The 134,051-nt window shown below is 60.3% G+C and overlaps 8 protein-coding genes and 1 long non-coding RNA gene across 21 annotated transcripts in view; 4 read left to right on the top strand and 5 right to left on the bottom strand.

Moving 5' to 3' along the window:
* ASIC4 (acid sensing ion channel subunit family member 4) overlaps positions 1-36,493 on the bottom strand; it is a 62,303-nt gene extending 25,810 nt beyond the window's left edge. The window contains exon 1 of one of the 2 annotated variants that reach the window (XM_030241884.2): positions 35,771-36,493. In XM_030241884.2, the coding sequence (XP_030097744.1) occupies positions 35,771-36,424 (654 nt within the window). In that variant the 5' untranslated portion in view covers positions 36,425-36,493. Of the gene's footprint in view, positions 1-1,624; positions 2,808-35,770 lie in introns of those variants that run through there. The other variant, XM_009087916.4, reaches the window with a different exon arrangement.
* A 7,600-nt stretch (positions 36,494-44,093) lies between these two features.
* Positions 44,094-49,104, top strand: LOC103814675 (rac GTPase-activating protein 1-like). Of its 2 annotated transcripts, XM_030240229.2 has the most exons (17): positions 44,094-44,352; positions 44,476-44,678; positions 44,762-44,898; positions 45,100-45,178; positions 45,366-45,419; positions 45,555-45,602; positions 46,047-46,124; positions 46,479-46,599; positions 46,825-47,015; positions 47,226-47,387; positions 47,531-47,626; positions 47,697-47,898; positions 47,975-48,080; positions 48,217-48,349; positions 48,425-48,527; positions 48,635-48,752; positions 48,826-49,104. In XM_030240229.2, exons 1-17 carry the CDS (start codon positions 44,211-44,213, stop codon positions 48,875-48,877), a joined length of 2,025 nt encoding a protein of 674 aa, XP_030096089.2. In that variant the 5' UTR covers positions 44,094-44,210; the 3' UTR covers positions 48,878-49,104. The 2 variants fall into 2 exon arrangements, with proteins under 2 accessions (XP_030096089.2, XP_030096094.2); XM_030240234.2 differs by lacking the exon at positions 45,555-45,602.
* Positions 49,105-49,780: 676 nt separating this feature from the next.
* GMPPA (GDP-mannose pyrophosphorylase A) lies at positions 49,781-54,606 on the bottom strand. Its single transcript, XM_030241876.2, has 12 exons — positions 54,462-54,606; positions 54,296-54,393; positions 54,104-54,207; positions 53,521-53,713; positions 53,294-53,353; positions 53,022-53,152; positions 52,154-52,288; positions 51,863-51,960; positions 51,682-51,728; positions 51,492-51,584; positions 51,233-51,401; positions 49,781-51,144 (listed from the first exon to the last, which is right to left on the bottom strand). Exons 1-12 carry the CDS (start codon positions 54,502-54,504, stop codon positions 51,044-51,046), a joined length of 1,272 nt encoding a protein of 423 aa, XP_030097736.1. The 5' UTR covers positions 54,505-54,606; the 3' UTR covers positions 49,781-51,043.
* Positions 54,607-54,708: 102 nt separating this feature from the next.
* Positions 54,709-55,719, top strand: LOC108961704 (uncharacterized). Its single transcript, XR_001990063.3, has 2 exons — positions 54,709-55,033; positions 55,417-55,719. It is a non-coding gene; the product is annotated as an uncharacterized LOC108961704 (long non-coding RNA).
* SPEG (striated muscle enriched protein kinase) lies at positions 55,561-93,407 on the bottom strand. Its single transcript, XM_018911448.3, has 41 exons — positions 92,999-93,407; positions 81,344-81,433; positions 80,702-81,083; positions 78,134-79,659; positions 77,090-77,233; positions 76,083-76,265; positions 74,190-74,401; positions 73,831-73,919; positions 73,454-73,635; positions 71,118-71,378; positions 69,696-69,854; positions 69,373-69,562; positions 68,991-69,220; positions 68,692-68,811; positions 68,193-68,297; positions 67,875-68,081; positions 67,626-67,749; positions 67,058-67,230; positions 66,221-66,333; positions 65,868-66,036; positions 65,691-65,784; positions 65,152-65,352; positions 64,943-65,003; positions 64,672-64,749; positions 64,340-64,512; positions 64,208-64,234; positions 63,741-63,893; positions 63,479-63,521; positions 63,316-63,384; positions 60,984-63,177; positions 60,727-60,879; positions 60,537-60,653; positions 60,290-60,457; positions 59,914-60,036; positions 59,561-59,725; positions 58,706-59,378; positions 58,379-58,618; positions 58,083-58,306; positions 57,526-57,601; positions 57,128-57,277; positions 55,561-56,897 (listed from the first exon to the last, which is right to left on the bottom strand). The coding sequence occupies exons 1-41, from the start codon at positions 93,405-93,407 to the stop codon at positions 56,690-56,692; spliced, it is 10,458 nt and encodes a 3,485-aa protein (XP_018766993.2). The 3' UTR covers positions 55,561-56,689.
* On the top strand, positions 58,231-112,643 carry DNPEP (aspartyl aminopeptidase). 3 transcript variants are annotated; one of them, XM_050976719.1, is made up of 15 exons: positions 58,231-58,242; positions 107,675-107,750; positions 107,827-107,915; positions 107,990-108,103; positions 108,426-108,551; positions 108,690-108,820; positions 109,180-109,264; positions 109,687-109,794; positions 110,022-110,099; positions 110,428-110,511; positions 110,798-110,958; positions 111,111-111,150; positions 111,503-111,604; positions 111,961-112,128; positions 112,528-112,643. In XM_050976719.1, the coding sequence occupies exons 1-15, from the start codon at positions 58,237-58,239 to the stop codon at positions 112,576-112,578; spliced, it is 1,419 nt and encodes a 472-aa protein (XP_050832676.1). In that variant the 5' UTR covers positions 58,231-58,236; the 3' UTR covers positions 112,579-112,643. The 3 variants fall into 3 exon arrangements, with proteins under 3 accessions (XP_050832676.1, XP_050832677.1, XP_009086531.1); XM_009088283.4 differs by lacking the exon at positions 58,231-58,242 and adding an exon at positions 107,492-107,543; XM_050976720.1 differs by lacking the exon at positions 110,428-110,511.
* On the bottom strand, positions 95,810-101,205 carry DES (desmin). 2 transcript variants are annotated; one of them, XM_050976721.1, is made up of 9 exons: positions 100,545-101,205; positions 99,055-99,115; positions 98,784-98,879; positions 98,533-98,694; positions 98,321-98,446; positions 97,419-97,639; positions 97,236-97,285; positions 96,892-96,960; positions 95,810-96,056 (listed from the first exon to the last, which is right to left on the bottom strand). In XM_050976721.1, exons 1-9 carry the CDS (start codon positions 101,093-101,095, stop codon positions 95,986-95,988), a joined length of 1,407 nt encoding a protein of 468 aa, XP_050832678.1. In that variant the 5' UTR covers positions 101,096-101,205; the 3' UTR covers positions 95,810-95,985. The 2 variants fall into 2 exon arrangements, with proteins under 2 accessions (XP_050832678.1, XP_009086163.1); XM_009087915.4 differs by having other exon boundaries at positions 95,810-96,757; positions 96,878-96,960; positions 100,545-101,204.
* Positions 112,644-113,456: 813 nt separating the features above from the next.
* PTPRN (protein tyrosine phosphatase receptor type N) lies at positions 113,457-125,016 on the top strand. Of its 2 annotated transcripts, none has more exons than XM_030241730.2 (23): positions 113,457-113,558; positions 115,207-115,257; positions 115,450-115,563; positions 115,799-115,904; positions 116,024-116,222; positions 116,381-116,705; positions 116,915-117,031; positions 117,158-117,192; positions 117,313-117,599; positions 118,065-118,151; positions 118,259-118,338; positions 118,554-118,618; positions 120,919-121,131; positions 121,261-121,470; positions 121,563-121,710; positions 121,876-121,949; positions 122,250-122,327; positions 122,461-122,580; positions 122,693-122,859; positions 123,927-123,980; positions 124,086-124,150; positions 124,239-124,312; positions 124,413-125,016. In XM_030241730.2, the coding sequence occupies exons 1-23, from the start codon at positions 113,462-113,464 to the stop codon at positions 124,482-124,484; spliced, it is 2,838 nt and encodes a 945-aa protein (XP_030097590.2). In that variant the 5' UTR covers positions 113,457-113,461; the 3' UTR covers positions 124,485-125,016. The 2 variants fall into 2 exon arrangements, with proteins under 2 accessions (XP_030097590.2, XP_030097588.2); XM_030241728.2 differs by having other exon boundaries at positions 117,158-117,237.
* A 167-nt stretch (positions 125,017-125,183) lies between these two features.
* On the bottom strand, positions 125,184-130,828 carry DNAJB2 (DnaJ heat shock protein family (Hsp40) member B2). Of its 7 annotated transcripts, none has more exons than XM_050976933.1 (10): positions 130,528-130,677; positions 129,585-129,673; positions 128,358-128,467; positions 127,883-127,936; positions 127,620-127,739; positions 127,361-127,450; positions 127,132-127,237; positions 126,931-127,001; positions 126,483-126,704; positions 125,184-125,573 (listed from the first exon to the last, which is right to left on the bottom strand). In XM_050976933.1, the coding sequence occupies exons 2-10, from the start codon at positions 129,647-129,649 to the stop codon at positions 125,563-125,565; spliced, it is 849 nt and encodes a 282-aa protein (XP_050832890.1). In that variant the 5' UTR covers positions 129,650-129,673; positions 130,528-130,677; the 3' UTR covers positions 125,184-125,562. The 7 variants fall into 7 exon arrangements, with proteins under 7 accessions (XP_050832890.1, XP_050832891.1, XP_050832892.1 ...); XM_050976934.1 differs by having other exon boundaries at positions 127,620-127,736; XM_030241733.2 differs by lacking the exons at positions 125,184-125,573; positions 130,528-130,677 and adding an exon at positions 130,684-130,828 and having other exon boundaries at positions 125,580-126,704.
* Positions 130,829-134,051: the final 3,223 nt, after the last annotated feature.

Here is a 134,051-nt window from a genome sequence, read left to right as displayed (position 1 = left end):
GGCCAGCTGGTCCTGCATGGCCACATGCTGAGAAACTGGGTCCCAGTGACTGTCCTGGTGGTCACCCTTCACTACCACACAGCACAGCACATGCCACACACTCTGACAGTGCTGAGGGAAGCCTGTACCACTCCATCCACCTGAGCTCTGCCCCGCCAACATCACAGTGCAGCTCAGCACACACCAAATCCCATTGCTACGCTGCGCCACTGCCCAGCACAAGGCTGGGCTCGCTGCCTCCCCCGCAAACCAAAGCTGTGCAGGATCCTCCAGGAGGATCCCAGGGCTGGAGTCAGCATGGCCAAGCCACGTGCAGGACTGTCCAGCACCAGAGCTTCCTGCTCCAAACCCTGCTGAACCACACTGCTCCCCGGCAAACTCAAGCAGCTGGCATAGAGCAGGCACAGAGCCCAGCAAATCCCCAGGAGGAGCGGGGCTGCCCTCCAGCCGTGTCCCGCTCCTTCTTCCCACTCCACTGCAGTGCCCCCTGCCACCACCCTGCAACCCCCTGCACAGGGCAGCCCCCTGCACAGGGCAGCCTCCCCCCTCCCCCCGCAAAGTCTGTTTCTCAGGGACAGGATCACTGTGCACATTGAGCAGGCGTTGTACCGATGGGCACGAAGTGAAACGGAACATGCTGCATCAGCCATTTCCAGCCCCACGGAGCCTCCTCTCTTCCCCAGTATCCTGCACAGCCCATGGCATCACACCCCACTGCCCGGCACGAACGGGGTCCGGCTGGCAGCACAGCTCCTGAGCACGCGGGAGCCAGCTGAGCAGTAGCCCCTGGCAGCCGCAGGAGAGAGGCGGCTCGTTTCCAGAGTCATTAAGGTCTGAAAAGGGTCCCATCAGGTATTCCGCCCGTTCAGCACATTTATTTTCCCAAACCACAGCGGGGATTTATGATTCCAGGCTCAATATTGGTGAGAGCTGCACAGTGGCGGCGGTCGGCCAGGGGCTTTCTGCCTGGGCAGACTGGGCGCTGCTTGCAAGAGGCCGTGCTGCCAGTCCCGGGCAGTGAGTGGGCAGCCCCGGGGAGCCCCCGCTCGCCCGGCTGCAGCCGTGCCTCCAGAGCGGAGCGGCTCGGCATTTGTCCTCGGCATGTGCACATGTGCGTGTGCAATGCCTGCAGTCCCCACATTTACACACATCCCAGTGCTAATCCCGCAAATGCAGGAAGGTTCCCCTGTGTGCAAAGGGTCTCCACCTGCCCCCCTGTTCCAGCCCCTTTCGCTGAGTGAAGCACCCTGTGTCAGGGCACTTCCATCGGGGGGGAAGAGCAGGCTGGAGGAGGACTCTGTGCCACAGCTTTTCCCCTGGCCAACACACACCCACCCTGGGGACCGCTGAACCCTGCTGCTCACCCACCGCAGCTCCTGCCCCTGAGCCCCTCACAGACCTGCGATAGCCCAGTCCTGTGGCGCAGAGCCCTGCTGAGAGCTCCCACGGAGGATCCTCTCCCTCTCTCTCCGTGTGAAACTTGGAGGGAAACTCAAACAGAGAGAGATGCAAACTTCAGCAGCCGGAGTGAGCCAGGGAGCCCTGCTCCGGTGCAACGCGGACGGGTGGGTGCCCCCCGTGCCGGTAGGGGCCCCTAGGGAAGCTGGGCCAGGTGTGCACTCACCACAGTGAAATCGCGGGATGAGCAGTTCTCGCCGCTGAAGTTGCAGCTCTTGAGCATGTCGTCGAGTTGGTGGCCGGTGCGGTTGACAATGTCAGCCATGTCGGGGTCAGGGTAGAGCAAGTCCGTGGCCTTGTGACCATCCCGGTCCTTGGGGGGCAGCCCGGTCATGTTGGCCAAGTGAAAGATGTCGGCGTCGGTGAGAGCCGAGTGGCGGTAGCGGTTGATGTTGCAGATGGTGATGGCCGGGAACACCATCTCACGGATGGCCTCCTCATCCAGGGCCATGACGTGGGGGTGCTCCAGGTAGAGCAGCGCTGACTTGGCCGCCTGGTAGAGGAAGAAGGCGAGGGAGGCCAGGAAGGCAAATGCCCAGAGGGTCTGGCGCACACCCAGCCGTCCCGACCGGCAGATGTGTCCCAAGCCGTGCAGCGTGCTGGTGCTGGCAAAGGTGGCCAGATCCCGAGAGCGGGGCCGGGCAGGCTCCTCGATCAGGCTTTCCTTGTCCCCTTCTTCTTTCTCCTTCTGCTTCTCATCCTCTTCAGCAAATTTGATTTTACACACGATTTCAATCGGCATCTGCCCCGTGCAGCTGGTGTGCCCAGCCAGCGAGCTGCCCCCTGGCACAGGCACCGGCCGAGAGCCCGGCCAGGCGCTGGGAGGGGGTTCGGGTCCCCCCCAAGCCCCAGCACGGCACCGGGAGGGCCGAGCCGTCTCGGGAGGGAAGCGCAGCCCCTCTCAGCAGCTCCGAGCCGCCGCTTCCCTCTTGTCTCACTAGTCGATCGTCTCCTTGTGCCTTCGCTTATCAGCACAAATACAGCTGTCAAAAACCCCTCTCTCTCCTCTCCCTCGCTCTGTCTCTCTGCCTCTCTCCTTCGCTCCTCTCTGGTTAAGACCCCAGCAGATACAGGCAGCATTTAGGCATCATGTGCTAATAAAATCCAGGGAATACTTAATAATTCAAGACATGTCAACATTATTTCATCGTCAAATAAAGAGCAAGCGTCAGAGAAAAGAGGCAGTGTGAAGGGCCCGGCGCCTCCGGGGCAGGGAGCCACGCTGCGCCCGCTCCCCAGCTCCGGCCCCGAAGTGCTGCCGGAGCCACTTGTTTGAATGGCTCGGGAGCCGCCGGAGCCGAGCCGTGCCGAGCGGAACCGACCCGTGCCGTGCCGTGCGATGCCGAGTCGTTCGTGCCGCGCCGCGCCGCGCCGTGCGATGCCGAGCCGTGCCGAGCCGTGCCGTGGCGGGCGGGGCACGGAGCCTGTCCCCCGCCGTCGCCGCTGTCGCCGCGCTCTCCGCCTGGCCCCGCCGTGCCCCGCCGGCCCGTGCGCCCCGGGGCAGAGCGCGGCGCGGCTCGGCGGGGGCGGGCAGCCTGCGGGCAGCTCGCCCCGCGGCCCCCTCCTGCTCGCCCGCCTGCGGACTCCTCCTGCCTCGGCGGCTCCCTGGCCGTTAACCGCCTCCCTGCCGCGGCCCGCCGCGACCCACGGCGGCCAGCGCCGAGTCACGGCCGTCCCGGCCCCGGCCCCGGCTGTCCCGGCGGGATCCGGCCGGCGAGACGCCACCGGAGCGGGGCTGAACACGGGGCGCCAGGGGTGCACTTTCCAGTGCCTCCCCTCGACCCCGCCGGGCGCCTCGGCGCCCCGGAGCCAGGAGGGCGGCAGTATCGCCTCCCGCGCCCCGTGTCCGTCGCTCCGCTCTGTACTGCGCTCGCTGTGCACCCGGGATGGGCTCCTTCGGCTTCATCTCTGCCCCCCTTCCCTCCTTCCCTCGCTGCTCCTTATTGTTCCACGGCAGCGCACAAGTGGGGGGCACCACAGGCAGGGACCAACTCTGCTAGAAAGGCTGAGCCGGGGTTGCCCTCTCCCTTTCCTGCCCTGCCGAGCTCTTACTCTTTCCGGGGTCTGCTCCCTCCAGGGCACGCTACCGTCGACCCTCGCACAGCCCCATCAGTACCCAGCCCCCGAAGCAGCATTTCTCTGCAGGCAGTGTGACAAGCAGGGTGTCCTCCTGCCCCGTCCTGCCCGAGGCAGTGGGGGGCTCTGCTAGTCATGGCTCAGTCATGGGTGATGGGTTCAGCCTTGAGGCGCCAACCACATTGCACCTGGATCTGTCTCTTCCCAATGCACAACACCTCTGCCAGCAAGTTTTGATCTCTCCCAGCTTCCTGCCTTGGTTTCACCAGCCGGTGATGGAGGGTTTGCTGAACCAACCCACTCACCCACAAGTCAAGCAACCCTCTGTGACCCTGCCTTGTGGCACAATAGCGGGGGAAGCACCATCTCCCTGTCCCCAGAGCAAGCCAAGCGCTGGGTACCCCCCCCAGCAGCAGACAGGGCTCTGCTGAGAAGGTGCGTGCCTGGCAGGGAATCCAGGGTCTCCGGAGGACAAGTGATGAGACAGCCGCCCATGAGCACGACGAGAGGCCTCGCCTCTCCTCGGGGACTGCGCCGCAGGTCAGCGTGACCTTCACTTCGCTGCCAATGCCAACCGCAAAGCTTTCCCCAGCCGTCCGGCAAGTGCACATGCATCTTCAATCTTCCCATCGATCTGTGCATGGCACACATGTTTCTGCCTCTCTGTGGGTCAATACAGCATGATAGGCTGCCTCCGGCAAGGAGCACGCACAGCCCCAGCCGCCTGTTTCTCCCTGCCCAGGGGATGCAGCACACACGTGCCAGCCCTGCACCTCCAGCTCCGAAGGATGTGGTAGGAGTAGGCTGGGCAGGTGACCGAAGCACTGCTGCCACCACAGGTGCCCCAGCAACAGAGCCACCAGACCCCAGTTGCTTCCACAGGGACCTTTGGCCCCCTGGGGGATGCTTGGCCCATCAGAGACCGTGGGTGGAAAATGCCTGATCCTGTGGCAAGGAGTTTCCATAGAGCCAGCAATGGCCAGCCCTTGGTCTTTGGTCTACAGAGCTGGATGTGTAGTCCCTGCCTGCACCTCTCAGGTGCTGTGGTGGCGAGGGACATGAAGGCATGGAGGGTCTGCCAGGCAGGTCACCCCATAAGCACAAACCCTGAGGTACAGGGCAAACTGAGCTGTGTGAGTGTGGGACCAGCTGGAGGCCAGTGTCCTGTGTGCTGGACAGTCATGGCATGGGAGCAGGACTGTCCCTTGGCTCCCCACAGGACCCTGTTCCCCATACCAGGGGGATCACATCCCCCTGCTTTCTCTGTCCCCCATACCAAGTGGATCACATCCCCCTGCTTTCTCTGGGCATCTTCAACTCCAGTATTAACTGCCATCTGGACTGGGTACATGTTTCAGCACCATCCCCACAGCATGATCCCCTCCTGTGTGGCCAAAGAGGTAAGTCCTCTCCCATCTCCTTTCCTGGCTCTCCTCTCCTGTTGTATTCCACACCTGCCTGTCCACCCAGCAAGGGCAAAGGGGTGTTGGGGACTCATCCCCTTGCAGGATTACCCAAGGCTAGAGTGCAGCAAGGGTGGGTTGGGATCAAGCTGTGCCCAAGTGAGTGCACCCATAGCACAAGCCCCATGCCCAGCTGCAGCTGCAGGCCTTTTACAAGCCATGGAGAGGGGAGGACTATGGCTTCACAGCCAGTGAGCTCTGGAAGAGAAAGCATGCTGGGAAAGAAAGTGGGATGGAGGTGCAGGGAGTGGGGAAGTAGCATGGCTTGGGAAGCTGGGCAGTAGGGCTTAGAGACTGCTTTCTACCCAGACAAGGTAAAGAACAAAGCATGAGCTAGGAATGGCTGGTGCTGTCTGCAGTTGTCAGTGCTTGCTGACACATCTGCAGGTCCCCAAGGTTCCACACTGGAGCCTCTCACCTGTGGTTGAGTGCCTGCACATGGAGGCATGAAGCCACATGGGGGGACTCTGTGGTGTGTAGCAGGACTCATCTGCCCCTTCACCTGGCCACATGCAGCTACAGAGTCTATTCACCCCCAATGGTCCCTCATCCAGTCCTTGGATATGATGCTAACAGTCAGGAGAAGCACAATGCCCTGGGCTCCTGTGCTGACTTCACTAGCCACCATGCAAGCAAGCCAACAGGATGGGAAAGCCAGCCAAGGGCTTGCCAGCAGTCTGGGAAAGTGGAGTCTCTCTTGGTTACCCCTATGCCCCCCAGACAGGGGAATGCTGATTGTCAGGGACTTGGCACAGGGCCCATGTACTACACTCAGATGATGGGGGGAGGCTGCGGGTGCCAGGGAAGACAGGACTGGAATTCGAAATGATGTTGACAAATCGGAGAAATGGCCTGAAAACAATCAGATACAATTTAAAAGGACAAGAGCTGGGCTGGGGCGGGAAGCAAATCTGCCCGGAAAGCAGAGGGTGAGCGGCTGTAGGGCAGGGCTGCCAAGTGGGCAGGAGGGCAGGACAGAGCCTGGCTGAGCAATGGGCAGCAACATCAGCTCGTCTGAGTTTAACACCAGACCCCAGGACAATCCCAGGTGGATAAACAAGGCATGCAGAGGGGTGAAACCCTCAGGCAGGACATGTTCTGCAGGTGCAGTTATCTGTGTGAGCAGGAGCTGTTTCCAAACAGCCAGGCAGATGCTTGGAAAAGCAGCTGGGAGTCTGGAGAAAATAGGAGAAACCTCCTTCATTTGGGATATGGGATCTATCAGTTTAATGTGGGATCTCTGGCAGCCCTGCAACTGCACTGAACTCAGTGAAAAGGACAACGTTGCTCATGCTGCATGAGAAGGAGAATCATCGTGAGGCATCTGAAGCGTTTCCTGGCTGCAAGTCCTTACTGGGAGCCCTGTGTCAGGTCTGGGACACATATCAAGAAAAATCCAAACTAATTTGTAAAGAGTTTAGAGGATGGCAGTAACAGAGAGCAGCGATGGAGACTGGCTCTAGACTCTGGAGGTTTGGGTGGGTGCAGAGGAGGTTAAGAGGCTGTATCCATGGACAAAATAACAGCACAGAAGGAGGGGGCTTTCTATAACATCAGGGCTCTGACACACACACAGAACACAGCAGGTGACAGGTGGAGTCTACACATGGGAGAAGCTGGCCCTACAGTCTGGAGGGATGCTTGGTGAACCTAACCCTGCTGTGGTGCACTCCAGCACCCTCATGGTGATTCATACCCTCCAAGACACAGGCACTGGCTGTTTCTATTCTTAGCCCAGTCCACATGAGGGTTGGGATGTGATTTCCCTTTCTTGTCACCCAGCCGAGGGATTGACTCTTCCATACCAAGACCCAAACTCCCACTGCACTCCAGCACTGGTGCTGAGCCACGGTGAGCTCACCCTCCCAGCCAGCCTGCGGGACTGCAGCTGCTCAGGAGGGATGCAGGGGATCAGCTCAGGGGACCAGGAGTGAGTGGCAGGGGCAGCCCTGGAGGGTGGCAGACATGGGTGACCAGACAGTTACAGACCTGGGTGGTCAGCAGGCAGGTGTCCAATGGGAGACCCCCATCAGGGAGCTCCCACCTGATACTCTGCTGGCCAAACTGGCCAGGATATGGATGCAGCTTGCTGAGTCCTTCTGCTGCCAGCCCAAGCCCATGACCTGGCTGCTACATCTTCCTCGCCAGCTCCTCACACTCCAGAGTTGGCGCTGGCCACGGCCCCATGCCCAGAGGGAAGTGGATCTGGGGCAATCATTACTTTTGATCTAATTGAAGGGAACGTGACTGCAGAGCCCAGCTGGCCGCAGCACTCAGCTCTGCCTCATGCAAGTTGCATCCTCTGAGACCGTTGCAAACACGTTGGCTTAACAAGAACAGCCTCCTTCCATGGCCTCCCCGGCACGCTGCCGGCGCCTGCCCAGCAGGTCAGGTTCTGCAGCAAGGACGGCAAGTGCCTCGGCTGTGGGGAGATGTGGGATGACAAGATGTCCACTCCAATTACAGGAGAGCAGGGCTGGCGACAGTGTGATGAGCGTGCCAGGCATCAGTGCCTGCTGTGGATCTGCTGGAGCGGGGGGGAAGGGGGTGCACAGGAGCAGTAATGCTGCCTGCACCCCACTTGCTGAAACCTCAGCAGCATCCTCCTGCACCCACTGGGAGTGGCGGGGCTGGGAATAGTGGGAGGGAGCTGTATGCACCAAGGTAGGAACAGAGCCATTGATTTGAGCACTGTTACCAGCTGTATTGTGCTGGGATGGAGAAGATGGCAGCTCCAGTGCTGCACACCAGCCTCACTGGTGGCCCTGGTCCCCAGTTTGGCCCACTGTGACAGATGACAGGTCCACCAGGGTCAGCAGACACATGGGAGATGCAGCACCCCATTAATGCACTGACCCTATTTACGTAAACTACCCCCATTAAACACAATACCTTATTAAATGCTTTACCCCAATTAAGTGCAATACCTTAATTAATGCAACACCCCAATTAAAGACAACACTCCCATTCAATTTATTCCTTCATTAAGCACAAAACCTCAATTACAAAGTCTCTTTTGTAAGCTGTGTGCATGAGCTCACACAAGGTGCCCTGGACACCTTTTGCTGCTGCCAGGAAAGCAACACTGAGTTCATGTGGCTTTTGAGGTCCTGCTTCCAGAAATTTAAGGAGTGGGTTTCAGTAGGATCTGGGTGTAGGAACTTCTGTTTGATGGCTGAGAGGACAATGCCTGCATCAGAGCTAGGTTAAATCCCATGGACACTCAATGGGATGATGGGTCCAATCCCTGCCTGATCATGGGAGAAAAGGGTTTATCCCAGGCTGATTCCATTTAAACCTGATGAGCAGTGAGATCTCACTTGTCACCCTCCTGAATTCCTCTTCCCAGAAATGCTCACTCAGCCAGCTCTTGCCCCGGTGCCCAGGAAGAGACACCAGGCAGTGGACACTGTGGAGTTCCCACCCATGTGCAGCAGCCCCTGCTTCTGGTCTCCCCATGAGACACCCCACATGCCACGGACCTGCACTGCCCTGGCTCTGCCAAGCTGAAATCCAGCACCCCTGTCCATGTTTTTCTTTGACCCTGTCAGTACAACCACCCCCAAACTGAGCCAGCCACTTGATCGCACTGCACAAACATTCTCACAGAAGGAAAACAAATCTAAAAGACTCCCAAATCTATGCAGAGAAGCAAAACAGAGTATACTCCCCAGGAGGATGCCCAGATGTCAGCACAGAGGGTGTTCAACTTCCCCAGGAGGATGCTCAACCCAGCACCCATCTCCTGACTCCGGATCTGGCAATGCTCGCTGGCCCGTGACCAGCAGGAGGTCAGGCTGGGCTGACGCTGCCCTCCAATCCTGCGTGGGAGGAGTGGAGGAAATGGCCTCATCACCCTCAGAGCATCCCCCACGGCGGGAAGGGCTGTGGCAGATGTGACCAGGGAGCGGCTGCATGGCAGCAGGAGCCCTGGCTCTGTGCATGAGCAAGGGGATGTGCACAGTCCCTCCTGCCCTCAGTACTGTTAGGAAGGGGAAGACACCCTGGGAGCCATCGCTGCAGTGTGCAGAGACAGTAATTTGGTTTTACAGTCATTTATTGCTGCAGCTGGTTGGTCCTCCCTTCTCCCTGCCATCTTGAGGAGGGCGGCGGGGCAGGCTGGCACATGGTAACACTGTGCTGAGCAGCTCGGCAGTGGTGCACCCTTCTGGGGTGCCACTGGGTTTCCACTGCTATCAGAAACACCAGCACAGCAGGGAACACGCTCAGCACCTTGCTGGGACAGTCCCCAGCACCATTTCCCTCACAGCCCCTCTGTCCACAGCCTGAGACCCCCCACCTCCACCACTTGTCACCTGCCTGGCGGTTTATAAAATTTTAAAGTTAATGGTGTCATAAAACTCCAATAATTATATTGCAGCTGCAGCGGGGCATCCTGGGATGAATACATTATGGGAGCTGCAGCAGTTGGGCAGAGAGGGCAGCACTGGGAGATGCTCCAGTCAGGCAGCTGGAGATGGACAAACTTCACCCAGGTCCTGCTGTGAGCGGGGCAACCCCTTGCTTAGCTTCCTCCTAAGTGACAGCTGAGCAAAGGTGACTGGAGGGTGGGCAGAGTGGAAGGGTGATGAACACAGCAGTGTCAGGAAGCCCATCACCATGTTCTTCGCTGGGGAAGTGCAGCCTGCAAGTAGCCCCAGTGCAGGACACAGGAAATGCTGGCACTCCAGGAGCACTCACACTGGGCATCAGGGCTGCACCCCACTCTTCCATCCCGTCTCTGGCCCTGAGGGTTGAGAGAAGCTGGATGGGAGCGTGCCAGCCAGCAGAGCATGCGGATCTGCCCTGAGAGGCATCATTCAGCTGCTCCCTCACGCTCAGCTGTGCCTGCAGGCCCCGTCCTGCCCCAACCTCTGCAGTCATTGGTACGCAGTGCTGGGTCAAGCACCCTGTGGCTCCTCCTGGCCCTGGACTGCTTCTCCTGTACCATCTGCTGTACTTTACCAAGGCAGCTCCTGCTTCCCATTTGGTTTTCCTAAAAACAACAAAGTCATAAACTGCCAGCAGAGCTGCCTCAGCACAGCAATAGGGCTGAGGTTTTAAATGCACCCAAGTCAGGAGGCTGGGAGTTATGGTTCCCCAGACAGCCATAGCTCAGCTGCATGGTGCCCATGACGGTCCTGCGCGTGCACAGCCGTGCGCCACGGGCAAGGGGCAGAGTTAGTGTTACCATGGGAACCATCGCTCCCCATTTTCCAACATTTGTGTGATTAAAACCTCAACCTTAATGCCATAGCTCCACTGATGGCATATATGGTGGGGGCACCCTGCCTGCCCTCTCCAGGCTGCTGGGCAAAGGGGCTGTGAGCCCAGGAGTGCCCCTGCCCCCTGATGGCTGATGCAGATGTGGTAGACAGGCTGGGTCTGCAAGGTGAGTGGGAAGCTGGAGACAGTCCCTGGGAAGGGGACCCTGGACTGAGTAGAGCATAGGCACAGCCCACATGTAGCCACTGAGCACACTGCATGGGCCCTACACTGGTCATGAGCGCTGAGGGCAAGGCAAGTGCCCACCTGGCTGTAGAGCACATGGCACACACAGCACACACGCTGTGCCAGGGACTGAGGAACTGGTGCCTTCATCACCCTGTGTGCTCCAAACCCCAGGCACACTGCTGGCACCAAGTGCATGTTGCAAACTCCAAACATCTCACTGGTCTTCATCTGCAGCATTCTGCAAATAGGGAAAATATCTGACTGTGGAGCATCCTGGAAACACTGACCTCAAAGGTGAGCTGGACCATTGCAAACATGTCACCATCAGGCACCAAGTGCCATTTCTCTGCAGACTGGCAGCTGCCTCTGACCACAGAGGGCACTGCTGGTGCCACATGTGCCACAGACACTGAAAACTGCGCTGTGAGCATGGGATGCATGATGGGCTGTGAGCTCTGAGTGCACTGGAGTGAGCCTCAATAGGGACAGCACAGGCTGGTGGCACTGCTGATGCAAGAGCTGGTGCTAGCAGTGCACACAGACTGTGTAGCTGCTCCAAAGCGGGCCAGTGTCCAGCACCAAGCACAGGCTGGACAGCAGGAACGCTGCAAACACTGTGCAGCAAGCTCTGTAAATGGCAAAAACATCAGGAACCTTGCTGTCCTGATGCAAAAGCATCAGGAAACAGTGCAGCCCATGATGTGCTGACCACATCATGGGCTGCACTGACAGAGCACACTGTGAGTGAGCAGTACACTGGGCACTGGGGAGGGATGCAGGGCATGCGCTCACACCTGCGGGAGCGAGCGGGGCAGCAGGAGCATGCTGCAGGCACCCCACAGTGGAATTGAAGGCTGAGCCCACCATGGGCACCAAGGCTGAGCCCTCTGGGGGCACGAAAGCTGAGCCCCCTGCAGGCACTGCACATGCACTGGGGCTGGGCACCAAGCACAGTGCCAGCAGTGTGCTGTGAACACCGATCACACCAGAGGAACCAAAGCAGTGAGCACAGCGTGGAGAGCCGGCTGGTGCGAGCACGGGCTATGCCACAAATGCCAAATCGAACAGACGCAGGGCACACCTTGAATGGAGAGATTGCTGAGCGCTTGGCAAACACAAAATCACAGCTGACACCAGATACTGAAGGTGCTGCAAACATCATCAGCCGCGGGGTGCACATCCTGAGCACACTGTATGCCGAGTGCTGCTGACACTGAGTGCAAGGGCTGTGTAAATAACAATGATGCCACAGGTATTAAGTGCTGAGCACTCTGCAATTATCAAGCAAACTGTGGGCATCAAGCGCTGCACACGCCATGACTGTAAACACACTGCAGGCACCAATTTGACAAATACACTCCTGATAACAAGCATGTGGCTGGTGCTGAGGGCACCGAAGAGCGTGTGAGTGTGGGTACAGAGTGCCACGGGCTATTGCAAACTCCAAATCTGGCACAGGCACTGGGTATGCTGCACACATCAGCTCAGGCATTGTGTGCGTTGCAAATACCCAATATAGCACGGGCACTGAATGCCAACCAAATCCTTCACTGGTTCCCAGCTATGTGCTGTGCTATAAGAAATGTGCCAAGTCACCACCCTCTAAATGCTAGTGCAAACACCAAGTGGATGAAGACGCCACGCAGTCTCACGCTGACCATCGAGAACTGGTCATGCTGCAGCCAGACCTCTTCCTGTGCCAGCCTCAATGCCCACTGAAAGGAGAAACTTCCCCAGGTACTGTGAACACCAGAGTTGGTAGCACCTAGTGCTGACCACATGTCACAAACCCACCCCAGGTTAGCACCAGCAACTATGGTGAAGGCAGCTCAGCCTGGAGCCTGCCAGCCCTGTGGTTCTCCCACACCAGGGTGCGTGGGGTCCTGCCTGTCTCTTGGGGAGCGACAGCCATGCAGTAGTGCCAACAGTGCGGCGTGTGCCGGTGTGCTCAGGGCCTGTTATTTCATTTTCACTTGTCCCATCCCATTAGCACAGCTGTCTGCCACCAGAGAAGGGAAAATTGATGCTAAACGGGATATCAATTTATCATGGAGTGTGTCACCCGCCGCACGGCTCTGCCAGCCGAGCAGCAGAGACGCGCTGCACCAGCCAAGCAGCACCTGTAATTAACAGCTCATCAGCCTCCCCCACACGCTGCAGCCTGGGCACCAGCTGGCGGGTGTGGTACGGGGAATCCCAGCTGTGGTGCCACCCTCCACCCCTGGCCTGGACCCGGCATCAATCCTCGGGGCCGTGTGTGCCCACCTCCCAGCCAGGGACAGAGGCAGTCAGCAGGTTGCATGTGGATGTACTGGGGATGCCAGCCTGAGGAATGGCTTGGAGAGCTGGCTTCGAGAGAGAGGTTTGCCCCCTGCCCCAGTCCTGCCTCAGCTGTTTTCACCCCTGCCCTGATCCCTCCCAACTGAGGTGTCCCAGCACGAGGCAGAGCTGCAACTCAAATGGTGACAGTGCCCAATGAGTAACGAGCCAGGAGCCCAGCTCCCGGGCATGAGTTACAGCCGCTGCCTGTGCTCAGTGAGACATCAATCCCATCGGGTGGTGGGGACAGAAATGTAGAGTTCAGCGTGCCGGGAAGGGGCAGCAGGATGGGCCATCAATCCTGGGCAGGAGGGTGAGATGCCAGCACAGGGAAGGCTGGAGGGCACTCACTGAAACAACCCCTGCCCACATCTCCATGTTTACCCTTGGTGCCCCCAGCCCCAGGAGAATACAGGCTGTTGTGTCCAGTCCACACTGCCCAGCTGAGGGGCCACAGCAGGAGGGATGGGCCAGATGCGACTTCCCCCAGCCCTGGGATGCCAGTGGCCATGCTGTGGGAACAGAAAGGAGGGGAGGACCCACTGGGACAGCCTAGTGCAGAGCCAGGAATGGGGTCCCAACCTGGTGCCATAAAAATCTGCAGGTGTTTTTGTATGAGCAAAAACATCTCCATCCCTGCTACTCCAGGCTGCTCAGCTGGGCTCCCACCTCCCCTCAAAGCCCCTGCCATAGAGGGGTTCTGCAATCACACAGCCCCTTCCCCACTGGAGATGGCAGGAGTAGGACCGAACCCTACCCAGTCTCAGCTGGGCACTACCACCCCTGCCCTGGACCCTGTGTGCCTGACTGGTGCAGCAGTGGCCGTGGCAGTGGCAGTGGCAGTGGCAGTGGCAGTGGCAGTGGCAGTGGCTGTGGCTGTGGCTGTGGCATGGCAGGAGGCAGCAGGCAAGCACGGAGGCCAGCTGAGCTGAGGCTGTTTGCAGCTTTGATGTTAAACACCCAGAGATGAAATGCATGGCCCGGGGCTGGGTCCCTTGCAGCCAGCCGCTGGCCAGCCTCTGGCTGCGAAGCCGCGCCAGCAGCGCTGGGGCCGATAATTGGATGCATGTTTCTTCCAATGAGTTTGTATCATTTTTATGTAAATTTGACATTTTCCTGATGTTCTGTAATGTGCACAAAGCAAGTGCCGCTCCTGCCGTCGGCAAAGCCTATTTCCTTCCTGTCTGAAGTGCTGTGTTGATTTAAGGGCCTGCTAATACGCACAGCCAGGGCCCCCCCCTCCGTGCACACACACGTGCTCACACGTGGCTCGCTGGCTCCGAGCTGTCTCCACCAGTCTCACATGCTGCTCCCAAGCACCTTACCTCGTGTCCAGCCCAGGGCTGTCCTGCACTGGGACACCATGGAGCTGGGCTCCCCAGGAAAGCAAAGCGCCTTTATCCTTCTCATGTGCCACCAAATGATGTTACTTGGCTGCTCGGCTCATCCTCATGAAGGTGAAGAGGTTTCCCCATGCCCTGCATGGAAGGAATGCCACCAGCAGTCCCTCAGGATTCTTTGACCTCCTGTTAGAAAGTAGTATGAGTTCAGAGCCCAGGAGCCAGAGCAGGAGGAAAGGAAACAGTGACCAAGAATCACCTTTCTTCCAGCACAGGGAGGTGCTGCCAATTAACCACTTTCAGGGGAGCGTGTGGTAGGAGCTTTGGACATTGCTGCTTGGGAGCTGCCAGAGGGGCTGGGTGCAGATGCCCAGGCATCCCGTGGCACTTCTGGGCAGGGCTCCCATGTCCTGGCCACAGACCACCCGCCTATGGGCAGCAGCTGTGGCACTGGGGGCGTCTTCCTTGGGGAGGGGGCATCCCAGCTCCCACATTCCCGGTTTCTTGTGCCGCGCGCTTTTCCTGGGCTCTGTCTGTGGCGCAGGCGAGTGGGTTTCAAAGGCAGTGCTGCTATTTAAAGCCCTTATTGTTCGCGTCCTTGACACCGACAGCTACATCCTGCTGTCGTTCGATGTGAGCGCATCCTGGCCCGGCCAGCCAGAGGAAGGCAGCTAATGAAGAGCAAGTGCAAAGACGCCTCTTCTTTGTCCTGTTCACAAAGCAGCTTCCCAAACAGTCCCCCTCCGCCCTTCACTGAGCAGCTATTTATAGTTCCCCTTCCCCAGGGCATGCTGGGAGTTTCCTCCAGACAGTGATGTCCTGGGATCCCTTCAACGGGCTGCAGGGATGAAGGCTTTGTGACCCCTCATCCCTGAGAGCTGATAGCAAATCCCATCTCATCCTTGCATGCTCCCCTTCCAGAGGCAGCCATGAGGACAGCTGGGTCAGCCAGGGCCAAGGAGAGAGTGGGCTTCCCACAGGGTCATCTCCCTACCCAGCCCTGGCAGACAGTGGTCCTGGGGGAGCTTCTCCATCTGGGCAGCATAGCTGCCTCTCTCCTCTTCATTCTGTAGGCAAGCACACATCTGCCGCTGCTGCTTCCCTGCCCACCTCAGGCACAGGGCTGCGCAGCTGTGGGACACAGCGGAGGGCTGAGTGCCCCACCTGAACCCTCCGTGCCCGGGGCAGCCTCTCTCCTGGCCCCCCATCACAGCGGGCAGCTGCTGTACCCCCGTGCCAGGTGCTGCTCTCTCTAGCGAGAGGCTTTGACAGGAAATTAAAGATTAATGTTCCCCACGGCACCTGTGCCAGCGGCACCCACGGTGCTGAGGACGTGCCCAGCATGGCAACCTGGGGGCTGGGGGGGGCGGTGGGCAGGCGGTGGGCAGGCAGGGGTGCCTGGGGCATTTGACCAGAGAGCAAGGGGGCTATGCAGGGGGCAGAGGTGGGATGAGGAGGGAAAGGATGTGCCCTGTGCCCTGTCACTTCATTGGGCATCCAGAGCCAGGCAGGGAAATGCCCCTCTGCACGCAGGGCAGCGTAGGGGTTGAAGGGGCTAGAGAGGCAGCTGCAGAGGATCACAGGTCTGGAAGTTCTGTGCAGAGCCCTCAGCCCCTTCCCTACCTCCTTCAGGGTGGGGAGCCACCAGTCCCTTGAGGGGACACCTCAGGGCAGGCCAGGGGATCCAGCATGTGGCTAACTGGCCACCTGGCACAGTGAGCAGGCCATGCAGCTGAGCAGGCAGCACGATGCCAGGAGCATTTCCTCCCTCCCACTGGGAGGGGATTAAACTCAGCCAAGCTCTGGCTGGCAGTGGCCATGCCCACATAGCTGCATGTGTGGCTGCAGCTGCCTCCTCCACTCCAGGTGCAGCCGGGCATCGCATCCTGCTGCACCCACTGCCTGCTCCTGGGGCAAGCCCTCCCTCTGCTCCCAAGACACCAGTCTGTGCCAGATCCCATTGCATCCTGTACTGTGCTCCCACGGGCACATACTGAGGCCCACGAGGGTGGTGGCACCTGGTCCCCCACTGCCTGGCCTGGGCACATACCCACCATAGCCATGGGTCTCTCCCCGCAAACACCGGGCACCTTGGTGTGCAGGGCCATGGTTTTGTGAAATATGGCCCCTATAAATCCCGTCGTGTGCGTGCCATAATTCTCAATATATTTTCAAATATAGTTCAATTATTTTTCCCATATATCATGGGGAAATTGCATTGGCGAGTGGCGGCACTAAGCAGGGAGCGCGTGGCGGGGCGGCATTAATAGGATTGTGCATGGTATTATGCATGAGGTCGTTCAGGACACAGTGGGGAACCTCCCGTGCTCCAGAGAGACGGGAAGGAATAAATCAGGCTATTAGCCCAGCACCTTGCTCAGGTCTGCAGGGGATTAATCTCCACAGCGTGTAAAGATCCCAGCTGGGCTGTCTCCCTGGGAAGTCTCCCTGGGCTGTTCTCAGGTGCTCTGTCCCACTCTCTGCCCGTGTCTGCCCAAAGCACCAGGGAGCAGAGGCAGTGCTGAACGTGCCAGACTCACCAAAGCGGATGTGACATCTCTCTGGGGAGCCGTTTACCATGACCACATGCAGGGCAGTCCCTGGGCTGTGTGTGGAGACTGGTGTGACACTCTGGGAAAACCCTGGGTATCTTGGGACTTCTCTGGAAAAGCCTCATCCTTGGCTCGAGCTTGCAGCCCTCATTCCAGGCCTGTGTGAGGCCCTAGCAGCCTTGTGCCCCACGCTGCAGGTGGGCACCATGGGCACCCTTGCTGTATCTCACCATAAGGCAGCAGCTGGGCCAGCAGTACCTGAGAGAAGCCGCAGCCTTCAGGACAGGCGCATATAATCAGCCAGGACAGTCACATTTCCTTCAGCTCGCCATGAATATTTATGCAATTTGTGCAGAGCTGCCAGAGCTGATCTACTGAGCCAGAGGGGAGATGGCAGCCTGGGCCCCCAGCTTCCCCTGGGTCCCATGGGAGCTCCCTGGGGCTGGTCCCTCTTGTCTGGGCTGCTGCACACATGTCCAGGACACCACTGCCAGCAGTGAGATGGGAAGTGAGGGTCCTGGGAGCAGTGTCCTTGGGAATGGATGTCAGGAACCTCAGTGTCCAAAGTGGGGCTGGACATTGCTGTGCTGCGTTTGCAGAGGGAACGTTTGAACTAGCCACTAACGCCAAGAACAGCACCAAAAGCAGGTCCTGAAAACTGGGCTTGGGGACTACTCAACTCCTGCCTGTTCATCTGGGAGAGGCTGGAAGCATTAGCACCACATGAGCTGCTGCCAGCTGAGGGGGAGCCCAGCAGGCAAGCAGCAGGAGAACTTGTTTCTATCTCTCCAGGGTGTCTCTGTGTGAGGGCTACTGGAATTACTACAGGGGCCAGACATCCAGGGCTGCCTGTAGCTACTCTGGTAGCACACAGGATATCCATTCCTGTGCATAGGGCTTGGTCCATTAAGAGCAATGAAGAGGTTCCTGGTGCTTGGCAGATGCCACCCTGGCTGGATCCTTGGGCGTGCCTGGCCTTGCAGTGGGGGCCCCAGAGCAGGCAGGGAGGTGAAGGACCTGCAGGGCCAGGGCATGGGTGCTTCCCAGCAGCGACAGAGCTGGCAGTGCCAGAGCAAGCAGCGAGTGCAGGTGAGGTTTACAGTAAAGGGAAAAACAAATTATTAATCATGAGAGCAGCCCCAGCCGGGCTGTCAGGGCCGCATGGGCTCATGAATATTCAGCATCGGGCTGAGCACTAAATCTCATTTAAATGTCAGGGACCATTAGGCAGACAGTGAGGGGGCTGGGATGGCAGCTCCCCACTCTGTGCCAAGCCCTGCATCAGACAGAGGGGCTGGGACTGGGGTGCTGGCACCCTGCTGGCATGGCTCACACCAGTGCTCTGTGTGTCCTTAGTCCAGCACCTGGGTGCTCCTTGGGGGTGTCTGAGACCCCCTGACACCTCTGTTGACCCCAAATATCTTCTGATTTCTGGCAGGGGCTGAAAATGCACACCAAACACCCTACAGATGCAGACACTGTGAACTGCATGCTCTGCTCCCTTCTGGCAGAGGAACAAACCCTAAAGGATCAGCAACCAGGTCAGCAAACAGGTTCAGCCTGGCAGGACAGTTTCCTGGCCACTGGCATCCCAGCCAACCCTCCTTACTCCTCAAAGCACACACAGGAGCAGCTCCGTGTTCTTTCCTGGACACAGAGCTGGTGGGTGTTGGAGGGATGCCAGAGGAGCATCCAGAGGGATGTCTGGGAGGACTGAGGCCATGCCAGGGAGGTGCAGGCAACACACTCAGCGCTCTGCACTCTAGAAGTTCTCCTTTGGAGCCCATTCTTTGTCAGTGCCTGGGCACCATCTCTCTCGAGCTGCCTGCCATCCATACTTAGGGTGGCAGGTAGCTCTCGGTGGTGCCCGCAGTGGTGGCAATGGCAGGAGGCAGCAGCAGACAGCAGGAAGGAGCAAGCACGCCTGGGCACTGCCTCCCTGTGCTGGCACTCACACTCTCTCCAGCTCAGCAGGGGCCTGGCAATTACACGGATACGTTTAAGCTCTTAATCCCACTGAAGATTATTCCAAGGTCGGGGCACTAGACAGGTCCCCATGCACTGCCAAGCTGTGACGCATCCTTGCTGCCATCTGCCGGGACAGCCCAGCTCAGGGCATGCTGGCACCCTGGCACACAGCAGCTCTTCCCACGCCTGGGCCAACAGCATGCCTCCATCCATGGAACTGGCCAAAGCCTTGAGCCTGCTGGCATCTCCTGAAGGCTGGTGTGGGTGACCCTGCCACTGGTACCTCCCCCAGCTCTCTAGCCTCCCAGCTCTGTCAGCTACCTGATTTTGTCTCATGGTGCTCCATGGGAAGCATGGGTGGCCTGAAGAAGAGATCTCTCCAGCAGGGCACAGGAAACATCTTGGACTTGTCATGGGTGTGGCTGGGGATCCAGAGCTGCTGTGTAATACTGAAGCTCAGAGCTGCAGAACAGTACCTTAGCCTGGGTCTGAAGAACCTTGGCAGCCTAAGAGATGGCTCACAAATTCTAAAACTTTTGTAATTGCTGGCATTGGCAGGTGATGTTCTGAGAGCAACAAGTGGCTCAAAGATGATGCAAACCAACCTGGGAGCAGATCTGAAAGCCCATTGCAGAGCAGGACCATTAACTGCAGCAGCTCATGGCCCTTGCTGGGGTCTCCCCCAGACCCCTCCAGATGAGCAGGTATGCTTTATGGGGCCATGGCCCCAGACCCAGGCAGGTAGTGTGATTGACTATAACTGAAAGGAGGGAACGTGCCCAAGACAGGGAATAGGTACTCAGCCTGGGCACTGGCACACGGGATTCCCCCTCCTGCCCTCTGCATGGCTCATTGCAAACCAGCACCCACTCCTCAGCATGGTCCTCGATTCCGTCCTGCCCACGGCTGACAGCTGATGGAGCCCTGCAGGACCTGGCATTTCCTCCCTTGGAAGATGTGTAAATGCTGCAATCCATCACGGTCCCATCTCCTGTGGGAGGCCAGCTGGCCAAGGACAAGGCTCTGGGATGGGTGTGGTGTCTGGCATTACCAGCTGGAGACAGTGGGACCCCAGGAGACAGTGAGAGAATGATACACGCTGTGTGTTTGGGTACTGTGTGGGACCAAACTGTAACATTTGGATCCACAACTGACACCAAGCTCACCCTGCTGGGCAGGGGCAGAGCCCAGAGAAGCATTTTCTCTGACTGTAACCTCCAGAATCACAAAACCCCCTCAGCAAGATGCTTCTCCAGCTTGGCACTTGGTCCCTCCCACTGCAGGGTGTGCTGGTGGCCAGTGCTGGGTTGCCCTGATTTCTTCTCCCAGCAGTGCAGCCATCCCACACACCACACACAGACACAGCATGGCACACACACTGCACCCCCTCCTCTCACACCCCCAGCCCCTGCAGCTGCAGCGCCCCAAACCCCTGCATCTCCTCCTACCACTGCTTGGGAAGGTAAAAGAAAATATTAATGATTATTAGGAAGAGCTAAAGCAGAATTGCAAATGTTATTTCTCTGGTAGATGGATGATAGCAGGATGGATGATAGATAGCTGGATGGATGGATCTCTTTCCCTCCAAGCTGTAACCCCCTTCCAATCGCTCCCTCCGGAGCGCTGCTGTCACCTTGTCTCTGCTCAGAAGGGCTTTTACTGGCTCACTGGGGGATGCACGAGAACAGGTTATTAATACATGGAGAGGGGGATGGAATCCATTTGACTTGAAAATAGCTGAGAAACTGAACGGCACTTCTAAAATCTGCTTTTAATCAGAAGGAAAAGAAGAGAAGTTTGAACAATTAGGGAGTAATGAAGAGCTTTGGAAAAAAAAAAAAGCTCTCTGAAGATTAGCTAAGATTTTTACAGCACTTCAAGCATTTAAAGAGCTATGCTGGTATTGAGCAAAACGATGCAAATATTCCCTGTGAAAATCAGAAGTGGTGGGATTGACAGCAAGTGCCAGAGCCTGGATGTCCACAGGCAGGCACAGCACTCTGGAAGCAGAGATGCTGTGCTGTCTGCAGGGCACCCAGGGCAGACCAGCAGGTGACAGCAGCAGGGCTCACCTGTGCCACTACCCGTGAGAGGAAATGGGAGTGTGGCCAAGAGGCAGCCCCAGCTTGGCTGTGGATGGAGAGCCATGGTGGAGTCTCAAGTAGAAGTGCAGCCACCATGGCAAGGCTGGACCCATCCCAAGCCCTTGGCAAGAGTAGGAGGGGTGATCCCCTATGGGTTTGGTTTCTGTGGGTACAAGGATGCCATGGGCAGGGACTGCTGACAGCACATCCCTGAAGGAGAGCACGTGGAAAAGCTTCCTCAGGTGCTCCCTGAAGCTCAGAGAGAGGATGGGCAGCCGTGACACCGGCATTCCCTGCCCTGAGCCAAGCCCTGGCCTCCGGCACGTGGGGAAGCCGCCAGGCATCCCGTCCGTCCCAGCCGAGCTGGCGGCTGCTCCTTGCCAGTACCTGCCAAGGGCCCGTCACCAGGAGGTGAGCGCGGGGGCTGCACAGCCGTGCAAAGCAGCAGCTGGGTAATTTTCATGCTAAGTGAAAAGTAAAGTGCACAGACTCTTTATTAGAGCGAGCACGGTGCGGGGAACAATGAAGGCAGTGATGATCGTTAACTTTCTAATCGGAGGAGAAAAGTCCTCAATGCAATTTTTATGGTAATAACATCGACACTAAAGATAATTGCTCCCCGCGTCGCGCTTAGCGCCAGGAAACTGTTTGGGAAAAAAACATTAATTTGCAGGAACTGAGCCAAAGTTTCCTTAAGGCAGCTGTTCCCTGTGCCACCCTGTCCCCAGCCTATGCCGACGCTGGCCGCTGACCGACCCCTTGCCCTTCCAGCTCTGCCCTCGGTGACACTCCTCATCGCCTGTACCAGCCAGGCTGGTGCTGCTTTTTCCTGCATCGGTTCCTGGGGCTCAGCTCAGCAGGAAACGCTGGAGACGGTGCAGCCCACCTCTGCGGTGGTGGAAGAGGGCCAGAAACATTTTGGGTGATGTGATCGAGCAGCGCTCATGCTGCAGTGAAGGGGACGGGCAGGGCTGCCCCGTGTGCCGGGACCACCGCGAGCAGGGAGGAATGGGAGCTCATGCTCCCTGGGGAATAATAAACACAGGAGAAATTACAGCCAGGTGACATTTTAACGAGCTGGCGTCCTGTGTGGTATTAATATTCCAGGGGCTGCAATTCCCTCGTGGGTGTTTGAGAGATGAAAAAAAAATCCCAGCCCAGTAAAATCAAATAAATAAATCTCTGCCTAAGCGTGGCGTCTCCCCCGCCCCCGGCACGGAGCGGGTGGCACGCGGTGTGATTTCCCCTGTGATCCCCTGCCGCCGAGCAAGCAATCGTCTCATCTTTGAGCGTGGCGGCAGGATGATTTATCCCGGCTCCCGGCGCCCCGGCTGGGGCGAGAGCGCGGGGCCGGGGATGATGCATTGGGCAGGAGCAGAGGTGGCAGCGGGGGGAAGGCAGGAGAGCAGGGTGCGCACACAGGCCACCACTCAATTCCAAATTAATTTTAATATTTGACAAATCAAATCTACTTAGGTGAGCCATGGGCCATGCAAAGGAGATTTATGAGGGTTTGGGGCTGTCGGTTGCACGTGCAGCTCTCATTGGCCGCTCTGCCTGATGGGGCTCCAGCGGTCACAGCATCACTAGCTCCCCCCTCCCCAGGAGCAGGGATGCACACAGTGAAACAGCATAGCAGTGGCGAGAAAAATGTCCCAGAATCTGAGTCCTGGCTTACTAGGCTGGCAAGAGAGACAGACCCTTTGTCTGCCTCAGCTCTAAGCCCACTGGCAGAGCTGGTAGCCAGGGCAAAGTCCTGGCTATAGCTGGATGTGGTACCTGGTGCCCAGGATGTCCCTGGGAACTCCAGCTAACCTAGAGAAGAGCAGCCAGTTCCAGCCTGCCAGGGAGGATGCTGGAGCAGTTTCCCATGGGTTGGGGGGACTATAGGTCTGTGGAGGGAAGAGCCATGCAGGGAGCAGGTGGTGGTGTGCAGAGTGTGCAGAGCTATTCACCTGCAGGACCATTTCAGTCCCAGATACATCAGGCCCACAGATTCATGGGCCCTGGGAGGTGACAGGAAACCTGATAGGTTTTAAGACAGCAACATGCCCTGAATCTGCAAGGTGCCTGAGCAGGCAAAGCAGGGAATCCAAAATGTTTACAGCCTCAAGGGACTGCGGAGCAGTGAAGGCAGCCTGGGCTGCTTGGGATGAGATTTTCATGCTGGGGACAGACTGCTGCCATTCCTAATGTGCTGTTGGAAATCTCTCCCTCCAAATGGGCAACCCTTCAGCAGCTCTGCAGAACTGATACCTGATGTGAGACCAGGGGAGACTCAGGGAAGCCCATTGCCCCTGAGCTGAACGCACTCCTGTTGCAAAACCCCGGCATGGGGGCTTACCTGGATTGCAGGTCTCTCACAGTGGTGCTAGAGAGTGGTCTTTAGTGCTTTCTGCCCCAGAGCCCCTCACACCTACCTGTGGGTGAGGACCAGCCTGTATTTGTTTCTTCCTGCTGGTTACTTGGCACAGACGGGCAGTCATGCCCCAGTGCTCAGGCAGGGAGATCAGGGCTGCCCTCCACCAGCCCTCTCATGCAGGATGCAATTATAGAGATGCAGCACTGGGCTCAGTGCTGCAGACCAGCCCCATGTCTGGCTGCAGCCTCAAGCTGGAATATCTCAAGGGACCTCCAGCATATCCTTGTATTGAGGGACACACAGTGGTCCATAACCTGTGGCAGGGCAAGCAGCCTTTCCAGCTCCTCCAGCAGCAAAGAGGCAAGTGGTGCACAAAGCTCAGGCCAGCCCAGAACCCCAGGTGGCTCCATTTCCTGTTCTGCCTGAGCCTCCCCCAACTCCCACTCTAACAATGGCAGAGCCCTCCAACTGCCCCAGGTCTGCCAGAAAACAACCAAGGGCCAGGGCAGAGATGTGAGGTAGAGCAGAGACAGCCTGTATGCAGGGATGACATGTACACCTACACCTTGCAAGTCTTACAGTATAAAACAGAGACCACAAAAGTCTCAGAGGACTTTAAGGAATCTCTGCAAGTTGCCTGGGCCAGTAGGGACCAGCTTTAAGAGGTGATGGATGTAAGGAGAAGCCCCTGCTGGCCACGTGCTTGGTCAGCCTCCCAACTGGGCATGGGTGGCAGCTGCTGCATCCCAGCATATCCCTGCACAGTGGGATGAAGAAGGATGAATGGAGAACCATGCCTCTGGGGCTGTGAGCTTGCAGTGAGCTTCCTCCCCACAATGGCACACAGTTCCTGATGGCCCTCTCCAGCCCACCTCCAGCCCTACAGCTGCCCCATCCACAGCAAACAGTGCCAGCCCTGGTGATGCACAGCCCATGGGAAAATGGGCACTGTGTTACAGCTCCAGCTCTTAGCAGAAGCGTATGTTCCCATAAAATATCTACATTTGGATGCAGAGATTTTCAGGGATCCGAGAACGCTGTGCTGATAATTAAACATCTGCTCTGCATTTGTCTGTCTTCCTGCCACAATGTTGCTCCAGCACTCATTCTCCCCTCCCTGTCCTCTGGCAATCAGTCTGGACAGCATTCCCTGCTCAGTGCTCTGTCCTGGCCCTGAGCCACAGCATCCTGGGCCATGGGTGCTGGAAGAGAGATGGCAGCTCTGGGCACCCTCGGAGCAAACAGCAGCTTCACTGCCAGCACCCAGAGTCTTTGAGAGGCTGCAGAGCCAACAGCCTTCTCTGTGGCTTGCACCAGCCCAAACAGTTTCTCTGAGCCCCACCAAGCATTGCCAGCCAGTGCTTGTCCATGAACAGTTCCCCTGGGCTGAGCAGGCAGCTGCCACTGCCATGCTGCAACAGGAGAGCATCAAAACAAGCTCCAAATTGATCCAGAGACTCTCCTGCAAGCCCCAGTCATGTCCTGCTAGGAGCAAGCGTCTGCTCTAGTTACTGTCTCCTAGGAGAGCACGGAGGCCTTCAGGCTGTCACAGGAGGAGCAGACCCAAACATGACATCTCCATGGAGCCCGGGCTATGGCAGGCAGGGCCACAGCACCACTGAGCAGATGGCACCAGGACCTGGATCGATGGGAGCTGGCTGGGTCCCATGGGGACTCTATCAGCTCCTACAGGGCTGGGCTGGTGGTGGAATGAGCTCGGGAAGGGGCTGGGTCCCTTTCCTAGCTGTGGTACCCAGACCCCAGCTCTGCCCCTGCCTCTGGCCAAATACCCAGCAGGGCTGAGCTGAGGCAGCCGTCCCTGCCCACACTGAGAGCTGAGAGCTGCATCCTGCCTGCCCTGATGCACTCCCTGCCTGACCACTGGTGGCAAGCTGGGGCACTTGTAGTGCCATGCCACATGGGCACTGCCAGCAGCCACGCCACCACCTCTGCCCTGGGACCCAGAGCCCTGCGGGGTGACAGCATCTGTGGAGACAGCACCCTGCTCAGAGTGGGGTTCCAGAGCCAAGGTGGGCACAAGCATGGGGGAGGCTGTGGGGGGTGCACTGCAGAGCACTTGGTGCAGCACTCCGGCCTGTGCCAGCAACATGCCCCCCTTCACCAGGGCTGTCCTTACTGCCATCCCTTGTCCCCTGCCTGCTCCCTGCCCTGCCTCCGGGCCCACACACTGTTTGTCACACTTGTCACCATGGCAAGGGAGAGATTAGCCGTGGACCCTCTGTTCCTGCCCCAAGCCACTGATTCATATTCATGAGACTTCAAAGCATCTCTCTGGCTCTCCTGCACCAAACCTAATCCTCTACTGCAGCACTGTGCCAGCAGCCCCAGCCCTCGCTCTCAGCTCCAGGCTGGGAGCTGGCAGCCCCGCAGCCTTCTTGCCCTAGCTGGCCATGACCATGCAGCCACACACCCACCAGCCCACAGTCATGGGGGAATGCTCTGCACCACGGGGTTGCTGCCATGAGAGCCACAAAAAACAGGGGTTAGGAGCACAGAGGCGACAGCTTTTGTGTCCTCACCTGCTCCTGCCCATCCCTCCACCCCTAAGGGCTGTCCCTGCAGTACCCTGGCTGGACTGCCAGCCCAGCAGCATCCCTGCATGGACTGCAATCATACCAACAGTCCTCTGCAGGGGATGGTTGATACAGGTGCCCCACAGCCCCCTACAAACCTGCCACAATCAGCAAGCAGCAGCCCTCGGAGGGGCAGTGCTGAGGGGCAGCTGGGTATTCAGAGCACAGCCTTGCTGGGCAGTCTTCCAGTGCCCACCTGTGACACCTGCCACCCTTCCTGCAGCCCTGTAATAGCAGAGAAGTGGCAGGGAGTGTGCTGGAAGCATTTGGAGGTGCAGGCAGGACCACAGTGAGTACCTGCTCCCAGCCTGCCCCTGCAGAGTCGTGGGGCAGAGGATGGGAGGAAAAGGCACCCAGGAGTGCTCTCCCCCACTCATCCCGCTGTGGTGCGGGGCCAGCAGGGCTGCAGGGCCACCCTAGGGCTAACTGGGCCACCTGCAGGTACAGCTCACGGGCTCCACAGCAGGATCACATCGGGGTCAAACACGGGCAGCCCCACACACAGAGCCAGTGGTACCATGGCACCTGCAGGTGCTGGCAGGCCCATGCCAGTCCTGGTGCCGATGCTGGGAAGGTTCTGGTTCTGCGTGCAGGTCCTGGCTGTGGGCGGGCAGCGGGCGGCAGGTCCCCCACGGAGCCATCTCCTCCAGATGGTGAAGGCCATTAGAGCCGCTCTCATGCGCATGGAGCCATAAAGTTTATGGGGCTCATCATTTAGCTGTAATGGAAATAGTTAAATCTGTCTCTGTTTAAGCAAACTCTGCCCTCGTGGGAGCGCTCGGCGCAGGCAGGCAGAAGCCTCCAGTGGCCAGCGGGTGCCTCCGCTCCCATCCGTCACCCACACACCTGGGACATCCAAGCCTGGCACTCCCACCTGGCACCTGGGACATCCCTGCCATGTCAGGAAGGGGACAGGCAGTGATCCCTGCACTACCAGCCCCGGTGCCTCAGTTTCTCCTCAGTGCAAACAATGCTAGAACCAAATTTGGGGTGACCAGACAAGATTTGGGACTTAAATAATAAATTCCCTGAGAGCAGAGGCTGAGAGGTAATGTGCAGACAGGCAGGCAGAGAGGGTAGAGAGCTGCAAGAAGATGACACCTGTCTGCTTCAGGCAGGGCACCTGCAGCTGTGTCGGGGTGAGCTGGATTTGGGAAATGCAGAGCTGCCCCACAGGGCTTTGGCCCAGCAGCCCCCAGCAGGACTCAGAGCCTGCCAGAGCACACTGCATGGGGCAGAAGAAGTGACACACCAAAAGCCACTTTCCATTCCTCACAGGCACCCGCAGAGTGGGCAAGGAGATATGATCCCAGCACAGCCCAGGTTGTGCTTGAAGCAAGATCTGGTCAGTGAGAAGGGTGAGAGCAACTCCTCAGTGTGCTTCACAGCACCCCTCAGCCCTGGCCTGGGGATGTGGGGCTGAGTGCCCAAATAAAAGCTGCCAGTGTGTTTATGGAGGGCCAGATTTCCCCATGGGGTGGATGGGGTTGCTGACCTGGCATGGGGTGAGACCCTGGGGTTGCTGCCACTGCTGGAGCCATCCATACTTAGCCAAGGTGATGCTAGGAGCTGCCCCCCCAGCATGCAAAGCATGATTAATTACAGAGTAAGTCATTAATATTCACAGCTAATTAAAGATCCTTATCATGAATAATGGAAATCACTCTCCAAATTATGGGACAAAGATGGAGGAGGGGGAAAAAAACCCTTTGAGGGGGTCTACAGCGGGGCAAAGCTCTTAGGCAGCGGCATATAAGGTAGGGGTCATACCCTCCTAGTGAGATGCGTGGGTCTGGCAGTGCCCTGGTTGGGATGCAGTGGTGGGCAGAAGCCAAGGCAGTGGGCATTGGAACTGGCAGAGGATTCAGCCACACTAGAACAGGGCCCAGGAGGCCCCAGGGGCACCAGGCAACCCTGCCTGTGGATCTCTAACCTGCCACCCCATCGTGTGCAGGACTCAGTCTTGCACGCTTTGTGCTGGCCCAGTGTTGCACATCTCCTCCTGGAGCAAGGATTGTCCTAATCCTGTGTCATACCATCTCCAAGCCAGCTGGCACCAGCAGCTGCCCAGAGTGAAGCTGGGATGGCGCTGCCCAGTCCTTGAGGGGCAGGTGGGAAGGGAGGGCACCAGCACTTTGCCTGAGCTCCTGTTATACAAATGAAAGGTTTTTAGTGGGAAAGTCTCTGGGAGAGTAATACATCTCCCATATTGATCGCAGGCCAGGGACCAAGGCACGGCTTAAACAGTAATTGATTTCTAGCCGCCGAGATGTGTTGGGGAGCATTGATTTAACAGCACTGCAGACACACTGCTACTAATCTGATTAAAGTATTTAGCAGAAATGTTATTCTTTTAAAAAAAACAGAGGGAGGTGATGGTGCTGCCTGGGGCTGAGGCAGGCCTGTAGAGCAGGGACAGCCTAGCACCCTGCCAGCGGGGAGCTGGGGACAGCTTTGTGCCTGCACCCTGGTGGGGGTGGCACTGCCTAGGCACACATCCCCAGCCAGTTGTGCTTGCAGCCATTCCTGACGGAGCTGCCAAGGATTCCTGTGAGCCTGGCAGGATGCAGGCAAGGCAGAGCCAAGGACGTATGCTGGGAGTGTGGACAGCACGTGGACAAGCGCCAAGCCAGTGACCCTGCCAGTGCAGCCACCAGCTGTGCTGGGGACAGGGCAGGAGTGGGAGGAAGTAGAGGCAGCCTGCAGAGGTAGCCCTGGGTGCAGGCATGCTTGGCTGGTGGAGCAAACACATGGGCCACACCAGAGCTGCGGTAGCCAGGGAGGTGCAGGAGCCAAGGCCTAGCAGAGCCTGGGCTTGGAGGAAATGCTGAGCAAGGGGGACCATGAGGGGATCATGTGCACTGCTGGCCTACTGGCCATGCAGCATCCCCATGTTCAGTCTTTCCCCACGTTGTGCCCTGCCACAGATGGTCAGGCCATCACCAAGAGCTCGTGCACGCTGTCCCCTCCTGCCCCTGTCCTGCCCCACTTCTGAGGGTGGGGATGGATGCTGGGCTATTAAGAATGGAACTCCCTCATGCCATTCCCAGCCCTTGTGGAAAGGTACCAAATGAGCAGGTGGAAGGGTTCCTGCCACTCCCCATCACACTCATCAGCCCAGTTAATTAACAGGCGATGTCAAACAAATAAATTATTCCTGCTTCCTATTGATTCTAATTTACTGGCCCCTGGAGAACCCAGGATCGTTTATCCCACCTGTCACCCCTGCACAGCAGCTGCACTAACATCTGCCCTGCTCCCTTCACCTCTCCTGCCCATCTACCTTCAGGGCAGAGCTGGGCACAGCCATGGGGCCCATAGTGCCCCACATCACTGCCTTTGTACCCCAAAATGAAGCTGAAGCCAGGTCTGCTTGTTCTGCTGGGAATGGCAGATACACCACTGCCAGGAGCACGGCAGAGAAACTGTCTGCCCATTGTTGTGGCACCCTTGCTTGCCTGGGGTTTAGCATCATCCAGGGGTTCCCTGGCTCCTGGCAGCCATTTCCCCTCCCCAGCAGCACCAGAAAAGGTGTGGGTGTGAGTTGTGGCTACCTGAGCATCCAGGCCCCCAGCCCAGGCCATGCCCACCAAGACAACAGCCGGATTTCCCAGTATCCCAGAGCAGGGTCCCTGCTGCCCACACTGCAGCCTTTGATGCCTGTCTCCTCTGCAGGAGGCTGATCAAAGCCTGAGCCCCTCCCTGCTACCACCCCTATGGATGCTGGATCAATAAATCAATGCCAGCTCAGCTGCTGACTGCACAGTAAGCTTGGTTGGGAGATCCTAGTGAGGAACCTCCTGGCATCCACCCCTGCCTGCTTCAGGGCCTCAGCTCGTGGCTGATGTCACACTGGGCTAGTGATGCACCACACCAATCCAGGCTCTCCAGCAGGATGGGGATGGCTGCCAGCCCTCGGCAGCCAATCCTGTCTCCTGCTGGGGTCTGGGCAGCACCCAGTGACACGTCCTGGTCCTGCCCTGGCCAGGGCACCACTGCCCAGTGCTGCCTGCAGCAGGAGGCTGCAGGAGCCTCTGGGCTCACAGGCACCGGTGCACAGCCCTTCTCTGGCCATAGGGTCATCAGCTGGCTCAGCCAAGGGATGCTCTGAGCTGTAGCCTGCCAGCACAGAGCAGCCCTGGCCTCACCACACTTCCCATAAATGACAGGCCACACCATACTGGGGCAGCTGGACCTGGCCAGGGTCTTGGAATGGCGTTGTGGGTGCAGCCTGCCTACCTGCCCACCTGCCTGCCTGCTGCTCCAGGCACTGGTGCTTTCCAGATCTGGATGAGCTGGATTTCCTTGGATTGGAGAGATTAAATTGATCCCGGCCAGACGCCAGTAGCAGGCTGCTTGCCACATGCCTTTAGTCCAAGCCTGCCTGGAGCATTTGCTGCTTGGATGGGGGTCACCTGGCATCTGGCTTGGGAAGGGACACACAGGGCACTGGAATCACTATTGGCAACAATGCCATGTGTCTTGGGCTGCCTGTTCTTCCACAAGCCCTTGGACATCTCCTCGCAGCTCTTCTCTTGCAGCAAGAGCCCTGCCGCTGTGCCAAGGGGAAGGTGAGGAAGTGTAGTGGATGCTGCTGCCAGGCTCTGCTGCCAGTGTGGCCAAGGCCAGGGGGCCGGCAGGTGACTCACTCGCCCTGGGTGATTCATCTCAGGTGGCTGGCAGGAGCAGCCGGAGAGCCAGGGTGGCTTCAGCTGTTTCAGGATGTCTGCCCAGAGCTAGTCCATCATCCTGGCCTCCAGCATTTGTCTGAATCCGCATGCCTGCTCCCGCAAAAGAGCTCCTCATGGATGCAACCGGGCTATACCAACCCGGGAAGGTACCAGCCTCTCCATCCCTCACCCAGCCCTCACCTGCGAGGGCCGTGGGGTGGCTGGCGGGGCGGGGGCGCAGCTCCCACCCGGCCGGCTGCTCCCCCGGGTGAGCGCCTGTCGGAGGAGCGGCTGGCAGCCCCGCCGCCAGGAGATGAGCTCCCTGCTCATCCTCATCGCATGTGACGGGAGGGAGATTTATGGCTCCGAGCCGCGATTTGTGCGCGGCTCCAGCACACCGTATTGATCACTCCTGGTCGCTCCTGCTGCTCCCTCACCTCCCAGCCCCTGCCTGTTAACTCTTGCAGACCTGCGGGCCCCCGCGGCCAGGCACCCTTCTGTGCAGCAGCGGCTGGTGCAGCAAGGAATACCCCAGGTCAGGCTGGCTGGGATGCCAGGGCCCATCTCCTGGGAGAAAAGCAGAGTTTTTCCTGGCTGGGGCACAAAGCAGAGCAGGTAGGGGGCGTCTGGCTGGGTCGGCAGTTAGGACCACCCCCTGGAAAGGAGAAGGGCCAAGGGGGCAGAGAGGTGCTGGAGGAGCCAAGGGCACAAGGATGGCAGTCAATGATAAGGGAACAGTGCAGAGGGGATGAGGCATCGTGCCAAGGATTAGTGCTGAGCGTACGGGGACGGCAGGTGGTGACAAAGGAACTGGTCCCAGAGCACAGCGTGCGATGGCCATGGGCAGTGCCAAGGGCACATGGACAGCAGTGTGCAGCAAGCGGTCCCAGAGCCAGCTGGGGGCTGATGCCAAGGGGATGAGGATGGGGGCAGCCGGGGTGGGGGGGGGACGGGGACGGGGATGGGGCTGCAGGTGGCTCTGCAGCAGCAGCAGGAAATGATGTGTGAAATGAAGAGTTCCTGCCCAGTGCCCAGAGGGAGCGTGCAGCATACTGAGCAGGGCTGGGGCTGGGGAGGGGGCTGCAGGGGGGCGCACAGCTGAGGGGGTCCCCAGCCTCGTGTGGGGACAGAGAGGGCTGACAGAGGGGGCTGCTCTGCAGCACGGGGCTGCGTCCTTCCTACAGGAGAAGTGGGAAGGGGGCTCTCGGCACGGGACTGCTGAGTCGCTGCTGTGGGGCTGGAGGCTGCGTGGGGCACAGCCTTGCTAGATCAAGCCCTCACCGCTCCCCTGCTGCGACGCCCCAGCACCGTGTACCCGCCACCCCCTCCCTGCTCGCTGGTTTCCCGCTGCTCCGCGGAGATAATTAAATCCGCTATTTCGGCAGGTTCCGCATCCCCTGCCAGGCGGATCTGCAATCAGCCTCGAGAGGGCCGGGGGCCACCCACCTGCGCCCCTCCACCTCACCGCCCCCACACTGGGGGGCACCTTGGCTGGGCGTGACACCTCTGCCTGCCTCAGATGCCTGTCTGCACCCTTGGGGACAATCCTGGGTGTTGTGGGAGGGGTAACACGCTCCTCTCCTGTGTTAGTCATATCTCCTCTCCGGCTCCAGGGCCGCAGTCCCATGCCAGCTGCTCCTGAGGGGTGACTCCTGTCCCCAAGGCCAGCCTGGCTGCAGAGGGACAGTTCCAGGGGTGCCACAGACCCTAAGCATGGGCAGGAGCTGCTCCCCACCAGCTGTCCAATGTCTCCAGCTTCCCATTCTTCCCCAGTTACGATGTTATCATCTTCCTGCAGCACCCGGAGAAGCTGTAAATAATTCACGGAGTTGAGCTGGGGCACAGGTGCTCCCGCAGGCAGCTGGTGCGAGGGGCAGGCACGGCTGGGTGGCAGAGATAGCGGTGCTGTCCCCGCCGGCTGCCCAGGGCCTGCTGCCACCTGCCAGCTGGGAAGGAAGGGCTTGAGCTGTTCACGGAGGAGAAGCACTGAGCGTGTCATTGTGAGAGAGTTTAGCAGAGTCAGGAGGTGAGCAGGGCTCCCAGGCAGCCCCACACTGTGCTGCCCCCACGCCCAGCCCCACGCCATGCCCCCTGCCTGGCTAGGTGTCCCTTCTGCCCCCATTCCACTATGCAGGATGCTGGATTGATTCCTGAAGTTGGCAGCTCTGGCTGTAAATTTTGATCAATATTTAACGGGGTAAAACTATTAATAGAATATTAAACTATCTGTTCTTGTGTGATGCATGGAGGTGGGAGTGAAGCTGAGTCTACCTGGATGACCTGCACAGCTATCTCCTGGTCCAGCCAAAAACCCCACCACTACCTTTTGTAGTGCAGTGAGGAGAGTGGCAAGCATTGCTGTAACTAGTTGTGGGCCGTGCCAGGAGAGGGGAGGGCAGCATCCATCAGAGAGTGCAGTTATTGATGGACTCCCGGGCTGCTATTACCTGCCAGCCCTGCTATTACACACACCATCACTCAGAGCGTGGTTGCGGCCACCACGCCCGCCCCTTGGTGGTGCCTTGCACCGTGCTGGCCGGGAAAACCCCTGGAAGCAGGTGTAATTACACAGACAGTGCCCACCAGGAGTGTTCCAGCGGGAGCTCCACTACCTGTGCGTGAGCCACGGAATGGAGGCAGCCCCTGCCATTCTGGAGCGAGGAGCTGGCCGTCACCACCAGCAGGTGATGCCCTTGGGAGCCACCGTGCTGTGATGCCGAGAGCCCACCGCAGCCTGACTCATTCCGGGAGGATTAGTCCCTGATCCCCCGCTGCCCAGACCCAGGGAGGGCAGCTCCGGGAAGCGAGGAAGTGAAATCAGGGAGATTAACCTTGTTCCCCAGTGGGATGGAAAATGGAGGCACATCTGCTCATCTGGATGGAAGGAACAACCGCCCTATGGGGGAGCAGATAAAAATAGGCTGACATTTACCTGCCAGCCCCAAGCAGGACAGGCAGAGGGCACCACGACCAGCCTGTGTCCACAGAGGGATGCAGGCATCCACTCGAGTGCCAGGCACTCTCACCCTCTGTCCTGCTCAGGCTGCAGAAACAGCATTGGGCATTCAGCAGTGTGGCTGTGTGACAGCAGGACGGTGTCCTAGGGCAGCACCAGTGATGGGGAGTCCTGCCAAGGCAGGAGTGCCACACACAAGCACAGATGCTGGGCAATGGCACAGCAGGTTGTGTGAAGAGGACTTGGCATGTTCAGGGCTGCCTGTGCGTGGAGTGGCAGCAGGGCAGCTGGCAGTGAGGTGGGAAGCTGTGGCATGGGAAGGGCAGTGAGCACAGACCTGGCTGGTGCCTGAGTCTGGAGCCATTTGGGTACTATTGCTCCTAGAGAGGTGGTGGTGAGAAGAGCAGGCAGAGCTGAGATCCACAGTAGAGCTGCTCAGGCAGATGCTCAAGGATGTTGAAGGAAACCTTTTACCTGAGCATCCTTCCCTACAACCAGCAGGAAGAAACCTTTTAACCTGTCCAAAGCCCTACAGTCTGGGCTGCCAAGAAGGGCTGATGGCACTCTCTGCTCTCCTAAGCAGCCAGGGGATGCTACAGCAGCTGTTAGCACCTCTGCACTTGCCTGTAGCAGCTCTGTTTTCCCATGCACAGATCAGAGCTGGGCATCCTTCTACAGTGGCTTTAACATTTCCCAGCAGTGCTGGAAGCATTTCCTTGGGATGACATTTGCCTTTTCACAGCCATCTCCAAGCAGCAGGGTCCAGCCACACTACAGTCATAGAGGTCAGGATGCCTCCTCCAGTATTGCCAGCTTGACATCACCTCTGACAGGGTTTTACCTCGCTGTGTGCCCAGAGGCTGAGTGCTTGCCCAAGCCAAGGCACAGCCCCATCCAGCCCAGCCACAGTGAGTCCAAGTCGAGGCACCAAGAAGCCAGCGCATGGGTGGGAAGGGTTAACTGCTGTGAGAGCAGAGCCTCCCCTTCCTCCCCCTGCACTGTGTTTTACAGGCCGGAGCTATTACCAGGAAATGTTCCCATCAGCACCATTGATCCCCTTGTTTACAGCCCAGTAATCCTCCGATGTTGACTCAGGAGCAAAAAGGGAAGAAAGGAAGGGATGGCTCCCACTTGGGCATTGCCTCTGCCCTGCCTGCATCCCTCCCAGCCCGCCTGATGCACTGGGCTGACCCAGCCACACCCGGCTGGGCACCGGAGTCTCTGCAGCCAGTGGGAAGGCTGTGGAGGGTGGCACAGTGGCAGGAGTCCTGTGAGAGCAGGCATGGCCCCCATGGCTCACAGTGGCGGCTGCAGGTCCCCCCTCACAGCATTGCCCTCCTGGCACACGGCCGTGTCCCCCGCTAGCTGCCTGACACCTGGTGGAAGGGCCCAGTGTGACAGCCCCGCTTAGTTCTCATTAGTGTGACGAGGAGAGGCGTCATGCTAGATTAGAGACCCTTCCAGATCACAGCTCTGCATATGCCAAGCTGGAGTAGCTGCCAGCTGGGAGAGCCAGTGGCAGTGGGCACTCATGCACTGCCGGGAGAGGCTGCAGCCCTCAAGGTGCCCACCAGGCAGTGGGGTGGCAGGGCTGGCAGGACTCTTGGTGTGGGCACTAGCCTTGCACAGTCCTGCCCACTATTCCCCTGTGTGCCAGCTCTCCCCAGCCCAGGAGGGCTCAGAGCCCTAGGCCAGGGCTGTAGTTCTCCCTCACATTTGGCCCCACCAAGATCCCACAAACCTGTGCCAAGCGTCTGTGCCAAAAGCACTTGTGTGGTGTCCATCAGTGGGACTTCCATGAGCTTTTTACTTCTTCTGGCTCTGATAACACCAAGGGCTCAGCCACCTCCCTGTGCCCACATCCCAGGCACATCCCCATTATGGCTGGAAAGGCAGGATTGTGCCTTCCTCTGCTCACTTTCACTACTGCCTGGATTCAGCCCATCTCCTGGTACCTGCTCTGCCAGGAGGGGATATGCTTTGTTCCCCTCTAAAACCCTCTGGGCCCGGATTTACCTCCCCTCCCTGTGCAAGCCTTCAGGAGCCTGGCTCTCCCCCAGAGCCCATGGCAGAGGTAAGGAGCCAGGCTTGCCAGGCAGGCTGGTGAAGGCTGCGGGTCACAGCCTGCCTCTGCTGGGGCTGATCCAGTTTGTGCTAATCCCAGGGCTGGGCCCCCAGCCCACCCTTTCTCTGTGCCTCTCAGCCTGCCTTCACAGCACAAGCACTGCCAGAGACCTTCCCAGCCCAGCCTAGTGCACCCCAGCTCTGCACGGGGCTCTGCTGCAGCCCCAGCAAACCCAAGGCCTTACAGCCCACCAAAACTGGTGCCTGACATCTTTCCCTTCCCTGATCCCTGGTCACTGGGGGCTAGGATCTCCTTATCAGCACACAGCAGTGCAGTAAGCTGTGGGTGCCAGCCCAGGGGCCATGCCTAGCCCTCCCTGCCCCTGAATGTCCCACCCCTGGCCACTCACCGTCTGGAATTCGCTGCTGTTGCAGTCCTCTTTGGCGAACGTGCAGCGGACAAGCATCTCACCCAGCTCCAGCTGATGGCCCACACGCTCATAAAGCTCCTCCAGGTGGAAGGGACGGCTCTTCTCCTCCTCACTCATGGCCAGCGCCCCCAGCAGAGCCTCCAGCCTGCTCCTCTCTGGGCTTTCTGGCACTCCGGGCCTGCCAGCGCTATCCAGGAGCCCCAGCATCTCCCCTGCCCAGTACAGGTCGTGGCTGGAGAGCTTCGAGAAGCGGGCAGGGTTGATGTTGCAGATTGTAACGGCGGGGAAGATCTTGTTGTGCTCTGTCTCCTCCTCCAGCTGGGTGCTGTGGGGGTACTGGAAGTACAAGTCCACACACTTGGCATAGGCGTGAATCAGGAGGGCCAGCGAGCCCAGGAAGGCCAGCAGCCACAGCAAATTGCGGACGGTGTAGCGCCGGTGCCGGAAGATGTGATGGATGCCGTGGAGGGTGGAACGGCTGGCAAACTCCTCCAGGCTGCACGGGGGCTGCCGTGGGGCCGGGGCATTGCGTGCTGGCTGCCTCTCAGGGCAGTCCCCCGCAGGAAGGGATGCAGAGGGCCAGGGATGACCCCAGGTGCGTGCGGGAGGCCTCTGAGCTTCCTCCAGCCACATGCTGCCGGCCGGCTCTGCCTCTCCCCGCTGAGTCCAAGGTGCCAGACGAGGTTCGAGGCGCGGGTGACCGTCCCAGCCCCGGGCGGCCGGGCTGTGCGGCTGTGATGCGCAGCAGAGCCGGGGCGGGACTGGTGCGGGGTGGTGCCGCCCGCACCCTGCCCCGAGCGGGAAGCTCGCTGAGTGCCGAGATCACAGATGTACTTAGCGATCACCACATCCTGCAGGAACTGGAGCCAGAGGCTGAAACATCTTGGAAAGCTCAGGGCACTCACTGCCTGTCCCCCGGGGTTGTGGGCAATTACTTGGAGTCCTGCTCACTTCCACCCTCTCCGTGCACTTAGTGTGGGTTCCCCAGGGAAGGGGGAGACAGGCAAATTCCTCATTTTCCCCTGCCAGGACATGTAGATGCCACCTGGGCAGGGAGGCGTGGCCCTGAGCTCAGGAGAGATGCCTGGCCAGGCATGTGTTGGGGGTCAGCCTGTCTTTGGCATGGAGATGTGGGAGAGCCCCAAGCTCTGCACCAGCGTTGCAGAAGCACAGCTCTGAAACACAGCTCGCCAGCCTGGCCAAGGAGTCAAGATGCAGGCTGTCACTCTTGCCACAGCTCCTGTGCCCTTGGACTCAAATGCCTCCTCTGGGATCCCCAAAAGCTGAAAGGGCCCAGGCTGCCACGAGCACAGGCAAGAGCGAGGGCTGGCAGAGCACATGGGAGCAGTGACGTAGACCTCAGGGGTGTGACAGGTGCTGGCACCACCTGCATGCCACCACAGGGATGATGCCAGGCTGTCTAGTATGGTGTTACCTCGAGGCCAGGACATCTGACATGGTGGAGGGGCCAGCACCACTCAGCATCCCTCACCTTCACAGTGTACAGGAAGATGCAAAACTTTTAAGCGGCCAGCATTGAAGCTGAAGGAAACAGTTGCTTGTGAGCGCTGAGAAGCACTTGCGCACCCAAAAGCTTGGGTCCCTTTCTGAACAATCTCAGTTGGTCTAGTAAAGAATGGAGCTTTCTCTTACTGGGCTCGCCACTCATGGACCTGTCTGAGCAGATCCCCCAGCCCCAGTTTGCTGACAGGAGGCAGAGCAGAGACACAGAGCAGAGCTATGTCTGTGAGGCCAGGGAGGGCACACAAGCTGGGACAGCAGGCTGTGCTCTCCAGCCCCCCAGCAGAGATGGTGGGGAAATCAGAGGTAAGGATGCTCAGGTGCAGGGAAGAGGTGTTTCCCAGGCCCAGTGGGGCTGGAGGGGAGCAAGAGGACTGGGCTCTCTCCTGCAGATGTTTGGCCCTGGCTGGGCACCCACAGAGCTTCAGAGTGCAGCAAAAGGCACTGCAAGACTCTGGCGGTGTCTGCAGCCACGGGCGGGTGACACTGGCCCTGCCCAGCTGTGCTCCCCTGGCCTGTGCTCCCCAGCACAGCTTTAAATCCATTAGCTTTGCATAATTAGATTTTTCTCAATTACCAGATTATGATAATTAACAGCTCATTTGTAGGAGGCAGTGCCTAATCCCGGCATCATGCCTGGCTGGATGCCAGCCTGGCTCTTGGCTGCTGGTGCTGGGACAGTGGGCAGCAAAGCAAAAACCAGGACAGAGGAGCCTCAGGAATGCTCCCAGGACCCCCCAAAACCTCTCAACCACTGCTGACCTAGACCTCCCCTTCACTGTCTGGCCAGCACAGGCTGCATGCAGGGATTGGTCTCCAAAAACAAGGGAAATGAGAGCCCAAGCAGGAGCAGCATCCTCTGGCAAAGGCAGTCAGCAGGGTTTTAGAAATGGCTCAGTCACCCCCATGGCTCCAAAGATGCAGAAAACATCTAGAAAACATCCTGCAATGCCTCCTCCTACAAGCAGCCACCAAGGCAAAACATGGGAGAGGTTAGCATTGTGGGCTGGGCTGGCACGGCTGCAGTCATTAGGAGTCTCATTAATGAACTTTCCTAGTCAATAATGTTGTGATGAAGGACGGGAGAGCAGGGAGGCAGCTGCTGGTAAGGTACCAATCTTCATCACAGGAAGGCAGGGCAGTTCAGGCAATTACTGCCCATCAACAGAGCCTCATCCCTGGTAACATAATAGAGCAAATATTAAGAGAAAAATGCTGCTGAGGACCTCGAGGGCAAGGGAACAGGGAGCAATAAAGATATGCTTGGAGCTCCCACAGAATAAATCTACCCAGTCCATCTTCATAGCATTTTTTTTGGTAAAATTGCTAAATAAATGGATAGTGAAGAGACAAGAGGTATGAAATATCAGGCTTTTATTAAAGCATTTGATATAGCATCTCAGGGAACTAATTCCAGTTGGTGGGGACAGCCATCCCCCACTTGGGCTGGGTGCAGCTGAGGAGGCAAGGGAGATGGAGTGGCCCTGGGCACAAGGGGAGCATGGTGGCATCCTGTGCAACCAGTGATTGCACTGCCAGCAGGGCAGCCCCTCTTCTCCTACCCAGGAGAATGTGCTGCAGCTTCTGCTTCATGCTCTGCCTCCAGGGGTGGCTGTGACAGGAGCACCAGTGTTACATATGGATAATCTTGGTGCATCCCTATGGGACAGTGCCCACAGCCAGACCAGTGCCCCCATTACACTTGTTTAGGGCCACCATCTCCGCACGCCTGAGGCTGCTTCAGGGCTCGTCCGCCCCTGCCATGGGCTCTGCTTGCAGAGCTCTGGCTGGGAGGAGGCACTGAGCGTGGGTAGCAGTCATGCCCAGCCAGGCATGACTGGATGGGATGTCTCAAGCTGTTCCCATGTGTCTACTATGCGTGGCATTTCTGCTGTTCTGCAATGAGCCTCTCTAGGCAGGGGATCTGGTCCTGCCTCTCCCCCCCAGCATGGACTGCAATTTTGGCTCATGCAGGGAATAAATCAGCCTGCTTGCCCTGAGGTGGCTGTGTGGCCCCTGCTGCTTCAGCTCGCATTTCCCAGCCTCAAATTACCCCAGGCTGCCAGAGAGCTGGATGATTTTGTGCCGCTCCTTCAAACACCCCCTGCTCTGTTTTTGTTGCCAGATTTTGCCAAAGCCCCTCGAGTATCTGCATGTCCAGGCACAGCATATTCCAGCACATGATCCCAACTGGCAGTGCTTCTGGGGAGCAGAGCTGCACCAGCCCCGACTGCTCAACACCATGGGGAGTAAGATGAGCCTCGGCAAGGCAGCTTCATTCAACCACAACGGCATTTGCTTCTCGACTAGATCAGGGTCAGAGGTCTCCTGCCAAATTTTGACATGTTTTTCTCAGAGGGGGAGCAGCCCAGAGTGCAATTTTTGCTGGAAACCACCTGGAGCTTTTCTTCTTTAAAACAGTTTTTCTCAATGGGGTTCCTTTGATGCTCACACTGGGAGCACCACATGCAGCAGTTACACTCCCAGCTGGAGTCTCCTTTCCCCTCACTGACGATGGGAGGCGATGGCAAGCTCTCTGATGGAAAAAGCCCTGCCACGGGGCGCGGAGTGAGAGAATCCTTCTGCTGGCATCACTCACAAAGTGTTGGCCATCATGAGATGCTGGGGTAAGCTCGTGGAGAAGGGGCTCATGACAGCACAGCTCACCCTGGTGGCAGGCCAGCCAAGCTGCCCCATAAGAAAAGCACTAAATCCATGGGACTAGCCAGACATCTCAAGTGGGTGTGATGAACAAAACACAGTGATTCAGGGGCCAAGCAGAGAGGAGATCTGTGTTTGTGCAGCATCAGCAGATTTCCTCACAGCCCCCATTTTTGGGGCAACAGAGGAAGCTATTAAATGAGGCGAATCCATAGTGGTCCCAGCAGGATCTGCTCCCCTGCCTGCTATCTCTTCTCTTTCTACAGCCTGGCTTCTTCCCACACCAGCATTTTTCCAGCTCCTTGCACTGGTGCTAATCCCCTAATCTGTGCAAAGCAATAATTTTCTGCATGGCACAGTGGCTGCTTTTAGATCTGCATCCCTCCTCCTCCAACAGCCAGTTCTCTTATCAGGAGCAGGTATCAGGTGAGCCAGGCACCATCTACTTCTGATAAACCCATGTTGTATTTTGCCCTATTTCCATTTATCTCCAAGCTCATAATTATCCCTCATCTCGCAGCGCATTGCGCTGCCTTGCGTGCCGAAGCGCGGAGGTGATGCGTGCTTTGCCGGGCAGCCCTGAACCAGAGCCTCCTGCCAGCGGGGTGCAAGCACCCCGTGGGATGATACAGGGGGATGGGTCCTGCCCACCATGCTGGCTGCAGAGCTGTGCTTCCCTTTCTCCACAGCCGAGCTGCCTTGCCTTTCATCTCGCACAGCGGTGGAGATGGATTTTCTCCCCGTGAGCCAGATGTGTTGCACGGAGCATAAACACCCGCGACAGTTGTTGTGCTCCTCGGTGCGAAGGCATCAGATGTCTGCATTAAAACAAAGCTCTCCACTTAATTACTCAGGCTGATAATTCAGCGCGTGGAGGCGGCTCTGGCTGAGAGCAGAGGGCTGGATCACAGCTGGGACTGGAGAGCCTTGGAGTGCACATTAATCCTGGCTCTTGCAGCCCTGATTAACGGTGCTGGAAACCTGCCCGCCCCATACATTCCCAGGGGAAGGGTCTGTTACTGCCCCACCAGAGGGGGCCCAGAGTCGTGCCCAGGAGGCCCTGCTGACCCTTCACTGGGCCAAGACACCGCCTGCCCAGTGCCTTCAGGGTGAGGTGGCTTAGGATGTGAGGCACCATTCCTCTGAGGGTACTGTGCTGCCTGGGGAGCACCCACCCACTACCTCTGAAGGCTACGGAGCTGGGTCCAGGACAGTGAAGTTCAGGCAGGATCCGAGGGTCACCTTGTGCAGGAACCTGCTGCCAGAGCACAGCTGGAGAGAGCTGGAGACAGACCACGGCTGGGCTTAGAGCAAGACCAGGCAGACCACGCAAGGCTTTCTCTTTGTTGCCAAGGCTGCTTGCTCCTGCTAACCTGAATTTCTCCTTCCAGGACCAGCAAACACCTTCTGCAAATTATCTTTGCTCCCCTAAATGATCACCAGGCCTAGGGGGACTCCTGGGGGAGTTCTTCACACAGCCATGTGCCCCTGGCCCATGAGCACCCACCTGGATCTGCCAGTCTGTCTGGATGCAATGCTCCCTTGGACCTCTCTCCCTCCTGCCTGTTCTCCAACCCAGCCCCTCCCTCCTTCCATCTCTCCATCCCTCTCAGTGCCTGGGCATCCCTCTCCCAGCAGAGCCCCAATCCCAGAGCACCCCATGGATCTGCCTGTGGGGTCCTGCCTGTCCACGGAGACTGATTACTTCCAGCCCAGCTAGAGCCCTCTTATCTCTCCTCCCTGGTCTGCACACTTTGCTCTGTGGCTGGGCTGAGTGGGAGCGACAGACCGCATCCTGCCTGGGCTGAGCACCCACGCTGGTGCTGGGCACGCAGGGCAGAAGGGCCCAAAGCAGGCAGTGGGCAACTGCAGGCAGCACATCCCAGCGGGGCCCCAAGAGTTAAATTGTCATGTATTCAGGGCCACGCGCTGGCCAGGAATTACACTTTTATCGGCATGCGGTGCTGCCGCCACTTGAATTGGGACTGGGAACTCTATTTCCGAGCTCACCCAAATTATTCTCCAAGAGATAAAGCGCGGTGCAGAGCAGCGCCGGCGCTTCATTAACATTCCCCAACCCATTCAGCTTTAAACGAAGATTGCCTGCCTCGGAAAATGATAAAATTGAACATGTGAAGCAGGGCATTATGTTCCATCAGCCGATATTATTTCCCACGCAGGGGCCGAGTGGAGACACAAACAGCTATTTATGCAGTACCTGGCCAAGCCAGGGTGGCTTAGGAGGGGGTAGCAGGCGGTGACGGGGACACAGGATGGGTGGCATGTGCCCCCCACCCATCCCTGGGCATAAGAGGGGATACTTGCATGTTGCCAAGGCCACTCTGCCCTCCTGGGGGTTCATGTGCCCAGGGTCAAGGTGGGTCCAGGACCACAGACCTGCTCTATGCATTCAGTGTGGAAGAGGGTTCAAGGGTGTGTGTGTTCCCATGGGCAGCACTTGCAAGGCTGGGGCATCTCCATCTGCTGCCCTACTCCCCCTACTAGGGGAGCAGGGCAGCAGATGCATGTCCCCTTCTAGGGCTGAGCAGGTCGGGCGCTGGCTCCATATGCAGGATGGGGTCTTACCCCCCATGGCTGGGTGCTGGGCCACTGGGATTGAGGAGCATCCACAGAGAGGGAGCATGTGCCTCCCTAGAGGCAGGCAGGGAGGGCTGAGTGGGCAGGAAGGGCTGAGCAGGCGGGCCCCCAGGGCTGCAATTGGATTTTTCTCGGCCATGCTGAGCCTATCGATCCAGTAGTAATTAAAGTCGCTCCAAAACCTGACTCATATTCAACCTTGGGAGGAAGGAGCTTTGCTGAGAAGCACCCTCTGTTCCCCATAGTCTGGCAAAGGATGGAGCAAAGCCTTGTCAGGGTGCTCCCAGTCTGTCACAGCCCATAGGGGTCTCTGTCCCAAAAGGGGACCGTGCCTCAGCACTGTCTGGGGCCCAGGCAGCAGCACCCATCCGGCAGTATCCTGGCCAGTGTCCCCAGTGCCACACAACCTCGGTCACAAATGCTGATTAGCTTCAGTCCTTGGAGTGACACGAGCCCTAAAGTTTTTTTACAGATCCCGGCTTTTTTGTCACCGAGTGCCTGAGACGCATCCCTGGCATGTAATAGTACTCTCCCATACCCCTTTCTTGTCACTATCTAGGCGCTCATTGAGGGACTGGTGCACAGAGAGGAGCGTGTTGAGCCCACAGCCACTCCTAAGAGTCACCGAGGTGCTAGGATGGACCTGGTGCTGGGGGTCCACAGGTGCAAAACGTCTTCTCCAGGTCAGTGTCAGCCGGAGAGGTGTGAAGGCCCGAGAGGATTCTGCGAGCTTTTCATGTGGATCTGTATGTGTGTGTGTGCGTCTGTGTGCGCAGGGACTTGCACGCCCAGCCCTGCCGCCAGCCCCGCTGCTATGCCCGGTATTCGTAGCAGGTCGGGACAGGCACCGGGGAGGGGGAGCTGCCTTTCAGCGGCGCCCTCCGCACTCTGCCCCGACCCTCCTGCGAGAAAAGGGCCCGGGGACTGCGGTAGGGAGGGGGCACGGGCCGAGGCAGCCCTGGGCACTCCGGGGCAAGGGACCCGGGGGCAGAGTATGGGCAACGCGCACAGCGACGGGGCTTTGCTGCGGGGAGATGGCTCCATCTGCAGGACGCGGACCAGGCCGGGAGACCCGGCGCGAGGGATCCCCGCCGCCCCCGCCTACCGTCGGTAAGCGGGACACAGCGCCTGGGGACAGCGGACAAGGACATCGGCTGCTCCGGCCCTACCCGCGTCGTTCCCGGGATGCGGGCGTGGGAAAGCGGTGCCCCCTCCAGCGTCCCTGTACGCCCAGCGCCTCCCTCGCCCGCTAGTCCCCTCGATGCCCCAAGTACCCCGTACCTACTGCCCCTGCACCCCTTAAGTGCTCTCATCAGGTACACCCAGAGCCTGGGCATCCCCCGCACCCAAAGGCAACCCTCACCCTGCTCCGCAACACTGCAGCCAGTGCTGCCACCCGCACCCCGGGGCATCCCACGCCCTAAGATCCCGGGAATGCTCACCGAGCCGGCAGCCGCCGGGCCGGCGGGTGGGACCCCGGTGGCGGCGGGAGGCGGAGGCGGGGCCGGGGCGGGCTCCTCCCCGGCCCCCGGCCCACATAGGCCGGCCGGGAGAGCCACTCGCCCCCTCGCCTGCGCCGTCCCGAGGCCCCACGGAATATCCCGGCGGAAAGCGTGGAGCAGGAGCTGCGGGTGGATACATGCAAAGGGGCTTCCTGGCTGCGGGGTCCCGGCCCCGTCCCGTCCCGGGCGGCGGGATGCTGCGGCAGCGTTGCGGGCGGCTCCTGGCCCGGCTGGAGCAGGGGCTGCAGCTCCTGGAGCTCGGCGGCAGCGTGGAGGAAGGTGAGTGTGTGTAACCCTTCAGCCCAGGGCACACCGGCACTCTCTCTCTGCCGTCGGCGTGGTCCGGGGAAGATGGGGGCTGGCCCCCCGTCCCGGCTGACCACCCGCTGCTGTTGTGCCCAGACTGCATCCGGATCGCTCGGTGCTTTGAGGCGACGCGCCAGAGATGCTGCCGGCTGGAGCAGGATGGGCGTCGTGCCCGCGAGCAGCTGGCCCGTGTGGAGGCCGAGCGGGCAGCACTGGAGGTGAAGCTCAAGCACGCCCGAAACCAAGTGGAGGTGGAGATGAAGAAGCGGCACCGGGCAGAGGCTGAGCTGGAGAAGCAGGTCGGGGGCTGGCTGCAGGGGTACCCTGCGGGGCTGGCTGCGGGGCCCTCAGCCTGCTCACCACCAGGAGTTTTCACTTGCAGGAGCGAAAACTTCAGCTAGTCCTCGAGTTGCTGATGCGGGAACCATGGGGCAGCGAGGCTCTGAGCAGAGAGCAATGCTCTGTTCTCAGTGCCCTGGCTGGCCAGCGCCTTGGGGCAGCCTTGGCACCCAACAGGAGGTGAGCAGGGGTGGCAGTCCTCACCCTGAGCCCTCGGGTAGCCCTGGGGTCGGCTGTGCCCCCCTCCCCCTCATCCCTGCTGGGTTTGAGGGGCCGGCTGGGCAAGGAGGTGCCTGGGCTCTACAGAGGCATCAGCTGTAGGTTCCCAGGAGCAGGTGCTGGCTGGGGGGGGGAATTGCTCCAGCTGAGCTCACTCTGCAGGTCATCTGCAGTGGACGAGTCGTGCCAGTCCCTCCTGTCCCACTCGGATATCAGCTATGACCGCACTGAGGATGATGTGGTAAGAAGTGTTTGGCTGTGAGTCTTGGGGTTTACCCCAATGGTGAGGGGGTCATTTTGCCCCACTTCTGCAGAGGCACAACCCCTTTCTATATCCATGGTTAGGGGTGGGCTGCTATCAGAGCTGGAGATGAATGCTGGGGATGCCCCTGGCCTGATGCAGCCCCAGACTCCCTGCTGCCTTTCAGGATGTTGATATGACGGTTGTGCGGACCCTGAAGCGCAAAGCTCCGGACAGGCAGGTATGAGGAAATGCTGGGATGTGGCAGTTTCGGGGGCTGGTGTTGAGGTGGTGTCTGTGCCTCTGTGTGGGTGAGGATCCCCCAGCTCTGATCACACTCCTTCAATGTGCCCTTTGGGTTCCTCTGCCCACCCAGGTCCCAGTGTGCATCCCAGACTGGGGTGCTGGCCCTGTGCCATGCAAGGTGAGGACACGCAGATACATCTCCATCCCAGTACAGGAGGCTGCAAGGAGCCTGGCAGGGAATTTAATTTATTGATGCTGTGTTGGGAGCATCGTCTCTCGGCAAACCTCCCACGATCAATAGAAACTCCATTACGCTCCACCGTCGCCCAGCTGGGCTCCTCAATAATTCATCACCATGTGCAGGGCATCCTGCACCCCGCTCTGCTTGCACCTCTGCATTGCAGGCCTGACCTGGCTTCCCCCAGCCCCAGGGCTGGCTCTCACCTGTGGGGAAGCCTCAGTCCCCATGACGCCCAGTGTGGGGCAGATAGTGCTTGCGGAGTAGGGTGAGACTGGGATTTTTGTTGGGCTGAGGCCACTTGGCTTGGGTACTCTGGGGAGTGGGGAAATGTCAGGGAGGGGAGCATCTCTGCCTGCTCTTCATGCTGTCTTCTGTTTCCAGCGTGTGTCCCTGGCCCCTCAGGTTGGCCCTGTGGTGATGGCAAAGCGGCACCGTTCTTCTGTGGTACCCCATAATGCCGTGAGTAGGGACCCCAGCGTGCCCTGGGCATGGATGGGGTGCATGGGCTTTCCCAGTGCCAGAAGGCAATGCTGCAGCCCTCAGTCCTGTGGATACTGTGGGACAGTTCTCAGCTGTCTCCTCTGGGTGCCTGTGTCCTTCAGCCTGTATTACCTTGATCCCAGTGGAGACAGCATCCCTGGCTATGCTGAACCACTGTCCTGAAGCCTGCATCCCCCTGTGCCCATGGGGGGCAGCATCCCTGGCTGTGCAGGACCACAGAGATGGGGATCAAGTGGACCAGAGATCATGTGGGAGATGTTGGAGAACTGTGGGGCTGCTGTCATGTGTCTTATTGGTCTCTCATTTTAACAGATGAGTGTCCCCTCTATGCCCCCTCCTGCTGAGGTCCCAGGCCCTGCTGACAGCCTCGTGCCTCCTGTTCTGGTGCCTCAACGCCGCTCTCGCCAGGGACATCGTGTCTCCACACATGCAGGTCACAGGAAGGGCTGAGAAGGGGTTTGATGGGTAGTATGGGACCAGCCCCAAGGTGTTGCTGTCACAGGGGAGGGAGGGGATCTGTTGGGGGATGCTTGTCCCCACCGTGGAGGTACTGGGGCCCTCTGGACATGCCAAATGCCACTGCCTCATGTAGGGACTCCCTGGGAGGTGGAAAGCCTCCTCACATCCTAGCTGGTAGATGGAGTGGCTTGCCTTTCAGGTCTCCCTCCACGGCCTCCGCCCTCTGCAGAGCTGACCACGGTTTGGGGCACCAGTGAAGGTCTGGGCTGCTGTGCTGCGGGGCAGGAGAGCCACACTGAGGGCAGCTCAGTGGGACAGCCAGCACCAGCCCCCTTCCCCTCACCCCCCCGCAGTCTCCCACCAGTCCAGCACAAGTTCACCTCCAAAACGGTGAGTGACCCAGCCTCTCTCTCCTCTGGGGAGGAGGGCAGGGGAGAGAGTTATGGGGTCAGGGGCAAGGCTGTCCTTCATTCCCTAGCCCCTTAGCTCCACCTGCAAGGGGAGTGGATGGAGACAGTGGGACCTGGCTGGGGGAAAATAAAGGAGTGTTACTGGGTATCTGCAAGAAGGGGAGCCCCTGATACTGTTCCCCCTCTCCAGGTGATCCGCCCTGAGCCATGTGGTGTCTGTGGTTCCCGCATCCGCTTTGGGAAGACTGCCATTAAGTGCTGCCAGTGCCAGCTGCTGCTACACACCAAGTGTCAGGAGCAATGCCCCAGCCTCTGCACACCCAGGCCTCACCACCATGCCTGGCCCCAGGAGGTGAGGGGGCACAGCAGTGCTTGGGGGGCCTCTCCATGTCCTCATGAGGCTTCAGGGCTACTGGCTCTAGGATGCTGAGCCTCTCCCACCCTGGCTACAGGGCTGGCTGGTGGCACAGCACAGGTTGGCATTGTTCTCCCCAGGGTGTGCTGGCTGACTTCGCACCCTCCACGCCGCCCCTGGTGCCCACGCTGGTGGTGCAGTGCGTGAATGAGGTGGAGAAACGAGGCTTGACAGAGGTAGGGGCCAGGATGGTGAAGGCGGCAATGCTGTGGTTCCCAGAGCTGAGCCCTTTTCCCTGTGCCCCAGACAGGGCTGTACCGGGTGCCAGGTGCGGAGCAGCTGGTGCGGGAGTGGAAGCGGAAGCTGCTGCGGGCTGGGGGAGCGCTACCTGCCCTCAGCAGTGTGCCTGACATCCACGTGGTGTGTGGGGTGCTCAAGGATTTTCTGCGGGGACTCAAGGAACCACTGGTCACCTTCAGCCTCCACCCTGCCTTCCTGAGGGCTGCTGGTGAGCAGGGGTCCCAAGGTGAGGGAGGGGAAAGGGACTGCTTCTCCCCTGACACTGCTCCCTGGTGCTGCCACAGACATCCCCGATGATGCTGCCAGTGACACAGCCCTGTGCCATGTGGTGAGCAAGCTGCCCCCAGCCAACAGGGATACCCTGGCCTTCCTCATGCTGCACCTGCTCAGGTGAGTGGCTCATCCTAGCACAGGTCTGTCCCCATCTTTGCCCTTCACCCAGGCTTTGTGCCTTAGAGAGGGGAAGCTGCAGATGAGGAGCCCCTGGGCTTGGCAGCATGCTCACACCCTCTGTCCCCCCTTGCAGGGTGTCACACAGTCCTGACTGCAAGATGGATGTGCTCAACCTGTCCCGTGTGTTTGGCCCTACGCTGGTGGGACACAGCTCAGCCAATCCCACACCGCTCGCCATCATGGAGGACACGCCTCGGCAGTGCAAGGTGAGGGGGTCCCTGAGGTGTGGGGTGTACCCTGGGCACTGCCAGTGTCCCCATCCTACACCTCTCTCTGCCCAGGTGGTGGCTCGTCTCCTTTCACTGCCACCCAGCTTCTGGAGAGGCTTTGTGGATACAGAGCAGGAGAACCTGGTGCCAATGCCAGCCCTGGGAGGTGAACGTGGTGAGCACAGGAGCCCCAGCCCCCACCCACCATGGCCTTTGGCATCCTTTAAGTGTCCTGGTTGTCCATGGCTGGGATGAGATAGCTGTCCCCAATTTGTTCTGCAGAATGCTTCTTCCAGCCCATTGCCTCTCTGGAGCCCAAGTCAGGCCAGCTGAGCCCAGCTGGTACCTGCTGCCTCCCCAGTACCCTAAGGAGCTGCGTGGGCAAGGCCAGCCGGCCCCCGTGAGTGCTGTCGGGCGTGGGTGGGACCCAGGGGAGCTCGCTTTGTACCCCTGACTCATCTCTCCCCACGCAGGCAGGGGCCAACCCCGAAGAAGGTGGGCCGGTTCTTCCCTTCTCCTGTGTAGCCTGCAGCAGTGGCTCCCTCCAGACGCGGAGCTGGCACTGGAGGAGGAGCAAACACTGCAAGACCAGGCAGCTGCCTGTGGGGTGACAGTGCTGAGCTCAAAGCTCTGCTCTGCTTCCCTGGGGACTGGGGAGCAGAGCTGGCTCTGTCCAGCTGTGGTGGCAGGGACACTACACTAGTGCTTGTACTTTGAATCAGGTTTGTATTAAATGTTTGCAGTAAAACACACCTGTCTGTGGCTGCTGTCTGTCCTGCCCTGCTGCTGCCAGGGGTTGAGAGCCTGGCTGTGCAGCAGACAAGAGCTGAGCAATGCTCCACAGAACCTGTGCTTTGGGTGGGCAGGCAAACCCCCTCCCACCCGAGCTGAAGCCCTGTTCTTCTGCTCTGGAGCCCCGGATGTGGGAGGCCCCTCTTTGAGCCCAGATGTTGGCCTCAAGTAATTGGAGCTTTTGCCGCTCAGGGCAGGACAACCTTAAAGTATTTCCAGACTTCCTGGCACCTCAGCGGAGGCCTCTTTAACTCCTTCCTCCCCTCCAGCTCAGGCAGTGCTAGAGGAGCACAAAGCCCAAGCAGGGCTGGAATGTACAGCTTTCCCTCCAAGAGAGCTAAGCAGGATCATGCTGTAATGGAGCAATGTCCCAGGAAGGGCTTGCCCTCCAGCTAACTCTGCAGAAGGGGCAACCAGTGCAGAGGGAGTTTAGGGAAAAGAGGCGTTACACAACAGGGATAAGAAATGCCCCTGTGCCACATCAAGCAGCCAGTAAACCTTTGTCCCTACTAAAACCCAGACCAGATGGGGCACATGAGAGAAAATTCATGTGCAATCCTGAATGCAAGTACTTTGGCTCAGTTTTCTCCAGCACAGGAGTGTGCACCAGAGGGCAAGGAAATTAACACATCCAAGGCAGAGGCAAAACTGAAGGAGTTTAATGTGCTTAAAGCTAGGGAACAGCTAATCCCTGCCCAGGACCACAGGAGAACTGGCGCAGGAAGGCACAGGGCTAGGAGCAAGGATTTACTCCAAATCCATCAAATTGGGATGGTACTGGATGGATGGAGAATACCCAATACAGTGCCTTGCTGAAAATGAGAGGCATGATGGGGCCCTTGGTGGAGTGCAGGCCTTTAGCACAGAGTTCAAAACCAGGGAGGTAAAAAGATAAAGGGCAGCATTGGTTACTGTAGACAATCTATACCAGGCTCAGGAAGAAACTGTCTTCCATAAAATCAGGTTTTTGAGGCAAAGCGAGGTGCTAAATCTCTGCCACTTACACACATGTAAGTTGGCTGCTCTGGTGCCCAGTGGATGTGGCTGTATCTAAGGGGAGATATGCAGTGAGCCCCCCCAAGCTCCAGCCATGCTGGTGGTGAAGGAGGCTGTTGGCCCACCAGGGTAGCAGGGGCTTGCTGCCCTCACTCTGTGCCCTGCCTAGGCAGCAGGCACAGGTCTCAGCCTGACAAGAGAAGGCTTGGTAGGGCTGGCAGCTCTACTGGCATGCACTGAGCCCAGGGGGCAGAGGTGGTACTGGAGGAAGGGGTGTTCTTGCAGCTCCCTCCAGGGCCAGCAGGCCGCTAGTCTGACCCAGCCCTCATGTGTGTGCCAGTGCCCTTAGGACAGCCTAGCACTGCTGTTTTCCCAGCAGTAGGCAGGAGCCCAGCTCAGGCTGTTGCAATCATACTGAAATCAAGAGCCTCAATCTGTTCCTGTGGGGTGAGCTGCCTACACATGACAGGCACATTCAAAGCTCCCAGGTCTTAGAGATGGGCCAAGACCTTCCAGGGAGTTGCAGACAGCAAATAGTGCAGGGATAGCCTGGTGAGGAGTGGCAAGGTGGTGCTGGTAGTGCCCTTAGGTGGAGAATCACACAAAGTTGGACCCAAGACACTGCTCCCTGCATATGCACACAGGCTGGTACCAGGGTCACATACTGTCCCCAAAGCCTTCACCTTGGCCCAGGGCTGGTCCCTGGGCTGCAAGAGAAGCAGCATGCAAGGCTGATGCTCATCAGCTTTAATGTCTGTCTGGAGCAGTAGTCAGGCACTTGCAGGGCTCCTGGCCTGCACCTACTCCTCTGGGGGTGCTGAGAACCTCCCAGGATGTGAGGCCTCAGTGCAGGCTCTTCTTGTGGGGCACAGCAGGGAGCAGGGGGCTGGTGCTGCCCATGACTCACAGGATAATCTGGTTTTTGTAGCTTCGGCTCAGCTCCTTGTGAGGAAGCACAATGGAGTTGAGGATAACGACCTCAGCCGGAATGGTGACACTGCAACCTGGGAGGGGAACGCAAAGGCTTTAGCTGGAGGGGAGGAGCTGCCTCGGTGAGCAGGCCCAGGGTGATTCCATACAGCAGACACATACCCAGTATTGTGATGGATGGTGTGAGGCGCCCGTCCCTGAACAGGGTCTCGCTGTCAATCTTGGCATAGGGATCGTTGGGGTTAGGGTCGCTGGGTGTCCCTTCAACCCGTGCCCAGCGCCCAATCGTGCTGTCCCAGCCCACAATGGTATTCAGGACACAGGTGTGATCCTGGGATGAAGAAGAGGAGAATGCAGGGTGCTGCTGCCTCCCTGCATGGGGTGGGGCTCGGCACCTACCCCTCAGGCAAACCCCACTTACATGGAGTGAGGCGCCGTGCAGGACAATGGACTCTCGCACACGCACACCAGCGCCCACCGTCACACCCTCCCCAATGGAGACGTTGGGGCCCAGCTGTGAGGACAGAGGCGGGTGATGAGGACAAGGACAGTCATGCCCTTGGCAGCCCTGAGCACGTCCCTGCCCCAGGGCCTCCCCAGCCTGCACTCACCACTGCAGTGCTGTCGATGGAGGCTGTCGGGTGGATGTACACATTCCCTGCAACACAAGGCAGTGGATTCAAGGGAGGCAGCCCACAGGAGCATCTGCCTCTCAGATAAAGGGGGGTCCCACTCATGGGTCCCACTGCCTCCCTAGACAGCCCCAAAAGCGTTAGTGTGTTAGAATGGTACCTCGGATGACAGGGCCTCCAGGTTTGTTTTGGGCCAGTCTCTCTGGGTGGCTTTTGCTGTACTGGTTCAGGTAAAGGCGGCTGGCATAGATAGCAGAGCTGGAGGAGGAAAAGCAGAAGATTGTTATTGTCACTCTGGCACTACCAGGGCAGAGGAGGATCCAAAATCAGCACCGCCCACCCACCCCCACGGCTCTGCCTGAGCACCCTGCACTCCCAGCCGTGATACTGATCACTCCCATCCCTGGTACAGATCACTTGATGCTCCTGCTACACCAGCTCCAGCACTTACCCAGCTGACTTGATCTGGCTCCAGAAGCCATCAGTTTTGTAGACATAGAGCTTGCCACTCCCAGCCAGGGCCGTGAAAACATCCTGCTCTAGTCGGATCACTTCTGCACGCTGCCAGCCATTGGAACTTTCCTCTCTGGAAGCAAGAGTCCTGTTAGACACCCACCCCAGCCATGGCCTCACCTAAGGACCCCAGAAGACCTACCCTCCCCAAATTCAGGGACTCTGACAATCCCAGATTCCTACCTAGCCATGTGCTTCTCCCCAAAAGTGGGGAGAAGGCCAGCTACAGGCTAGGTTGGGACAGCCCCCCTGAGACCCAGAGCAGCAGAGGGACAGCCAAAACAAGCTCTGAGCCAAAAGCTGATGGTGCAAGAGCCCCACCTAGTCCAGGTGGGTGTATGATCCTGTCCCCAGTCCAGAGCCTGCACAGCTGGATTTTGACTTGAGTGGTGGCAGAGAGGTGAGGTGACAGGCTGGCTGGTGCAAAGAGCTGGAGAGGGGAGGAGAGCATTCCCAGGTGAAAGGCTTGCTCAGCCTCTATTCCAGAGCTGAATGAGAATGGGGTGGGAAGAGAGGAAGGGAGAGGGAAAGTCTCAAGCTGACCAGGAGCAGAGCAGAGGAAACAGCAGCCTGGAGAAGGGAGGGAAAGCATGCAATATCACTAGGATCGATCCAGCCCAGAGAGCAGCGAGTGCAGACACAGAGGGAGACTTACCCAAGGTAAGGACAGCTGGTGCAGGACCAGGAAACAAGTGAGTGATGGCAGAGGAGGAGAAAAGACAGAGAAAGTATGGAGGATGAGCGTGCTGCTGCAGCCCCAGGAAGCAGGGGGGTGGGAAGGAAACAGAGCAGAGTCAGGGACTCACAGTGCTAGCTCCTGTTGGTTCCTCTGGAAGACTTCACCAATGTGCTGGAAGATGGCAGGTGTGAAGAGGTAGATGCCACAGTTAATGATCTCACTGACAAATGTGCTGGGCTTCTCCACATAGTGCTGAACCTGGAGGCGAGGGAAGAAATATGAATCCCAGGGTGCAGCCCCTCCATCCAGCACCACACCCTCTGTGGCACCACAGAGCCACGCAGGCGACACAGCACCTGCCGCCCACAATGTGCTCCACACCCCAAGGCCCTCCAGTACCTCCTGCGTGCCTGCATTTGCCACGATACAGCCATAATTCAGTGCCTGTGTCCTGTTGGCCTAAGAAACAAGGACAGTGTTAGCGATGGCGGAGCAGTAGGCACAGGGAGGCAGAGCAGATGAAACCCAGACCTCACAGTCTGGGACCCACCCACCACAGGAGCTGCTGGCTTCTAAGCCCACGGCAGAGCACCGCAGCTCTTCTGCTCCCCAGCACTGCCACTCACTGTGGTACCCAGAATGACAAAGCTGTGCATGTCCCCATGCTGCTGCCAAAACTCCAGCATCTCCTGTAAGGGGAACTCTGAGCACACGTCTGCGTTGAGGACAAAGAAGGCCTCAGCACCACCTGACAGGATCTGGTCTCGGAAGTGATAGATGCCACCACCCGTGCCCAGGGCTGCGTACTCCTGCAGATACCTACAAGCCAAGCAGGAAAAAGGGAGGGCTTAGGGAAGCAGGTGTCTAGTAGCACCAACCAGCAGCAGGGTTGGGAAGGACTGGAGAAACATAATCCTGCCATCCAGTGATGGGTTTCATGCACACATTGCACAGTAGGAGGCTGTGGCAGCTTAGAGCTGTGCTAGAGAGGCATCTCTGGAACAGGAACCATCCAGGGCAGGGGACAAGGCAAAGGAAAGGTGGCGGAACTAATGGGGGAACCAGGGTGTGCCCATCCACGGTAGGACAGAGCCCACCTGCCCAATGCCAGCACGCTGACTGCGGGCTGCCAGTCTGGGGCAGGCAGGTGAGGGCTGAACCAGGCTGTGCCACCGTGGGCACCCTAGGGGTGAGACAGCTCCTGCCCACCTGATGGGAACCTTGAACTCCTGCTGCGCCGATACGAGAAAGCGGCTGAGGGCCTCGTTGGGCTGGTAGAAACCCATCAGCAGGATCTCCTTCATGCCGGGCACCTGGGGAGGGACGCAGGAAGGGATCAGAAAGAAAAGGAATGGCACTTCTCCCTTGGCTCCACGGCCCCAGCCCCCTGGCCTCCCGTACCTTGGCGCAGGCCTCGATGTGGTGCTGCACCATGGGCACTCCGGCCACGGGGAACAGCGGCTTGGGCACCTCGAAGGACAGCGGCCGGAACCGGGTCCCTGCGGAGCAGAGCGGGGTCGGCCGGGCACTGCGCCGGCAGGACACCCCGCGGGCCCGGCGCACTTACCCTTCTGCGGGCCTCCGATGAGAATGACAGCCTTGAGCGGCATCGCGGCTCGGCTCCTCTCCGGCGGTTCCGCACCGAGCCCCAGCTCCGTAACCGAGCCCTGCAGCCCGGCCCGGCGCGGCCCCGCCGCCACTTCCGTGCACGTGGCTGGGACACGTCAGCGCCGGGCCGGGCCCTGGGCCGCCGCCCGCCCGCCCGCCGCCAGGGGGCGGCCGCGCTCGCTGTGAGGCCCCGCGAGCCCCTGCGGGGTGCTGCGCCCGGCGGAGGCCATAGGCCAGGCGGGGGCCATGGTCAGTGTGGGGAGCCGTGGTCAGTGTATGGGCCATGGTCAGTGCGGGGAGCCGTGGACAATGTATGGGCCATGGTCAGTGTGGGGGGCCATGGTCAGTGCGGGGCCACGGTCCATTCGGGTGTGTGGGGAACTACTGTGGCCGTGTGCGTCCGTGCAGGGCAGCGTGAGCGCGCAGAGCAGGTGCTGTGGCTGTGTGTGTGCCCCAGCGCTTCGTTGCGCCGTGCGGGGACACCACGGGCTCTTGACACGCCCTTGGACACAGGGCCTGCGACAGGCACAGGTTTGCAGCTACTTGTGTGTGTGTCGGGAGCGTGTGACTGCCCGCAGCCACCGGGCGGTACGCGTGTGCCCCTGCCCGCCGCGGCGGGCGCGGCACCGAGGGGCTGGGGGGGGCAGCGGGCTGTAACCGGAGCGGTCCCTGCCGGCACGGCACGGCACGGCCTCTTAAGGGTAGCGGATATTTATAGCTAGGCATCAGGTCCCTCAGCGGCACCTGCCATGCCCGCAGCAGGAGCCCTGCCCTGCTGTCCCGCTGTCCCAGTCACCATCGGGCCCTTTGGCACTCCGTATTTTCACTCCATGACGTGAGAGCCATGTGAATCAGTGAATCAGCCCTGTTGCACCCGCCCCAGTGCTTCACAGCTTCTCTGACTTTTTCACCAGGTTTCCAACATGGAAGCCCAGCCTCACATGGAATCCTTTCTGGACTCAGGTCCCTAGGTTTTGGAGCAAGGACCCTCCCGAGATACCAGGGGCTGCACTTCACACTCGTGTAATTCCCTCCCAGGAAGGCACTGAAACTGGAGGGGCTGCTCAGGGTCTTTATTGCTGCTCTGGCATGTTGCTTGCTCCAAACCATGGGGACATTGGCAACTCCAGAGCCCGACAGAGAGGAGGGGACAGGAATGGGGACTGGAATGAGCAGACGCCTTCTCCCCAAAATCAATAAATAAAGCCCTATCACTACAGCAGCATGAGGAAGGTAAGTGCCCAGCTGCTGTTTCTGTCCCCCTGCTCAGGGCACCCCGCATCGTGCCACCAGCCGGGGAGGGCTGAGGAGGGGGCACAGAGCAGGGCAGGGCACCTCGGGGTCAGGTGGGAAGAGTGAGGGGTCTGGGAGAGGTGGGCAGGCGGGTACTGGGGCACAGGGCAAGGTCTGGAGCTGGGTGGACAGAGCACGAGCAGCGCGGGCCTGAGCAGACACAGGAGGTGTGCATGGCACCTGGGTGCCCCCCTGCAAAGAGGGGGTGCCTGCCAGTTCCCCATCCTGGCAGGGGGTACAGCTGACAGCCCCAGGGAAGGCACCGGCATCGGTCCTGGAGCCACAAACCCACTTGCCAGGACCAGGGCTGGGAGGAGTGGAAGGTGGGAGGCTGGCAGCCCCCCCTCCCAGCTGTAAGGACTGGGGCTGTGCTGGCTGGCAGGGGATTGTGAGCAAGTCCCTCTCTGTAGGACCCGCTGGAGCAACCTCAGTCTTCTGGTGCTGGTGTGCAAAACCAGGGGGAGCACGAGGACTGCCACACCGTGGCCAGGGGCAGCTGCAGGCTGCAGTGTAAGGCACACGGCTGATGGGACCCATGTGGCCAGGGCTGGCTAGCAAACTGGCAGCTCTTCCCCTCCCAGCAGGGGCTTCCCATGCCCCTCTGTCTGCATCCCATTCTTCCCCCGACCCTCTGCCACATTCTCTGATCCTTGCAGCAAGGCTCCCACCACCCTCCCACTGCTGGATCCCACTGCTGGTCTGGCTGTGGCAGCACCTTCTCTTCATCAGCACTGCCAAAATGATGCTGCTGACCACCAAGACCCCTGACAGCAGCATGTGAGGTCCATGGACTCATCCTGGCGCGTCCTGGCTCCTCCTCAGCCGCCCTGTACTGCGGCCCATGGAATGTTCCTCTGGCTCCCCGGCCCCTGGTGGCCGTGGCCAAGGCACCAGTTACTGTGGCCCTGGAGGCTGGCTGCCCTGGTAGGAGCGCAGTAAGACCTTGTGCTTTGTGACGGCCTCGCCGCGGCGCCTCTGGTGATCCACCAGGAATTCTTTGAGGCGGTTGGTGGTGAAAGTCAGGGTCTGGCGGCGCAGCTTCATCAGGTAGGCGTCCTGGAGCCAGGCATTGGCGAAGCAGTCCTTCACCGTGGGGCGGCTCCTGGGGCAGAGCCAGCTCTGAATCAGGGACTGTCGGGGATGCTCCACCCCCTAAACCCAGCCACCACCCTTGCCCTGCAAGACCCAGCAGATCCCAGCCCTCTCCAAGAGCACTGATGGACTCCAGGCTCCCACTGTTGATATCTGGAGGGGTCCCATGTGATAGGGCCTGGCTCAATCACATGCACAGTCTGGTGCCATGTGTCTTCCCTGGCTGGGCTGGGCACTCACCAGGGGTGGACAGTGAGGACCTTGCGGATGAAGAGGGCAGCAGTCTGTGAGACGTTGGGGTACAGCTTGAAGGCATCAAAGCGCCCTGCCAGGATGCGGTTCTCCGTCTCAATGGGGTCCAGTTCAAAGAATGGTGACCGCCCGCTGAGCCTGTGGTGGTGGAGGGGGTGATGGGCTGGGGGGACAGTGATGGGAGGGTAGTTGCTGTCCCACTTCCTCCCCATCCCTGGTTTGAAAAGCCACAGCTACCCAGGGTGTCATCATCTCCCCGTGTCCAGCTGGGAGATGACTAACAGCATCCCTCAGCCCATTGTTAGCTTGATGTCCTCTGTGGCACCGAGCCCTGGGTGGGGCTGACTACACTTCAAGGTTCTCATCCCCCTGACCCCTTGTCTTACATGATATAGGTGAGGACGCCAACACCCCAGACATCTGCTGCAGAGCCCACCGGGTCTCCTTTCACCACCTCTGGCGCTGTGGGCAGGGGAGCAGGTCTGTCATACACACAGAGACACAAGCCCCAGCATCCCAGCACACACAGCATCCACAGTATCCCCAGCACTTACAGAAGTCCCAGATCCCCAGGATTCCCAACACCCACAGCATTCCCAACACCCATAGCAGCCAAGCACCCCTAGCAGCCACAGTACTCCACTGCTGCACCCTCCAACACCCCTCCTTGACACTGCAGCACCCCGACAGAGCCCAGCCAGCCTCCAAGGATACCACAACTGTCCCACAGCACCCGGACTCTCCGCTGACCCCAGCGATGCTATACAAATTCACAGACATCCCCAGCTGGAGGCCCAAAGGCCTCCCACCTTCTCCAAGGACACAGTTCCTCCCCATTCTCAAGTCCCCCAGAGCATAGGCATACATGCACACCTTTGGGAATAAGCATGCCCCAGTTCTGTCCCTGTCCCCCACGCCACTACACCCGTGGTGCCTCACTCACACATGTACTCCAGAGTGCCAGCACGCCGCCCCAGCTGCCGCAGCACAAGTGGGTTGTAGGTCTGGGCACTGCCAAAATCGATGATCTTGAGGGCATTTGTGCCTGAGACGATGATGTTGTCTGGCTTGATGTCGAGGTGCACAATGCGGCGGCCATGCAGGTACTCGAGGCCCTGCAGGAGCTGCAGTACGTAGCTCACCACGTCGTCCTCCGAGTAGCGAAACCTGGGGGCAGGTGCCATCAGCAGGTAGCCCCATACTAGCCACTCTACCCGGTGGCCCTGTGCCCCCCGTTACCTGTCCACAATGCTGTAGAGGATCTCCTTCCCAGCACAGTTCTCGCAGATGAGCACCAGGTAGCGGGGGGTGATGTACGCCTCATGCAGGGCCATGATGCGCTCATGGTGCAGCGCCTTGAGGATCTCGTACTCCTGCAACACGCTCTGCTTCCGCTCCGCCTCATAGGGCACAATCTTGGCCATGAAGTGCTTCCCTGTGGCATTCTCCTTGCATAGCCGGATCACCCCGAAACGGCCTCTGCGGCATAAGGCAGGATTCAGCATCCCTGGTATGGGGTGCTGCAAGAACATCCCTGGAAGAGCATCTTGTCCTACTGCTACTCACCTTGCTTTCTCATCCAAGAAGGTGTATGGCTTCTGGGGGACACCCTGCCGCAGTGCTGTGCTGTCTTTTGCCCCTGGGACCCCACTAGCAGCTGGGGGCTCCTTGGAGGGTAGGGGAGTGGTGGTGGGCTCCAGCGCAGGGGGTGATGGGGGGGGCATGGAGACGAAGGAAGTTACCATGTAGGGAGGCATCTTCCGTGAAGGTGTGGTGTTGGGGGTGGGAGATGGTGCGGGGGCTGAGCTGGGTGTGGTTGATACTGGGGAAACGGTAGGGGACTTGGAAGGAGACAGAGCCTGGGGCGGGGGGGAAGTGTCCGTGGGGGGTGCAGGGGAGCCGGAAGTGGGGGTGTCTGTATGAGGAGAGGCAGCAGTCCGAGGAGGGGTGAACATCAGCTCAGGAGGCACATAGACAGTGATGTTGGGGGGAAGCTCAGGATCTGGTGACACTCCCTCTTCATGGGGGGCAGGAGGTGGAAGGGCCCCTGTGGGGGCACCCTCCTGTTCCGCTCCAGCTGCCTTCTGTACCACTCCCTTGTGCTTGCGTGGTGGTGTGGTGGGAGGGGCTCCTGCAGCCACTGGCTCCAAGTGCTTCTCGGGTGTCTGGGTTGACCGGCTGGAAGCCACCTTCTCAGGAATGGGGACAGCAACATCCTTGGCTGGGGCAGCTCCAGCATCTACAGCAAGCAAAGGGAAGTGTGAGCCAGGTGGGGGTAAGCTAGGAGTGGACTGTAAGTGGCACCTCATTTCCCAAAGCCCTGGGGGGAAGATGCCATGGGACTCAAGGATCCCCAAAGAACTCCAGAGGTCACAGATGGCCCCATGGCCACCCCCCACCCATGGGACAGGGCTTACTCACCTGCTGCCTCAAGATGCACCTTTACTGAGGGGTTGCTGTAGGGTCCCTGCCCAGCTTTGTTGACACAAGCCACACGAAACTTGGCAGTGCTCCCAGGAGGCAGCTCAGTCACATTGAAGTAGCAGTCAGTGATACCAGTGCTGACAATCTTCCACTCATGCTCCCCTGCCAAAGCAGAAATAAGGTAAGGAGAGGGCCGAACAGGGACAGGGGCAGCCTACTGTCCCCTGTCCTTGATTCTGCCATGCCACAGGGGACAGTGAGGACATTTGGGCACTTTTTTCCTAGGTGCCCCTCTGTGAGCCCATGTTCCTGGCTGTGGCTCCCAGAGGATGGGAGGCAGCCCCACATACCTTCCAGTCTGCGCTCCAGTGTGTACGTGCAGGGGGCTTTGCTCTCAGCGGGCTTCCACAGAACCAGCACCGTGTTCTTGTACTTCTGGGGGATCTCCGGGGTACCTGGCCGCCCAGGGAGCCCTGCAAGGGTACAGACAGGGTGGGCTGGGTGTCCAGCTAGGGGCAGAGCACAGCTGCTGCAGTGAGAGGGCATAAAAACACATGGGTTCAGAGATGCTGGAAATGCTCATGTAAAACCAGCCTGTCCTCTTTCAAAAGCCCCAGTCTCTTGCAGATGTGGAGAGCAGTACTCTAGTGACCTGCACAAACTGATCCCCAGCCATGTGCCTGACTTGTGCCCTTCCTGTCTCCTGAGGACCCCCAGCCTCCTTACGTGCCACAGCCAGCGTGCAGGAGCTGATGGCTGTGCCCAGGATGTTGGCGGCTGCACACTCATACAGCCCTGCATCCTTCCTGGAGACCTTGGCAATGGTGAGCATCTGACGTCCGTCCTTACAGGAGACGACGTTCAGCCCACTGTCCGGCTGCAGGGACCTCTTGTCTGTAGGGGGAGAAGAAGAGTGGGATGATACGGTGCCTGTCAGAGCCCACCCACTGAGGCAGTGCGGGCAGCGCCCCACCTTTCATCCAGAGGATCCGTGGGGTTGGGCTGCCAGCAGGAAGGCAGCAGAGGGTCAGCGCCTCGCCCTCCAGCAGCACCTGGTCCTTCAGCTTGATGTGGAAAACAGGGGGGAAATCTGGAAAACAGAGTGGGGGGTTAGGTTGGGGTGGGGATACACACCCGCCATCCCGTCCTGGGGCTGCACCTACCCGATTCACTGGGTGTGTGTGGCCGGCCGGCGGCGAGTCCCTCCTCCCGCAGAAGGCTGGAGGGGATGCTGGGCTGTGAGGCCATCTTCTCCTTCTTGCCCCGGGAGAGCCCCCAGCGCTCCCAGCGGGACCTCTTCTGACTGTCACCCCCACCTGTGGGCACCCAGGGCAGGTGAGAGAGCGGGGCCAGGCCAGGGCGGCCGTACCCACAGTGACTGGCCGTGGGTTGCCCCGCGGGATCGCCCCTCATCGCTCACCTTTGGCAGAGGCAGAGGAGCCTGTGCTGGCCTCGGAGCGCAGGGACTCGGAGGAGGGCGCGGGGGCGGGGGCGGGCCCCGGTCTCAAGCTCTCGCCCTCGGAGCTGGCGCGACGGAGTTGCCGGGAGCCCTCGCCGTCCGGCCGTTCATCCGACACGCTGCGGAGACGCGCTGAGACGCGCTCCATTGTGGCACTGATCTTCCTCCGCACAGCCACCGCCGGTGACTCGCTCGCCCCACCACCCCCCGGCTCTGACTTGAGGCTCTCTGAGTCCCTCAGCTCCCTGGAGCTGGCCAGAGCCATGCTCCAGGAGAAGCGGCGTCCACCAGGTGGGGTCTCAGTGCCTCCGTCCTCGCCCATGCTCTTCTTCCTCTCAGCAGGCGGGGTCCGCTTGAGGAGTATGGACATCCTCCGAAAGAAGCCCCCATCCTTCTCCACTTCATGCAGGTCCTGCACCGACTTGGACTTGGCTGCCAGCCCGGTGGGCCGGTCCCTGCGCAGCTCCAGGGGCACGCCGGCCGGTGTAGGACGGTAGATGCCCTCGTCAGAAGCTGGGGGGCCAGCCAGGTGCCGGTCCTCGGAACGGGAGCGGGTGAGAAGCTTCAGCCCCCGGGTGAGGGATGATTCGCGGCCCCGCTTGAACTTGGCCTCAAAGACCTCCTCCGAATCGATGTCCTGGATGACCAAGGAGCTGGAGGAGCCGGTGGGTTTCACCTCCCTCCTTGCTGCTGGTGCTGGCGTAGGAGGCTTTGCAGGGCTGGCTGGTGGGGTCTCCTTGATGTTTGGTGGGGGCTCGTTGGTGGTTGGTGGGGGCTCCTCGGTGGCTGTCTCCCCACCTTGAATACCTCCCATGACTTGCATCATTTTGGCATAGGAAGACTTTATGTGGGTTTGGGGAACAGGGGTTGTGGGCTTTGGTGGGGTGGGAGCTCCTGTCCTGGCACCCCCCTCCCCACTGGCTCCAGCAACCTTGGTGGGTGTCTTCTCCTCCTGTCCCCTGTCTGCGGGCTTCTTCCCTGTGGTGGTGGCCGCCTTGCTAGCCACAGGTGGGCCATGTTCCTCCTGGATGCGCCTCCTTCCTGAGACAGCCTTTGCAGGGCCAGCCTGGGGAACAGTGATCTCTGCTGGAGGGGGTGTTGGTGTGCTTGGAGTGTCTGTCGGCACTGTGGGCCGAGCATCAGAGAGGGCAGAGAGAGAGGGGGACTCCTTGAGCCGTTGGGCTTCCAGGCAGGCCACTGGGATCTCCAGGGGTGCACCGGAGCGTCGATGCCGGACGACAGGCTCCGCGTCCCCATGGCTGAAGGAGCTGCTCTTCTGCAGCCGGCACTCAGCAGGGAGGAGGCGCGGTGAGGTGGCTTCACTGGAGGCTGCCCGCACTAGCCGTGGCACTGCTGGAGCCTCCAGGCGGGCTGACCGTGAGGCTTTCTTGTCAGGGCTGACCCCCAGGGTCTCCAGGAGGGGACCCCGCAGACCGCTGACCTTGCTGTCCCCAGAGCTTCCCCGCAGCAGCCGCTGGCGCATCAGCTCCAGGCGCTGGGCATGATCATCCTCCCCCCAGACCACCTTTCTCCTTGGCAACTCCATGGAGGCTGCCTTGGCTAGGGCCCCACGGGGGTCCCGAGATGCCTCAGCCCCCTCCTCAGTCCCCGGGAGCTGTTGGAGCAGCAGGGCGCTGTCAGCAGAGCTGCCCCTCTTCAGCTCTCCCCGACGGGCACTCCCTGGGGACTCTAGGCTGGAACCCTTCCTCATGGCTTTGCGAGGATACTCCGACCGCTTTTGGGCTTCGGGGGCTTCCTCATCAGAGGAACCAGGTGCCTCCACCTCTGCGCATGGTCGCCGTGGCCCAGCACTCCTTGGCCGCTTTCCCAGGGCCACCCCAGGCTTCCCTGTGCCCTGGCTCTGCCACTCCATGACAGAGGCATCCCCCTCTGGCTGCAGCCCCTCGGATGTCCCAATGGTCTCATCATCTGTGGGGATCTCATTGAGTGACATGCGGGAGCCAGAGAACTCCACCTGGTGTGGCATGGGGATGAAGGGCAGTTCATCCAGGTCATCTGAGTCTGAGGAGGATGACAGTGCTGGTGACTCTTTGAGATGCCGGGGCACAGCGATGGAGAGGTGGTTGGATGTGTCCTCCAGCAGCTCTGGGATGGGCCGCAGCACCATGTTGCACTTGTAGCTGATCTGTGAGCGCTGCAGCCAGCAGAGAGGGCTGGGTCAGGCTCAGGTGCGTGGCATGGCAGGCATCATCCTGCCATTACATATCCCCCCATTCTGCCCAGGACACAATCCCACCTGCCCCCTCCGTCCCTCCCCAGCCCCTGCCTTCACCTGCCATTTCCGGCGGGAGATGAAGAGCTTGAGGTGGTCGGTGCTGATGACCTTCCCCTTCGCCAGTGTCTGTGGGGTGAGGGAACAACGGTATCCCTTGGAGCCTACAGCAGGCTCAGGGAACCCCGTGGCCTCTTGGCATTAGTTCCAAGCCCAGGCTCACCTTAAACCAGGGATGCTCCAGGGTCTGTTCTGCATTGGGTCTCCTGTGAAGCGACACCATTGGGTGAGAACACCCAGTCTCAGAGGCTTTGGCCAGGGGAAAAAGGGCAGGAGAGTCTGGCTGCCCATGGTACACCCCAGCAGAGCAGTGCAGCTAGCCTTGCCCTTGGGCACCCCAATGCATGGGGGTCCCCGCCCTCCCTTCAGCACAAAGCTCATGCTGAACGGGCAGAGGATGGGGAAGGGGACCCTGCAGTACTCACAGCTTGTCATTGACCAGCACTTTGATGACAAAGCCCTTGGCTTCCCGGGTGAGCCCCTGAAACATCCTCTCCTCGAAGGCCACATTGTAGTTCCGGATGTTCATCAGCGTTGTCTTGTCATTCTCCCCCACAAAGGGGGAGATCCCTGTCAGGCTGCCAAGGAGGAGACACTGTCACTGGGCCATGGGGCCATGAAAAACAGCATGGAAAGTACAGAGAACTGAGGACATGACCCCAGACCCCATCCCTGGGGTCATGGGGACATGGGAAACAGCATGGCAAGTATGGGAGACTGAGGACAGGACCTCAGACCTCAGCCCTGGTGCCATGGGGAGGGCAGAGGTAGGAGCAGCTGGAAAGGAGGCTGAGTCTGTAAGGAGTCATGTGTATGGTCACAGCCTCAGCTCTGGAACTGGTGAGGGGGTGGAAAGGGTGTCCCTTTTGTGAAGACACACCAGGGCACTTACCAGAGGTATGCGATAACCCCCACAGGCCTGCAGAGAGGAGAGCACAGTTACTGCACATCATGAGCCCTCCAGGGTACTCAGTCTCTCCTGGCATAGCAGGGAGCCCACCGACCACTCAAGAGCCACCCTTACCAGATGTCAGTGACGCTGGAGACAGGGGTCTGGTTGACAATCTCAGGGCCCACAAACTCAGGGGTGCCATACTTGCAGTACTGTGGCTCCTCAGATGTCAGCTCCTGTGCATTGCCGAAGTCACAGATCCGGACCTGCTCGCTGCTCAAATCTGCCATCAGGAGGTTTTCTGGCTACAGGACAGTGCAGAGCAGAGGGAAGCTTGGCAAGATGCAGGGCTTCTCCCCAGGGAATGAATGTTCCCTCTCAGCAGGACCACTCCCTGCCCAGTGCGCCAGGAGCCCTTCCCTGGAAGCACCAGGCAGGAGAAGTCTGTAAAGACTCTCACTCACTTTGATGTCCAGGTGCAGGACACTGTTCTGGTGCAGGTAGCAGATCCCTTCCAGGACCTGCCGCATGTACGAGCGTACCTGCAAGAGATGGAGTGAGGAGAGTGGACAGCCCGAACAAGAGTCAGCCACACACTGGCCCTGTGCAGAGGAGAATGTGGGCTGTGGCCCCCTTAGTAGCCTGATACAATGAGCACTACACATCTCTAGGCTGGGACAGACACCACTGTTCCCCTCCCTTCCGCATCACTTTGCTCCCACAGCATTCACTCACCTCCGACTCACACACTGAGGGCTTCCTCACCATCCTGTCCAGCAGCTCTTCTTCAGAGCAGCTGGGCCTCAGTCAAGGAGCATAAAAATTCCATGCTCCATTGTGCCCCACACCCAGCTCCTCTGCACCCACTCTGCCCACCTGTTCCCTGCAAAACCCTCCCCTCCTCCCCTGTGCTGTGCACCCATGGAGTAGTGCCCAGAGGATACAGCTCCATGACCATGATGACAGCATTCTTCTTCTCAAAGGCATCATGGAAGAAGACGATGCGCTCGTGGTCCAGCTGAGAGAGAATGTGCAGCTCCCGCCGTGCTGACTGCTTGGCCTTGGTCCTCCCAGGGATGAACTTGGCGGCAAAGTCCAGCCGGGTGCTCTTCTCTGTCACCCTCCGCAGATAGGAGAAAGCCCCCCTGCAATTCAGCAGTAGGGGTAAGGGAGGATAAGAAGGTGGGTGAGCAGGAGACCTCCCCCTTCCCTGAGCAGCTGGCACCAGCACCCACTCTGCAGGGAGTTGCTTGCAGCCTCAGCTGCCTGTGTTACAGAGGCACAGAGACCCCAAGCCTGGCTTTTCTCTGACCACATCAGGTCCCCACCCTAAGCTGGCACAGGAGCATCCACTGACAGCTGAGAGGAGCCCCAGCACACCAGGATCTTGCATATAATGGAGCCTATGTCGGAGCCCCAGGGTGCAGCCTGGCTCCAGTCCCAGCAGTGCCCAAGATGCCCCATCATGCCAGCAGCCACCTACCTCCCGATCTCCTCGTGCACATCATAGTAGTCGGTCAGGCGTCGTGCCTTGTGCAGCGCATCCTCCTCCATGGTGGCATCAGCAGTGGGCTGGGCTGGGACAAGGAAAGGCGCTGGCAAGGGGCAAGCCAGACATCCAGGCTCTACCCTCAGGGGCTGGGGAGACAGTCAGCCATACCTGCCCGCACCACCAGCTCTGCTTTGCAGGAGACCTCCCCAGCCAGATTCTTGGCTGTGCAGGTGTAGACGCCACTGTCAGGCTCGGCAGCACCCAGCACCACCAGCGAGCACTCATTGTCCTCATATACGAAGCTCAGGTGGCTGCTCTCCTCCAGCAGCTCCCCGTCCTGGGAGAAGCAGGGGTATTGGGGGCGTCCTGTCCCATCCCTGATCAACTCCCACCACCCTTTCCCCATGGGTAGGGCATAGGACATATCCTTTATCACCAGTGCAGCAATCCCGGTGAGGCTGTGAAATGTGTGGGTCTGGTGGGAATATGGTTCAGGAAGGGGCTGGGGGCTCCCAGCCCACCTTGTACCACATGATGTCCGGCAGCGGTTTCCCCTCTACCACCACAGCGAATCGTGGTGTCTCCCCTTCCTGGGCATCGATGTCCTCCATGATGGACTCAAAACGCGGTGCCTCTGCCGAGAGATAGGACATGGGGCACCATGGGGCAGTGCCAGCCCCCCACCAGTGGCACAGAGTGTACAGCTGCAAGGTGCTGCAAGTAGGGTAGGGGCATGGAGTGACATGGGGCAGTGCCACTCTAATGCATGTGGAAGTGGGACACCTCTAGAGGGCAAACCACCAATGGCATGTGTCTGCAGCAACATTAGGCAGTTCCCCATTGGAGTAGGGCACTGTGGGACAGTACACAGGCATGGGGCACTGTGGGAATCTCTCATTACATATGGATGTGGAGTACTGTGGGGCACAGTGGAGGTGTCCCTTATGGTTCTTGCCTATAGGGCACTGGGAGTAGTGCCTCCCAATTACACTCAGGGACGGGACACCCTGCAGCAGTGCCACCCATGGCATCCATGGCTAAGGGACACCGCGAGGCACTGCCTCGCCATGTACACAGTTATGGGACACCTCTGCCCAAGTCAGACATGGGTATGGGACACCAGGCAGCAGTGCCAATGTTCTTGGTTTATCAATCCCATGATTGCCACCCTACAGATCGGCATTGCCATGACATACGAGTGTGAAGGACTGAGGAGCAGTGTCATCCTATGGGACAGTGTCCCCATGGCACATGGGCATGGGGCACCATGGGGCAATGCCCCCCCAGCATATGGGCCTGGAGCACCATAGGGTGCCACCCCCCGCAGAGGGACACCCTTCCCATGCAGGGGCACGTACCTGCGAGGTGGAGGCGGATGGTGCAGCGAGCAGTGCCGTGGCGGTTGCTCACCTCACAGGTCAGCAGCCCCCCGGCCCCCCGGCCCACGCGCAGCAGCTGCAGGCAGTGCTGGTCATCGTCTGGCATCATCATCTCGCACATGCCCTCCAGTTCCCCCAGCACCTGCCCACCCCTGCAAGCACACAGCTCTCACATCACAGCTCCACAGGCAGAACCACTGCCCCATTGATTGATCCCACCCCACAGCCCCAGGACCACCTCCTTACCCACAGTCAGCACCAGTTCCCACCCCGCAGCCCCCACAGAGTGCTCACATCCCATTGCTAGCTCTGCCTCCTCAATGGCTCTTGCCCCATAATAGCCTACAGATAGCACCCCACAACCCGCCCCACAACTCTTCAGAGCCCTGGACATCATCCTTGTGTGCACACCCAGACCAGCCCCAGAGAAGGAGCTCCCCCCAACACACACAGTGGGCTGCATGGAGAGGTGGAAGTCCTTCTATATGCATCCTGTGGGGTGATGCTAGGCACAGGGCAGACAACAAGGCACAGTGCCATGTCCTACCTCTTCCAGGTGACAGTGGCCTCCACGTGGTTGATGGTGATGGTGATGGAGGCTGGCTGGCCTTCTACCACATACACCACATCTGGTTTGTCCAGGATGACTGGGGCCTCCTCCAGGTAGGGACCTGCCAAATGCATTTTCACCAACCCCTGCCCACTCCATGCCACCCAGCCCTGGGCAGCTTACCACCCAACAAGGGACAGAGACGTCTACCCCAGCTACCCACTCCCTCCCCACTGCCCTTCTCACCCCGGTCCAGGAGCTGCACGGGCCCCACAGGTGGGGAGGGCTTGCTGTTGCTCTTGGGAGTGGCAGTGATGACACGGAAGAGGTACTGGGCACCCTTGGTCAGCCTGTGCACTGTGTAGGTGTTGTCCTGCACGCCAGTCACCAGCACCACCCACTGCATCGTGCCCAGCACTTGCATTTGCACCACATAGGTCACCGAGTTAGGGTCTGAAAGGGGAGAGGGTCAGTGCAGAGCCCCTGGCATGGAGCTACCCCAAGCACCCCATCATGGCACTGCCCATCCCCTGCCATCTTCCTGCCCACAGCCTGCCCCCTTACCTATGGCAGCATCCAGCCACTTGGGCTTCTTCCAGGTCAGCGTGATGGCTCTGCCAGTCACTGAGGCCACAGTGGGGGGCCCGTCTGGGGGGGTTGGCACCACATCTGCAGGGGGAGGTGGGCAGGGATATAAGCATAGCCACTGGCCCAGCTTATCAGGGCATCTGCTCTGGGAGACACTGGCTGAGGGGATGGATGAGACCAGTAATTCTTTTTGGTTTCCTGGTGGGGGCTCAGCCCCCACTGTCAGTGGGACTGGCACTGCCAGCAAGCTTCAGGAGCCATCCCTAGTGGTCCAGGGATGGCTCCTGACCACACAAGATGAGAACTGCACTGCTGGCCCCACTTTTAGGTTGGATTAGAGACCTCCTGATGTCCCCTCCAACCTAAACTGCCCTGTGATCCTATTCCCCTAGGATCTCACAATGATCCTGGGTCACAGCCTGGCAGGGCAGCTATGAGGGGCCACACATCCCAAGTGGTGTCTGCTGCTGCTTACCGGTGACATAGAGGTGTGCATAGCACGTGGCCTTCCCCACTTTGTTGGCAATGACACTTTTGTAGACACCAGCATGTGCATGGCTCACAGCCGTGAATACCAGACGATGGATGTCTTTATCTGGTGGAGAACAGGGGGACACAGGTAAGACCCTACCAGCTAAGTGGCACAGAGCTCCCTTTCCTGCCTCATGTGGTATAAAGGTCTGGGGGGGGTGATGCCTCCTCCAAAGGTGTTCCCCCTTCTCCCACCCCATGTAGAGGGACCCAGGGGATGGGGAAGGCAACAAGGAGTCCTACATTGCATCATCTTGCGGTCATCAGTGCTGTCAATTCGGGAGCCATTGTGGTACCAGGTGATGGAGGGGTAGGGCATCCCGGCCACCTGGCACTCCAGCACGGCCTCCTTCGATTCCACCACATCCAGGTTGTGCAGTGGCTTAAGGAAATCAGGCATGGTGAAGCACTCTGTCTCTGTCTCCACCTGCTCTGGCTCCTCTGGGATGGATGGCATCTTCTCCAGCTTAGAGCTGCAAGAGCCCGCAGATGCTCACAATGGGAGCATGGTGCAGTGCCCCCAGCTCAGCCCCAGGACTAGGCTTTGCATAAGCCTGTTGTATACCAAGTCCCAGAGGGGAGCAAGCAGGGGGGAAGCAGATTCCAGTGACCATCCAGCTCTTACATCTGGGAGGCTGCAGATGGCCGTGGCTCCTCCACATAGAGCTCAGCAGAGCACTCCACATGGCCATGGATGTTCCTGGCAGTTGCCTTGTACTGCCCTTCATCTTCACTGCCCACATGCACAATGACCAGTGAGTGCAGCCCTCCATCCTGCTGAATCCTCACGTTCTCCCCCTCCTGCACTGGCAGGCCTGTACAGAAACATACACCACCATCAGCAGCAGCATCCCCTCCAGTCCCAGCCAGGTGCAGCCTTAGGGTGCAGCCCCCAAGGAGAGGTCTCCCTGTAGGGCCCTTGGCAAGCTCTCTGAGCTTGGGGGTTACCAAAGTGAGTCCAGGTAACCGTCGGAGGGGGAGTCCCACTGATCATGCAGACAAAACGCGCTGTCCGCCCTTCCACCACGTCCACATCCTCCAGCTTGCGGGTGAAGAGCGGCTGCACAGAGGGCTGCACCGTCAGCCGGGCACTGCAGGTCAGCTCATCTGCGAGGAGAGCAGGCACGGCTGAGCCCCCACAGCACATGCCTGTGCAGGGCAGGAGGCAGCCCGTGACACCCCCTGGTTGCAGCCCAGCAACCAGTGTGGCTGTGGGTGAGCATATCCCACACATGGTGTGGGTTGAGCCCGGGTGTGTGGGGTTCCAGGCTCTGTCCCTGTGCAGGGCAGGGGGGCACAAATGTGTGCAAGGTCCCCATGCCCAGAGCTGGGGCTCTGATGGCAGCAGGCACCTCTTTCCTTTCTGCACAGTACAGCTACCAGAGCAAGCTGGGTGGGAGGATGGCCTGTCCTCCTCACAGGGCAGAAGACCACAGCTGGCCTATCCCCTTGGGAATGGGGCAGCAATGCTTAAGCAGGTAGTGCCAGCACATGCAGCATCCAAGGAGCAACATGGGGACATGAGCAGGCTCGATGCTCCAGGTGAGAGGATTTCCAGCAGGGACCACTTTGCAATGATGGTGTTGTCACCCACCCTGGGTAAGGATGGGCAACACCATTCTCAGGCACACCCTCACCTGCCTGACCCCCAAACTGCTGCTGCCTGCAAAGCCCCATGGGAATACAGCCTCCTTCATGGAGGATTGCACAGGCACCAACCGCAGGATGCAGGTAGTGATGCTTCTCCCTGCAATGGCCCCCCCAGCCCTGCTGCCTAGGTGGACAGGAGAGTGGACTCTGTGTGGGTCAGAGCTGAGGGCAGCATGCACAGACACAGGTGTATCAGAGCCACGGGACAGAGGCCCATGCAACTCTTGCTGAGCCAGTGATATTGGGAGAAGTTGGGAAGCCCTGACTCCCTGCCCATTTCCTCACCACCTCCCAAGCCAGCAGAGACACATCAGTACTGGAGCAGGATGCCCAGAAGCTCTGAAGCCGGGGGACAGGGACAGCTGGACTCCAGGCCTGCATCCACCTGGTGCACCCATGGAACAATGCATCCTCCCATGTCTCAGGGAGCCACATGCATGCTGGCAGAGGAGCTGAGTGGAGTGGGGTGGGACAGAGCTGCAGCGCTTGGGGTACTGGAGTCCAAGAACTAATGCACACCATGTCTCCCTGAGAAATCTTCCCAGCACCTGGGGCACCACCCACTCCCTATTTCCCTGTCTCCCTGTACCCCATCTCCAGCACTCACAGCTACATCCCTGGGAACAAAATCCCTGAGTCTAAGGTAGGGGGTCTTTCCCCCACTAGGGCCAAGCCCTGAGTGAGAACCCCCCCTGGGGGAGCTGCATGCCCACCGCTTACCTTTGGCAGTGCTGAGCTTGCAGGTGTAGATTCCGCTGTCATCTTCATGCACAGAGGTGAGCAGCAGCTTGCACTTGCGCCCATCAAAATGCATCTTGCATTTGAGCAGTGCAGGCTGGAGCAGCCGGCCCCGGGACAGCCAGTCTACGTCCATGTCTGGCGGGCCGGCCACCATGCACTCAAAGACCGCCAGCTCCCCCGCCCCGACCACCAAGTCCTGCAGGGGAACCACGATGGCCAGGGACTGGCACTCGGGGCGAGCTGCCCGGGGAGCGGGGAGAGAGAGAAAGAAAGAGAGAGATGCATCTCAGCAACTGAAAAGCAACCATGAGGGGTAGCAGGGATGGAGTGGGAGTACATGCAGGGCAGTGGTTCATGCAGGGAGGGGGCCTGGTGCAGCGGGCAGGGAGTGCAGCAGGGAAGGGTGGGATGGGAGGCGAGATGTGGGAAGCAGAGCTGAGCAGGGAGGGGGCTGGGGGTGAGGGGAGGTGTCCGTGCCAGGAACACACCACACAGCGCTTTACCAAACAGATTTTATTAGAGCTACAAAAAAAAAAGGGTCACGGCCTCGCAGCCCGCCCCCCCATCAAGCCCCCTCCCTGGGAAGAAGAGACCCACAGCCATGGGATGCTCCTGAGGGACCCAAGCCCTGGGGCTACAAGGGACGTGTCTTGGTGGCCAAGCTGGCACCTGAGTGGCCACCGTGAGCCGAAGGGGCCAATGAGCTCCCTCCCGCCTGCACCTCACACAGGGTGTTCCCCTGGGGGGTCCCTGGGGTCTCCTGTCTCCCGTGCTCCAAGGTGACTGTCACAGAGCTGCCACCGCACTGCAGCTCCTTCCCTACAGCCCTGGCCGGCACGGCGGCAACCGTGGGCTCAGGTCCCTGCTCCCTTTCCCTGGGCAGCAAGAGAGAGGTAGCAGAACGCACAGACAGGGACAAACGGATGGAGCAAGAGACAAGACAGCATCATATGGGCACCCTGGCCCCGCAGAGGGGGCGCCTGCTGCTCCCCTGCTGCTTCTCCCGCCCCGCCTCAGTGACGCCTGCCCCGGCCATCTGGCGAGCCCCGGCCTGCAGACGAGGGCCCGCGCGTCCCTGCGGTGTGTCCAGGACGAGGCGGCGGATGGAGAAGGAGGTAATAACACAAGGTGAGGTCCACTGCCTAAGAGGTGTCCAACTAAGAGCCCCGCAGCTGCGGCTCTGAGAGATGCACCCCCTTATCGTACTCCCCCTGCGTACAGACAAAAACCGCAGTCAGCAAGCAGAAGGGTTAGTGCAGCAGCGACGGGACCGGCACGGACGCACATACCAGCGCCAGCACGAGGGGTGCGAGTGGGCAGCAAGGCACGGAGCCATCTGCTGAGCACCCCAAGAAGGGCTGGGCTTAGGCCATCACCCCTGCAGCCCGGCTCCTGCCCGTCGTGGGACACTGGGATGGCTTCCGCTCCCGCCCCTGTGCCGCCGCGCTTTGCTGTAGGCTGGGAGCATTATCCCGGCAGCGTACAAGCAGCGCAGCCAAGGCCGGGATGGGATCGGCACAGCTCAGGGGGGCTCAGGCAGCCATCAGCAGGGAGGGCTGGGGCGAGCAGGGCACACACAGCAAAGGGCAAGAGGAGGGAGGCAGCATCATTCATCCCCACAGGCCCCTTCCCTGGCCTTGGGGATACCAGGCAGAGCCTGGCTATCAGTCCCAACTCCCCCCTCACCCCCTCAAAACTGCACACATACTTTGGGGTCCTAGGAGGACCACAGCAGGGCTGGGGAGTGATAGCAAGGAAAGGGGAGTGGACAGTGAAGTCCCATGCGTATGGGACACTGCTGGAAATGGGCAGGGAGGGGCTCCTGCAAGTTGCCCTGTGGCTGGCACAGAACTTGTAGGTAGCAAGGAGGGAGCAAGCTGCAGGGCATGAGGACGTTTCCTACAGAGCCCCCAAGGCCAAGGGGGCCCTGGTCAGCCAGGGGCAGCACTTCGCCCCATAGGTGTGTGTGGGGGGACGTGGGGTGAAGCTGGGCTGTGAGAAGCAGTTGGGTCTGGGTCAGATCAGTGGGGCTCTGGAACAGCAGGCAACAGGTGGGACCCAGGGCTGCACATCTGGATGAGACAGCAAGGCAGACTGCCTTCTGCTGCAGGACCAGCTTCTGTGGACAGCCCCAGGCACACAGCTCCACCTTTCTGTTCCCCAGCTGTGCCACCACAGGGGTAGCTGGCTTGTCCCCTTCTTATGTCACACCACCAAGTGGGGGGCCTGCAGTGGTCCCTTCCCCACAGCTCATGCAGGGCACTAGAGCCAGCTGGCCTCTCAGGTTCTTGGGTGACATACTCAGGGAGTTTTACCTCTGACCTCCAGCTTGGCTTCGCACTGCTTGGTGCCATACTCATTGACGGCCTTGCAGGTGTAGAAGCCGGTGTCAGTGTGCTCTGCTGCCAGGATGTGCAGTGTGAAGAGACCCCGCACTCCCTCTGCCTCCTCCGCGTGGTGCCGGCGGCCATACTTCACTGGCTGCCTGTTTCTCAGCCTGCTCCAGACAGAGGAAGAGCATCATGGTCACATCTGGCCCTGCACACACAGCCTGGCTGTCCCCAAAAAAACCTTCTCCGAAACTCTCTGCTCAGGATCAGAGCTCCATGCAACCATCCCCAAATGGAGAGGTGACTGTGCCAGTCCCCTCCTTTTCTGCCCAGCTGTGACCCCAGAAAGCAGCAGGACTCACCAGTAAATGATGGGCTTGGGCTCCCCACGGACACGAACGCTCATGCTAACATCCTGCCCCTCCAGCACCGACTGGTCCGACAAGGATACCTAGGGAAAGAGGGGTCAGAGAGCAGCAAGCACCATCTGCACACAGGATCATGCACCCCCACCACTACACCCAGGCCTGTCTGACCCCTATCACAACAGGAGTACCAGGAAAGATGGTGGGGTGGAGCCTGCCCAGGTGCTGCAAGAATCCCACATCAGGTCGAGGGCTAGGTCAGGAAGACCTGACCCAGCACCTCCTGGCACCAAGGACCACGGTACAGGAGTCACAGGGCACTGTACCCCTCTACCCAGGCGGATTTGCTATCTCACCTCAAAGGTGGGTGAAGCCTTGAAGGTGGTCTCAGGGGAGCTGCGGGCAGCTCCATGCTCGGCTCTTGGCTGCAGCTTCATGGCCGGTCGGTGCTGGGGGGTGCTGGACTCGGGGAACTCTTCCAATGGGCTCAGGTACTCCTCGTCCGATGTGATGGGGCTGGCCTGGCCAACGGTGGGGGGCAAGTTCCCATGCCGCTCCACAACGGGTGCTAGCACAGGAGAGGCTGGATAAGGAGCTGGCAGCAACCGGAGCCGGAAAGACGGGTTGGAGCACCCCTTTCCACAACCCTGCATTACAGGGGTGGACACCCACCCCGCGACACATCCCGGCTCGGCAATGGCCGGCAGCGAAGGGGTGCGTGGCCGCGCCGGGGGAGGGGGTGAGCAGCAAGCACGCCGCGGGATGATAAGGGGACGCGATATTCCGCAAGGCGACAGCAGGGCTCAAGTGGCTCTTACGCAGCAGCCCGCGCTCCCATCCTTAAGCCGCCCGGATTCCCGGGATGGCTGTCCCTGCCCGGGCCGGCACGGCTGAAGGTGACATTGGCAGCTGCGCTCCCCCCTGCAGCCCGCCCGCCCGCCGGTCCGCGCCATCGGGGGCCGGACTGGGGGACTCGCGGGGTGCGGGATACAGGGGCCGGCAGGGGACGGGATGGGGAGCGGCATAGCCCAGGGGGGACTGACGCAGCCCAGTCGCCACCATGGGGGTGCCGCCCCCCCCGGCCGGCCGCCGGAGCGCCCTCAAGCTCCCTGCCCTGCACCGGGGGTGGCGGGCGGCCTTCCCGATACCGGGCAAGGGCTGTGTCCCAGCGCCTCCGTGATACCCGCGGGCAGCCTCCAGCGGACTGCTGGGACCCTGAACTCGACTTTCCCCTGTCCGCACCCTCCCCCCGCCCCCGAAGCACCCCGCACTCACCGGGGCCACGGCGGCCCCGCGAGCCGACGGGGAAAGCCGCCGAACCGCCCTCGGTGCCCGCGGCGCTGCCGGTGCCGGGCGCCTCCAGCCCGCAGCGCCGTCGGCCCGCTGAGCCCTCCCCGCCCCAGCGCCGGCCGGCCCCCGGGGCTGGGCCAGCAGCGCGGGGGAGGGCCCGTGGCGGGCCGGGGTCTGCCGGGGCCCCTCCCGGCCCCTCACCGATATGCCCGGCTGGCCCTGCCAGGCCGCGGCTGCCCCTGGGTGTCCAGTCCCGCCTAACGACGGAGTGGGGAAGTTTTGGGTCCTTCCAGCCCTCGGGGCGGCTCCGAGCCTCTGCCTGCCGCCCAGAAACACTCTCTTGGAATGGGGAGGGCTTTGGGGCTGCAGAGGGCTGGCTGTCCCCGTGGCCAGCGGCGGGGGGGTCAGGGGGGTTCTCCCCGGCTAGCAGCTTGGTGGGCAAGTAGGGTGTCCCCACAGGTAATGGTTTGTGGGGCGGGGGTCTCCCCGCGGCTAGCGGAGTGAAGCACAGGGATATACCCACAATTTGCGGGTTGGGGAGCAGGCTGGGATATCCCCACGGTGCACATGATGGAGGTAGGAGTACCCACATGGTTTGCAGGCTGAGGGCAGGGGTACCCACATGGTCTGCGGGTTGTAGAGCAGGTTGATGTACCCCCATGTCTAGCGGGACACGGGGCAGGTGTGGGGGCCAGACACTGGGCTGCTTGCTGGGCGCCAGGGGATGCTCACAGCCTGACCCCGCTCCCCCCACGGTAGGATCCTTCCATGGCTGCCGGGAGCACGTCAACTGCTTTGGTTCAGACAGAGCCTTGTAGGGTAAGGAAGCCGGTTTCTTCCCAGTGACAGCAGCGGCAGAGCTGGCAGCCAGCCTGCCGCGGCGCCAGCCCTCGCTCCCTCCCTGTCTGCCTCCCTCTTTCCCTCCCGGCGCCCCTCCATCCGCCGTCCGCGGTACTCACCGGGCCGCACGCTGAGGATGGCACTGCAGCAGGTGGCCCCCACCTCGTTGGCCGCGGTGACAGTGTACAGCCCGGCGTCGGCCACCCGGGCACTACGCACCAGCAGCGTGTGGCGCTCGCCCTCCGCCTTGATAGGGCGCGTCGTGCTGCTCCGCAGCGGGACCCCGTCCTTCCTCCAGGACACTGCCGGCAGAGGCGGGGGTCACGCGTGGGCAGGACAGTCCGAGCTTTCCCGGGGCCCGCGCAGGGGCCCGGGGAGGCCAGGCGCTCCTTTGCCTGGCCTGAGGACCCATTTGCTATGGGGAGCAGCCCCGGGATCCCACGGCCCTCTGACGGAGAGACCGTGGCTAGTCCCTATCTGCTTCCTGACATCCTCCATCCTGGAGGCTGGAATAGGGAATTAAAGTGGCTTGTCTTCTGCCTGGCTTTGGCGACCGGCCCTGGATGCCCAGCTGCCTCCGGGCACGCTGTATCCACTTCCTGGATACAGCGTGCCCGGAGGCCATCAGCCCTAAGCTTCTGGCCCCGGGAAACCACCTAAGCTGCCTCAACAGCAGCCCAGAGCACTAGAGAATCATAGAATGGTTTGGGTTGGAAAACACCCTGATAATCATCTAGTTCCAACACGACCCCCCCCCCCCCACCCCCCGGCATGGGCAGGGACGCCACCCACTAGATCAGGTTGCATCACCGTCCCTGCTCACGAAGCGCTCAGTAGCCCTTCTCCCACTTTCCCAACAGCCCTGCCCAGAACTGGTGGACAGCAGGCACCCTGTCCTCTGCCCCCTGTCCTCTGCCCCCTGAGCTAGCTGGCAGTGCCCAAACACTTCACTCTCTCTGAAGGGAGGAAGGGCAGAAAGGGTGCTCCCAGGGTGGGCACATCACCTCCCCTGAGATACCCAGCTCTGCCTGGGTGTCCCACTAACACCATGCAGGTGGGACATGGACCTGCAGAGAGTCCCTCTGCCATGCCTGTGCCCCTGACACCCCGCTCCAGGGCAGCTCACCTTCTGGCTGAGGGTTGGCCGTGACAATGCACTTGAGCAGCACCTCTGCCCCCACGACAACGGCCATGTCCTGGATGGGGATCTCAAAGATGGGGGCTTCCAGGGGGTCTTCACCCGCTGAGACATAGGAGTCATCTGAGGACTCTGCACAGGGAGAGATGGGCCCCATGGCTGTCAGCAGGGTGAAGTGGGTGGGTGCTGTGCCATGCGGGGCTGCATGCAGGTCTCCCAGTCCACTCCTCAACCACACCCTCTCTGGGTCATTAGCAGGTGCCCGGGCCATGCAGTGGATGAAAAGGACACATCAGGATCCACCATGGCACAGAGCAGGAAGTGGGGACAAGACAGGGGACCAGGAAGGGGCAGGACGCTTTTTGTACATCCCCATAGGGCATAAGAAATGAGTTGACAGTGGGGTGTGGAAGAAGGAGGGTCATATAGTCTGCTGCATCCCCTTCCCTGAACTTCCACATCCCTCATGGGATGGTGGCTGCTGCACCCCAATACATCAGCAAGCACCTCCCAGCTCCCTCCCCTCTCATGGCCCCAGCACATGGACAAAAGTCCTGGGGCTGTGCCAGGAGCCTCAGACATGTGGGCCTACCACTTTTCTGGCTAGAGCAGAGCCTAAAAGCTCCCAGCCCAGGTATAGTCTGGTCTAACTGCTCCATGCTGGGATGGGCAGGACACCTGTTGCCAAGCCACCTTCCCCTGGGGAAGTTTGGGCTGCATGTCCTGCCTGGACCACTGAGCAGGACAGGACAAGTTGCAGTGGGTGCCCTGTGCCCCAGACCACAAGTCAGCTGTGCCAGACAGGAGGTATGGAGAAGATAGCAAGTGTTATAACTTCAAGGCCTAGCAAACTGGCAGCCAGGCTGGTCTTATGGCACTGCTTGGTGCCAACTACCCCAGCCTCCAGAGTCTCGTCCCTCCATCCCTGGGCTCACCACACCTCCCAGGGGCAGGCTGGATGTCCCCCAACCCACCCAGGGGCTGGCCAGGCCAGCTCTGTGCCTGCAGGAGGGCAGAAAGCCAAGCCCATACCTAGCTCTGGAGAAGTGGGCCTGGCTCGGCGTCCCTTCCCCTTGCTTCGTGTGCTCCTGCCTTCTTGAGCCATCCGGCCACTCTCTTTCTTCTCTGACACTTTCATCTGCCTTCTCTCCACCTCCCTGCCCACACCATGCTGTCCTGCCCAGCTTCGTTCCAGACGAGCTTCCTGCTCCATCCCCGGCCTTGCCCAAGGCAGGAACCGCACTTCTGTGGGCGTCTCTGGCCGCCGGTACAGTCCGTGGGGCACAGCCAGTCGGGCAGCCAGAGCCTCGCTCAGTGCCCCCGGGCCACGGGCAGGGCCTCCCTCTGGGTACAGACTGCCGTCGGCGGGCCCCGCCTGCGAGAGGGCCACCCTTCCCTGCGGGCTGGCTTGTGCCAATGGCCACTGCTCCTTCTTCTTCACTTCCCCAAAGCCTTCTTGATGCAGGTGCAGACCCTTCCTGGCACCTGCATCCTCCACTGAGCTGGGCTGTCCAGCCGCCCCACCCCCCCCCACCGGGGCTCTCTTCCCGCGCTGCCCCCCTGGCAGTGGCTCCCCATCAGGTCCCACCAACGCCACGCTGGAAAGTGCCAGGTGCTGGATGACGTGTGTGCTCTCTGCTGGCGGGCAGCTCTTGGGTGGCAGTGCCTTGCGTCCGCCGGCGCCCTGAGAGGAAGAGGTGCGGGGGGCACGGGGTGCGGGGGGCTCGCTGGTCGCTGGGGGTGAGGGTGCCGGGGGCAACCCAGCTTTGCAGAGCTCCTGGGAGCGCCGCAGCTGCTGCTTGGACACTGTCCGCTTGATGCGGGTCAGCTCCTCTGCAAACTTGTGCTCGATGGCGTAGACGCGGTTGGCGAACTTGCCCCGCTCGTCGAAGGACGCGGCTTTCTGCCGGAAGGCCAAGCGCCGGCACGCTGCCGTGCTGCCCGGCTCCCAGCGGCCGCCTTCCCGCAGGTCCTCCCGCGAACCACCCGGAGTGCTGGCACGGCGCGTGCCGGTGCCGGGCTGGTCGAAGGAGCGCGTCTTGCGCAGGGGCAGGTTGGAGCGCGCGGGAAAGGGACTGTCCTGCTCCAGGCTCCTCTGCCGCTCCTCAAAGTACTGCAGCCTTTCAAAGATCCTGGAGCCAGCCCGCACCAGCTTGGGGGATGCCCGGACGGAGATGCGGCCGGAGGTGTCGCTCATGGGTGTCTGCGGACGGGAGTCCTGTGTGCTACCCTGTGAGTACCCAGAGGACTTGGGCTTCTTGATCTTCTCCTCGTACTCCTCAGGAACGATGTCCTGGTACTCTACCGGCACTGAGGACTTCTTGCGGGGGGTCACGGGTGTGAAGGAGGGGATGCCAGGGCCACGGGCAGCAGGCTGGGATACGGTGCCAGTGGGCGGCTGCAGACACGTGCCAGCACGAGGAGATGGTGAGCGGACGATGGGTGGCTTGGCAGTCAGTGGCAGAGCAGCAGGGGATCTTGGGGGCTCTGCACCAGGCTTTGGAGAGACAGGGCCTCTGTGGAGGTCATCTCTCCGGTAGCCTCCCTGGGGGATGCTGCTGCAAGGGCAGAGACAGAGGAGTGTGGCTTAGAAAACACTCTTGTACCTGCTTGGCTGCATCCCAGCTTCCAGCCTGCACCACAGTGCCCAGTGGGGCATGGCAAAGGGGTCAAACAGTCAGGGCAGCCTGGGAGACTCAAGGGGTCCCAGCAATGGCATCTGGTCACCCCAAGACCACTGGGAGCTGGCTGGGTTAGGTGAGAGTCCTGGGCTGCTGGGACCCCTTGCCCAGGCGTACTCATGTGAAGCAGTAGGGTGATGCTGGGTTACCCAGTGAGTCCCCTCCCCAGGACCACCATGCAGAGAGGATCGGGGCAGGGGGGGGTGCCCCAGTTTGCTGGGGTGTCCTGGTGTGCTGAGGCAATGCAGCCTGGCCAGAAGGGGTCCCCAAGGCTGCAAGCCCTGCCTGTGCACATGCTGCTATGGGCACATCTTCCTATCCCACTGCCCCCAGAGGGGCTGAGCAAACGCAGAGTGGAAATCATAAGGTGGAGATGAGGTTCTGGTGGAAGAAGCGGCCTTAAACAAAAAAAAGAGCAAGATGGAGGTCAAAGGAGCAGGCCTGCAGGTATGGGAACCAAAGGCGGCAGGGAGGGACAGGGGCTCTGAGCACATCAGCAGGATCAGGGGAGGCAACACCCCTGTACCATGAGCAGACACTTGCCTATGTGTGTCCCAGGCTACTGTGCATCTCTAGTTCCCCACACTGTAGGCTGCACCCCACCATGGTGGGGTGGAAGAGGAAAATGCCCATTGTATAATCTGCAGGTGGGGTACTGCAGCTCAAGCAGTGGCACAGGGGATACACCCAGCCTCAACCTGGCAACAGCAGAAAGGGACCCCACTCTACATCACCCCCAGGCTGCGTTGCTCCCACCTTCTCACTGAGAACAGGCTGCCTACTGCTCAGAGTCCCCACTCCTCATCGGGGAAGGTAAAGGCAAAGAAAGCCCGGGTGGAGGGAAGGAGATGGCTGCAGGGGTTGGGAGGAGATGGCCCCAGAGCGATGTCCCCTCCATGCGCTCCCCCTGGCTACTTACACGTGGAGCGAGAGCGCCCGTCCTCGGTACAGGCTGAAGGCGCTGCCGTACGGGTCGCTGGCCACCGAAAGGCTATCCTCTGACCCCCAGCTCGTGCCCACCAGATTAGCCCGTGATGCCCGCACCAGCGGCTCCACGCCCAGGTGCCGGACCTCGGCACCACGCGGGGCCGGCGTGTTTGCTTGCCTTGGGGTTCCCTGCGGCTGCGGCCAGGCAGCGGGACGGAGGTAGGGTCCCCGTGCAGAGAGGCTGGCATCCGTCTCCTTCTCCACCACGGTCTGCTGGCTGCCTGACCAGCTGGAGCGCTCCTCTGCCTGTGACAGGGCCAGCACCGAGGTCGGCGTCGTGTTCATGGAGGCGTCCACGAGGGTGTCAGACCCACCTGAGAGAAGAGGGATGAGCCAAGTCTGGGTGCCTGTGCGACAAGCTCAGCATCCTGCTCAGAGAGGGCTGAACCACCACGGGGTGTTCCAGCATGTCCTGAGCAGCACTCTGCTGCCTCAAGCCCTCCCCGCTTTGTATGGGTGGATCACAGCTCCTGCTCCATGGACACCCCCAAAGCCTGGCCAGCAGAGGCCTTGTGGGGAGTCATGGCCAGCAGCCACTGTCAGGGCTCAGTGCCAGCCAGGTGTCCCTGCTCACCCGTGGGGGTGCTGAAGGCCGTCTCATCCTGGAGATCACTGCGCTGTGTCACCTGGGGGTCGCTGGATTCATCCTCACCTGTCTCCGAGTCTGGGTGGGAGGGGAGAGTAGGGAGTGAGGGTACAGACAGACAGCAGACCACACTGGTACTGCCTCTTGCAGACCCATTGGCTCCAGGAGCATGAGAGCAGTGCCCAGACAGCTCCAGAGCAGGAGGCATGACTGTGACCTGCAGGGACAAGCTGCCAGTAGGGAAAGGCAGGACTAGGAGTGGGAAAGTCCAGCAGAGCAAGGGCAGGCAGGAACAGTGTTAGATGACGGGAGGAAGGGAGGCAATGCCAGCAGTGGGAACACAGCTGGCAGAGGTGGCACGGGGACAAAAAAAGCAGAGCAAGTGGACAGTGGAAGTGACAGAGCAGGGTGGCAGGCTGGGGCACAGGGTCCACTATGGGGACAGTGATGGCATTGGGAAGGCGTCTTCCTACCGTAGCTTTGTTTCCTGCAGGAGCGGAAAACTTCGCTTCCATAGGGGCAGCAAGAGAGAGAGAGACATCAACACCCGGTTATCGGCCCAGCCTGCGGAGACGCGGGGGGCAGCCGCGGGGGCCCTTGTCCCCAGCACTTCCCCACCATGTCTCCACTTTGCATTACAGTCACTGCACACCACTCCAGAGCTGCACACAGACTGTCTCCTCGCATATACCGTCCCAGCTGTGAGTGCCCAGCACCATTCCCTCCCTGTGCCACAGCCACATCCAGCCCAGCAGGACAGCCACCCCCCCCCATCCCTGGAGCTGCTGGCCTCACCGCTGCAGTATCCATACATACCTCAGTGCCCGCAGGGCATCACAGCCTGGGGCTAGACCCTCCCAGTCTGTGCCCCAGCTGGGCACTCCTGGGGGTGCCGGAGCACACAGACACGTGTCCATGTGCACACAGCCTCCCCCTGGCATGTACAAGTCCATCCACTGTCCCACCAGTGCAAGTGCTGTACAATGCAGCTGTGCTCCACAACACAACTGCGGTTGATAAAGCCAAAATTCTCAGGCCAGGTCATCACTAAGAGCTGCTCCTCACCGGGCAGGATGTGGCAAGGCCATTTCAGTATCACCCTAACGTCCCATTCCAGGGAAACTAGTGCCATGCTTCCAAGCAAGGACTGACTTTCCTCCTTGCCACTGCCCAAGTCCTCAGCACCTGTGGCAACAACCCCTGCAGTGAGAAACATGTCCCCAGCACCACCACTGCTCCTCTCCATTGCACTCTCAAGGTGTGTGGGGAGCCACCCTGCTTCGACCCACTCCAAGCCACCCTTCTGCCGCCCAGCATACAACCAACTGCTTCGTGAACTGCTAGTGCATCAGATTCCCAATCCTAGGCACAACAGTCTGGCAGCCCCTGAGCAAGTAGAGCTGCAGGGCCAGGAGCAGACCAGCTGCATGGGGGACACTGAGAGCTCCTGGCTGACTGGGACCCTATTTTGTGGCTGGCAAGATGCAATCCAGCCCTGCCCAGCCTCTGCTCGCTGCCCCTTGCAGCATGGTGGTGGGCCCCATCCCAGCACACTTGGGGCAGCGGGGGGAGTCGGGTCCTGGTAACTCAACGCACCATGCGTGAAGCGCCCGAAGCGCCGCGAGTGGCCGGTCTTCTGCAAAGGAAAAGAGAACAGAGCATTACCCGTGGCATGGTGATATGTACCTGCCGTGCACTCACACCGCTGCCACACCACGCCTCGCACTCACACACACACACACCCCCCATCCCAGCACACGCAGCAATGCTCACACCCACAACCTCTCACACGCACTCTGGCACCACATACGACATACTTCACCCCACTCATGCCCTCCCACAGGCAGGGCACACCTGCCAGCGCTCACATGCACCCCCGCTGCACACCCACGGGCCCCACAGGCACACGCCCCCGCGCACACTCAGAGATGGATGGCTGTAGGTGGGCACGTGCAGCGCATGCTCAGCCACGCACACTCACACACCTGTGCGCAGGCGCGCACGCGGAGTCCCCTCGGTGATGGCACTGTGCACCCCAGTCCTGTGTTGCAGCCCAAGCCCAAGAGTGACAGTGGGGCACCCAAGATGCCCCAGAATTGCTGCTTGCAGCCGGCATAGCCTGCACTGAAGTCTTTGCCTGGGCTGCTGCCCAAGCACTCTGCAGCCCCTTCAAAGCCACCCAGCCAGCATGGGGATTTGGCCAGCAAAATGTCTTCCAGGCACTGGCCCAGGCTCCACCATGGCCACTGTCCCAGCACGGGGACAGCATCCTTCTTCCCCGGTTGAGGCCATGCCAGTTGAAAGAGAGGCTGCCTGGCAGCAGGGGACCGGCCTGTGGTTGCCGGGTTGGAGGCACAGGGGCTGTGCTCGCCTATGCCGTCTGGGCGGGCAGGTGGGAACAGAGCACGGGCTGGAAGTACCAGGAGCTCCCTGCCAACTTGGCTGCCCTCTGTCCTGCAGCCCAGGCCTGGGCACTTGCGTGCCAGGGAAGGAACCAGCTGAGGGCAGCCTGTCTGCCAGACCCAGTGTGCACTGATGCCATATCCCAGGAAAGCAGAGGGACGGGGTGATCTCCAAGGCAGGCAGGAGTGGGAATGTGGAGTGCAGACAGGCAGGTTTGGGCTGCCAGGACTGAGCATCCTTCCCAGCCAGTCTGGGTGACGGGGTCTCCCCAGGACACTGATGGCCCATTCCCTGTCTCCCCAGTGGGGAGCCCAGGGCTGGACACCCAGCTGTCTCGAAGCCCTTTGCTCCACCAGCCCCTCCTGCCCCACCATCCCTCCAGCTCCAAAGCACGTCATGGACAGCCAGACCCCAGGGACAGCCAGTCACCAGGGATGGACAGCCAAGCATGGCAAGCAGCTAGTTGCCCTTGAAGGGCAGCAGGTTCATTTCACAAGCCCCAAAGCTGCCGCCACTGCTGTGGCAGACCCTGCACGTGGGCAGCACTCGGGTTTCCACCAACTCCCCTGCCTGCATGCAGTGCTGGCCAGAGGGCAGCGGCTGCACGAGACACATTTGTATTCAGGCTGAGCCAGGCTTCACCTCCCCTTCTCGGCTGACTCTGCTGGTTCTGGCTGGCAGCCCATCTTCCAGGCCAGGGAAAGATGAGTGATTAACTGCACCATCGGCGGATAATTCCCCCATTAAAAAATGAAAATGCAATTGAGTGCCATTATCGGGTACTCTTGTGGCTTCCCCAGGGACAGGCGCCATCGGCTCCCCATCAAATATGGTGAGTGTACCCAGAGAGCTGGGCTGCATTGCCCAGAGCTACAGAGGGGCTGAGCCCCTTCCCCTTCACCTCTCAACAGGTCAGGACACCCTGAGGGATCAGGGTACCTTGTAGGATCAGGGCACCCCAAAGACTGGACCCACCTCAAGCACAGCGTCCACCTGCAGCCCACTAGGGAGCAAGTGCTGGGTGATGCAGGGTCAGCCCCAGGCCAGGAGATGGAAAGGGGGCAGAAGCAGCTCAGGGCCTGGTGTGGGATCAGAGTCTGCACAAAGGGGACAGACAGAGAGTGGGGGTAATCCTCCTGTGTGGGATTTCATTTGCCTGTTGGGAAAAGGGGTGGAGGAGCCCTAGGAGCACACTCTGTTCCACCCAGCCTGGAGTAGAGAGAAGAGCTGGCTGGGATCCACACCCAGCTTCTGCCCTGCACTACGAAGCAGCTGTGAGACCTGGAGGTGTTTTCTTCCCCTACGTCAGGCATGAATCCACCTGCCCATGTTGGGGTCCTGTGCTGGCCCAGGCATGGGGCATCCCTCACCATGGCCATGGGGCCTACAGGGAGTGAAGGATCTCCTGGGACTGTGGAACTTGCCACCACCCAGCACGTGGAACCCAGCACCACAGGGCAGTGCTGCCTATTGTGTGAGACAGGCAGACAGGAGCAAGGATGAAATGGGGTGGGGAGGGAGTGAGTAATTTGCCTGGTGCAGAGAGGCAGCCTCTGGAGCTGTTCTGATGGCCCTCCGGTGCTCAGCCAGCGCTGCAGGACCCTGCCCTGCCACACGGGCAAGCCCCTGGACTTGCTGCCCCCAAAGGCAGAAGGGGCAGCCAGGCTGTGCAAACCACCCTGCCCCAGAGGGACCCTCAGCACCTTCTCTCCCTAGAGACCTGTGTCCCATTGTGCATCTTCCATCCCTGGGAAGGTGCTGCGCGTGTCAGCCCCTTCTCAATCCCCTCCGGGCCACCCGGCAGAGTGACGGCGGGGAGGCTGTGCGTCCGCATCGGGCTCGTGTGCCCCGGGGAATTGGGGGCGGGGGGCTTCCTGGAAGCATGCTCCCCATCCTCCACCACCCGCTGAGGCCAAGTGACGTCCTTGTTCCTTGCTCGGCAGCGGAGCGTGCGGCGGGCCCGCGAAGGAGCCGTGCCTGTGCCAGGCATGCTCCTGACGCGGAGGGGATGACGCATGCAAAGCCTCGTCTCCAGATCCGTGACCACCGGCAGCGGGGCTGGGGGAGCCATGCAGGAGCCTCCATTTGCTGCCCCGACTCCAGAGGGAACAGAGGGGCCTGGAGAAAGCCCCGGCGGGGGTCCCAGCCCGGGTGTTGGCACAGGAGGTGTTGAGCCCCTGCCCTCTGCCCCTCCTGCCGGTGCTGGCGAGGCCAGGCAAGCAGCCGGCAGCTCTGCAAGCGGGGCTGAAGCTGGCGCTGTGCAAAGCCCCGGGGAGCCCCAGGGGCCAACGGAAGGGCTGGAGGGACACTCCCATCCCCATCCTTATTCGCATCCCAATTCCCGTCTCCATCAGCATCCATTCCCATTCCCGGCCGCTCTCGGCACTGCTCCCTTCTCCCGGCACCCGCCGGCACGGCAGCCTGGAGTCCTTACCTGGAAACGCTTCTTCACCCAGATCTTCTTCATGCTTCTGCAGAGCCCTGCTGGCCCGGTGACACGGACTCAGGCCCAGCAGGACCGCAGCCCGCTCCCGGCGGGGTCCCCGCTGTCAGCACGTCGCGGCAGCAAGCGATGCTCCGAGCATCCTTCACCACCGGCAGCCGGGAGCGGTGGAGGGAGAGGAAGGGGCTCGCCAGGTTGGGCTCTCGGGAGGGCTGGAGCTGTGAGCCTGAAGCATCACTGGAGTGCTCCTCCCTCCATCCTTCCCCCGCCTGCCTCCGCCTCCGCCTCCCTGCCAGCCCTGGCACACAGTGACAGCGGTGGGGGACAGGCAGGGCACAGGTGGTGGGGGGCGAGGACCACCGTCGTAGAGGGGAGGGAGGGGGCGTGTCTAAGGCGGGTACGTGGTTTCTCCACCTCTGGCTTTGTCTACACGGCTGGCAGGGGTCCGAGCCCTCTGCCAGGCAGTGCAGCTGTACCACTGTCCCCTGTCACCTATGCATCCTGCCCCACTGCCCAGGACAGGGGTTGCAGTCCTATCTTAGGACACAGCTCCCCCACCACAGCCCCCACATGCAGACCAACTGGGATGGAATCAACACAACACAGCCACGCTCTCTGTTCTGTCCCTGAAGTGCTCTCAAACAGGGCAGACTCAGTGCCACAGCTGCCACAAGCCTGCACCCAGCAGTAGGTTTGCAGTGTGCCATGGCACTGCCCAGCCAGGATACAGGCTCACCATCACTCTGCCAGCCTCTGCTGGCACACCTTCCCCAGCTGACCATCCTGAGCCCTGCTGTCTGTCCCAGTTTTCTGGGTGATGCTACAAATAAGCCAGAGGGCCACTCCCAGCCTCACAGCCCCAGCAGATCCTGTCTTGCATGCCATGCCCCTCACAGCTCTTGGTGCCCCATAGCTTGATACCTTCCCTCATCAACTCACCAAGCCCTGCAGCATTCACCAGCCCCCTTCCAGGGCCCTTGGAGAGGCTGCCAAGGTCCTGGCCTCACCATTTATTTGAGCTGCCCCTTCCCACTGCAGAGCATCCATGGGGACGCTGCTGGAGGCCTCCCCACCCGGTGCTTGTCCCCACGCTGCTCACCTGTCCCCTGGGGAGCCAGCTGCTCCACAAGGAGCTGCTCACAGGCATCACGCTCCCCATGGTGCCTGGCAGCCCTGGTAGCTTTTCTCTGCTTCCCCTCCCAGCTCATGACTCCAAACGTGAGGCTTTTCATGGCTCCATAATAACTTGCAAATTACCCAGTACAAAAAGAGCTGTTTATACAACATTCCTGTCAGTCCCACAATTCGAGTGATGCTGCGGGGTTTCCGTGGAGACCCTGCACGTCAGACAAGTCCTACAAATGCTACAGCTGGCATTAAGGAAATCTCCTGTCAGAGACAGAGGTCTCTGCTGCCCCCCACAAGCCCTGGGTGGGGACAGAAATGGGTACCCTTGAGCCAGAGCTAGGTAAAGAGGTGAACTGTAGGGCTCGTGTGTGTCAGGGTACCTATACCCAGGGCTTCCCTGCCAGGTACTCTCACCCTATCTGTGCATGCCTGTAGTCCTGCTACAGACACACAGCCTGTGCACTCTTTTCACACTCAAGTTCCCACTTGAGTGTGAAAAGATACCTTAAAATACTCATCAGAGTTGCTGGGAAGAAGCACCAAGGTTTGAACGTGTCACACAGTGGTGCTAGGGCAAGGATGCTGTCACCAAAGCACCCACAAGGGCAGGCTTAGATCTGGCCCCAGGGAGATCCCCTTTGTCCAGCCAAAACACTGTCACTTGTATATCCTCCAGCTATCCTACATCTGCTGCCCATTGGTCACAGCTCCTTGCTGGCTGGGCACACAGCTCTTCCCAGCAACTGTGTCTCTGTGGCCATCCCTCAGCAAAACCTTCAGGAGTGGCTCTGAGCTGTCCCAGAGATGCTGAACCTCTGGAAATATCTGGGTCACCTCCAAGAGGCTGTGCCTATTGCAGGCACCAAAAGTCACTGCAGAAGGTGGGAGGTGATGGTCACCTGCAACTAGGGCTGCCCTTCTGCTCTGCCCCAGCCCAGGTGCAGCACTGACAATGCCCTGCTCCTCTGCAGGTCAGGGACCTAGGACAGAGAATGGCAGCCAGTGCAGCTGTGGCATGGACAACAAGCAGACCTGGAGCGGGTGACCCCATTGCCACCCAGCTCCAGCTTTGCCTGCTGGACACACATCAGCCTCAAGCAAAGCAGACAGCAAACACTTGCTCAAACTGCATTAATTCCACCTTTCCAAGAACCACAGCCCTCCACATCTTGCTGGCCTCCCGACTGCCCTGCACAGATCCTGACCAGTCCCACAGCTCTGGCCTAGCACCAGCCCCCTGCCCCTGGTCCCAGGCAGCAGCCCCTTGTCTCGGTGCTTGAATAATTGATGGCGGTGTGTGCATGCAGCGTCGCGAGTAGGAGGAGGTCTGGCCATGAATTTTTCATGCGTTTGCACCTCCTGGAGCTGCTGGGGATGGTCGGCGGGAGGTGGGGATGTGCTGGGAGCCTGGGTAGGTGGGCATCTTCCGTAGCTCTGTCCCCAGGGAAAATAAATACAGCAGTGGAATGTCCCTAGTCACCCGGCAGGGCAGTGCCACAGAATCCTTGTGAGCCTGTGGAGGAGCAGTGCTGTGGTGTCCCCCTCCCCCAGGGGCTGGGACACCACAGTGCCCTCTCCAGCTCTGCCTCCCCTTGCTGCCACAAGAAGGATGCCTGAGCACACAGTGCTCACTGCAGGCTGAGAGCGCAGGGATGCAAAGCAGCAATGTGACCTTGGGCGTCTGGGCATGGAGCGGGATGGCACAAGGCATTACATACATCCCTGGCCTGCCAACCTCTGGCATACCCCCCAGCTGGGAGAGGGGCTGCATGCTGTGGGGGAAAGAATGCAAGAGTGCAGGCAGCAGGGGTGGAAGCAACCAGCCCCTTCCAGCAGCCTGGTGTCAGGAGGCAGGAAGGGCAATGGGAGTGATGGCAGCCCTGGAAGGAGGAAGGGGCTGTCGTACCCTCATGCAGTCCCGAATATTGGTGCTATATTTACCCAACTGCAGGCCTGGGTTTCAGCCTCTTGCCTGTAACACAAGCCCTGCAGGCTGCCAGAATCTGAGGGGATGGCACATTCCTCAGCAAAAATAACCCTCCAGCAGCAGGCGAGAGGGCAGGGGTGGAGGTGACTGACTGGACAGCTGCACTCACCACCCCGCTCACCGGGGGCAGACGTCTCGCTCTGACAGACCCTGGGATGAGAATCTGGCACACGTGGGCACCACACCAGACCCCTGCCCAGGTGGTTTGGGGCAGAGGTGGGAGCCACTCTGGGGCAGCTGGCATTAAACACAGGCACAGTGCTGCACACTATGGGACTAAAATTAGGCACTGAGATAAAATGGCCAGAGATGCTGAGCCACCAGGGACACTGTCAGCACAGCCATCCCCAGTGGGCTCCATTGCCACTGCCATGCACCATCAGCTGAAAAATTATGCCAACATCCCCGCACTGTAACTCCTTGCACAGCAAGGGTTTGTGCAGGGCCACCATACACAGGAAGTCTCTGCCCCCTTTCCTGCCCCAAATCCAGGCAGGTGCAGGCTGTTTCCTGGACAGAGGGAAGGCTCCAAGACAGTTTGATTGCTGAGTGCAGGTGGAGGCGAATGGAGCAAGGCCCTGCACTGGGAACCCAAGATGGACACATCCAACCTTGAAATGAGAGGCAGCCTGGGTGGGGAGGATCAGAGACTGCTGGCACAGTGAACGAGGGCTGGGCTCTAAAAGGAGATTAGCTCGGGTTCTTAAGAGGTGATTTAATCCAGTTTACAGGGAAAAAATTCAGGAGATGCAGCTGAGAGGTGATAAAGGCTTTAGCAAGTCCAGGAGCAGTAGAGATATGGTAGGGGCCAGGGCTCTCTGGAAGGATCTGGAGGTTTCCTGGGTGAAACTGGGAAGCCCCTGGACAGGCCTGGTGCTGTTGGGAGAAGGGTCAATGCACTCTACCTGCACCTATGGAGCTGGGGCATTAGGGAGAGCCTGCAGCAAGAGAGGGGCAGTGCACTGGGACATGGGGGGACAGCGTGGGACAGTGGGGATGGTGTGCCCCAGGTAGCACCTGCACCAGCCTGGCCAGCCCCACACATGCTCTCCCACTCCCCTCAGTGAGCACTGACGCACTTAGGGAACCTGGGAGAAGAGCAGGAGAAAATCATTAGTGGGGTGGAGCGACAGATTCAGGGCAAGAGATTAGAGAAGCTAAATCAGGCTTGTGTGAGCAAGGGGGACTGCTGAGCTGGTGCAGGAGGAGCTCCCCAGGTTGAGTACAGAGACAGGCAGCATGGAGCCCCCCCAGGCCACCAGCAGGGACCTGAGTCACCCTGGGGAGAGCCAGTACTGGCCCCACAGAGATCTTCAGCCTGGCAGTGCACCAGGGAGAAAAGGGGCTCTGTGCCCACCAGAGACCACTACCAGAGAGAGGCAGATGGAGCAAGGACAACACAACACCTCCAGACACAGAGAACCAGGACCCCAAGTCCAGAGAAAGAGCTGATCTTGCCAATGGTGCAAGGGCATTCCAATACCTCCACACAGGGGCCAGGGATGCCAAGTCCAGAGAAAGACTTTATCCAGCTCGGGGACCCTGCACACATCCCTCTTGCCCTAGACGTGGCCGATGACCTAGCTCAGAGTGCCCAAGGAACAAGGATGGGGTGTCCCTTCCCAGTACAAGGATGGCAGAGCTATGAGTGGAACTTCCGTGATCCCTGGAGACCTGTCCAGCACCTGGCAGGATGTGGCACTCTTTTGGCACTGCCACAGTACACCATAAAGACAGCTCTGTTAACAAAGCTGCTCCAGGGGCTGTCCTGCTCCTCGCTCAACCCAGTTGCCCAGAGCCTGCACATCTCCAGAGGTGTCTCTGGCCCATAGATGCCTTTTTGGGAGGCTGTTTGCTCAATGGCGGTGCATCCATGGCCAAGAGCCTGCTGGGAGGAGTGCCCAAGGCAGGGTGACATTCACACTGCAGGTTAGGCAATCCTGGCTGCTCAGTCCCTCCCTCAGCTGCCCCAGAAAGGCAGTGGTGAGGGCTGGAAGCTGGGAATTGAGAGCAGGGAAGAGTGCGTCAGCACAATGGGAACGGGCACCTGGGGAAATCAGACTGTGCTGGTGCTGGGCAGCAGCAGTGGGGCCCAGAGTGGTGTGGCCACAGAGAGGTGCAGCTGCACACCAGAGCACGAAACAGGGTAACCCAGCTGCTGCCTACCCAAGACAGTCTGCCCCTCCCCTGGGGCAGTGCATGTCCCCCATTCTGCACACACTTCACCCCACCCAGCTGCACCAAAGGTGCATGGTACCCAAACGACCACTGTGTGATGCACAGCGACTCCACACAGACTCACTGCAGGGCAGAACTCCTGCTGCACACTCCTCTGCTCCTCCTGCTATCCCACCAGGCTCATGATCTGCACATAAACCTTCCTCCATCCTCCAAACACCACTTCTCCAGACTCCTGACTCAGTGCTTCCCTTCAGCGTTGTGAAGGCTCCTTCTGACCTGCCACAGTCATCCAGCCCCCTGCTCAAGGTGCAGCATCTCTGGTGTGCCTCCTGTGCTGTAGAGTCCCCGGTGCAGCTCCTTCCCTGGAGCCTCAGGGCTCAGTGTTGCCTCCCTCACTCCCTGTCCTCACTGTCCCATGCAGACAGTACATCTCACATATCAGAGCAGTGCCACCCACCTCCACACTCCCCAACACTCAGGCCTTCAATGTCCTAGGAAGGGGGCATCCATCCTTCACGAGGAGGAATTTGTTCACCAAAGGGTTGTCAAGTACTGGAACAGAATGACCAGGGAAGTGGTGGAGTCACCATCACTGGATATTCAGAAAACACATAAATGTGGCACTTAGGGAGATGGTTTAACAGTGGGCTTGGCAGTGCTGGGTTAAAGGTTGAATTGATCATCTTACAGGTCTTTTCCAACATAAATAACTCTATGATTGCCTGATTCCACGATGATGAGGCAGAGGGGGCCGAGCCCCAAACCTGCAGGAAGAAGCCCACCCATGCAAGGGCAGCAGCCCCCATGCACTCCCTCTCTGACTGCTACACCCAGGGGTGATGGTGACGAGCAGAGGAGCTGCCACTGGGATGAGCAAATGCTTGTTAATTTGCCTTGGCTAATTAACTACCTGGTCTCGCACATCGAAGGGGCACAGGCTCCACCTACTTGTCAGCCCCACCTCTCACATTAGGCTCCTCCTCCTAGGCCCATCGGCCTTCTAGTTCACCCAGTGCATTTCTAATGCCTGCTAAAGCTGTTATGGTGACCCTACGGGAGTTCTGCCTGTGGGCAGCTGGTGGGGGATGCTGAGGACCGTGTTGGTGACTCTGGTGGGTGGTACTACCAGTACCATGTGCCCAATCCCCAGCTCTCTCTCTCTTGCTTCTCTCTTCTCTCTCTTTTCTCTCTCTCTCCTCCTGCCCTGGAGCAGGCTTGGCATCACATGCTCCCAACACCTCTGTGCCCAGTCCTGGCACCCAGCCTGGCCTGGCAGCAGGTACTGCAGCCACATGCTCGCTCCAGGCTGGAGAGCCCCCCCAATGCTGCCGGCACCGGGCAGCCCAGCCGGCAGCAAGGTGAGCACAGCAAAGCCCAGCAGCCCTGTCTGGCCCCAGGGCATGCACTGCAGCAAGAGCCTGCAAACACTACTGCCACGCTCAGCAAACCTGTGCCAAGGTCTGTGCCAGCACGGCCGTGCTGGTGGCCACGTCACCCTTACCTTCCATGTCAATGATGGCCAACACAGCACTGGTCATGGCCTCTCCCTGCTCATTCTCAGCGACGCACGTGTACACACCGGCATCCTCCTTCTTGCTGTCCCGGATCCAGAGCGTGCCATACTCCTCCCCACCCTGGGCCAGCTGCTCCTCGTTTCGGTACCAGCGGAGGCTGGGCCGGGGGTTGCCCACCACCACCACTCGCAGCCGGATGTCGCAGCCGGTGCCGATCGCTGCATTCTTCAGTTTCCTCACAAAACTCGGTGCTGCCAGGCGAGCTGAGCCCTCCTGGGGCGGCCCCGGCTCTGCTGTGACCTTGGCGCGCTTCGGGGGGATGCCGGGGCTCGGCGGGGCTGTCCGAGGCTCCCCAGCAGCCCTACTCGTGCCGCTGCGTCCCTGTGCCCGGTGCATGATCTGCAGCTCCCCCACCACCACCCGCTACCCCTGTCACCCCAAACCCGCACGTTGTGCCCTTCTTCTCCCCCTGCCTGCAGTCTGGGAGTGCCGGGTGCCTGACTGGGGCGCTGGGGCAGTGGTGACCCCCCAGTCCGAATGCCCTCCGGTTCGGTGCCTCCCCCCACAGGCTGCAGCCCCAAAAGTCGCAGTACTGTGGGCAAGCGAGGGACTATATTTAGGCTGGGACTCGGGTTCCTGCTCGCCCAGACGCCACTCACCAAGTGCCCGGTGCAGTGTGGCACTCACATCCCGCGCTCTGCTGCAGCCCCAAGCCCGCCCAGCGCCTTGGCATCTGCTCCTCGCCGGCCCGGGTGCGGGTCCCGCGGGTGCTGCCCGCTCGCTGAGCCGTCCCCGTGCTGGGGCCGTGGCGTCCCCCCCCTCACCCGGCCCGTACCGTCCCGCGCAGCCCCCGGCGAGCTGCGCTCCCTCTGCCCCCTCTCCTGAAGTGGCAGCTGCCTCTGATATGTCACATTCCTTGGCTGGGCTCCCCCTCTCTGCGCCTGCTGCCCCGTCCCTGAAGCCCAGCTCCCCTTGCAAAGATAGAAAAGGGCCAGCACCTTTCCATATTAGCTGAGAGGCTCGGGGGGGACCCAGCCTTCCTCCCCCGCTTCCCCTTCTCTGGCAGTGTCATTGGATCGGGGCAGAGAGAGACCCTGACGGCATGTGGAGGGAAAGGACACCGTCATGCTTCCTGCAACGCAAGACCCGGGGCAGGAGCCAACCCTTCAGGGCCCCTTTGCTCCGTTCCCAGCAGAGAGCGGAGATGGGGCTCCCAGCATCCCTGACCACCACAAATCTTCCCTGCCCGGAAGGCTGCAAACACAGCAAGATTCCAATTCTCTCACTGGGCCCCTACCTCTGCCCCGGGCAGTGTGGCTCCCACCAGCCCTGCTGGAGCTGCTCGGCCTTGGGGCATCCTGTGGGAGCTGCCACGTGGCGGGCTCCAGGCAGCGAGCAGTCAGGCACGGTCTGTGCCAGATGCTGCCTGGCTACCCCTGGGCATGGCAGGGCTTCCCCATCTCCTGGAGCCAGGACGCCTCGGCATCTGGCCTCAGCCGCCTCGCCAGAGGCTGTAAATCTGCGTGAGCAGGAGGCCAGAGACACGACAAGGTGCTTCCCAGCTGCAGGCCAGCCTCGGCAGCTTTGGCACAGCCCACTGCCACCAGCCTAAGGGTGCCAGCATCAGTGGAGCATCACTAGCAAGGAGAAAATCCCAGGATTTCCCGTCTTGGATGGCTGGGGCAACAATGGAGTGGGATGCCTTGCTAGACCCACAGCCTCGCTGCAGAGTGGCTGAGCCAGCCCCAGAAGAGGCCTGGGGGCCTCTTCCCTGCCTTGTAGGCAAAGGAATGTTTTGTCCCCAGCCTGCCCCCAGGGGCTGAACTCCTGCACTGCTTTGCCAACCTGGGCCGACAGGGAGGGAGGTGTCATCCCAACCCAAGACAACCTGGGGACTGTCCACGATGTCACAGGGCCACCTGCTGGAGATATCCCTTGAGATCCAGCAGCTTTCAGCTGGGGCTTGCCACGCTGCCCTCTCCATCAGGGACAGCCCCAGACCACTCCCCAAGGCAGTAGCACATGCCTTGTCCCTAAAACATCACCCCACACCAAGTCCACTGCCCCCCTGGCATCTGCTGCCTGGCAGAGTTTTGCGGACCCTCCAACATCTCCCAGGGCAGAGCAATCCTGAATTGCTCTCCCACATGGGATGCTCAGCTCGGGGCTCCACTGCAGCATCCACCATTGCTGGCATGAAGGAGTGAAGCCAAGATGCCCACAACCTGAGCACAGAGAGAGAGACATATGGTGTTGGCAGGCTGAGGCTGGAGGCTGAGCCTGGGATGTAAGCATAGGGTGGTGTGTCTGATGCTCACAGGGTATGGGTCACTCAGGGATGAGGATGGCTCTGCTTGCTGGTTGGTGACACTTGGAGGGGCTTGGAAAAGACCCAGGCAGATGTGGATTTAGGTAGGTTCCAAGTTGGGGTATAAAGGAGGTGGCTGTGGAGCTGAGCCACCAGGTCATGGTATGTGACCCTAGCTGTGTGGAGGAGATACAGGACCACCACCCAGAGCCCCTTTGTACCCACTCAAGGCTTAGCTGTCACAGCTCCCCATCCCATCAGGACTTTGCCACCCAGTGCCACTGGGAAACCCACCACTCCAGGCAGCAAAATGCTCACACCTTCAGTGTGAGAGACACACAGCTTTTGGGGGGCCCAGCACCTAGGGAGGAGACAGCCCAAAGAGCTGCTGGCTTATCCATCCACCTGGCCCTTGTGATGCCTCCCCCAGGCGCTGCCCCCCCACCACCCCACCCCCTCTCTGCCCCAGAGATGCGCTGAGACGACAAGGTGATGCTCCGCTGTTTATTTCAGCCGCCTGAAGAGTCTCATACACGTGGTGGGGTGGGGGTGCGTTGGGGCAAGGGTTGGGGATGCCTGCCCTGGCCCCCCGGGCCTCTCTTCGGCTCCTCTCATCCTCTCCCCACTCTCTCCCATTCACTCACTCCTCCTCTCTCCTGTGTCCACCTACGGGTACCCTCTCGGCTCATGAGCCTGGCCCCGTGCAGCCTCCTGCTGCCGGGGGTCCCTGCCACGGGGAGGGGCGGGCACTGCCCTCCTCTGCCCCACGGGGCTGCCTCTGGGGCCGGGGGGAGCGAAGGGCCCGAGCCCCCCTGGGCTGGGGGGGGACACGCAGCCTGGGGCCCCCCTCTCTGAGCTGGGCAGAGAATAGGGGGCTCAGCCCAGACAATGCCTAGCTTTTCCTCATCCCTAGCATCGCCGCCGTGCACCTGGAGAAGTGCCAGCTCCAGGGCGGCCGGCGGTGCCGGTGGAGGGGGATGGGTCCCCACTCGTGTGGTATGAGCCCCAAGCCTGTGCCCAGGGTGGGAAGGGGACTCTGGGGGGATCCAGAACCCGCTGCTGGGACCGTCCGGCTCTCCGTGGAGCTGGCCCAGGCCACCACCTGCTCCCCCCAGCCCCTGCCACCTGTCCCGTCCCTCCCTCCTGCTGCCCCCCGGCCCTGGCCTGATCCTGACGCTGGCGTTGCTGCTGCGAAGCTGCGAAAGCAGAGCGAGCCTTTAGAAGCTGGAGGAGAGAGCCCAGGGGGTGCGAGGGGCCCAGAGGCAGTTGCATGGGGGAGACTCCTCAGGCAGTGCCGGGGGGGCGCCGAGAGGCGAGCTGGGGGGCAGGAGGGGGGCATGGCGGAGGGACGGAGGCAGGGACAGAAGGTGCCAGTGGGCTGCTGGAGCAGCCTCCTCTACAGCACTTCATGCTGCTGCTGAGTCGCCTCACTCACCACCTGTGGGAGAGAGGCACCGTGAGACGTCATGCCGTGCCACACCAGAGCCCCAGTGTGGGAACAGGCGCCATTCTCGGTCCCCTGCCTCCCAAGCACCCACCGGAGCCACCCTGCGCTCACCTCCCCGTCACGGGTTTCAATGGTTTTGATCATCACGGTCTTTTTGGTGTGCACCTCGGAGCCCCGCTGCTCTGGGCTGGTCTCTGCAGGGGGAGAACACAGAGATGGCACCACAGGGACATGTGATGTGGGGACACAGCTGTGGGATCTGGTCACCTAGGAGCTTCAGCAGCTTTGGTTTAACCCTGCCTCGGCTCACAGCAACACCCTAACAAGGGCCCCATACCAGGGGCTCTGTAGCGCCTGTGTGTCCCCATCCTACCAGCCTGGCTACAACCCCCCAGGAGGGACATTCACCCCAAAAGTGGGAACACAGAGGGCTCATCCCAGGTCCCCCTCCTCATGGAGTGATACTTACCTCGGAAATTGAGTGCGGAAGCGAAGGTCTGGTGCATGGGAATGCTGATCCTGTGGGAAAGCAGAGGGGAAAGCTTAGATCCAGTCAGCCCTAGCCCTCAGATGTGTCCTCACAAAGTTGGACTCCCAAAAAACTGCTGACCCTGCCGGTCCCCCCAGTTTGTCCCGCCTCCCTTCCACTCACCGGTTCTCCTCTCCCTCCAGCAGCTTGCGGTATGTAGCGATCTCCACATCCAGGGCCATCTTGACATTGAGCAGGTCCTGGTACTCACGCAGGTGCCGGGCCATCTCATCCTTCAGGTGCCGGATCTCCTCCTCCAGGCGGGCAATGGTGTCCTGGTACCCACCGGCCTCCCCTGCAAAGCGCTCCTCCATCTCCCGCATCTGCCGCATCAGCGAGTCATTCTGGAGAGATGGGGGTGCTCAGTGAGGGGGAACCCAGAGGACACAGGGGTCACTTGGGGTGGGAGCTGGGGATGCCAGGGCATCCTGGGGAGAGCCCTGGTCAGCCCTGTGCTGGGTTCAGCTGACATGGGACCATATGGGTGACTGTAACCCTCCACCTGCTCAGCGCTAGGCACCAGGGACGCACGGGGGCAAGCTGGGCATGCACTGGGCAACCCCAGCACTCTGGTGCCCAAGTCCCCCAGAAAAGCCATCCTACCCAAGCAAGAGGGCACGGAGAGCTGCAGAAGCACTGGATGGCTGCCTGGGGGTGGCACTGGTAGTTGCTGGCTGGCTCCTGCGACCATGACTGTGCCAGAATGGGACTGTTGTGCCCTGTTTGTTTGCAACCACCGAGTCAGCCTGCAACCAGACACCCTGAGCCCTGTGCCCGCCTGCCTGGAGCCTCCCAGGCTGGGTCACATTTTACAATCTGCACTTTGATTCCAAAACTCTGCCAAAACAGGAGCCCAGGCCACTGATGGGGGAGGTGCAGCCCAAATGTGGGGTACAAGGTTCCCTTCAGCAGCAACTCAGACAGCTGGAAAGAGCCCCCCCAACCCAGAGATCTCCCTGAGCAGCCTTGGAGCAGCAGGTCCCTGCCGGGAAGCTGGGGATTTCTCAATGCTGCCTTTAGCTCACCGTTCCCTTGAGGGCATCAATCTCACAGGTGTAGGACTGGATCTGGTGCCGGTACTCCAGCATCTCCTGTTTTGCCTGCCTTAGCGCGTCGTTGTTCTTGTTGGCCGCCTGCGTCAGGTCAGACACCTGGGGAGAGAGCAGGGTCAGTGGGGATGGCCCCTGAGATGGAACCCACTGTGCTGGGGCCAGCCTGAGCCCGCTGCCTCCCGCACCTTGGACTTGTACCACTCCTCGGCCTCAGCGATGTTCTTGGCAGCAATGCTCTCATACTGAGCACGGATGTCCCGCAGCGCAGCTGTCAAATCAGGCTTGGAGATGTCCATCTCCACCTGGATGTGCTGCTCCTGCAGCTGTGCCTGCAGCTCCCGGATTTCCTGCGTGGACAAGGTGACATCTCAGGGCACCCACTCCATTTTCGCTGCCCCGTGAGTGCCATTGGAAAAGGCTGCCACTTCTGACCTACCTCTTCATGCACCTTCTTGAGGAAGGCGATCTCCTCCTGCAGGGACTCGATACGTCTTTCCAGGTCAATGCGTGCTAGTGTGGCTGCATCCACATCCTGGGAGGGACATGGAATGAAGGATAGTGAGGGGTTGCTGGGAGAGCACGAGGGCTAGAAGGTGCAAAGCTGTGTCTGGGACTGTACCCTGGTGCTGGGGCCAGGCTGCAGAGGGGAGATGGGGGTGGGAAGGAGGGTAGGGTTCCCATGCCACACTAAGGGGACAGGTACTCACAGCTCTGAATGCAGCAAGGTTGTTCTCAGCCTCCTCCTTCAGCTGGATCTCCTCTTGCAGCCTGTAGGCAGAGAAGGGAGGCTAGGGGGGTCTAGAGGAAGCTCCCTCCCTCCATGTTGATGTCCCCCCCAAGCTGTTCTTAAGCCCAGCATGGCCCGGTAGGAAGAAAACAGATTGTCCTGTGTTCCCGGCAGGCAGCAGGGGACTGGCGGGGGGCCAGGGGCTCTTCCTCCCATTCCCTATTATAGTCAACACCAGAGAGATCACAAAGACATGAGGTCAGCTCAGTGCCACGCACACTGCCCCAGCCCTTTTAGGGGAGAGTGACCAGCAGCTGGGGAGACAGAGCGCAGGATCCGACACAGGGAGTCCAAGAGATGGCCACCAGCTGAGCTATCCCAGGGAGAGCAGGAGCACAGACAGGTTTCAGCAATGCTCTGGGATGGGATGTGAGGTGGGGACTGCTGTGGGGAAGGCTCAGGTCAGGGCTGGAGATCAAGGTTTGTTTCAGGGAAGGGAACAGTACTGCAGGCTGCATGTCAGTGGAAAGGCAGCGGGGAGGAGATGGAGGCGCCCAGGTGGTGCTGGCACATGGGGTGGCAGAAACCCAACACCCGTTTGTTCTGTGCTCTGCTCCTCCCCTGTCACTGAGAGTTCCTCCATGTGACCACCCCCAGCTCCCAGCATCAGGGAGGACCCCAGTGCTGGCCATCTGTGGTGGTGGCTGGAAAGAAGAAAGGAGCAGCAGGCTGTGTCATGCTGAAGGAATGGTGTCCCCAGGGCACAGGGTCCAGGAGGGAAGGTGCAGACCATCATCAGAACACACAGTTCCCCTTGAGTATCTGCCCTTACTGCCAGGTTACCCACACTCATCAGTCCCTGGGTGTTCCCTCAGCCTTGTCACCCTTGTGGATAATCCCCACTCTCTTCCCCAGCACCACCCAGGTCCACAGCATCTCTGGGGTGTCCCACTGCTCACAGGGCACCATGGACACTCATGCAGGCCTGGAGCATCCCTGGCCTGCGGACCTGCAGCTGCTTCCTCCCCTCCCTCCTTCATGTCTGGAGCTGATGGAGCACTTTCCCTGAGTTACCCATATCCTCACTTCTGCCTGCCTGACTGCATCTGTCTGTCCATCTATCCCACAGAGCTCAGCTCACCCATGGGCCCAGCAGCCCTCCCCCGTGTGAGCAGAGATGGGTACCCCAGGGTGAGGTGCACTTTGATCTCCCAGTCCTGTGGTGTTACACCCAGGGGACAGGATAGGGGACATCCCTGCTATGGGAGCCACTCTAACCTCTGGGTGCTGCCCAGAAAGTGGTCAAGGGGGACAGAGTACTGTGATCATGGTGGGCTCTGAGCACGAGGCACAAGCATAGCAGAAAGCACTTGAAGAGCTGCCCGGGCAAGCTCTGCTCCCACCCACCCCTAGGGATGGAGATGCACAAAGCGATGCCCACAGGGACTCTCCAGGGCCCCCCCTACTCACTTCTGCTTGAGCTTCTGCAGGTCATCGAGCAGGTTGTCACGCTCCACCTCCACACGAGCCCTCTGGCTGGTGAGCACGTCGATCTGGCGCCGGAGCTCCCGCAGCTCCTCCTCGTACATCTCAGCCACGCGCGTGGGCTCCTTGCCCCGCAGGCGGTTCACCTCGGCCACCATGAGGGCGTTCTGCTGCTCCAAGAAGCGCACCTTTTCGATGTAGTTGGCGAAACGGTCATTGAGCTCCTGCAGCTCCACCTTCTCGTTGGTGCGGGTCTGGAGGAACTCCTGGTTCATGGCATCAGCCAGGCTGAAGTCCAGCAGCTCCCCAGAGCCCTGGTAGGCACTTTGGTAGGTGCGCAGAGGCGTCACGCGGGTGGTGCGGAAGGTGGACAGGCTGGGGACGGCCGAGGTGCGGGACACCTGGTAGACGCGGGAGGTGACGGAGCTGCCGCTGCTGCCCTTGCTCCCGAAGGAGGCACGAGGGAAGACCGGGGAGCCGCCAAAGGTGCGGCGGTAGGAAGAGACCCGCTGGCTGGAGGAGTAGGACTGGCTCATGGTGGCGGCGTGGGGAGGCGAGGCCGGAGCAGGGAGCAGGCAGAGGGCTGGCGAGCGGCCGGCACAGCTCGGAGAGGCGTCGGGAGGGGACCGCGCGCCGCTATTTGTATCCTGCTGACATCACCCGCCCCTCCTGCTGCCGGGCAGCTGGGGGACGCTCCCGCGGGGGAGATGGCCGGCAGCCCCCGCCCACTGCCCCTCACCTGCACACACCCCCCGGCAGACGAGGAGCCCTGGGCACCCCCGGAGTTCCCTGGGAGGCCTCGACACCGGCCCCCACTGCTCTCCCCCGTCGCTGGGGGTGCTAGGGGAGGAAGTGGGGCAGACTGGTGGAGAGCCCCCGTCAGGATGTAGTGCCACCCAAAGGGGGGCCCCGGACAGACAGACAGAGAGCCTAGGCTGACGCCATGAAGGGAAAGAAGGGAACCTTCACAGCATCACTTGACCCCCTTGAGCCAAATTCCATGTCATGTAGCTGTGGTCCCCAAATCGGTCTTGAGCACACCAAACGGCCCTGATGATACCCTGACGACCCCCTGGCAAGAGCACCAGGCTCAGATCTCCATGTGGAGCCAGACCCCCATCCAGAAAGTGAGCAAGGAAGGGCCTGGAGAGGGGCTGATGTGGGGGCACCTCTGCCATGAGTGTGCTTGTACTGACCCACCACCTAAACCCTCTTTCTGACATGGGGGGCTGAGCACTGGCCAGGGTCTGGGTGCTTTTGGAGTGCTGCTGAGTGACCCCGAGCAGGTGCTGGGTCCGAACCCCAGTGACGGTGACGTCAGCCCCTGTCCTCGCTCCGGCACATTCCCAAAGCAGCAGGCACTCAACCAAAATAGCCTTCCCAGCTCATACTCGTGGGGTGTGGGACATACAAACGTGGTATTTATAGTGGGGGAGGCACTCTGTTAACCCTTCTTGCTCCAGGCATGTGGACAGCACAGCTGGATGGGGACCCTCCCTGGAACAGCCCTAGCCCCTCTCTGATCCCCACCACCCTAAGAACAGAACATGGTCCCCAGGTTATCCCAAGGCACAGCAGGCTCTGCCCTGTCTCCTCAGTCTCCCCCTTGGCCAGGAAGTACACTGGGGGTCAGAAAGCTCAGCCCAGCTCCCCAAAAACTCCCAAATGGGGAATTTCTAAGTTCTTCTGAAAAGCCCCACTCCAGCTTCCTGGACAAGCAGTGGGTCAGGTCAGGGACCCTCAGGGCCTTGCACAAACCCATGACAGCAGAAAAGGACATCCTGAGGGAGGGCACCTGTGCTGGGGAAAACCCTCATGAGGGCTCCCCTTGGCTGGGCAGCATCCCCTCCTCCCCAGACCCCCCAGCACACCTGGTGACCCCTAGCTCTGTCCAAGATGGGCTGTTTTGGCTGACGTCAGCTGGCTCAGCCCCAGTGCCTTTGTCCCTGAAGGCCCTGGTGGAGGGGACCGCTGTGCCACTGGGCACAGGGTGACTCAGCAGCAGGACAGCACTCAACCCTTCCTGGCCCTGCACCTCCCAGCCTTCTGTCCTGGCTGTAACACAAAAGCCAAGCAATGCCATGGCTCACCCATGGCAGCATCAGCATCAGGCAAAGGCTCAGGCTTGTTCATGGAAGTATTCTTCACTGCCCTGCCTCTGGGAGGAACTCCCCCCTGCTGCTCCCTGCTCCATGTCACTTGGGCAGCCAGCTAAAGTCTGGGTCCCACAGACAGGCAGGTGGGCAGATGCTCAGTGCCCTGCATTCCTCCTGCTACTCCAAGACCCCATCCCTGGAGCCTCTCCCAGCCTCCCAATTGCAGAGTGATGTAGCGTCTTCCCAGAGAGTACAAGCTGCCTGGAGGAGCCTGCCTTTAAAAGGGAAGGTATTTCCAGATGAGGTTGTTTCATCCCAGCTCAGGGAGAGAATGGAAGAAAGGGGGGGCTTGTGGGGGGAGAGTAGATGGAAAAACAGACAGCATCCTTCCTCCTTCTGGCCCCATTCCGAATATGCCCTGCACATCCCATAGCCCTGCACGTGTGCCCTGCCCGTGCTGCAAGTTCCAGCAACCGGCCCTTAGCTGGTGTGCAGAGGGGCAGGTGGGTACCCTGTGAGGGGGACTCGGGGCAGCTGAGACAGCACACCACCAGGAACAGAGTTCAGCCATCCCTTTCCATGACCCCACCCCACTGCTGTGCCAGCTGGGGCTGTGGGGAGGATAGACTTCTCAGGGATACTGTGTCCAGAAGTGCCTGGTAGGTTTCAGGTAATGAAAAGGTGATGCAAATCCCATCTCAGGCCTGAGTAGCCCTTATTCCCATCCTCATCCCACAGAGCAGGTGGGGGAAGTGTTGGGGTGCTCCAGAGAGGGGAAATGCACTCTTGGGCACTGCTGCTTGGAGAGGAAGCAGCTCAGAGGGGTTAACTAGGAGCATCCTCCTGACCCAGCTCTAGGGCAGACTGTTTGAAGTGGCCTTTCCTTAGCTGTGGTGACAGCCTTCCGGTATGGCTCTGAGCAAGCAGGGGCCCCATGTCTCGCAGACGGTGGACAAGCCTCTTAGGAAATCCATGTCTGCTTGGGGGACCCAGCATGCCAGGAAGGAGGGATGAAGAGCAGGACCCAGAGACCCTGCCTGAGTCTCAGGGACAAGATGCCAAACACTCTGTGCCAACTGAAGACCCAGAAGCTGCAGAAAGTGAGGAGGCTGCGGAGGCCAGAAGAGCAGGGCTGCCTCCTGTCCTGTCCAGCCTCCCCACAGCTCCATCCCAGGCCTGGCTGACCCAGACCGGCGGAGCCTGGGAAGTGGCTCCTGAACCCCCGCACTGGCCTGGTCCCAGTTTCCATCAAATCTTGGATGAGACTGCTGCCGGGAAGGCGTTTGGAGCTGGAATGTCAAACAACTCCCTCTGGTCATGACATCCCTCTGAGCAAAGCCAGCTGCATCCTGCAGCTGCCCCTCCTTCCTGGCCCTCCCTCCCTGCCGTTCCCCCAGGATTTAAACCCAGCACAGCCTCCTTGGGCTGTGGGTGTCTTGGGGCTTGAAGCTAGACAGGCTGTGGGGACAGGATGCTGGCCCTTCCTTGTCCCTATGCCCTGCCACCAGGACCCAATGCCCCCTTATGCCTGGCGTTAGCTCAAGGGTGAGCTGAGAAATGGGAATGAGAATGGGAATGAAGCAGCGGGGGTGTCCATTCCCCTCCCTCCTGACCCCTGGCTGTCTTCCTTCATCCCTCTCCTTTTACAGCCATGAGCCTCCCAGGCATCTTTACCCTAAGAGGGAAGGACTGTGTGGCCCATTCCCCAGTGCTGACGGATCCATGGTGCATGCTATTGTCTAAATAGGAGGTGGCTCTCCCTCCCTGCCTGGACCAAGGCACAGCATGGCCTGCTGGGGTCCCAGGAGCTGGTGGATAAGTCTCCAGTCCCCCCCACACCTGTTGCTCATCCCAGCTGCCCCCATGCGTTTGCCCATTCGAGGGCTCATGACGAGGGGGTGCACAAACTGCTTATTTGCTCCTGGTCCCCCCACAAAGTCCCCAGGTCATGGGGATGCTGAGGATATTGTCCTGTCTGTGAGTGGCACAGAATCCTGGGGTGCCTGGATGCCCCCACGGCAAGCATGGATGCCAGGGGTGTCCAGATGCAACCTGTATAGATGCTGGGAGGTGTTTGCTCACCTCCCTCAGGCTTTGTATGTCCTGTGGGCAAGTTGTTGCCTCCATGTTTCATGAGCATGCTGGGGGTGAGCTGTTGCCTTGAGTTGTGTAGGTGATGGGCAAGACCAGCTACTTCCATGTTCATGCTTCACACATACCCCTGCCCCATTGCTCCTCTACAGCTGGCCCTGTGGCCCATGGGGATGTTGGGGATGTTCCCCCATCCCTGATGCCTAGGGGCAGGCTAAAGGGTGTCCTCCCCTTATGGTCCATGGGGACATTCACCTGCCCAGTGGTGTGGAGATGCTAAAGTTTCCCAGCTACCCTTGTGATCCATGTGGATGTGGAAGGAGTGGCTGAGTGTCCATGAGGATGCTGCAGGCTTCGATCGCATCAGCCATGCCAGTGAGATGAGGTAGCACCATCGCTGGTGGCTCACGTAAGGCATGGCGGCCGCTCACTCAGCCTCCAGCAATTCCTGGGCGCTGATTTCACTTTCCCATGCTCAGACACGTGGGCCGGGATGCGGGGGACCGCCTCGATGGATGCCATCCCTTTGCTCATCCTGGCAGGGCTGGCAAGGGGGGGGGTCCAGGCAGCCTGGCAGGCAGTGGGAGAAGGGGGTGGCACTTCCTGGATCTCTACTGTGTTTACAGTCTTTGTCCTGGGCCATCTTTCCATTAACCCCTTCCAGCAGGCAGGGCTAAGCACTGCCTGCCCATCCCCAGAGCCTGCTGCTAACAGGGAACACTTGCCTTACAGAGCCTGACCAGAACCCCACCGGGGCTGCCAGGTGACATAGGAAGGACCATCGTGCCCTGTCCCTACTGGCCCTTCCCTGCCAGGCACCCCTGGGCACACACATGAGCCCAGCAGCAGGGTGCATACATGCGGAGGAGGAGCTGATGCTGTTTTGGAAGGGCTGCCTGTGGCTCCCCGCTGCACTGAATGATCCGTGGGCAGCACGGGATGGGGGACAGAAGCACTCTCTTCCCAGGAGCACGGTGATGGGGTAGGGGGCAACCATAGCAGGTGCTGTGCAGCTCTTGGCACCCAGCCAGGGGTGAGTCAGAGCCCACCCGGATATAGCCATCAGGAGCTTTTTCTGGAAGTCCTGCTGTGCCGGGAATAGTTGTGGCACGCCAAGGCACTGCCCTTTGCTCGCAGCAGCAGGGCTAGATGGAGGCCACACCCGGCCCTGCCACTCACTCCTGCTCTGACACCCCCGAGCCCGAGCCCGGCACGCCCTGCTCCTGCACACACACACCCCCAGAGCCACCCACCCTGAGCACCCACTGGGTACCCATCCGCTCTGGGCACCTGCCGGCTGGGGAGCCAGGGCTCTAAATGTCCTCAGATGTCCCTCAGGCACAGCCTGGGAACCATTCAAGAGTACCTGGCCCTGAGCTGGGTTCTGGCAGCAGGGGGTGATGCTGACAGGAGGAGCATGGGGATGGCTGCCTGGCATACAAGTCCCTTTGACACACATATCCCAGCTCTGAGCTGAAGTGCTGGGTGCTCCCAGCCTGGCCCCAGCCCGGTTCCAGCCCTGTGTTGTGCTGTGGTTGACATGGAGACCCTCCAGCTGTCTGCTTGCAGGGTGCCAGGCAGTGGGAGTGCTCGTTCCCATTTGGTGTTGAGGAGAGGCAGGTGCTGGGGGCTGGGAGCATAAACCCAGAGCTCTCAGCACGACAGGTCACAGGGTCAGGGGCAACAGGACCACCAGCTTCCAGTTGTCAGAACACGGACAGCGTCTCCACCTAACAGGGTGCCCACACGGGTGACTCAGGAGCTGGGAATCCAGCTGGAACCCAACACCTGGGCCCCGTGCAGCACTCACAGGCTGCCATGTCCAGCTCCCAAGGCCACATACCCATTGCTAGGAAGAAAGGATCCTGCTGGGAAATGATGCACGAAGATGGTTGAAACCCAAAACCTTGCTGCTGCATCCAGCCCATGAAGGGAACCCAGACAAGGGCAGGAGGCACCCGAATCCATGCAAGACCAAGGGGTCCTATCCCTTGGGAGTGCCCTTGGGGCTAACAGGCAGCTGACAGCCCTGCCACCATGCCAACTCTCCCAGTACATTGCTGTTACTCAGAGGCATTTGTCTCCAACATGGCACCATGGGTTTGTGCCTTGTTTCCTTGGGGTCCAGGCAGTTCCAAGGCAGGGGAGCAACAACGATGGGGGGCTGCAGCTTGGTGGTGATCCACCCCACTTCAAATATACCCAGTCTTGGGGAAGCGAGTGTGTTTTCCTGTGCACCTGCACCCCTCTGCAGGCAGGCCAAGCCCCATTTTGGGGCAGTTCCTGCTCCCCCAGTTAGTTCTAGAACTGTGGCACACCGAGGCAGGATGGGTGATCATTGTTGTGGAGCCTGTCCCTGCCCCTTGCTTCCCAACCCTGTCCCTCCTGGCTGCATCTCTCATCCACCCACCCTTAATTCAGCTGTACCCCAGCCTTGTCAGGCTCTGTGTTTGCCTAGCCTGGACCAGAGTGAGGAGGATTGCACAATGTGGGGTGCGGGGTGAGTGCAAAGTGCATGGCGAGGGTATAGTGCAGGAGGTGCAGGGTGTGGGTCGTGGGGTCGCAGGGTGCACATTGCCGATTGCGGGGTGTGGATTGCGGGGTGCAGGGGGGGGGGGATTGCCAGGTTCAGGGTGTGGATTGCGAGGTGCAGGGTGTGGATTGCGAGGTGCAGGGTGTGGATTGCGGGGTGTGGATTGCAGGGCGCGGAGTTCGGAGTCCGGGTGCAGGCCGCGCGTTCCTCCAGGCCCGCAGGGGGCGCTGGGCGGGCCGGCGCGGGGCGGTGGCGGCCATGCAGGTAGCGGGCGGGCGGCGGGCGCGGGAACGGGGTCGGGTCGGTGCCGCCCGGGACGGGGTCCCCGGTCCCGCGGGGGTCCCGGCCTGGGGCGGGGTTTTGGGGGCGCTGTGCGGTGACGGCGGTGCCCACAGGCGGCGGCGCAGGGTTCGAAGGCGGCGGCGCAGGAACTGGTGAAGTTCGTGAACCGCAGTCCGTCGCCGTACCATGGTGAGCGCCCGCCCGGTCTCCTCCCCGGCCCTCTTCCTCTTCCCGCGGGCGGCCCTGACGGCTCTTCCCCCCACAGTGGTGGCCGAATGCCGCAGCCGGCTACTGCAGGCCGGCTTCCAGGAGCTGAAGGAGACGGAGCACTGGGACGTGCGGCCGGCGCAGAAGGTGGGCCCGGCTGGGACGGGGCAGCGGGAGCCGGGGGTGGACGGGGCATCTCACCTCTACCCCTCTGCCTCCAGTACTTTATCACCAGGAACTACTCCACCCTCATCGCCTTCGCCGTCGGCGGCCAGTTCCAGCCCGGGAATGGCTTCAGCCTGCTAGGAGCCCACACCGACAGCCCCTGCCTCAGGGTAAGGTCACCCGGCTGGGTGCTGAGTCTTTCTCTGGGGTCCTCCAGTTTCATGCCACAAGCAAAAACTATCCTGACTACCCCTGTGCCCTGCAGCATCATTGCTGGCTCCCTACACCTCCCAAATCTGTCACCCAGAGCAGCCCCTGCATTGCTCTGCCTTTGCTGTCTCCTCTGTGTCCCCAGTCCTGCAAAGCCCCTCACAGCACCCTGTGCTGGCAGCATCAGCAATGAGGCTCTGGGCATGAGCTGCCCAGTTCCCATCAGCTGCCCGTTCCCCAGTGCTTCATGGTGCCAGCAGTGACACCTCTGCTATTGCCCAGGTGAAGCGTCGCTCTAAGCGGGGACAGGTGGGCATAGTGCAAGTCGGAGTGGAGACCTATGGAGGGGGCATCTGGAACACCTGGTTCGACCGTGACCTCACCGTGGCCGGGAGGGTGATCATAAAGGTGAGTCTGATTTAGGGCATGCATGATCGGGTAGCTGTGTGTCTCTGGCACTGGGTCACTGACCCCCACACAGAGTGGGACCTGCTGCAGCCTCTCAGCTCTGCAGGCCTGGCCCCAGAAGTCCTCCTTGTGTTTCAGGACCAAGCCACGGGGCGCCTGGAGCAGCGCCTGGTACGTGTGGAGCGGCCCATCCTCCGCATTCCTCACCTGGCCATCCATCTGCAGCGCAGCATCAATGAGAACTTTGGGCCCAACACCGAGCACCACCTGTAAGGCCTGGCTCAGCCCCAACTCCTGGCCAGCTCTTGGGAGGGCTGGGACCCAGCTAAAGCAAAGCCCTGCCTTAGCTCTCCGTTTGGCAGCCACTCATTGCAGTGGGGAGATCTGCAGTGGCTTTGAGCCCCATAGAGTACTTCCAGGAGATGCTTCCAAGCATGTGGGAAAGGACACTAGATTGTCCTGAGGTGTCACAATAGATTTGTGCTTAAGATGTGCATTCTTCCTGCATTTGGCATATCAGTTATTCCCTGTAGGAGCAAGGCAAACACACCGGGAAGGGTTGGCATTGTGTGACCCAAGCAGGTGAGGTGAGCAAAGCTCTGGGAGCTAATGTTGCTGACCCCCACAGGGTTCCCATTCTGGCCACTGCAGTGCAGGAGGAGCTGGAAAAGGAGGTGCTTATGGAGTCCACACCCTGCAGTGCTGCAGCCCAGGTGAGCTGTGTGCCAAGGATAAGCAGGGACACTTGCAAGGACCTCAAACTTGTCACCTTTGACTTTGAGTCCTCAGGAACCTGCCACCACGTTCCCCTTCTCCCTGTGGACTGCTGGTAACCTTCCGCTCTGCCTCACAGCTCTGTACATGGCACATCTGTTCAGCCATCTCTCTCTTCTCACCCTTGCCTGCAGCCAATGTGGGAGGGGTGCATCTCCCTGAGGAGGCAGGGCAGGGAGTGGGGCTAGCACAGGGCCACAGAGCTGTCCTGGGTGAGGTGAGGGCTTGAACATGGGAGATATTAGTAGGAGAAGGGACTCTGCCAACATAAGCAGGGTCAGGCACAGCTTTGCAAAGGGAAACCAGGAGTTTCTCCTGCCATTCACTGCCTGCCCTGCCCACAGCTCTGCTTTCTTCCCAGGCAGAGCGGCACAGCCCTGTTCTGCTTTCCCTGATCTGCCCCCAGCTGGGGGTGAAACCAGAGCAGATTGTGGAGCTGGAACTATGCCTGGCAGATACACAGCCAGCGGTGAGTAAGGGCAGGAAGCTCCCTCTGCACACAGCCTACCAGCTGGCACTACACAGGTGTTACCTGGCGCATGTCTTTTGCCTGCGGTGTGCCAGGGCTGGGAGCTGAATGGAACTAGAGGGAGCTGCTCCTGAGGGGCAGAGATAAGGGTACTGAAATGGGAACCCAGTGGCAGGTACTTTTTGGTGACCCAGAACTTGTGCCCTACTCCTCTTGGCCCTCTGCAGACGCTGGGTGGTGCCTTCGATGAGTTCATCTTCTCCCCACGTCTGGACAACCTGCACAGCTGCTACTGCGCCTTGCAGGTGAGAAGGGAAACAACCTGGAGACTGCAGCGTGGCCCCCATGCACCCCAGCTCAGCTTTGGGCTGGCCAAAAGCTCTGCAGGGAGTTGTGTTCTCATAAAATGTGTCTCGATTGTTGGAGGACCTGGGGTTGCTGCCCCCTTTGCTGGGTGTGTGGGATTCCCAGCAGTTCCCAAGGGTGACTCCTGCTGTCACTGGGCAATGTGTGTGCCCACAGCCTCTTCCTCATGCTTTGGGCTCTCCTGGGGGATTTCCTGATGGGTCAGTCCTGAGATTCTCAGGATGGAGTGGCACTCATGCTGGTGTCCATTCCTTCCTAATCCTGCAGGCCTTGATTGACTCATGTGCAGCACCCTCGTCCCTCTCCCAGGAGCCCAATGTGCGTCTCATCGCGCTCTATGACAACGAGGAGGTGAGTGAGGGGCTCAGCCGTGGGGTGGCTGGCACCAGAAGGTGCTCCATGTTCTCTGCTCTTCCCCAGCTATGCCTAGCATTGGAGAGAGCATCCTAGCAGGAGAGAGATCCCACACCCCAGTGAAGGAAGCAGGGATTTGCTTACAGCCACGTGGAGCATGGCCCAGGCAGGGGTGGGAAGCACTGGTGTGGCAGGAAGCTGCTTTGCTGGCCTTAGGGAGCACCCTGTCACTCCTCTGGCCCCTGTGGTGCTGCGGGCTTGTGCTAATGGTGATCCTTGGCAGGTAGGGTCGGAGAGTGCACAGGGTGCAGAGTCCTTGCTAACAGAGCTGGTGCTGCGCCGGATCTCTGCATCGCCACACAACCTGACAGCCTTCGAGGAGGCAGTGGCCAAGTCCTACATGATCAGTGCTGATATGGCCCACGCCGTGCACCCCAATTATGTGTGAGTAGTCTGAGCCATGCCACAGGCCTGACAGCCTGCCCTGCCACCTGTCGGATGTATCCCCATCACTCCCCAGGTACTACAGACAGGACAGTCCTTGTTGTAGCAGAGTGGGAGGGCTATAGTGTGAAACTCTTACTTCTCTTTTGCAGGGACAAGCATGAGGAGAATCATCGTCCAGCCTTCCACAAGGTGAGGGCAGCCCTCTGCTTAGGTCTAGGATGGTTGCTGTCTGTCTGTCCTGCAGCACTGCAGCCCAGCATTCAAATCGAAAACATTTATCCTGCAATGGCATTTGACTATGCCACATGTGTGATCTTAATCACTTGGGATCCCAGTCTTGTCCATAGAGCTCCTCCCAGCTCTGAGCTGGGGCTGTCCCCATGGAAACACTGTCCCCATCCCCATGGGCTCACCTAGGAAAGGGAGAATGGATGATATGTTGGGGTGGTACAGCATTGCCTGGGCATGGGTGTTTCCAGGGCTGCTGACTATTCCTGGGTCCCATCTGCCCATAAGGCCTGTGGTGCCTTCCTTTGTGCAGGGCCCTGTCATCAAAGTGAACAGCAACCAGCGCTACGCCTCCACAGCTGTCACTGAAGCTGTAATCCGGGACATTGCTGCCCGCGTGGGTGTCCCTCTGCAGGTGAGCAGGGCTGGGTGAGCCCTCCTTGAACATCAGGAGTTTGGGCTGCAGCCCTGTCCCTGGGTTCATCAGAGGGAACCTCTGCCAAAGCTCCCACCCCTGTTACCATGTCTGACCCCACTGGGGTCTCTGCTGCCTGTTGCTCTGGGGCTCCAGCTCCAGGAGTGCGTCAGGGAGCAGGCTGGTGAACAGAATGGAGCCTGGCCTGAGTGTGTCTTATCTCTGTAGCGTTCTTTGAACCCTCGCATGGGTCAGTGCTGCTTCCCTGCCCCAGGTCGCCTCCCTTCTGGGCTGAGGGCCCATGTGGGAGGCCATGGGGTAGCATGTGGAGCTGCTGAGGTCTTGCCCCCATGCAGGAGTTCATGGTGCGCAATGACACGCCCTGCGGCACCACCATCGGCCCCATCCTGGCCTCCCGCCTGGGGCTGCGTGTGCTGGACATTGGCTGCCCACAGCTGGCCATGCATTCCATCCGGGAGATGTGCTGCACCTCGGGGGTGCTTCAGAGCATCACCCTCTTCAAGGTGAGCCTTGTGTCCCCCATTCTGTGCTAAAGCTCACTCCCTGCTCCTCTACATATCCCACATCCCTATGTCCCTGTCCAATCCCTGCTCCAAAGCAGGCTGAACCCAGCCATCCCACAGAGCTCCCCAACTCTCTGGAGCAGCTCAGGTACTGGCTGCTTCCAGAGGTGCCCCCTCTCATCCCAGCCTTCCCCAGTGACTGCCATCCCTAAGTAGTTCCTATGGCAACCAGTGCTAGCCTTGAGTCAGCGATGGGTTACTATGGCGACGTGGTCCTGCTCTCTGCAAGTAGCTGCCTACTATGACGCTGTGACAGGGAGCTGCTGCCTTCCCCCACTGCCTGTCCCCCCACCCCGCACTGCCTTGCTCGGTCCACCCTGACAGCCTCTCTTCTTCCAGGGCTTCTTCGAGCTCCTGCCGACGGTCAGCAGCAGCCTGGTGGTCGACTGAACATGGCGGGGAGGGAGTAGCAGTGGGTTTAGTCCTGGGGCCATTAAAGCATTTCTGTCTCACCAGCGAGTGGTCCATGACTTTGGCGGGGCTGACGTACATGGTTCCCCCTGGGGACTCCCATGGCTCCCACCTGTACTCTCCCCTGGAAGCGTGAGTGGGACCTATTCACCCATCCACAATCCCTTGTCGGGCGATGCTGGGGGTCCCAGCTAATGGGCCGAACAGGGCTCGGCTTTTGCTCAGGGAGAGCTGGCAGGAAGATGTCCCGTCTCGTGCAGCGCTGGGGCCATCCGTTTCCCCAGGAACGAGCCTGCCGTGTGCGCAGGGATCTGCCGGCCCCAGACCTGAAGCTGCTGGCCGAGGCCGGGACAGGGGTCCCTGCCCGGCCCGGGGGCTGTCTTCCGCCCGCGGCTAATGCCCGGGCTGTGCCGCCGGGCGGGGTATGAGGGTGCGGCTCCGCTCTCGCCGCTCATTGGGCGGCTCTCAGGGGCGTGTCCCACGCGGGAGCCAGTGCGGCCTCAGGGCTGGGAAGGGACGGGCGCTGATTGGCGGGAGAGCTGCTGGCTCTGTGGCACACCCCCAGGGGGGCGTGACTCGCCCCCGGGGACGCAGCGATTGGCGGGGCGCTCCACAGCTTCTCCCCGGAGCGAGGCGTGATTGGCCCCGCTGGACAGCGCGGGGCGTGAGCGCGGCTCTGAGGGCAGCCGCGAGGGTCCCTGATTGGCGGCGGCGCGGAGGGGCGGGGCGCTGCTGCAGCGCGCAGAGCGCCATTGGTGGGGCGGTGGCGGCGGGCGGGGCGCACGGCGCGGCGGGGCGCGGGTTGGCGGCGGCGGCGGGGGCGCGGCCGGCGGGTGCGCCATGGTGCGGCCGTGAGCGGAGCATGGGGCGGCGGCTCCTCCGGGCGCTCCTCTGCCTCCTCCTCCTGGCCGCCCGCGGGCAGCTGCGTGACGGCGCCGCCACCGCCACCGCCGCACACGGTGAGACCGCGACCCCGGGCAGGGAGGCTTTGCCCCGGTCTGCGCGAGGGCCGGAAGGAGATTCCCGGGGAGTGGCGGGGCACGGGACTCCGCGGCCGGTGCGGTCGCCGCCGCTGTAGGGTGCTGTCACGGCGTGCAGCGGCGAGTCCGGCCCCTGGCGGATAGCGGGACTGGGCGGCCCGGGACCGGCACCGCGGGTGCGCCATTGGCGCCGGCGCGCCCCTCTCCCGGGACTGCCGGGCCGGTGGGTGTGCTAAACTCGGGGCACCCCGCCAGCTGTAGAGATGTCGCCCCGCCGGGCCCGAGAGCCAGCAGCTACGGGACGGGAGCAGAACGGTGATTGCTCATGCCCGGGGCAAAGCCGGTGGCTGGTGCTGCCGCAGGAATGGGGAGCCCGGGCCAACGGCCCTGAGCGTGGCTTGCTCCTAGATCATGCCGCCCTTTAGCTGCCCTCCGCCTGTAAGTGCGGCCCGCCCGGGCCGGTGCACCCGCTCTTCCCCAGGTCGGTCCGTGTGGTCCGTGCTTGGGGCTCTCGGGGACCCGAGTGTCACTGTCGATAGCAGGGCTTCAGCCCACCGGCACGGCACGGCACGGCCCCGGCTCCGCTGACTCACTACCAGGCGCCGGAGGCTGCTGCGCCCCTTGTCCTCCAGCGGCCCGGGAGTGCCGGGATGGATCCGGCTGGACCGCGGGAGCCCGCTGCCCCCGGGAGCAAGCAGGGAATGGTGCCGGCGCGGCTGCGGCCGAGCACCGTCCTGGCCGGGGGAGCCTCCCTGAGCTGGGGCCACCGCCCCTCCCGGCGGAGCGCGGCGTCTCGGCGGGAGAACGCTGCGCCGCTTCAGCACCGAGGACAGCGCCAGCCCTGCCGCCCCGGTCCGGCCCCCGCTGCCGCCGTCCCTGGGGTCTCCCCCGGCAGTGGGGTCCTGTGCCCCGCACCTGCGGGGCCTCCGCCCCGGGGAACGCCGGCCCGGGGGTGCCGGGGTTTCGAGGACCCTCATCCCCACTAGCCCCCTTCCCCCGCGGCGGGCTTGACGGGCCCCTCCCTCCCCTCCCCCCGGTTGTTTTCTCGTTCCTTCCTTGCCATCCGGGGCTGAGTCATCGCCTGCTGCCGTCTCGCTGCTGACGGTCTTGGACCGAAACGGGGGGGGAGAGGAAGGGGGAAGCCGCCCCCTGCCCAAGTGCTGCCCCCCGAAGGGGTTGGAGAGGTACACACCCCACACCCCCAACACCACTACATCCATGCTTTGGGGTCCGCCTCTCTGGGAGAGTGGATTCCTGTGTCATTGGGTTGCATCCCTGCCTCGTAGTACCACATGTAGGAGGGCAGCAGATGTGGTTTTGCAGGTCTCTGCTGCCTCAGTCTTACCTTCCTAACTGCCAGCACCCCAAAAAACTCTAGGCCTTCCCCACTCTCCAGAGCCAAGGGCATACTTTCTACACAGCCCTCATCTTGTCTCTAAGGGGCAGAAAAGACTGGCACCGAGCCTCTGCCTCGGGCTACAAAGCTGTGTCCCCTCCCACCATCACCACATTGCATCCCTGTGTTGCTTTTCTGGAGCGTAGGGATCCCCCAAACAGCTGATGATGAGCTGATTCCATTGGAGTCCCCCTTGTATACTGTGCTGACTGGTCTGTCTGTCTGTCCCAGGCTGCCTGTTTGACCGAAGGCTGTGCTCCCCACAGGAAGTGTGTGTGCAGGGTAAGTGGCTAGCAGGGGGTGCAGGGATCCCTTCTCCCTTCCCAAGTGTGTGTGAAGGGTACAGGGATGTCTTGCAGGGGAACCTAAGGTGCAGTGCAAGGAGTCATGGCAGGAGAAAGGTGGGGCTGTGCCAGGAGAGCCTCACATCGGGATGTTTGTTCATCCGGTCCCACTCTCTTCCTTCTCTGGCAGATGGGCTGTTTGGGCAATGCCAGGTGGGCTCCGTGCAGGACAGACCCTACTTTCAGGTCACATCTCCTGTGCTCCAGCGTCTGCAGGATGTCTTGCGGCATCTCATGGCACAAGGTGAGCAGGAGAGCATGGGAGGAGTCCCTGCGACCCTGCAGGGAGGGGATGTCAGGTAGAATTGCCTAGTGGCTCTAGAGCTGTCTGTGGTCCTGCTGGCCCAGGGTGGGCTGAGGAGGAGTGGGGTCAAACCCAGGCCATGGGACACAGGGTCAGAATAGCAGGACGGCATCCCATGCACTCACACCACAGTTCCCAGGCTGCCTCCATGTCTCACAGCCTCTTCCCATGGCAGGGCTTTCGTGGCAGGATGGCATCACCCAGTACGTGATCTCTCAGGAGATGGAGCGCATCCCCCGCCTCCGCCTGCCGCCCTCGCTGGAGCCGGTGGCCAGGGACAGGTAGGACAGCGCCGGCAGAGCTCAATGGAGCAGCAAGGGCTCTGTCGCTCAAATGGAGTTTAGGGGAGGGACCTCCCCCTTTCCCCAGGTGAGTTACCCCAGCGCTGTTTGCCTTCGAGGTTCCTGCCTCTCCGCAGCGAGCCCCGGCGAGCCCCACTAGCCCCAGACCCTGGCCTGCCAGCAGCTCAGCATTTGGAGCAGCCCCCCCCACTGCTGCTTTCCCCTCTGGTGCAGCGGTACCTGGAGCACGTCCTGCTGCCCTCCCCACCCCAGCTGGCCTATGAGGAGGCTCTGCTCAATCCCTACTCCTACCACAAGGTAAACTAGGGGGTGAACACCTTCTCCTGGGCAGAAAAGTAGGGATTGGCAGGGAGCTGCTACACTCCCAGCACTTTCCTGCTGGTGCTGGAGTACCTCTTGCCTCCACCATGGGGTGACAGGGGACCTGTGGGGTTTGACATGTGTTTTGGTTGCAGTTCGGCTATCAGGATGGTGCTCACCAGCATCCCAGCGCCTCAGCCAGGCAGAGCTCTGAGACCTCCTCGCTGCTGGGCCGGGTCCCTGCCCAGACCCTTTTTGGGGCGGGCCCTGTGCCCTCCTATGGCGGGCAGCCAGGAGTGGATGGGGGGCATCTTTTCCAGGACTTGGGCATGCTTTCCCTGCACAGAGAGAAAGCTGGCCGCCCGGACCCTGCCAGCACCAGGCTCCAGCACAGCTTGCGGCTCCCCAGTGACTACAGAAACATAGAGGAGAGGGAGCAGCAAGCACCCCTGGCTGCCCAGCCACCCTCTGCACAGACGGGTACCTTGTTCTCCAGCCAGGCACCAACCCTTGTCCCTGTCCTGTGCCCACAGCCACGAGTTCCTCGTGGCTCACACTTTCCCTCCTCTTTGGGTTTATGCCATGGGCAGAATATACCCGCAACCCCACCTGCTCCATCTGCTCCATCCCTGGCCCCTGGTCTCCCTGCAGATGCAGAGCATCCAACCTGATGCTACATCCTCTTGCAGATGCTGCCCTGAAGAGATTGGCTTCTCTACTGGCCAGCTATGGCCTGGGGCTGCCAGAACTGAGTCCCCAGCAGATAAGCAGCCTATCCACCCTCCTCCAGCTGCTTCAGAGCTCTGGTGAGCTGGGTGCAGGGATGGGACAAGCAGGGACTGGCAGCAGCAGATGCTAGCATGTCCTGTTTCAGGGTGGGGAGTGTTGCCTTTTGGGGTGGTGCTGCAGGACGTCTTTCTCTCTCTTTCCAGGTGTTGCTGGCCCTGAAGTGCCCACAGCGAAACGGGTGGGTTTGCAGCAGGGTGATGCTGGAGGAGGTGCCATGGCACAGGTGGGATAAGAGGGAGGAGACATTTCCCCAAGGCTCTCCTCAGAGATTCCAGCTTCTCCCTTTTTCTCCCTTCAGGTGATGGAGGGGGACATGCAGCATGGAGAGGAGCCAGTGCCCCCTTCTTCCACAGTGCCACCCCCCAAAATCCCAGCCAGCAGCTCCCCAGGGGATGGAATGAAGGGCAGGGCAGCATCCTCACCAGCTCCCTGGACTGAGCCACAGCAGGGACACAGTGGGGATGCCCTCAGCCCCGGAAAGCACATTGTGGTGGAGAAGAAGAGCTACACAGAGATGAAGGACAGTGGGGCACACCAGGGCATGCGGCCACTAGACGAGTATGGCTACATCGTCACAGACCAGAAGTGAGAGCTGGGGTCATACAAGGGGGTCTGCATGTGTCAAGGGTCTCTATCTCCCCACCAGTAGCTGTCACAGCTTCACATGCTTGACTGAACCTGTTGGGTCTTTGGTAGGGTCAGGTTTCTATGGGGTCATCTCCCACTGATCCATTGTCTACCCACAACCCTTGCTCCACCCCAAAGGCTTCCTTTCCCAGCCCACACCAAGGCCAGAGCTCGCTGTTGCAGGATGGAAGGCTGGGAGTGTGTGTGCACAAATGTCTCTGTGCACACTCGTGTGCAAAGGGGGTCAGCTCACCCCCACCACCACACATGGCCATACTGTCACCTCCTGCCCAACCTGACACCTGCTCTTGCTGTGTGCTTGGGACTCCCTGAGCCTGCCTGTCCCTGCTCCCTGACTGTGGGGAGCACTGGGCTGTCCTCTCACCCCTGCCACCCCTCCTCACCCTGACACTGTCCCCACAGGCCCCTGGGGCTGGCTGCTGGCGTGCAGCTACTGGAGCTCCTAGCCAAGCACCTCCACCTCTCCACCGCCAGCTTCATCAACATCAGGTGAGGGTACTGGTGCCATGGGGACAGGAGGGACTAGGCTGTGGTGAGGGTGGGTAGGGGGGTCTGCATTTCCAGCTCTCACACTGTGTCCCCCCTGTCCCTGGCAGCGTCGTGGGTCCTGCACTTACCTTCCGCATCCGACAGAACCCGCAGAACTTTTCCCTGGCAGATGTGGCCAGCCAGACTGGTGAGTTGGGCAGCACCCACTGATCTTGTTCCTCTCTTCCCCTCCCGGTTGTGGGGTGCCCTTCCCAGGGAGCAGGGAGAGAGGGCTCCTGCTGTACATGCCCCTGCTTTTGGCTGCAGTGGGGAGCTGCAGTGGGCAGCTATCCCTGGCTCTGTTTCGGGGGACTCTTGTGTGGAGGTGAAGCATGCCTCTGACCATCTCCTCCCTGTCCACAGAGCAAGTGAAGGGAGAGCTGGAGCACGAGCTGGGCCTGAAGATTGTGCAAACAGGAGTGGGAGAGGTAGGATTGAGCAAGGATTCCGTCCCTTGGGGCTGGGGGAGCAAGGGTAGTGGTGTGGGGATGCTGCCACTGGGTACAAGCCAGGAGCCCCCAGCCCTGGGGTACAAGGGCCTTTGTGAGTGAGCTGTCCCTGCAGGTCTGTGGGGCAGCTGGAGAGTAGAGGAGACTGGGCAGTGTTTGGGATGCGGTGTTGGAGATAGACTCCACTCCTGTGTTGGAGTAGTCCTGTTGGAGACTGCTCCAGTCCTGTCTGTCCATCAGCCCCCTCCACTGCCTGACAGCACGATCCTGCCCAGGGCTCTCAACTCCTTTCAAAAACAAAAAAAAAAAAAAGCTCCACAGTGTTTTAAGGTGGTTTGAGAGGGATTCCCAGAGGCTTTTCTTCCCCCCAAGACCAAGGGGCTGCAGGCTGTATCCCTCAAGGCTCATCCTCACCCTTGCCTCCCTCCAGCCTGCACACCCATCTCAGCTGTGGCCTGGGCACTCGGGCACTAGGATGTTCCCAGGGCACCCCAAAAACCATAGCTAGGCAGGCAAAATGCCATCATGTCCCCAGAGAATGGCAAAGCAGCTGGAGGCAGGGATGTAACAGGAGCCATCTGTTTGGAGGGTGGTTACCCCTCCTCCTGCTCCTCTGAGGAACCACAGGAACAGTCTCCTGGGGTGGGGAACAGGGGTTGGAGATAGGGACCAAGCCTGGCTCCCATGTTTGCAGCCTGAGGAGGAAAAATGGTGTAGCACATCCCCAGCCCAGTGTCCCATTTCTCACTTGTCATGTGGCTGTAGTTGTGAGCAGGGAGGAAGGAAGGAAGGGGGAACTTTGGAGGAGGCCATGAAGACGGGGTGGCCTGGCCACTGAGGCAGCCTGTCTCTATCAGCAATATGCAAGTGTATCTATGGCAATGCCTTTTGATGAGGCAGGTGGCAGGAACTGGGATAGATGTCAGAGATGACAAAGATGGAGCTCAGAAGAAGCTGAGGCAGCTTTGCAAGCCCCCTTCTGCACTGACCTTCCCAGTTCTAACCAGCTTGTGCTTTTCCTTCATTCCCTCCTGGCTCTGGACTTGGTGGGACTGGTGCAAGATTTGAGGAAGAGGGATGTAGGGAGGCAGGGAGACAGCAGGGCCTGGGCAGGCCTTGTGAGAGAAATCCCTTCTGTCCCCCCTCGCTCTGCTGATGACACCTCCAGCAGCTGCAGGGTTGCTCCTGCTTGGGTGCCCCAGGGAGCTGGGAGGTGCTGGCCCTGGTGGGTGCCCTGGCTGCAGGACGGGCTGCACCCTGATGGCAGTCGGGTGCTGGGGGGCAGGTGGCAGCAGGGACACCCAGGCTGGGGACATCCCCAGGCGATGACGAAGATGATGATGATGTAGTTGATGATGGTGCAGTGTTCCCTCGGTAACCTCATCAGGCTCATAGCCAATGGGAGGCTGTGGCAATGAGGTAATGCAGGGCTCTGGCAGCTCATTGGGCACAGGATGTTTGAATTGGTGATGCCTCAGTATCCCTGTGCTGCCCTAGCTGGACCTAGGCAGTTGTGGCATTGACAGGAAGGTCTTGTCCAGCAAGGCCTGAGCAACATCCTGTGCCAGCATGGGACTGGCATGGATCGGGGTGTCTCCCATAGTCACAGGGAAGGAGCCCTAGAGACACTAACTGCAAGGTGGCAGGGGCTGTTCTGTGTCCTAACTGAGGAGGGCAACAGGGAGGACTTGTCTCCTAGCTGCTACAGCTGGGATGGTACCCGCAGCGCTGGCAGTGCTATTGCCCCCCTGCCTCCCTCAATGTCCTGTCGTGGAGCAGTGGCTGCAGGGGAGAGCCAGCCTCAGTTGGGAAAGTCCCCTGGGAGTGGCACACCCAGTGCTGCAGTTGCCAATCCAACACCATTAACTCCTTGGGCTGAATTCAGCCCTTGTTGATCTCCAGAAGGAGGTCATGGAACCAGAGTTCTAAGGGGCTACTGCCTGCCTTGTAGAAGGGCAGTTCAGGCTAGGTTTGCCTCAGGTAGCAGCCCTCAGTGCTGGAAGCAGGTAGTCACTGCTACCTGGACTTGGCCAAGCTCCTCCAGCTCCAGGGACACCTTTGTAGCAGTTCCCCACGTGACACATAGGTGGGTGCACTCTTTCTCACTCCAGTGACACCATCTCTGCCCCAGCTGAGTGCGCTGGGAGAATCAGCACCCTCAGGAAGGGAAGGAAGAGCCCTTGCTCTGTTTTAACCCCCAGCAACCCCAAATGTGCAGCAGAATAGGGTCTCTATCGCCCCCCAGCCCCATGCTAACTAACCCTTGGCTTGGTCCCCAGCGAAATGAGGCTGCTGCCTACTCACGCCCGTCCCGCTTTGGGGATGGCTTCCACTCAGTGCTGCTGACCTTCATCGCCCTGGCCTGCGTGGCGGTCCTTGCCATCGCGGTGTCCGCGGCCCTCTGCCTCCGGCGCCACGCCAAGCAGCGGGAGAAGGAGCGCCTGGCTGCCCTGGGGCCGGAGGGTGCTGCTGACACCACCTTCGAGTACCAGGTAGGGCCCTGCGGGATGAGGGACCCTGCGGGATGCATCTCTGCTGCGTGTCAGCATCGCTCGGGGTGCGTGGAGCCACCCCGTGGCAGCCAGGTAGCCAAGGGACAGGGCTCTTGCTGCCTTCCCCAGGAGCTGTGCCGCCAGCACATGGCCGCCAAGTCTCTCTTTGGCCGTGCTGACACACCGGCGGCACCAGCGGAGACTTCGAGGGTCAGCAGTGTCTCATCCCAGTTCAGCGACGCGCCGCAGCCCAGCCCCAGCTCCCACAGCAGCACACCCTCCTGGTGCGAGGAGCCTGTCCAGTCCAACATGGACATCTCCACAGGACACATGATCCTGGTGAGCCAGCCTGGAGGGAGGGGTGCCAGCCCCCTCCCCAGCCCTGCATCAGCCCCTCTGCTGCTGGACTGACTTCCACCCCTCTGCCCCAGGCCTATATGGAGGACCACCTCCGCAACCGGGACCGGCTGGCCAAGGAGTGGCAGGCACTCTGTGCCTACCAAGCTGAGCCCAGCATCTGCTCCATTGCCCAGAGTGAAGCCAACCTGAAGAAGAACCGCAACCCCGACTATGTGCCCTGTGAGCATCCCAGCCACCCTGCCCCAGGGATCAGCCCCAGGGACCAGCTGTCCTGCTAGAGCAGGGCATGGGGCATGGGGACGCTCAGGGCCATGGCTGGTTGCAGTATTAGTGTGCCTGCAGCTCCTCTAGCCACTCACCAAGTCTCCTGGCCTGTTCCCTCAGATGATCACGTGCGGATCAAGCTGAAAGCTGAGAGCAACCCATCCCGCAGTGACTTCATCAATGCCAGTCCAATTGTGAGTGATCACTGGGGGCTCCTGCCATGCCACCCTGCTTCTTGATGTGCCCCACCCAGGTGAGGTTTTCAGTCTGGGATAGAGCTGGATTGAAGTTACATTCCCTCAAGTCTACAGATGTGAGATTTGTGCCTGCCCCATTGCTCAAACAATTATTAAATCCCATTTTCATCCTGGCTGGGGCACCTGACTCTTCCTTCCCAACCTTCCTATCACCCCTGGAGTATCTCCCTACTCCTTCAAGTGTCAGCAACCCCTGGCCAAAGAGTGTGAAGTCTGATACCCCCTTTCCTGCTACAGATTGAGCATGACCCACGGATGCCAGCGTACATTGCCACGCAGGGGCCACTGTCCCACACTATTGCTGACTTCTGGCAGGTGAGTGTCACACAGCTGTGCCAGCGCATCAGGGTCCCTTTGTGTGCTGCCCACAAAATGGGTCACAGGGGCTTTACTGCCCTCCCACTTGGGCTGTCCCCCAGCAGTGAAACCCTCCTTGCCTTGCCCACAGATGGTGTGGGAACATGGCTGCACTGTCATTGTCATGCTGAGCCCCCTGGCCGAGGACAGTGTCAAGCAGTGTGACCGCTACTGGCCAGATGAAGGCTCCTCCCTTTACCACATTTATGAGGCAAGTGTGACAGGTGGCCTGTGGCATGGAGCATCCTCCAGCCCCTGTCCCCCTGAGCATCAGTGCAGCACTTGCCTGGCACTGATGCCCACGGTCTGCCTCGCTTGGGCAGGTGAACCTGGTGTCAGAGCACATCTGGTGCGAGGATTTCCTGGTGCGCAGCTTCTACCTGAAAAATGTGCAGTCGCAGGAGACCCGCACCCTGACGCAGTTCCACTTCCTCAGCTGGCCTGCTGAGGGCATCCCCACCACCACCCGGCCCCTCCTCGACTTCCGCAGGTGAGCGTCCACCTGGCACCGTGCCAGCCCTTGGGGAGCCGGCAGTGATCCCAAATGCAGGCCACTGATGGGCGAGGTGAGGACATCGCTGCCACGATGATGAGGGTTGGGGCCATGGCATGGACCAGGTGCAGGGACTAGGAGCTGCCGTGGATGGGAGGGAGCAGAAAATACAGGTTTTGGCCAACTTGGGATGAGGCTCAACAGAGTTTGGTGGGCAAGAAACCTCTGGCTGACATTGCCGGGGCTCTCCAGCCTTTACAGTGAGGGTAGGAAAAGTGCTCTTCCCCTGAACTGGCATGGAGGGCAGCATTGACTGGCACCTTCACCAGCCATGGGTGCAAGAAGAAATCCCCAGAGCTAGCCCTAAACTGGCTGAGACCCATTGCTCCCAATGCCCTATAGCCAGTGCTGGATCCCCAGCTAGTCCAGGGCAATGACTGCCCCCAAGAGACTTGCCTGCCCAGGTCTTTAGGTCCCTGGTGGTGGTGGGCTCTTGGCAGGCACAGGCTACTCACTGTCCCTGGGTTGTGTGGGGCAAGGGACCCAGCCTAGGGCAGCGAGGGGGTCTCTGAGCATGTCGCCCTCCTGTCAGTCCTGCTCACGCCCTCTCTCTCTCTCTCTGTCTGTCTCTGTCTCTCTCTCGCAGCTGCCGGCGTCATTTTTGTGATTTGCAGCTAGTAATCTGGCTCCAGTTGCATAGTCACAAAAGTGATCGTTGGCAGCCGTGCCTGCTGCATGGAGCATGCCAGGAGCCCCACCGGCGCCTGGCCTGCAGCTTCACACCCCACCGGACCAGAGCCGCTCCCTGGGGATCCTGCCAATGCTCCCCTCCCCAGGCTGGGCAGCTGAGGAACTCAACTCCTTTCCCTGCCCTGGCCACTTTCCACTCATGGTCCCATTCCATGTCCAGCACCATTGTGGAGGCAGGAGGAGCCATAAGCAGGACCCCCAGGGCCACATCATGGTGTGCTGCTGCCCTGCCTCACTGAGCACAGCAAGGGACACCTAGCACAGCCTTGACCTGGCACAGCAGGGCACTGATCTGTTCCCTCTTATCCTTGCAGGAAGGTGAACAAGTGCTACCGGGGTCGCTCCTGCCCTATTATCGTGCACTGCAGGTACTGCAGGGGATGGAGGGGCATTTGGGGGTGACTGAAGGCTGGGACCTGCTGCCCAGGACCACTGGAACCAGCTCCCCTGGACCAAGCATCTGTGTTTTGCAGTGACGGTGCAGGCAGGACTGGGACATACATCCTTGTCGACATGGTCCTGAACCGAATGGCCAAAGGTATGTGCTGGGAAGCACCATTTCTGCCCAGTCCCTGAGTGTGGTCGGTGAACTCCCCTCCTAGCACCCCTCTCTCCCTCTGCCCTAGGGGTGAAGGAGATAGACATAGCTGCTACGCTGGAGCATATTCGAGATCAGCGGCCTGGTATGGTGCAGACCAAGGTATGCCCCAAAGTGGGGATCCTCTCCCTGCACATAAGCATACATAACCCCTGGGGCTGAGGTGGCAGAGACCCTCATGTCTCCTGCTGTACTCCTGCAGGACCAGTTTGAGTTTGCACTGACGGCTGTGGCCGAGGAAGTGAACGCCATCCTGAAGGCACTGCCGCAGTGATGGCAAGGAGCCCTCCCTCCCCTCCTGTCTGCTCCCTGCCCTGTGCTCGCACTCTCCTCACCGGCCTCTGGGGCTGCTCTCCCTGTAAAATGGTGTCTGTGCTTCTGGCTCTGCTCCCCCTGCCCCCAGTCACCCCTTCCCATCTCCCTAAGGACACTGACCTCAGGTCCTCTGTGTGCAGGAACCCCATCACACCCACTGTCACCTGAGAGGGGACAGTGGCCCTTGGTGGCCCTTAAGCCCTGTGGAGGGGGACACCAGGTGGTGCTGCCGGGAACTGGCAGGGGGACTCTCCAACCTGTCAGTTCTGTGTCAGCCCTCTTCCCGTACCCATGTGGGGGGCAGAAGTGGGAGCAGGGGTGCTCCACAGTTGGGGGGAATATGGGGTGCAAGGGGGCCTGGCCCAGCCCTGCTCCATGTCCCTTTTGTGTGCTCCCTGCCTAGTCACTCAAGCAGAAGAAAAATTTCTAGAGAACTATAATTTTGTATCTTGATGTGAATAAAGTTCTTGTGTCACGTTCGTGCAGCTGCAGCCAGGCCTGGCCTCTGACTGTGTGTATTGGGATGGCACAGGGAGGAAATAGGACATTCATCCATCTCTATCCCTGCATTCTGCAACTGCCAGACAAGTACAGCTCACCTGCAGGCAAAGATGAGAACACTGCATCCCCAGCCCAGGAAGTCCCCACAGGCAGAAGCTACTGCAAACAGGTTTATTGACAGCTGTTAGCAGAAGGGGGGTAGAGAGGGGGGACTACAGCGAGGAGGGGGGCAGAGCCCAGCCCTGCTGGCTGAGCCCAGCCATGCTGCCCCTCGCTGCATACAGCCAGCAGCCTAATCTACAGCAACCCCCATCACCACCCTCTCCACCACCCTGTGGTGCCCAGGGCCTCTCCCCCCAGCCCCAGGTATTGCTCGGCCACAAGCCCTGTCATGCCCCCCCTCACCGCATCCCACGGAGCCACAGGGTGCTGGGGAAGGGGGTGGCAGGGGGTGGCCGTGCAGGGAGAAAGCGGAGTCCTGGCTGGGAGAACCTTCGTGGGCGAGTGGGCGTGCGCGGTCCCCGGGCGCAGCAGCCTCAGAACACACCTGGGGAGACAAGCGGAGGGGGGTACACAACAGCACCTGTGAAATCCTCCTCGGCCAAGGGCTGGGGAGAGGCAGGGATGGAGGGAGGAAGGTTCCAGGCAGAGGAGAAAGGCAGCCAAGGCAGAACTATGGGCAATGAAGAGGGTAGAAACACTTGTGAACAGCACGGAGGGTCACTGCTGCTGTGGGAAGCAAGGAGGGACAGTGCCCTGCAGGGTGTGACCAGGCAGAGTCTGCAAGGAGACAGAGGAGGAGGGAGTACAGGCAGGAGCAACAGCATCCAGAGGGAAGAGACAAAACACAAGGCACCAAGCAGAGGCTATGTGCACAGCCCTCCTTGCAAGAAGGGGAGCTCAACTCAGCAGTCCCTGTAGCCTGGGCAGGGGCAGACTGCAGCCAGGGAGGCACCTGCTGGACACCCTGCCCACCTGCAGTGCTGGCAGGGAGAGAGGGGTGGGCACAGCCAGAGCATGCCTGCCCATGAGCCCCCCACAGTTCCAGTAGACAGGGCAGGGAGCTGCCTCTCTTCCTGGGACCCCACCAAGGGGACTCGTCTTCAAGCCACTACCTCCAAGTCTGGGAGCCTCCAATGCCGGGATGCCACTAGCCATCCGCTCACCTGAGCAACGAGGCAGGGCAGAAGAGACCCCCTCCCTTGCTAGAGGAGGCAGGAGCTGAGTTCCAAGCAGTCAGACTCCAGCCCTGCTTTCCTCTCCCTGCCTCACACTCAGAGCAGGGGACAGTGCCACAGCTTCACTTTGGGGGCAGGTTCGTGCCCCACTGTAGCAGAACTGCTGGCCCCCCGTGGCTCCTGCTCCAGCCCCCCCCGGGCACCACGGGCTCTGTGGGCGGAGGACGGGCTGCTGTGGCTGCCCCCCGGTGCTGACAAGGAGCCGGGGCTGTGCCCACCTGCTTGGTGGTGCCCCGCAGCTTCCATCTCAGAGAGGCTGTAGGCCATGGCCAGCTGCAAGTCCTCATCCTCATCCTCACTATCCGTGTAGAGGCAGACAGGTGAGGAGCTCGAGGTCTGGTGTGGGGCCGGTGCTGGTGGTGAGGGGGGCCGTGGCCTGGGGAAGGCTTGGTGCTCCCGTCGGCTCAGCTCCAGCCCCAGTGCCATGTCATCAGGAACACCTGTGGGGACAGGGGCAGGGCTGGGGGACACATCCACTCCAGTTCCCCAAAGCTGGAGTGGGGCCCTGGCACCTCCAACCCACCCCACCAATCCTTCAGAGCAGAGCTCCAAACCAGCGCCAACCAAGGCTCAGTCCAAAACAAAGCCTGGATGCAGCACCTCTCAGACACCCCAAAGGGAAAGCGTGCACATCTCAACAATTCAGTCTGCAGTGCCCCTTCTCACCATCAATGTGGATCGACTTCAGCTCCCCATCCTCCTCCACTTCCACCCGCTCCCGCCCATTCTCAACAATCCTGCAGACAGACAAACAAACAGATAGTCAAGGGCCATGCAGCCAGTGCACCACAGCAGGAAGTTGCATGGTCAGAAGCCTGCTGATGGAGGGAAGTCTGTGGGAGCAAGGTGGGCTGGCACTGCCCTCACCTCTTGGTGGTGATACGCCTGCCATTAACAAAGGTGGTGGAGGTGGAAACAGAGCGGAAGCCCAGTCCTGCATCTGCACCAGAGCTGAAGGATGAGGCAAAGAAATCTAGAGAAGGAAGCAACAAGGCTGGTGTCAGGGTGGGTGGCAGGAGGGCAGGGGACAGACTCTGCACAGGGGAACATGGTGCTCTAGGACTCCCCTGCTGGGAAGAATGGCAGCATCTCCTACCTGAGGATCCTGGGAAGGGGGAAAAGAAGTGGCCACCCCCATGGTGCCGGGGGCCAGGTCCTCGCAGCTCAGAGAAGGGCATCATGTCATCTGAAAGGCAGGGATCCCCCCATCAGCATTACCCCACCAGCTTGGTGAACCAGGGCACTGATGCAGGGACCCTCTGCCATGGCCAGCAACGAGCTCTATCCCCAGGCTCAGCAGCTGTCCCACAGACAGAGAGATGCCCAAGAGCCAGCCTCCCCTACCCCACACACACCAAAGAATTCAGCAAAGGGGTCTCGTCCACCAAAGAACTCCCGGAAGACATCGTGAGCGCTGCGGAAGGTGAACGTGAATTCAGGGGCCCCAGCACTGGCCCTGGAGCTGCCTGGTCCTGCTGGAGAGAAGACACTCAGTGTTAAATGGAGCCCTGGGTGACATCTCCCCTGAAGGGTGGGGAGCCCTGGCAGCACTGACCCACACTGGGTCTTCAGACATTTATGTATGCAGAGCCGCACTAACCCCCACGGCCCTACTCACCGGCTCCCATGAGCCCATCCTTGCCATAGCGGTCGTAGATGTCACGCTTCTGCTCTGGAAGAAGAAAAGGGGCTGCAGGGAAGCTGCAGGTGGGGACAGGAGCACTGGCACTTCTCCCAGCTAAGGGAGGTGCAGAACAGCAAGGGAGCAAGAGGAGATGGCTGGCACAAGCCCCTGCCACCCCAGCACTGCACTCAAACCCAAGTAAGACCACTGAGCAAGAATGCAAAAGCTTCAGGCCCACTGGAGAGAGCCCACTGTGGATGTCAACAGCTCAGCGTCTCTCCCAAGGGCTGTTTTGGGATACGTGAGGAAGTAACCAAGCCCCAAAAGCTGTGTGGTAAAGCTCTAGGGACCCACTGCCTCCTGGGGACAGCCAGGGATGCAACCTGGGTGAGCCCAGAAGCAGGACATGCCAATGTGAACAGCCCCAAGGGTGGACACACACACACACGACATCATTGTGGCCTCTTACTGTCCGAGAGCACTTCGTACGCCTCGGCGATCTCCTTGAACCTCTGCTCAGCATACTCCTTGTTGTCTGGGTTTTTATCCGGGTGCCATTTCAGTGCAGCCTTCCTGTACCTGCACACAGGGACAGTGATGGGCATGCAGCAGCCCTTGGCCTCTTGGGCCAGCAACCCCCACCTGAGTATGCACCTCCTAGCCTGTGGGCAGGGGCACCCCAAGCTGCTTTACCCAGCATCCCACAGCCTCAGGCACTGAACAGGAGCTCCTGGACTAGTTCTTCCTTCCAACAGTATGTGTTTTCATATATGAATATATACACTCACATATATATAGAGATATATACATATTTATGCATACACACACCAACACACACAGACCAAACAAACAAACAAACTAGAAATTACCCCAGAACTGTAGCACAACCACAGAAGAGCAATGTGTGCCCACCTCAGCTGTCCTCGTCGACAGCTCTGGACAATGCTCACAGGTTTGTTCTGGAGCCTTCATGGGCTCCACTGTGAGTGTGCATGGACCAGGGATTGCCAGAGGCCCCCTGGGGCCAGAAGAGCACCAGCAGCTCTCTCCTCTCCACTGCAGCTAGCTAGGGTTAACCCATGCTTCTAAGCTTCTCCCACTCCTTCTTGGTAAGCCCCCCATGAGGACCTCTGCCACCTGTTGGCAAGCCAGCAATCTGCTGGCATTCCCCTCGGGTGATGCCTCACCCCAATGAGAGCAGCAGCACCTGAGCAAGGCACCAGGAGTTGCAGACACTCAGGAGGCTCTGTCAGCTCCCCAGTAGTACCTAAGGCACAGCACCCACCTGCCATCATTCCTAAAAGGGGACATGCTGCTCTTCACTCTGTGACCTCCAGTCCCCTGACTTTGATGCCAGCAGAGTCCCTGTGCCCCAACTATCTGTCATCCCTGCACCCTCTGGCAGAAAGAGAGAAAGAGAGAGAGGGGAGCCCCCAAACACCACTGAGACTTGCTTCTAGCCCCAGGCTGACAGCAGGGAGAGAGGAACCAAACCCCACCAAAAGATGCCTCTGTATGGCAGCAAAGCCCAACCCCACTCTGGCATCCATACAAAGGAAACAAAAGCTGAATTGTCACCTCTGGAGCTGGGCCCTGTCCCCACCGCCCCGAAGGGAGCCCCTGCCTCACTGGAACCAGGTGGGGGTGGCTCGGGGGGCTCTGGCCCACAGGCAGAGGCACACTGCCATACACTTACGCCTTCTTGATGTCCTCAGCGGTGGCATTGCGGCTCACCCCCAGCGCTTCGTAGTAGTCGACCATGACGTGAGCTGTCCCACGAGGTCACTGCAGGGGGAGAAGGCAAAGTCAGGAGCCCACAGGCACAGCCTGGTAGTGCTGGGTGTGGAGCAGCAAGGGCAGGCTGCTTACCCTCTCTAGCACCCCGGCCACCCCACAGCCTCCCGAGAGCAACTCAGTGCCATGCCATGCCCAGCTCCCCAGCACCCTGCCTACTCCTCGGCCACCTGGGAGCACCGACAGCCCCAGTCGGGGACCCTTTGCTGGTGACGCTCCGCCGTCCCGCCGGCGTCACCCCAGCGTGCCCACGCAGGGGGAAGGGGAGAAGGGGTCCCCGCTGCCAGCGCCGCTCCGTGCCCGCTTTCCCCGGGGCTCAGTGGCGGGGCGGGGGGGAGCGGGAGGGCGCAGCCCGCTAAGGTGCTTAGCGGCTGGAGCAGATTAAGGGCTCAGCGGGGACCGTTCCCGGGCACGCCGGGACACTTCCATCGGTCGGCCCGCTCCGGGTGGGGAACAGGAGCAGAATGAGGCCGCTGCGGCCCCCCGCGACCCCCCCCGGTACCGTCCCGCCCCCGGTACTCGCCCCCGGCCCGTGAGTCCCAGCTGACGGGAGGGCGGTGCTGGTGCTGGCACCGGCACCACCGCGGCACTGGGACCGCCCCCCAGCCCGGCCGTAAACACGGCGCTCCCGGGGCCACCCGCTGCTGCTGGAAGTTTCCGCACCCCGCCCCGCCGCCACCAGCGGGCGGCCCTGGGCTGCGGCCAGCGGATCTGGGGCACCGGGAGGGGGGGTGGTGGCAGCACGGAAAGGGACAGCACCGGCCCCACTCCCCTCGTGCGGCACGGGCCGCCTCTCCCCGGTGGACCCTTGCGCCCCGCTCCCCCCGTCCCGCCCCGGTGCCCACCTGAGCTACGCCGCAGAGCCCTCCCCGCCCGCCCGGGCCGCCCGCGGCCGGTGTCGCGCGTCCCCCGCGCCCGGGCCACCGCGGGCCTGGAGGCGGCTCCGCTGCGTGACGGGCGGCGGCCGCAGCCAACCACGGCCCCTGACGTCACGCCCTCACCGTTCGCCGGGTGACGTAATGGGAGGTGCGTGTGGGCCGGGCTTGGGGCAGCTCCACCGGTCGGGCGCCCCTCAGCCCCGGTCCGTCCTCATCCCAGCTGGCGTCCCCCGCCTGCTCTTCCGCTCCCAGGGCCGCGCCTGGGACCCGGACAGCGCCAATGTGCGGGTGCGGTGGCAGCGGCCTGTCCCGCCGGTGCTGACAGCGCACCGCAGCGGGGCACGGCTGCAGCCGCGGGGCAGCGCCCGGCGCCGCGTGCCGCTGGCTTCCCGCCGAGTCAGCTGCCCGGCCGGTCCCGCCGGGAAGGAGGAGCCGGCTGGGGGGGACAGCTGAGGTGACTCAGCGCTTTGTCGGGGCGGGGGACGTGACAGGGCGCAGCTTGCCGGAGTGGCGGGCGCAGCTCCCTGCCGGGAACCCGGGCCGGCTGGCACCGCTGTGGCACCGGCAGCCGGGAGCTGCAGGCCACCCGAGCACCAGGGTGCCTAGGCCCCGTAGAATGCACCATGGGCTGCGTTGTTGGCTTTTCCCGCTCATGGCCTCTGCTCGGACAGCTGCTGCAGAGGGGCTGTGCTCACCCATTCTCAGGGTCCTGGGCAGTCTCGCTCACCTGCACCTCTGAATGTGTCCTCGGCACGGGGATTTATGATTCCCTCTTGCGGCCTGGATGGGAGAAGGAGGGAGCTTGATCTCTCTGCAGGGTCAGAGCTTTTGGATCCACCGCCTCACCTACACCAGCTGGAAGCTTCCTCACCTCCCATATATTCCTAGCTGGGAAGCCTGGCAGAATGAGGAGAGCTGTCTGAGACAGGCCATTCCCAGCACTCCTCAGGGACAAGTTCCAGGACAGATATCCCCGAGAAGAGCCTTCCCCAGCCATGAGTCTGGCGCCTGGGGTGGATGAAATGCCAAGGGCATCATCTCATGTGCCAAAGACATTTCTCTCTCCGAGGAATGGTGACCTGTCCTCTGCCATCAGACAGCAATTTGATGATTTCCTTGAACAACGGCTTGGAGTACTTCCTGCCCCCGGGGATTTTTTGCCTGGATGCCATTGCAGCACTGTCCTGTACCTGTTTGCCCACGAGCAGAGACGGGCTCCCTGGGGGCCGCCTGCAGCCAGGGCGCCCTCCCCAGCTGCCGGGGCTCTGATTTGGCCCATCTGCCCAGCAGTAGGTGCAGAGCCGGCTTGGGCACTAGATGGAGCCACAGGCTGCTTCGCAGGGATCCCTCCCTGCGGCGGGAGGGCGAGGAGGAGCCGCCGGGGCGTAGCCGAGTCTTGGCGCCTTGCTTTCCTTTCACTGGCTTTTGCAGCTAATGTGAGGACAAGAAGGCCCCTGAAGTGACAGATCTCAGCTCGCTCTGTGCACACCGGTGGGGAGGCCTGTGTGCTGGGATAGGAGAGAGCTCCACATGCTGGCTGTGAATCTGGAGCCGGGGGAGCACGTTGCTAATGCCGTCGTGGCAAAAGTTTCCCTCACACCTTGAGGATTTGGAGTGAGGAGGACTGATACCTCCCCAATATTCTTAGGGGAGGCAGCGGAGAGTTGGGCAGTAGCCCACCACAGCACTGGTAGGAGAGAAGATGTGCATCAGCAGCACCTCATCCCAGACTTGCCACAGTCATTCTTCTACTCAAACCTGGCAGCAGCCAAATAAAAGAAGCCCACCACCCACTGGTGCCTCACACCTTCTGCTACAGCACCCTGCCCTCTTTACCTGCCCTTTCCTCCTGGGTCTGCCTGAAGTCCTGATGCTCGCATCAGCTTTGAATCAAGCACAGGCATCTTGAGTGTGTCTCAAGAAGACCTGTATTTCTTAACAAATTTTGAGGATCGCTGTGTTGCAAGCTTGTTTTCAGCTTTCCAGGGTCTCAAAAATGCTCATGAAATACTCTTGGGACTTTCGGAGGAAAGAGGTTTTGGGTGAGCAAAGCGGGACGCCAACGGACCAAATGTTTTCATCCTGGTTACCCAATCTCTCAGGAAGCCAACAGAATTGCATCATAAACCCATGATATATTATGCAAACCACAAATTAAGCTATATTTTTTTTTCAGCACTGCACAACATTTCAGCTTTTGATTTCCACATGAAAACACAAGCCCTTTAACAGCCTTAACAAAACTGGCAATGATGTACTGAAAAATTGTATTCTTGGCAATTTTTGAGCTAAGATGTGCTCAGCAAGTCGTGTGCCTGCTGCTCCCCTCATCACATGCAGCCAACTTCTTTCCTCTTCTCCCCATTCCCCAAGGGAAGGTCCCCATTCCTTGCAGTGGAGCTGCAGCAGGAAAGGAGCAGGAGCCAAAGCCACTAGGATGGAGTGAGAGGGTTTGAGCAGAGTGAGACAGGCTCCTTGGTGCCATTTCTGTACCACCTTCCTCTGCCTGGCTGCTTCTAGGACAGACAGCGATGCTGGCCATCTCTTGACATGGCCCAAAAAAGGTGTCAGTGGGAGCTCCAGGGCTTGCTCACCCCTGAAAGGGCTGCATTAGATTGGAGACCCCCAAGTACAGGGAGCTGGTAAAGACATTGTGTGAGCAGGACCTCCATTATTAAAATCTGCATTCGTTCTTTTACTCACAGCCCTGCTGTCTCATCCAAAAAGCCCTGTCCACCCTGCCTAACTTCCCTGCACAGCTAATTCACACCTTCATGTTTTCGATGCTCTGCATGTTTGTCTCGAAGGCCAGGCTCTCAGCCACCTGCCCATCTCCTTGTCCACTCTGTTCTCATCTCAGCTGGCTGCTTTAGAATTGTACCTTCTAGAGACTGGGGACAATCCTGAGAGGAAAAGTCATGCAGCTGCTCTTAGTTTGCATAGCAGAACAGAGAAGTGAGAAACAGCAAAGTCAGGGTGACTTTCGTTCAGGCAGGGCAATGACTTTGAGGCAGATTTAGCAATATGACAGAGCCAGGCTGTGTGTCCCAGGCTCTGCCTTGCAGGGATGCTTGCATGTGCTGACAATGGGGATGCTGGCCCAGCCAAAACCCAGGCAAAACTGAGCTGCTTGCAGATTTTAAATCAACAGAGTCAGAGGCTGGCAGAGATGGCAGAAGCCCATGACTGAACAGGTTATCCGTGATGAGCAGGCACACAAGCCCAGGGAGCAGCTGAGCCTCGTGGCAGCAGGGTTTTGCCCACATCCCTGGCATGTGGTTGGGGACAGGTTGGGCTGGATAACCCTGTGGGGCACAGGAGCAGAACACCCCAAATTCATCCACAGGGAAGCTGGGAGCTGCGTGGGTTGGATCAGATCCCAAGGGAAGGGAGATGAAAGATAATGAATAGACTGATAGCACACACCCCTTCCATATGCTAGGGAGCCCTCCAGCTGCAGAGGGGAGCAGAAGCTGCAGCTGACGCTGAAC

Source organism: Serinus canaria, chromosome 7, assembly GCF_022539315.1.
Source record: "Serinus canaria isolate serCan28SL12 chromosome 7, serCan2020, whole genome shotgun sequence".
Taxonomy (NCBI): Eukaryota; Metazoa; Chordata; class Aves; order Passeriformes; family Fringillidae; genus Serinus; species Serinus canaria.
The sequence above is the reverse complement of the archived record's forward strand: the minus strand, read 5'-3'. Positions and strand labels throughout refer to the sequence as shown.

Excerpts from the sequence above, each read along its gene's own strand:
- LOC103814675 (XM_030240229.2), top strand. The coding sequence starts at position 44,211 with ATGCAAAGGGGCTTCCTGGCTGCGGGGTCCCGGCCCCGTCCCGTCCCG. Across the intron at positions 44,353-44,475 it reads CGGCGGCAGCGTGGAGGAAG|ACTGCATCCGGATCGCTCGG; the intron begins GTGAGTGTGTGT and ends TGTTGTGCCCAG. Across the intron at positions 48,350-48,424 it reads ACACGCCTCGGCAGTGCAAG|GTGGTGGCTCGTCTCCTTTC; the intron begins GTGAGGGGGTCC and ends CTCTCTGCCCAG.
- GMPPA (XM_030241876.2), bottom strand. The coding sequence starts at position 54,504 with ATGCCGCTCAAGGCTGTCATTCTCATCGGAGGCCCGCAGAAGG. Across the intron at positions 53,354-53,520 it reads TTGTCATTCTGGGTACCACA|GCCAACAGGACACAGGCACT; the intron begins GTGAGTGGCAGT and ends CTTGTTTCTTAG. Across the intron at positions 51,961-52,153 it reads AGCCAGATCAAGTCAGCTGG|CTCTGCTATCTATGCCAGCC; the intron begins GTAAGTGCTGGA and ends TTCCTCCTCCAG.
- DNPEP (XM_050976719.1), top strand. Across the intron at positions 110,959-111,110 it reads GCCGTGCACCCCAATTATGT|GGACAAGCATGAGGAGAATC; the intron begins GTGAGTAGTCTG and ends TCTCTTTTGCAG. Across the intron at positions 111,151-111,502 it reads ATCGTCCAGCCTTCCACAAG|GGCCCTGTCATCAAAGTGAA; the intron begins GTGAGGGCAGCC and ends TCCTTTGTGCAG.
- SPEG (XM_018911448.3), bottom strand. The coding sequence starts at position 93,407 with ATGCACCGGGCACAGGGACGCAGCGGCACGAGTAGGGCTGCTGGGGAG. Across the intron at positions 73,920-74,189 it reads AGGCTTCACCCACCTTTGAG|GTATCCTTGTCGGACCAGTC; the intron begins GTGAGATAGCAA and ends CTCTTTCCCTAG. Across the intron at positions 57,602-58,082 it reads TGGCACTCTGGAGTACATGT|CGCCAGAGGTGGTGAAAGGA; the intron begins GTGAGTGAGGCA and ends CCCTGCCCACAG.
- DES (XM_050976721.1), bottom strand. The coding sequence starts at position 101,095 with ATGAGCCAGTCCTACTCCTCCAGCCAGCGGGTCTCTTCCTACCGCCGC. Across the intron at positions 96,961-97,235 it reads TTCCGCACTCAATTTCCGAG|AGACCAGCCCAGAGCAGCGG; the intron begins GTAAGTATCACT and ends CTCCCCCTGCAG. Across the intron at positions 96,057-96,891 it reads GATGATCAAAACCATTGAAA|CCCGTGGCAGGGACCCCCGG; the intron begins CCCGTGACGGGG and ends TGCCCGCCCCTC.
- PTPRN (XM_030241728.2), top strand. The coding sequence starts at position 113,462 with ATGGGGCGGCGGCTCCTCCGGGCGCTCCTCTGCCTCCTCCTCCTGGCC. Across the intron at positions 117,600-118,064 it reads TACATCGTCACAGACCAGAA|GCCCCTGGGGCTGGCTGCTG; the intron begins GTGAGAGCTGGG and ends CTGTCCCCACAG. Across the intron at positions 122,581-122,692 it reads CCCTTTACCACATTTATGAG|GTGAACCTGGTGTCAGAGCA; the intron begins GCAAGTGTGACA and ends TCGCTTGGGCAG.
- DNAJB2 (XM_030241733.2), bottom strand. The coding sequence starts at position 129,649 with ATGGTCGACTACTACGAAGCGCTGGGGGTGAGCCGCAATGCCACCGCT. Across the intron at positions 127,740-127,882 it reads GGATGGGCTCATGGGAGCCG|CAGGACCAGGCAGCTCCAGG; the intron begins GTGAGTAGGGCC and ends TCTTCTCTCCAG. Across the intron at positions 127,451-127,619 it reads CCCCTTTGCTGAATTCTTTG|ATGACATGATGCCCTTCTCT; the intron begins GTGTGTGTGGGG and ends CCTGCCTTTCAG.